Source organism: Protopterus annectens, chromosome 2.part1 (genome assembly GCF_019279795.1).
Source record: "Protopterus annectens isolate FY-2018-M chromosome 2.part1, PAN1.0, whole genome shotgun sequence".
NCBI classification, from domain to species: Eukaryota; Metazoa; Chordata; order Ceratodontiformes; family Protopteridae; genus Protopterus; species Protopterus annectens.
This window is the reverse complement of record NC_056729.1, coordinates 178,956,865-179,101,043: the sequence shown is the minus strand read 5'-3', so window position 1 is coordinate 179,101,043 and position 144,179 is coordinate 178,956,865.

Genomic DNA, 144,179 nt, shown 5'->3' with positions numbered 1-144,179 from the left:
AACACTTCCTTAATAAATCTTGATACTCACTCACGACTGCCTGTAGATCTGAAGAAATGATAGGTATTATACCCTAGAATTAAGGGAGTGCACTCATTGCTCTTTTCTGTAACTATACATAAATGATTGTGTAACGTTGCAGGAAAGGGCCAAGTTTGGACATTTTTGTAAAGATTCCTGGTACTTAGTGGACCATTGATTAAAACCACATTATTGTGCTCCAAATTACAATTTACTAGGCTGGAATGTCTATCAGATAGATTCTGCCTAAAAAAGGTACTACAGGGACAGCAAAACTTACCAAGAATGTGAAAGCTTTGTTAAGAGAGGTACAGACCATCTGTGGAAAAGCTGGAAAGTTTGTTAACCATTTCATCGCAAGCTGACACATACTGGATCCCCCCAGAAAGACACCAACTATATAGCCAATTATTAAAGTCAATTATTTTGTCTTTCAATCTTGGCATCATTTTGGGTGATGGCAAAATACCACTCATGACCAGTGTTATTTCCTGCCTTAGACACATTCATAGCAAGCTCAGTCATATCATTTTGCATGTCCCTATGGGGACACTATCTATGGTAATTCACTCTGTTTGTACCACTATCAGGTCATAGTTGTATTTGTCGAGATGGAGGGATCTAAGAGCCCTTGTCACATGCCATATCCTAGCTCCCAAAAGAAAGCTATCACTCTATTATTATACAGTGGGTGGTGTCCATATTCCTTACAATGTAGTCATCCATTACAAAAACTTTTACCATGGTTGGATGCAATCTCTGTGAGCCATAAAGGCTTGGAGTCTGCACCCTTGTGACCCTTAGAGGTCTGCACCATAGGTGTAGGTGTGAAGGGTGAAGATAAGTGTGCTGCTGTGTGAACTAATGTGTGAGGTTTCTTAGTCTATAGCTTGGGAAACTTAGGCAGTGTTCCCTTACAATCTCAGCATAAGTTAGTTTAGAGGAAATGTTCTGTGCTCCATGTGTATATGTGTTATGCTTACAGAATATGTTCAGAGGTGAAAAGGTAGTCTCCAGGTTATGTAAACACTTACACCTCTCACATACTGAATCATTGTGAGGTAGCAATAAAGCATTTTCAGTAACCGTGATGCAGTTACTACACTGCCTTAAAATACCTAATAATATCAAGTAGGCTACAGGAGGGAAAACAGGTGGCTGTGATGCCATACTGGCCAGGGCAATCGAAGAGATATAGGGCAGGTTAATAACTTACTTTTGTTATAAGACAGACAAGGATAACTGACTGGGGTAGAAAAGGGTGATAAACTAGGATATGGCTAAATGATAAAAGAATGAGCCATGACTACTCTGTTGGTCACAAGTGCAAAAAAGAAATGTACAGTTGACAGACTGTATAGGATCAATAATTTACAGTGACAAACTTAAGTAAATATCATTACCCAGTAGGTTAATGTGGTCTTTGCCTAGCCAGTAAAAACAATGAACAATTGGTAGGCTAACTCAACAGATCTGGATGAAGCAACTGTAATAAATATTTTAACTTAATACCACAGCATTCAGCAAAGAAAGAGTGAACAACAGACAATACCAACAAGGCACAAAGGTGTAGTGATTTTTAAACTCAGTAACACAGCAGTATATCAAAAGTACTAATTACATCAATGTGTTCACAAGAAATATAGTTAGTATGGAAATGTTAAAAAAGAGACGTGATTTCCCTCTATGAAATATGGCAGTATAAAAATCAATCACACTAGTACAGCAAGTTTCCCTTACCTGTTGTAGACTAGGCTCTTTTGTTTGATAATAAAATGGATAAAGACTGGCTGGAGCGGTTGATCTTGCAAAACAGCAAAACAAACTGAACAAATCTCTTAATACTTAAAGTCTGTATGCCTATGGCCCTGCAGAATCCAGCCAATCAAAATGCAGAAAAAAAAAACACTCGCAGAAACTGGCCAATCAAAACCAAGCACTCCAATCTCTCACTGGGACCAAAGCTCAGGTAACTGTCAAGTGGAAGCCTCTACTTTCACCAATGGCTCAAACACTGCAGACCCTGTCATAGGAAGTCAATGAAATCCTTGTAGTGCAATGAATCATTAGAAACCCGGATGGAAAATTAATTTGTAGTCTTCTTCTCCTTCTCTGATGTCTTCTTGTCTTTGGAGCACTAAAGATCTCCAAAAATAATAGAGTTTGCCATGCAGAACTCTACAATTATTCGAGAGTATCCAAAACACACTGGCTGCTAAATATACCACAGGACGCCAGGTACTGCTACACATGCTGGGTAGTATGAAACTTGATTATGTCACAAGCAAATAATGATAGTACTATGGGAGTGACATAGGACAGTCAAGTGCATGTCAAAGGAATGCATAATATATATATATATATATGGAGCACAAGAAATTCAAAAACTTATAATTTGATCAACTCAGTGTTACTCCATTGTACATGGCAAACCATTAGGAGTTCCATGGCCAACTGAAGTGGAAATGGTGACTGCCTGTAGAATTGACGAGGTCCAAGCACATAAATGGATAGAGAGGGAGACCATGTTATGCCTTTTGTTAATACCAGGTTACTTGTAGAGCCTTTCCAATAATTGACATTTGGGAAGAGGTTACCCACCACCACCATCATCAGTCAAGGATCTACCAAATGTGTGCCCAAATACGGTACTGGTACATTGGCTTGAACCATAGGAGAAGGCCAGGACTGAAGGAAAAATTTTTGAAGCAAGTTCGCTGGGCTATTCTGTAAGACTGAAATAAATTACAAGATACCCACATTCATACCTACAATATAATGCATGTGGGGAAAAAATACATATATATATATATATATATATATATATATATATATATATATATATATCTGTCTCTCTCTCTCTCTCTCTATATATATATATATATATATATATCTATATATATTTATATGTATATACACACACACACACACACACACACACACACACACACATGTATATATATATATGTGTGTGTGTGTGTGTGTGTGTGTGTGTGTGTGTGTGTGTGTGTGTGTGTGTGTGTGTGTGTGTGTGTGTGTGTGTTTGTGTGTGTGTGTGTGTGTGTGTGTGTGTGTGTGTGTGTGTGTGTGTGTGTGTGTGTGTGTGTATAAATTTCCTATTTCCTATGTCTCCCACAGGAAACCAACAAGCTCACAGACAGGACCCAAGGATAGGGGAGTCTACCTCTGCAAAATGTCCAGTCACTAACAAAGCCCCTCAGGGCTCGGCACTGAGGCTGTTTCTTTTTGGCATCTTCTTTTCCTCTGAAGTTAAAGCTAACATCAATGGCCTCTGGCTGACAAAGTTCACAGATGATTGTAAAGTAGACATAGTCAGTCATAGAATCCTAAAAAGCCACAAATACTCTCCATGAAGGCATGACACAATCTAACTGGTGCTACAGGCACGGCCTAAAATTTAATGCCAGAAAATGTATAATAGTAAACTCCAGCAAGATGGCAACACCATAAAACTACTACATTGATAAAACACCACTCTGGTTAGATCCTGTGGTCATAGACTTGTGAATTCATGTGGACAGTGACTCGGCTTTTGACCATCATGTATCTGCTGTAGTAAGGAACTAATTCTAACTTGCACAACTTTTAAGCAAGGGTAGCATCTAGACCCAAATATGTCATTGTTCCATTGCACCTAGACCAATCACTGAGTACAATGCATCTTTGGTATGTACCTCACCAGGCATATGCAACAGCTGGGGAAGCCACAAAGATTCCTTCACAAAAAAACAATGCATGGTGTAGAAAACATACCCTACTTGGACTGCCTCAAAACCCTACCCTATACTCAGTCATTTACAGACTGTTAAGAAGTGGTCTGAACCTTGCCTGCAAATCATCTTTTGATCTAGTTCTGATGGACCCACTGCACATAAGCAAACAAATGACATCAGAACTATCTGATACAGGGATCTAATCCTCATCTGTAATATAAATAAGGTATCTGTCTCAGAGTATTCCCTTTCTCTGAAACAGGCTAACCATCCACGTGAAGCAAGACTTTTCTCTGCAGTTGTTGAAGTATAACATGGACTAGTGGATAAGTAATTGCATATTCTTCCCTGGTCTGGCACCTATATATCTGTTAGAAAGAGAAAGCACGCAAATTATTTACCACTGATGCCCAAGGTATAAGCCTAGTTACATATACTCCCTATAAAAACCTATGGTATGAAAAGCTGCCAAATACAATTGGGAAGCATGCCTAGCCTTAAAAAGGCCTTTTAGGGTTATTAACATATCTCGAGGTTCAGAGGGAAGAATATTTCTGGAGCTAAAGAATGAAAGGAGGTACCTGAAAATCTTTCCTAAATATTTATTTTCTATACCTTTACATAAAAATTCCAAAATTTAAAATGCCGTCTCTGTAGTCTCTATTTCCTCTCATTCCACCTCTTAAGTTTTCTAGCATCTCTGGATTTAAAGGTACTTCTCTCATGTCATCCCGCAGGATAGTTCTCCTGGATGTCTTCTGGAGATAACACTCATTATTGCCTGTCTTCCTCAAGACAAAGATAAATGTTCCAAGGAGCAATTTCTGATGTTTTCCAGCAAGACATAAGCATTTGGCAGGGTGTATCTCAGAATTTTAGGTTACATGTCCTCTACTATTCTCATGATTCCATTGGTAGGGCATCACATGACAAGTCATTGGTTTGTCATACCAGTTTTAAACCAGCACCAGCACCCTCACTCATTTAAAATTCTAGTGCTTTAGTTTATGAAAAGGGATTTGTTCTGGTGAGTGCGTCAGTTATCTCTCATCTAAGGTCTTTTTTTCTCCTTTCCTGTCCCTATTAAATCTGTAACCACAGATGTGTCAGACATTGCTTGGAGGTCTGTGTCCAAGGGAGTGAAGGTACAGGGTTTCTGGAGTAAGCAACACAAATTAAAACACAACCATGACAAATAAATAATAGTGATAATAAATGGGCTTAAATCTATGAACCGCCTTTGGACTTAAGGCATTCTGCAATAAATCACAGACAACACCACAGTGATGTAGTACATAAACAAATGAGAGGGGGGATGAAGTCCTATCCTCTTGCAGAGTAATATGATAGCCTGAGATCTAGTGAATCAGTTCAGGTTCTCCCATCGCCCCCAGGCTACCTACTATTCATCACAAACAAACATTGCTGTAGACAAGCTGAGCAAGACCACAACAGACCCTCACCAATGGAAGTTGATCCCAGGGATCTTCTAGGAATTGATCCATCTGTGGGAAACTCAGCAAATAAATGTTTTTGCCTCCAGCCACAACAAACAGGTTAAGAAATTCTGCTACAAGGCAAATAACTTACTATTCCCATGGGTGGAGATGTTTCTGTATAAAGATACTGACATACTACTCAAAGACCCACTTTGGTCCTGCAACAGTGGTTCTCCATTCTTTGAAAATGACCTAGGACAATTAGTACAAGCTTCCTTACAAAATGGATTGCTCACTCTGAACAGGGGCTGTTTGTTACACCCCAGCATTCAACTTCTTAAACTAGTCTAAATGATAGTATACCTTTTAAGCACTCTTTTCTGAAGATGTGCTACGAAGTTTAAAGGAGGCAAGGAAACCTGCTAGTGGAAATTCCTGTGACTTTTCAGGATTTGTGTGAGTTTTTATCCTCTGTCCTCTCTTGCTTTTCTATCAAGATTCATTTCTCAGCCAGATGTGCTTGTCTGCCCTAAGAATTCCCCTTTCTGCCCTACCTCAAGTGAATCCATTTTTGAAAGAGGTTTTACATATTCACCCAGAAACAGGGCAGGTGGCACCTTCCTGGGATCTTAATTTTTTTCTAGAAAAACATATACCGTTTCCTCTTGAATCTGCTCAATACAGCTGATTTGAAGTTATTATCCTGGAAATCAGTGTTACTCAGTGCACGGACTTCTGCAAGCAGGGTACCTTAGTTATAAGCTCTTTTGATGAGTCATGCCTATCTCATTTTTCACAAAGATAGGGATACTTTGAGTGCAAATGCTTCCTTTATAGATAAGGTTGTTTCAGAGTTTCCACTAAGCCATGATATTCATCTCTCTGTTTTCTTTCCATTGCCTAAAAATTAGGGAGAAAAAATGTTCATACTCTTGATGTCTACAGGCAAGTCATATACTACACTGATAGAGAAAAAAACCTTCAGGATTGCTGGTCAGCTGTTTGTCTCTTATGAATGTACGGAAAAGGGACAAGCAGTGTCAACAATTTCTAAATTGTCCTGTGCTATTACATTTTCTTATGCTCAACATAACAAGACACTTCCAGGCAAAGTCAGTGCCTATTCACACAGCAGCCTGGCTGCTTCTGTATCATTTTGGATAGGGGTGGTCTCTAGATATACACTAGAGGCAGCAACTCAATGATCTGTATGTATCTTTACTGAGCACTACAAACTTGACTCCATCTCTCAGTCCAAAGAAGGCTTTGTTAATACAGTTCTCTAGAAGCTTCTAGCATGTGACCCATCTTCTTCTTCCATTGCTTTCCAAACTCTGGTATTTATTACATATAGATTATGCTACCACAGCATTGATCCAGTAAGAAACATAGTACAACTGTGTAAGTAGACTTACCATAACAGTAGATGTATGAATATAGCATTGCTGCAGTAGCTATAGCACCCCCCCATCCACCTATTTTTGTTATATTTATGCCAGGATATGGGATTTTTATTAATATGGATCATATCTGGCAGGGCTCTAGCCTCTTCCATCTTCTTCCTCTGAGGCACATAAGGTCTGAAGTTTTGCTGCCCCAGTTATTAATTGCATCCTGCTTCTGTCATGCAGGGCAGTGAGTGGGGTGCATGGAAGCTGGTCAGCTTGTCCGTTCCTTGGCTATACATCCCATATAGCTAAGGTAATGTCACAGTGATCTGTTTAGGTATCTATAGTTAAGTTTATTCATGCAACTGTCACCTGCTTATAAACAGCTTGTGGCTTACTTAGAGGAAAGACAATTAGTAACTTCTAATGAAATTAGTATAGTATTGGCTGTTTCACCTACATATCTTTTACCTCTCAATCTATCTCTATCTTCCTGTCTTTGTGCCTGTCTGCCTATATATGCATCCATTTATATCTATATATGTATATATTTATAGCTATACATCTATATCTATTTATCTATATGTATATGGATCTACTTTCAATCAAAGAAAGTATGCTTCATTGAATCTAACTTACCCGATCACCATCCACTGAAACTGCATTTCAATGGAACAACAGACTGCCAAATGCCTTTCCCAGGGAAAAGAACCACTGGACCACCATGGTGAACTGTGCTCTCTCCCCATGTAGTGCGATCTAGGAGTTGGTATATTTAAGTAGAGAGGTGGGGTGTGTGGGGGGTGAAGCCCTCCACTTTGATGGGCCTTATGTGTTTCCATTGTGTGTCGTTTGCATGGTGGTCCAGTGATTCCTTTCACTGGGAAAGGAATTTGGCAGTTTGTTGTTTCAATGAAATGCAGTTTTGCTGGATAGTTAGATTTGATGGATCATATTTATGTTGATTGAAAGCAGATCCAAATATATATATATATATATATATATATATATATATATATATATATATATATATATTTGTTTGTGTCTTTCGGCTTTTCCTGGTTAGGAGTCGCCACAGCGGAACTCCGGTCCACTAATGATTGGCAGTTGATTTTTACGTACCAGCTTGCCAGGCCTGATGCACAACCTTCGACGAAGGTACACCCATTCATGCATGTCTCCACGCAGAAGACGCTCTAGCTGAGAATCGAACCAGTTAGCGTCTTGCTGTGAGGCGACAACGCTACCGCAGCATCACCACCGCGGGTTTCTATATAGCTATAGCTATATATATATATATATATATATATATATATATATATATATATATAAATATATATATATATCTTTGTGTGTGTGTGTGTGTGTGTGTGTGTGTGTGTCTGTTTATTATCCTTTGTGCCTGTCTGCCTATTTGTGTACCAGTCTGCCTATCTAATCCATCTATCTATCTATCTATCTATCTATCTATCTATCTATCTATCTATCTATCTATCTATCTATCTATCTATCTATCTATCTATCTATCATCCTGTCTGCCTTTTTGCTTGTCTGTGTACAAGTCTGTCTTTCTAATCTGCCTATCTGTCTGTCTATCTATCTATCTATCTATCTATCTATCTATCTATCTATCTATCTATCTATCTATCTACTTATTGTGTATAATGACTGAGAAGTCCCACTGCACTCCAGCCCAGATGGAGGTATGGACTGAAAGCAGCAGAACAGAAATGTGAGCAACAAGCAGAGTTACATTACTTGGTAAGTTATATTGTGCAACATAAGGAAAATAAGTTGCATTCTGTGACAACAGTAAATGCATACATTTGAGAATACACCTATGCACAGCATAGTCAATAAAAGCACATAGTACTGTCTCATCTGCAGTCTGGTACAATTTAAAATCATCTGGAATTTATAACATTTCAAAAAATATAACACCACCATTTTTAGCTGCTCAGGCTGAAAGAGTTATGTTACCATACCAAAGGTGATTCAACTCCCTTGAGTAAAAACTGCTGCTCGTTATGTGCTTACTTATTGCTGTTTGTTCACTGTGTAAGGATCTACTAACCTTTTTTCAGAGATGACTTGAGTTCCAAGAGCAGATAATAAATTAATATCTTAATAACCAAGAATATCGTATGCACATACCTCTCAACCTCTTAATGCAAGAAATCTGGACAAAGCCTAAAATAATGAGAGGACAAAGGCCCAAAAATAGGGAACGTTTTTAACAGGATTTGTGTTAGCATGCATTTTCTGAAAGACACAATGTCTGAAACTCAAATATACATCATTATTTGGACATTATTTAGTGACTTAAATTCTTAGTGATTTGTCAGATGTTGTCAAAAAACACAGATTTTATGAGGAACAGGCCAAATATTTGAGGCAAAAACCTGGACATTCTGCAAAACTCTGTACTGTTGGAAGGTATGCATGTACAGATAGAGTAGATGGTAAAAATCAGTGCATAATGATATAGTTGATGCTGATAGGTTAAGATTAAGAAAACTTAGTCAGAGTGCACTGACAGAGAAGTAAAACAAGAATACAAGCCAAGATATGCCTAAAATGCAGGGCAATCTTTCATACAAATACTTTAAACACACACGTGTTTATACATATACATGCACTAACCAGACATTAAAGTTGTGCCAGAGACTTTGCTAAAACCAGAACAGAAAGATAATGAAATCTTACCTCCTGACTATGACATACTGAGAGAAGACACACAACATAAAAAATATGACGGAGTTGCAATAATTTATATAAGTACCTTCCTGCTGCAGTGGCATGTTCTCAAACTCCCAATGTTTAACAATGCAGAAATCCTAATAACCACGCTCAAACTAAACAATATCAAAGCTCTATGAATGACATGTATATACATATATATATATATATATATATATATATATATATATATATATATATAAAACCACCAGACAACATCGGTACTACAGATGATTTCCTATACTGGATAACCTCAAACATCATACAAAGAAAATAAAACTATGAGATTTTAACATTGTTTGGCACTCTAACTCCTTTAAATCCATTACCTTGTATGACCTCACCCAACCAATCACCTGACCCATCTACTTTAACAAAAATGCTAACAACTTTTCAATCTGTGACTGTATTTTTACCTGCTAAACAAACTGGTCTTAGCAGACCAACTGACCACTTCCAGCTTCATCATAAGACAAAAAAACAAATATCAAAAAACAGCAGCTCCAAAAACAAACCCATAGTCTAACAACCTTTAACACAGATGCCCTAATCTTTAACTTAAAGAATTACAACTGGTCCCTACTCAAATCTCTCCCCCTCAGTGATACAGTTTCTGAGTTCAACCACAACTTTCTTTTCATACTAAATGAACTGGCCCCAGTAAGAGCAAAACACATAAAACCTATCACAGCCCCTTGGCTATTCAAAATAACCTAAAAATATATGGTAAAATTTGATAAGTTTTGGATAATCTGGTGAAAAATACAAATCCATACCAAATTACCAAAACTATAAATACTGTAGAAACCAAGCTAAGTGCCATACCATAGTTGACAAAATGCTTATTTTACCAGTAACCAACTCAAAACTACAAAACCCCATAAACAGTTCTGAAGACATATCGGTAACCCCATAGCTTCATAGGTTCACAGGTATTTACTAGGCTAACAATGACAAGGGCCTTTTAAGTTTCTTAAAAGTATACTATTATCTATAATGCAAGGTTGTAAGCTACTTAACTAATGCTGTGATAGCAGTTGCAGATAGATCATGAAAGTAAAGCACTTTAAGTGTATCTAAAAAGCTTTGAATAGTGTTTTTGATGTCAGTCAGTAAATGGTTCCAGGTAGCAGGTCACAATATAGAGAAAGGACTTTTCCCAACAGAACTTTCAAATACAGGGCATAGCAGAGAGAAATTAGTATTCTGTACACTTATGAGTTGTCTTATAAAAGGTTGTTTCGGAATTAGAGAAGGGCAGTGACCATGTTTTAGAAGCCCCCCTCCATTGCAAATTAAAGTACTTAAAAGAAAAGTGGCCCTATGAGGCACTGAAAGACATTTAGAATTTTTTACCAAATTGCAATGGTGCATCTTTGGTTCAGATATTTATATATGCATTGTCTAATGACTTTATGTATTTATTTTTATAAATGCTTCTTGCGTTAATGAAATTTCAAGGGGTTAACCTGCAAAATTAAAGGTGAAGTTGAACATCAAATCAAGGTTCTGAGTATTTTTGATTTTCTGTACTATTCGTTAATAAACTTGTGATGCCCCACCACTGTCCCAGTAATCAAGGAGCCTAAATCTTCTTCACTAACACCAGTGGGGGACATACATTGGGAGGATGATAGGTACAGACACAGTATTACCAGATGCAGCTCTCTAAATCAAGTGCAATTTCCCTTAAGAGCACAGAGAGACCACAGTCAGTCTGGGGCTGGTTTCTCCCTCTTTCACCAGATCCCCAATAAGACTCCCCACTGGCACAGCTATAAAGTTGAGATCTTTGCTGAGTGGCCAAGCCAAGACCACGAGCACCCTCTCTGTCCAACCAGTGCTTTGTGTCCCTGCCCAAGTAGCTGACACACACACACACACACACACACACACACACACACACACACCTGGGAAAGGCTGGCACTGGTTTACTAGCTATGCTCTCTTCTGCCTAGATTATAAGGTAGTTATTGCTGCCACCGGCTACCTCTTCTTCAGCTACTTTAAGGCCTTTAACAAAGAGTGTCCAATCTTCCTGTGTAAAGCTGCTGTCAATATAAATGGTAGTTTGACCAAGAGCAAGGCTGTTAGGAGTGGCCTATACAGTGTCACCAAATAAATATGCAAGTACTCTCAGAACTTGAATATGTCTCTACACAGATCAGCTACAATGAAAGGTTTGAATATATTTAATAATAAATAATAAAAGAACAAGAAAATACTCAGTATATATTTATAGTGATATCAGAGTTCAAAATCACAGGAAGTATTTAAAATAACATTGCAGGACAGTCTCAAATAAAGAAAGAAAATATCTAAGATAAGGGTTTCTATATTCCTGACTATATCTAAGAGAATTACTATACACTAATACACTTACTTAATTAGAGCAGCAAGACAGATGTGGTGAATGGATCTTCTCTAGTTGTTGTTATCAGGACAAAGACAGACTATAGAGTGCAGTCACTCTCAGAGAGTTCTTAACTTAATACCTCAAATATTACTGCTGGGATAGCTTGCAGAATGGCATCATTTCTTGTCATCTGACTCTATCCCAGGTAAAACCCCCACTGCTGAAAGCTAGCAGTATTTAGCATACCTATGAAAATACATACACAAGGGCTTTCCTCAGATCTTGGACTTGCTGGAAGTCATAACACAATAGAACACTTCCAAGACAATACAGAAACCTTCTCAGCACAGACATTGTGTCTGTTGTTACACTGCAACTGAAAGATAACATCTTTTTATGGCGCAGACATAAAGTAATTTAATTTATGCTATTTTTCTGAAGTTTTGCAAGTTAACCCTCTTTATTCCAGTTTCCCCTGTTAAAATATACACAGTTAAGCAGTTACAATAGTGTATGTTAATTTCTGTTCTATTCCAGTAGGATACATTTCAAACAGCACTTTGTAAAATACCTTGTTAGCACACGTCTGTACAAACCATCTTATATGACATACAGTTCTAATACATTTCTAACACAAACATCTTATACAAATCAATTTGATATTCACAAATAACATATAATTATTTACAAAATTCCAGGTAGCTGTGCTGGCAGCATCTCCCTTTGTCACACTACTGTTATTTTTTAATTTGAATGTTTATGTCAGGGTTACTTCTGGGTAGGGTTTCATATAGGATGAGGCTAAAAAGTTAATCATATTGGGATTTATAAGGAAGATAATGGAGCAGAACAATAATGAATGAAACAACAGAGCACAAATTTAAAATGAAATATAAAGTTAACATCTTTTGTAGAGTGCAATAATGTTTTTGCAGGGCTCTTCCATCACCAGTTTTGCTGGGTGGATGACTGCTAGAATCTTTACTATATGAAATAACAACATGTCTATGTGAGTCTAACTCACATTCTAAATGTAACAGCCACCTTACTTCCAGTTTGTCAGGCAGGATTAGATTGTTGATTAAAGGTATGCCTTAAATAAGCATATATGGTCAAGTGCTCATCTAGCCTGAGACTAAATGTCCTTCAAAATCTGTGATAATCCTAACTCCAGCTATAATGCTAACCTTTTGGCTTTTAGAGCAATGATTATGCAAAGTATGATAAGTGTAACTCATTTAATACTTAACCTTAATTTACTTTGCATTAATAAACTCAGTTCAGCCCTCAGGCTCAATAAAAATCCTATCCCAATTATTAGACTAGCTTCAGTCCTAGCCCATGACGGTAAAGTTACTTTGGAGTTGTCCTTAGAATTGTGACTATGTTTATAGATCAGAGGTTTTATAGACATTACTGCATTTTACAGTTAAAGTTGATTCCAGTGTTACTCAAAGAAGCCACAAGATGGAGTGAGAATCAAACCAAAACCACATTATCAATCAGTAGTCAATTGTTTGTTCCATGTGTCAAGAACAACAGATCAGTGAAAGCCAATCTGTTGAAGAAGTGCCTAACCCAGACGTCTTACTACAATACGACCAGAAAACCGCTCAGTCCATTATGAGAAATGGTATGGCTGCAAACGTCCAAATGTTAAGATCAGATTGGTGTCATGAAGAATATTGGTCCAGACCCGAGATTGTACATTGCGGAATTAAAAGGAGCAACCTTTAGGTGCAATCAGAAGTATTTGAGATTGTGTCCAACCCTATACCACAACACATAGCCAGTGAGAAAGACTCTTTATCTCAGAGTGAGTTGTCCGGTGTTCCAATTCCAGAGGAAGTACCAGAAGACATTCCCATTCCTATGATGAATGCAGAAGTTCCTGATATGAGTTCTGCACTGCAGACTGTCTCTGTTCCTGCATTTGGTCCCAACTGTTATGTTACAAGATATGGTCGCATCTCTAAACCCTGTAGCAGATATGAGGCAACTTAGACATGAACATTGTGTTTTGTTTCTAATGTATATAGTAATGCATGTCTAACTCTGATATTGTTTTGTATAAAGGGCAATCTTTATAAGAGGGAGGATGTAGCTCAATATATGTGTGTATATACCTTTAAGAAGCTATCCAAGGGCTTGCACAAGTGTATAAATACTGAGCATGTGCAAGCTTGACTGCCATTTTGTAGTTAGCTGTTGAGATGTAAGCATGTATGTATGTAAGATCTGACTGTTAACTAGTTAATTCATACTTTATGATGCTGCTATCCATCCGGATGTGCTTCTATGTATTAAAGCATCTAAACAACCCCCACCCCATCTGCTTGTCATTAATGTTAGAGAAGGACGAGTGACACTTTTCCTCTCAAGTCAGTAAGCTTATTCCTATCAAAATTTACTAGTGCTTCTGGGTGAACTTTGGTGAAACTTTTTGGGGAGATTTACCTTAAGTATTCACTAAGCCAAACCTGGATCTTCTCATTTTCCAAGCCTTATATTCTTTTCATCCTTTTGAGTTTTGTACAGGAATGTGTCTCACTTGCTTCTTCACTTTATTCTAATTCTTATCCCTGCACAAAATCCACTCAATGTACATTAAAGTTATGCTGCACTTGTTCTCAATGATTAAGCAAAAGTAGTATCCTACTTTTTCATATATAATGACTTTAGTCAAAGTAACCTGCCTATTTTTTTTATTTTTTAATTTATTTTTTTTGCTGTAGCTGGATTACTCTAGCTGCTTGTATTATTTCTCAAATGCCCATATTTATTTGCTTAGTGTTTATTGCATTTATACGCATTAAATCTGACCAATCCTTAAACATTATATAACAACCTTGAAATATATGATTCAAAAGCTTTTTTAGACTATGCTTTTAATCATATCACAATAAAATGTAGCAGTAGAACACAAAAGAAAAGAACTAAAGATGCTGACAATGGTACAACATTTTAGTATAGATAACCACTTAGAATAATACAATAAACACTCACCAGTCTTACTAAGATATGGAAATAGACCTTTAACTATAATATGACTAGGAAAAGAAAAAGAAAAAAGAAAAAAATAAATGACTAGCAAAAGTCTAATACAGCCTTTACTCCAGTATGTCATTACCTCATGCATTTTCACAACAAGCAAGTTGTTGCTGTTCACTCTCTTTCACCTAAGTAAGTTGTTGCTATTCACTTTCTTTGCATTGGGCACTCAGGGCTATTTGAAAGATGTTTTCAAATGACAGCTGATTTTTCCCACAGTGTATTTTCAGTTGGTTTGACCTGGTAGTTATAGTTAATGAATAACACTTTGTCAAGAAGGTAGTCCCAAGGAAATCAAAAGGAGAGACATGTACAAAATACTTAGAAATTTACTGACCGGTGTAATTACAGATTTTACTACTGCAGATGCTTGTAGAAAAAAACAAAATCTCTACTCTCTTGGACCCAGCAGATGTCCTGGAACACCCAAGCATGATTATCAGACTAGGCCCTTCATAGAAGTATGACACAGCAGTGAAACAGTTTTCTTAGTATCATAAATAAGGGATTGAAAAATGCACAATATACATGGGGGCAGCTTGCATCTAGTGACAACATTGTAGACATTAGGTCTCATTGACTATACGATGTTTAATGAATTTGGCTTGGTCCTCTGACACTGCAATGCATTTTTTAAGTAAAAAAGGGGATAGATCTCATTGAGCAAGAGTCCCTTCAAGTCTACCCGGAGTCTCTTTGTTTATTTGCCTTCCTTGTAATTTTGAAAGGACTTTGTCCATTTCCGATGAACAGTAGGCCTGGGACTCGAGAACTTCATTTTAATTAGGAAGAGTATGCATCCTTTTCTTCCTGCCCTGTACATTCCTCAAAGTATGTAACCGGGAGTTTTGGTGATTTATCTAGGCTTTGCCTTTTCTAACAAACTTAGACCACCTCAGCGTGAGCAGTTAGCTACCACCATTTCAGCAGTACATATACTGACACACCATTTCAACAGTATATGTACTGATCATACCATTTCAACAGTACATGTACTGTCCCTACCATTACAACAGTATATATACCAGCTGTACATAGTCCCAAGATTATGGCTGAAGGATAATATTGTTTATCAACTCTCCTCTTGGAATGCAAGAAGGGATTTTCAATCAAAAAAGGTAGAGTCAGTTATTATCATTTTGTCTCTCTGTCTCCCTTTCCAATGGGAAATTATTATGCTTATTACAGATCCAATCCCCAACTCTACCAAAAAAAAAGGAAAAAAAAATGTCCATTCCCACTAGCCAAGTGACCAGATGTATTTTGCACTCCCTCCTGCCAAGTCACCCAGCCATTCAGGTCCTGTTTCTGCACTGTGCACCTAACCCTTTTTACATGCATTCAGTCCTGAATGTTATAAAACTCTGTTTTCTGCAGTTTAAAAGTAAAAAAAAAAAAAAAAACTTTTTTTAACCAAAACCTGAGCTTCATAGCACTCTGTGCTGACAGGGTATAAACCGTAGCAAATATTTTCTTTATCCTATAACCTGCCTACACAGAGAACTACAATACTCAAATTTTGGTTAAAAAACCTCCTTCTTATAAACTGTACCAAACTGTTTGCTACAAATGTAGTAAACAGCTGCTACAGTTTATACCCTGCCTGCACTGAGCAGTACAGCACTCAGGTTTTAGTTAATAAAAGAGAGATTCATTTATCATTTAAACTTTAACAAACTGTTTGCTACAATGTAGCAAACAGTTGCTACAGTTTAGACCACACACGGAGCACTACAATGCTCAGGTTTTGACTGCAAATGCAATACTGGCTTTTAAAAGCCGGTATTACATTACAGATTGAGATTGGCTGATGCCACCCCCCCCCCCCACTTTGTGTCTAGTGTAATTGCCTTTCTTGCCCCACTCTGTATAGGCTACTGGATATTTTGGGGATACATCAGGTGTAAGACCACTGTGTACATGGAAACAAGAGGAAAAGGGATGACACAGACAGTTTTCCATTACTTTGATGTAGTCTGCTGTTGTTGTTTTACTCAGTCAACACAAACTCCATCATGGCAGGGAACACTAGTGAGTGATCATGATGAGGAGCATCTCCCCAATGGAGGAAGCATAAATCCCCCCATCCCATCAGCAGACAATACACTAAGCTTTATAATATCTTTCAGTACCATCAGAACCAAGGGATACCATGTATCTAAAATTGATGTTTCAATTATGCAGTCATGTATACATAAAAGACACTTAAAGATCTTTACCCCAGCATCTGTTCATCCAAATACACAGGGACTCATACTGGCAAAAAGAGGAGTGGGGCAGAAGGAACCCTTGTTTTGTGTTCATGCAGTATTATGGGGGTCAACCACTACAGATTTTATTAGGAGGCATACAAATTGACTGGTATACAGCATTTCTGCTCACTTCTGAAAGTTCAGACTTAAGCCATAGGATGCAAGGACCTTAGGAATGTAGTGCCATCTGGTGGAATCAAGTGTTCTGGTGAAGGCTAACTGAAGACAACCACTAGAGGTTTGTAATGTGGAACATGTTGCCCAATGATCTAAGATTTTCAAAAGTAAATCCTGAGGCCCAGGTTCCACCATAAATCTAAACTCTGGGCAGTTAACTAACCTACAGGATGTGAGGTTAAGATCCTTACCAGAATTTTGATCTGTGAGATACTTTAAAATACTGGGCTACAGTTTTCTGGGCAGAAGTAATCTGTGTCCACCTTCAGAAAGAAAGCAGTGTTAACTTCTATCAGTTCATGTGGGGAAATGACCCTTACTATGAGCATTCTTAGTACAATGTCCTTAACTGGGAGCCAAGCTGTCTAGAAAATAATTTGTAAAATGTAACTAGTTAAAGGTATGCACCATGATCTTTCATACATGGACTTACTTTGATTTCTTTCTACAACTGCATATTTCTAAGGAATGTGGGTAAATTGTGAAGTCAGGTACTGGGAGTTCTCATAAATAATTAATCTATTCTGAAAGGAGTCAATATTGCGAACAAAAGATGGGACATTTCTTTAGTATGGAAGATGTAATGCCAAGTTTATCTACCTAGGATACCTGGCTTGTAGATTTGCATTTCCACAAACTTCTTTCTTTACCAATGTATCAGCAACTTGGTTAGATGAGATTTTAGACCCAGACTTTGTATTTCAGTCTATTTGCTTGCACTGACTCTGCTCCAGAGTTCAGATGGTTTGTCTCTTCTTTCAGTGTTTTAACTTTTAAATTCCAGCTCAAAGGAGCTCATTTCAAGCAACGTGATGTGTTTATTAGTGCTGTCCTTCCTTCAACCAGTGTTTGTGAAGTAATCTGTTCAGGCTTCATCTCATTTGCTGCACTAGGCCGGAACCTCTTAACACTGCTTTCAATGATCCCACTAAGCCCTTCTGCGAGGGAACCACTGAATGGATCTAACATGAATGCATCTGTCTGTTAAATAAACTTCTGAAGTATGTCCCTTGTCCTATATAAGGGTTATCCCTTAGGAAAATATGTTGTACACTTGAATGTGAGGAACAAGGACAACAGGAGCAATATCTGAGAGATTTGAATATCTAATCTCAGTCTGATGAATCTTTAGAAATAATGGATGAGTGGAAATAAAGCCCAATTTACTCTAGGTTGCAGCCCACAAGCTGAAGGGGGGGGGGGGGCTCTTTTGAATTTTGTGCTTGTTGTTCTACATATCAACCAAATAAGGAGTCAGCAAGGCTAGTTATCCTGCATACACTCAACTGATGAGTTTATTCTGCCATGCTACCCTATCTGGTTATGCATCTAATAGTAAGATAAAACTTCATCAGGCAAAATAGAAAGTAGGCATTCTTTTAGCAATACTTCCATAGTGGAGCTCATGATCAATTTGTGCCCCATTGAGTGATTCAAAGGTTACATTTAACTCTGTATGATTATTGTCTTTTTTCACATGTTTATAACCCAAAAAGGGTTTTCTTAATCAAAAGTGACACAACTCTAGAGGAGAAGAGGATGCAGAAGTGTAATTTATTTCCTATCTATTTTGAGTATATCCCAGTATATCCCTGCTGCCTGTTAATTATTGGCTCTCTCCACATTCAGTTGGCCCATTTGTTCCCATCACTGAGGCAAGGGACAAATAAGGGTGGCCATCTTTTAGACAGCAATCAAGAGTGACTCAAGGGTTTCTTCTCTTCTGCTTAAGTTTCCCTAGCACTACTCCACATACCTAGTTTTACACAGCAGAAGGGTTTGCAATGAGTGGTCATTGGAGGCTATTACCTCACCTACTCAAGGAAATGAGCCTTCCAAGTAGTCCTGACCCATGCCTGTGGCATATGTGGTGAGCTCTTCAGTCTCCACCATGGAGGTATCAGTGTCCATAATGTGCTCCAGTGCATGGAGACCCCACTTCCTTCCCTGGAGAGGCAAGCAGGTCATACCCCTTCACCTCCCCCTTCATGCCTGTCTTCACCAGTGCTGAGGATGCTAGCCAAACCCTGGACACCTGAGTTGCATTTTGGAACCCATCCCTGGTGCCATGCTCATTTAAATGAAAATATCCAGGCTTCCCCAGATTCAAAATATTTATCAAGTTAGACTCTTCAATCACTTGTGCTACGTGTTCTTTGAGTAATAACACTTAGCAACACAGCACCATCTATGACTACTCCTTTTGACCACCAAAATGACCCTCATTTGTGGTTACTATTGTGGGTCAGTGACACCACCTTGCATCTAATGATTATCTACACTAACTACCTTGATTATAGCAATCTCAGATACTCATAAGCCAGTACTTATTATACAGCAGGAATTTCTTCTTGTAACATTTGTTAATGTCTGTTATGTACTTCACAGATAAAGATTCTAGTTGTCTACTGATGTACTCTGTTCTTCATCTGTAAATATGTTGTAAGTAATTGCTATGTAAATTGTTAATCGCAATGTAATCCAATGTAACTACTGTCTGTTTATTTTAACTGTTGAGCTTTTCTCCCCGGGCCTCAGCTGAAAATGGACCTACGTCCAGTTGGACACTCCCGGTCAACAAATATAAATAAATATAAATAAAAATAATAAAAATAAAAAAGAATCTACCTGCAGTCAGTGAAAGTTTGAAGAAGATGTGACTCATGGGTTATATATTATTTTTTTACTTGACTGTATTTGGAGATAAACTTGAAAGCTCACCTCAAGACATTTGATGATCTTAGAAAAGCACAAAAATTATGAGAGGAAAGGACATAGCGAACAACTTTTCAATAAAGCTTTTAAAAGCATTAAGCAGAGACCTCTACTAGTCTATTTAATTGCCAGATGTAAATAACTTACCAGTAATGTTCAAACTGACTCTTAAAGCAACAATCTGGAACTGCAATATTTCATCTTATAGAATAAGATAATATTATGAATTAATGAGGGTTGTTGTTGTGTCTTTCGGCTTTTCCCGGTTAGGGGTTGCCACAGCGGAACTCCAGTCTGCTAATGATTGGCAGTTGATTTTTACATGCTGAGTTGCCAGCCCTAATGCACAACCTTCAACGAAGGTATGCCCATTCATGCATGTCTCCACGCAGAAGATGCTCTAGCTGAGAGTCGAACCCCGGTCAGTGTCTTACTGTGAGGCGACAACACTACCGCAGCACCACCACAGCAGAGTCTATGAATTAATGAGGGTAATTTTATTTATAATACTTTTCTGCACTAGTATCACCTCTTATTTAAAATACTTTACTGAACTACTATCTCGTCAGCATTGTGCTTTTTGTTCTGCATGAAAAATATAATATAATATAAGCATTCACAAAGCCTGATGGTACTGGTTCAAGATATGATCATGTACTTAGTCATGCATGAATATGCTTCACCCAGAACAGCCTAAGCCCTAGTAACTAGCAAGGATGACTATCACACAGAGTGTCATTGAACAGTGTAAAAGTTCTACCCGAGTGATTTTGCTTGTGGAAAGAGAATACTAGAAAGATCAACTAACAAGGAAAGTAAGAGGAGGAAAAGGAAGACATCTTAAAGGTAATGTCAAAATACAATGTGAAGAAAGCATAAGGATTTTAGGATTCATCCATTTGAAAACTGCCTACTAATTAATGGTGGCATTTGTGACTAAGAAAAATACTGCCAGCCCAGGTATCTGGAATTTTGTAAATAGTTATATGTCATTTGTGAATACCAGTATGAAGCAATTGCTTGTGTTACCACTACATTAGGTGTCTATATTACATAATCAAACTTTTAAATGTTCAAACGTCATATGGTCGACACCATATGACCGAACTTTTAAAAGTTTGAAAATGTAATAAAAAAAAATAAACCAAAGAAAAAACCTGCCTGAACGGTTTAAGCAGGAGGGCACCCCCAACGTGGGCGGCTGCTCCCCCCACACCACCTGCTGCATAAATATACCAACTCCGAGATCGCACTACAGTGCAGAAAAGGGAAATCTTCCCATTCTGCACTGTATGGAAATCTCCATTGAAACGTTCAAACTTTTAAAAGTTCGATCATATGGTGTCGACCATATGATGTTCCAACTTTTAAGAGTTTGGCAACGTGATATAGACCTTATATTAGAACTGTATGTTATATGCATATCAAACTGCTGGACAAGAAGATATATTTTTAAGGTACTGAGCAGAAATGTAGATGCACTAACAAGAGATTAACCTGCAAAACTTAAGAATAGTTGAGGTTAAGTTACTTTATAGCTGGGCCATAAACAAAAGTTATCTCTCAGTTTTAGTGCAGTAGCAGACACAATGTTTAAAGCTAGAAGTTTTTTGTATTGCCATGGAGTGAGATGTGGAAGTATTTTATTAGTTTATGACTTCCAACAGCTGCACAGCTCTGAGCAGAAGCCTTTGTCTAGGTATTTGCACAAGGAGATGCCAAAGGTGACAATGGGGGTTTAGCCTGGAAACTGAAGTCAGGTGACAAAAAGTTATGCCATGCTGCAAGCATCCCAGCAGTAATAATTGATATTAATTTAAGAACTCTCTGAGAGAGAGAGAGGGCATTTTGTGTTTTGTCTTTGCCCTAACAACAACATCCACTCATCATCTCTACCTGCTTGTTGTTCTGTAAGTAAATTTATAGGGCATAGTAACTCTTTTAGATTCAGATAGGAATATAGTAAAGTATAACTTAGATGTTTTCTTTATTTATTTGAGACTGCCCTGCATTGTTGTTTTAAATATTCCCTGTAATTTTGTACTCTGATATAACTGATTACTTGCTGAGTATTGGCTTGTTCTTTTATTATTTATTATTAAATATATTTAAACCTTTCAATTGTAACTGGGCAGTTTAGAGATATTTAAGCTCATAGAATACATACATATCTATTTAGTGACCTTGTACAGGCCACTCAATAGCATGGTGCTTGGCCAAACTACCATTTGAATTAATAGTAACATTACACAGTACGACTGGACACCCTTTGTTAAGGGCCTTAAAGTAGCTGATAAAGAGTGGCTGGTGGCAGTTGGAACTACCTTATAGTCTGGACAGAAAGGGGGCATAGCTAATAAACCTGTGCTAGTCTTTCCCAGGAGTATGTGTGTGTGTGTGTGTGTGTGTGTGTGTGTGTGTGTGTGTGTGTGTGTGTGTGTGTGTGTGTGTGTGTGTGCGTGTGTGTTTGTATATATATCAAATCTCAAAGAGTGTGTGTGTTAGCTACTTGGCTAGGGACATGAAGAACTGGTTGGACAGAGAGGATACTGGAGATCTTGGTTTGGCCACTCAGCTGAGATCTCAACCATATAGCTGTGCCAGTGGGGAGTCTTATTGGGGATCTGAAGAAAGAGAGAGAAGCTAGCCCCAGACTGACTGCGATCTCTGTGTGCTCTTAAGGAAAGTTGCATTTTACTGTGTGTGCACTTGTCATCCTCCCAGTGTGTGCATTCCCCACTGTTGCCAGTGGTGAGGATTGAGGCTCCTTCATTACTGGGGCATCACAGCAATAATTATTAATGAGATACGCATCCATTGATGAAATCAAATGTTTTGTATACTGTGTTAGTCCCACTGGGCATGTGGCATGTTTTCAGGGGAAAATCAAGCTGGTGTTCACACAATGGCTACAGGACATTTGACCAGTGCAACTCCTCCAACTCTTCTTAGTAAGTTTTATGGTCATTCTATATACCACAAACTCAGACAAATGGGACCCCAATTTAAAACTTTGTTTGAAGGACGGGTCCTTAAGAGTGCAATGGATTCTTCTGATTTTCCAGTGTCAAAGGTGAGTGTGTCACCTTTTGAACTTCTAACACTAATAGTTACTACTTGTCCTGCTTGAATGAGGAGATTCCCAGTGTGTGTCATTACTCTTCCTTGGAGACCAGTGATACTACTCAATGAGTCTTTACTCACAGAATTCTGCTTTAATAACTTCTGAGGTTAATCCCAACATTATAAGATAGATAGCAATATGGGTATTAAGTAGGAAAATATTGTTAGAGTTTGTAATCAGTACTCCCCTGATAAGAGTACAAACCAAGGAGCTCTACAGGGTTCATTACAGTAGCTACTTCTTTTTAACATATTTGTGGCCACACTGCCAATTAAGGGCAATGTTTGGAAACTAAGTTTAAAGATGACATAAAGATGAAACAACAATGCAAATATATATTTATATATGTAATGCAATAATAGTGGAGTTCATACCAAAAAGCATGTAGTGGCTTACTTCTGTCCATTTAATAAGAGATATTCTTATTCTATAAGGAATCCATCAATGTTTACCAAATAATCTCAATATTATAAATTTTCAACATTATTCTGCATATGTAATATTACAGAATTCTAAGGTTCAGCCTCCATGAAAGAATGCTTATTTTTTACAAGTCTTTTATATGGCTGTGCATAGAATATGGAAGGTCAGTTTGTATTTATTATTTGAAAATTGCTCCAGAAATCAAAAAGAGTTCAAAAGTCATCTACTCGATAACCTGGTCTCCTTTAGGCTGCAGTTATATTTGATTAACTATAGTCTGATCAAGGGTGATATCATATTGACATATAAATGTGTACATAATGGAGACTTAATATATATTCATTAGAGGTCATATTTAATAACCATAGTATGGCCACAAGGAATAACAATTTACTGGTGCAGGTAAAGAACTTTGAAACAGGTCTAAATTGTATTTATTGATTTATACCAGGGTTTGGAATCAACTCTTACCAACTCTAAGAGTGGCAAAGGCTATAAATGGCAGTTAGCATAGAGGCTGAATGTGGTGCAATCATTAATGGAGTGCAGAGTACTTGTGTGGGATAGGTTAGTGAAAAGTATAGAATTTCTTTGCTATATCTTAGAGGTCTCATAAGGATCATAGAAAGGAATTAATGGTAACTAATTTTTCAGAGACCCTGGAAACACCTTTTTGCTAGGACATGTTATATTCTTTTTATGATGGTTGTGATGAGGACTGTTACAGCATTCCTGTAGGTAAGCAAGACTATGTCTGGACATTTTTTTTTTCAATGTGTTTCAGCAAATATTTTTTTAATGTTTTCCAGTAAGTATTTTGTTTTTTATAAGATGTTTAATGAATGGACTGATCCAGGGGAAATGGTTATTCTATAATTATTTGCCTTGGAATATAATTATATAGTTCAGGGAGAAGGGAAAGTGAAATTACAATAGCTGGCAGACTGACAGAAGAGTAAAGATCAAGTGATCAGTGCAGGTTTCCAGATGAAACTTTTAAGTGTAGCTTGTAATGCATCTAGAATAAAGTTATACATGTTACAACACTGCAAGGTATGTGTTGTTTTCTCTGTTGATTTTTTTTTTTTTGGCAAACAAATGGTAGGTTATAGTTACTCAATTAATCAGTGCTCCTGTGGTAATGAAACTGTGGTGGGTTTATTAAAATTCAAGCTAGAGTGTTTTGTATTCCTGTGTTTTTTCTGATATGACTGCTAAGCTGTTTTAGCTGAGTTGATCTGAGTAGCTGTAGTTATGGCTATGAATAAGATTCCCAGGCTAGGTGGCAATTTATATAGTCTGCTAAGTGTATCAGTTAAGGGGATGTTCTATATGACACCCTTAGAAGCAGTAGGAATCTTGAGTGGTAGCCTCTGATAATTTGTTTGGAAAGGTTAATTGTAAGAAATGTTAGCACTGCGTCAGTGGGGTGCTCAGTGGTAACTACCGTGGCAGGATACCACATGCAGCACATTGTAACTGTATTACTCATACAGTTGTTGCCACTGCTGCCACAATGAGATTATGCATAGATGACTTCAAAGAAAAATAATGTAGTCATATTAGTCATGGTTGAAAAACTACACAAAACTGCACTCAGTTATTGTATTGTCCACTTATTCATCATGTTGTTTATCTTTGGATATTAACTTACAAGGATTCTACTGTAATCAGGCTTTGGCTAAGTGCAACTAACACAGTTAGGTACATAGACAGAAATTCCAGTTATATAAAATCTATGTAGAGAAGTTTTGCGTCTCCCTTAGTAAACTGCTGCCCTAAATGTGTAAACACTGATAAAGCACGTGCACTTAATGTGTCTAGTATGAGTCATCCAATAACAAGTCCTCAAACATGACCTGCCAAAATCAACTAAGTGAAAAAAAAATATTGTAAACACTTTCTTCAGTGGGACAAGCCCCTCTCTGCACTCCATGTGGAGGGTAATCTGGGGAATGCTCTATATTGTCTGCCTAGTCCAGAGGAATGTAAAAAATGGAGAGATCTGTATATCTTCATGGCCTATCCTGCCAGATATAATTGTTCACTTCATGTATATATTCACGTTCTTCGTTGGGCCTTTTCTTCAAAGAACCTTCCATCTTAGCATTATACAAATACATGCATCCATTCAAGCTTACAAGAGGACCCAACTCCTAGACACCTCTTAAAATAAGACACAAAATAGATGCAATCATAATAATTTTCCCATTTCTGTTACAGTTTTCCTTTGAAATAACAGGTAACATATCTTGTACCATAAACTGTAACACTGTAAATTATTCACTACCTTTCTACTTGACAGGCAGAAGGAAACAACATGTGTATATTCTCCATGATTGTATGGTTTGCAGTCGGTACAGACTATTAAGCAATTAGACAGATAACAAGAATGAACATACTTAATAGAAAGAAATAGTTTCATCCAAAAACAATTTAGTGGCTTGATTTCATAGTGCATGAAAGCAGCACTAAGATTTGCATAAACTTTAAAATTAAGCAGACATAAAACAATAAAATATAGAGCAAACAGCTATAAACATGTTGAAATTAAATCTGATAACACATCAAACTGAACTGTGTTTCCCCATGAAGCAAAACCAATGTCATAAAAATATTTTAAGCAGTGACATGTTAATTTTTAATTCTTTCTGAAATGGAGAAGAAGCTTTTAGTGCTAGCTATTTAAATAAAACAATGCATTTTGATTAATTCATAATCATTTTTATGTCAAACATTGCCATCCATGAATTACAATTAATTAATGCTTTTGCATGTTGCTTATGTAATACAGTTTACTTCTGTCCCATACATCAACCAGTAGCATATATTCTGCTTAGATGCGATGTAAAATAACTAGGTTTCATTTATTATCTAATCTCTACAGATTTCTAAAAGCTGCAGGGAAGACAGAGACTTTATTGCATCAGACAAACAATCATGCTAGGACAGAAAGGAATATTTTAGCTAGATTGGGTTACGGAGTGTAAAATTGAGTGCTGAGAAAATCCTAAAGATTTTTTAGAACTGGGAAGCCTTCAGGGAAAAATTTTTCATAAAAGTATTCCTATTAAGGTATTTGGAGGTGATGAAAATATTACTGAGGCAGAGTCTGCTTTGGAATATTGGATGTAAAAATGTCATTTAAAGTACCAAAGGACCTACCACTGATAAAAGATTGAAGCCATTAGAATGAAGGGAGATATTTCAGAGAAATACATACGGATGACTGGGAAAACATCAGGAGGCTACATCAACATATTACTTAAAACTAAGTGACAAAATTGTTTGCCACACTCTTGAGCTGCCCACATCATTTAGCAAAATGCATATTGATTGCACTATTACTGCTGCATCCTGCTAAGTGTCATGTTTGTACTATTCAGCTAATAGAATCTTAAATGATTTGTAAGATGCTAGTAAAGCTTTGAATTTAACTGTGCCTTCACAGTTATCTAAAGGGAATGTTAAAGTGCAAGGCATCAACTTTTTATTTCTATATAGTTTGCTTTTAACAACAGTAAGCATCTAACAAGTCCACAGTATCATAGCTGCCTACCAATATTCAGAAATTTCCACCCCATGTTTTATTATTTTCTTCTTAATTGGGTACATGAGATAATCATTTACAAGTAATGCAGAGATGCATACCAGCCAAATACATCAGGAAGGGTCCACTGCAGATATCTTTTTCATATGCTGGACATATATACCTTACTGCAACACTATTTTGTGCAGTTATTTACATGCAAAATCATATTTTCTGCTCTTACTAACAGATTTAAATGAATATGACATAATGATCTGTTATAGTCCCTACATAGTGCATTAGCATATGGTTGTTGTTATTTTTAAAAGATTTAATCGCATACAATGAAATTAAAGATAGCAGGAGGGGGATTTGTGTAGGTTTCTATTAAGTTAGATTGTACAGTAGACAGGGACAGGGATTCAAAAAAGCTTTGTATGATGCAGAAGCCTTATGTCAGAAAGTTTCCACATAGAGAAAAAAACATACATTGCTCTACTGCTAAGGTTTTCTTCTCATTGAGGCCTTAGTGCAGAGGTGAACCGTATGCTAATGTGGCAGTCTGGAGGAGTGTCTGGCTAATGTTATTTGCATGTACTCTCCTGAAAAGTTATTTGTGGGTCCCAAATTACTTCACTGAGCAATTCAAAAACTTGTTCAGCGAAGAACATTTTTCTCTAGAAATAAAAAGTGAGCACTGTCAAAAGATGTTGGCTACCTATTCTCTCCTATGGGAGTATTCATGGTGCATATAAGTACTCAGGAGACATGGATGTGGTTGTGCGTGTCAGTTTGGGTATGTGTGTGGACATGCGTGTATGTGTATGTCCATGTTTATAGGGTAATAAATGAGTTTGAATGACCGTGTAGGTACATTTCTTAATCTGTCTCTCAGTGTGCCTGGGTATTTGCTGAATAGTAGACAGGAAGGGGATACTACATCTGGAATCTGGCTGTGTGTGTGTGTTTGTGTGTGTGTATCTATGTTTGTGCGCATATGTGTATGGGGAGCTGTAGGTGTGTACGTAAATACGTAAATGTCTGAATGTGTTTGTGCCAGTGTATGCATGTGTAGGAGTTGCGTTTGATAACACAATGCATGGACCACCGGGAGAAAACTGCCATGGTCAGGTCTGACAGAGTATTGTTCAATTCAGAGACATGATAATGAACAATTAATGAAGTCTTTCTCATTGCAGCTATACCATGTATCGGAGTCAGAATTGCTATGTTGGGCAATTAGCATGGACACAGAAACAAATACAGAATCTCAGGCAGGTACTTTCAAAATAAATTATCAAACTGTCAATGTCTATGAAAAGAGTAATTAAACACATTTGATCCTATCTACACAAAGCCAGCCTTAATAATATGTACTTGATAGGTGAATACTAGGCTTGCAGTCTGCAGACTATTACAAGCTTAGCTAATAACCAGAGGTCAGAATCAAAGCCTCTTCCATATAACACTCCTTAAAGGCATTCTAGGCAAATGCTTTTACTTTTGTTCTTCATCATTTTCTGTTATATTATACTGGCCGATGAGATGCCGGCAAGCATCAGACTTCGCATCTTGGTTTGATTCCCTAAATCTCTACTTCCACATTTTGTGACTCTGAACCTTCATGAAAACAGACATTTGTATCTAGTGGACATTAACCATTTTACAAATTAAGGAATAAAATAATGTTAGTGTAGTGAATAGTATCATAGTATCACATGCAGGTTGGATCTATGCATCAGTCCCTTTTATCTAATAACAGAGTTTCCTTGCATGAAAGATTTAAATAGCCAAAATCTATTGCATGGCTATATTACAGTCTGTCTAGTATTTACCTGTGTTTTTGCTTTTTCATTTTGTATGCCCACTGTTATCACTATTTCACCATAGTCTCCTGTGAACAGGCTTCATCCCTCATGAATGAAGAACAGCCAAGCATCATGTCTCTGCAGAAACATGGGCCATGTATGGACCCTGGTAACTACAGACCCCAAGTCTCAATAATCTCATATTCAAAGCCAAGGCAATGATCAGTAATAATACAGGAAACCTCCACACATTGGACCAAAACCAGTTTGGTTTTGTCAAGAGAAGTTCATGCCCACTTAACCTGGCAGTCATTTTTGAGAAGGTCCACAAAGGAATGGACAAGGGCAAAATAGTTCACACTGCTTACAACAAGTTGGATAAGACATATGCCACCATGTCCCACTTGGGTATTGTTGACAAACTCAAGAGGTTAGGTATACACTCCTATGTCACTCAGTGGATAGCCAGCTGGATCACAGACAGGACCCAAGAAGTTAGAAAATGGGGACTCCATCTCTACAAAGAGGCCATTTACCAGTGGAGTCCCTCAGGGATTGGTCCTGAGACTGCTCCTTTTTTGGCATTTACTTCTCTGAAGTCAAGGCCAACATCAAGGGTGTCTGGTTAACCATACTTGCAGACAATTGCAAATTAGGAGCAGTCATAGAATCCCCCACTGCACAAATGTTCTCAAAGAAAGGCTGACACAGACAAATAACTGATAACAGAGCCATGGACTAAAACTAAATGCCAATAAATCCATAATAGTATGCTTCTGGAAGTCAGCCATCACTGGTAACTACCATATTGTCAACAAACCCCTAAGAGATGATCCAGCGCTCAGCAACTTGTTATATGTGTGTTTCCATGAGTGTGACAGTAATCTAGCCTTTGACCTTCACATGACCATGGCAGTGAATAAATCATTTTATATTGCACAACGTATATACAGATGCATGGAATGTAGACCCAGGGAGGTCATTGTTCTACTGTATTCAACACTCATCAGACCTATAATTGAATGCAATATTCCCTTTGGTGTGTACCTAACTAGGCACATCCAACAAATGGAATGTCCACAGAGATTCCTTACTAGAAGAATACAAAGCATAAATAAAGGGTCCTATGCAGACCAAATCAAAGGCCTTTCCTTGTATTTTGTTTCATACAACCTGTTGAAGGGAGATATATGGGCTGCATGCAAGGTATTTTCAGATCCCATTCTGCTTAACCACCTGCATATTTGCAAAACAAACAGCAACAAATTTATCCATTCTAAAGACTTAAACTTTGCATGTGATATAAATAAGACCCACTGGAGAGACAGGTATGTATCCCAGAGACTACCCCTTCTCTGGATAAGGTTCCGCATCCATGTGAACCAGAGTTCTTTCCTAATCCAATTCTAGTGTAACATGGACAACTGGATGGGGAACCAGAAATTCACCCCTAGTTTGGCACCTATGTCTCTAGTAGACAAAATGAGGATGTAAACATTTTATCTCCCAAGTCCCTGTTTACACTAACAAGGCTGCCAGAACCTGTCAGAGATTTGGGATGCATGTCTAGGCTTAAAAAGGCCCCAGTGGTTCCTAGCCTAGTACAGACCTATGAGCCTATGAAAAATTATAAAATATGATCCAGTATTGCTTTTGTCCTTAATGGAGCCAGAAAAGTAACCATGCTTAATGTTCAATCTTAGTATGTCAAAGACATCAAGAAGAAACAAATGCTCAGAAAACAGCACATTATTTGTGCTGAATACCTGTTATTATTCGCAGTAAATATTGTTTTCTACAGTATAACATGTGTGCTAACAATGAACTTAACTGCAGTTTGTTGAACTTCAAGACACATCTTCTATCAAAAATGTAAATTCTTTTTATAAGACTAGCTGCTCTTACCACTATTGGAACTGTCTGGGTATCCTTCTTCTACATTGCCCTAATTTCTGCTTGAAATTGCTGGGATTTTATGACTTTGTGTCTCTCTGTATGTAAGACACTGTAGTCACTGGTTGTAGCAATTTCAATGATCGATGCTACTTTTGTTTTCTTTTTGTGGACTACTATGTCTGATTTTCCCACATCTATTTTCTGAACTTCTGGTAATGGGTGATCCCATATAAACCTCATCATTTTCTGTAATCCTTTGTGGCTCATGTTTCCAGTGTTTTTCAGCTACTTCAATATTATGTTTGCACAATCCCCAAAGCAACAGCCTTGCCACATTATTATGCCTTTCAGTATACAATCCTTCTTCCATACGTATATCACAACTAGATGCATGACTGTTTCCAATTCTGTTTTACAAAACCTACATTTGTCTGTTTCTCCTACATGTTCAATGGAATTTGTAAACCAACATATGTGTATTCTACCATCTTGAGCCACCAGTATTAACCTTTCATCTTTTGGTTTAAACTCATCTCTCCTTAACCATTCCTGCATTCGATCCTGATCAACATGAGGTTGTTCCAAGAGTTTTCTATACTTCCAACTATATTTATACATTTTCCACATTTCTTGACTTGTCATCTGATCCTTCACATTATATTTTTTCTTTTGTTTTTGGCACCTTCAGTTGCTACCTGATTTTTATCTACTTCTGGTTTGAGTTCCACTTCTGCTTAATGCTAATATGCTTCAGCTAAACTAAGCAGGGAAGACAACTTAGACTTATTCTCCTCATGTTTCAAAACTTTCACTATGTTTGGGTCTTGTGAAGTCAGCAGATATGCATACAGTCCCACAACTGCAGATCTATACATATAATCAGTTTTGAGGAGGGACATACCTCCTTCAGAATGGTGAATATATAGTCTTGGTATACATTAATTTTTATAGTTCATTTGCTGAGCAGGAAGCATTCTTGTTTTCCTGTCCAACCTATTCAACACCTTTGATGCCAGTCAATCACTCCAAAATTGTAGGTTAGGACAGGAAGAGCAAATTGGTTTATAGCTTGGACTTTATTCCTAGATGTCAACCCTGTTTTAAGTATTAGTTTTAGTCTTCTAAAATAGTCCTTACTAAGTTTTATTCACATTTGTTCATGCTTTATTGTTGATCCTTCATCAATTCCCAAATATGTATACACTCCCACACTCCCTCTTGCTCAAGTTCTTTTACATCACATTCCTGTCCTATCTATCTATATATCCCTTGCGGTGTCTATCAAGAGATAATAACCAATTGCTTAACTTTCTAAGAACCACAACTGACACAGACATTCTGGTTGTTGATCACTCCCAGATTAAGAGGACAGCAGTTCTTCCCACTGTATATCTCCAGTATGAATATAAACTGATAGTTTTAACAAGAATGCAGTCAATGGATAGTGATACACCTTAGCATTTTGTGCTGTTCAGGTCTATATTAGATCACCGAATGCTTAAAAAAGCGAACGGTGATTAATCGACCCTATGTAAGTGAAAGCTTACAATCTCGAACTGTCAGAACAGCTATTTTTTTCTAAGGGAAAAAAAATCACTGTTCCAAAACACATACACACAACACAAGCACACCAAACAAACAGCAATCCACACACATGCACCTAAAATCTGAATCCTAACCCTACACTAAACTATACACACACCACTAACTATCCACTTACCTTAACCCAAACCCTAACCCTAAAGTCCATCACTATCGCACACTCACCTAACCCGCTCCCTAACCCTAACTCACCTAACCCACCCTAACACTCACATCCACTTACCTGAACCCAACCCGTAACTTTCCACCACAGCACTGAAAATACCAGAGCAACAGAAGCGGACAACCGAATTCTTTCCCTAGGAAAAAATTTGGGTTTCTGTTGGTTCGATATTTTAAGCTTTCGCTTACATAAGGTCGATCAATCACCGTTCGCTTTTTTAAGCGTTCGGTGATCTGATATAGACCCTGTTGTTCTTATACCGATTTCAGTGTGACATTTGCCACACCTGCCCTTTTACCTATGTGTTTTTGTTTCTTATCATTTATCCTATTTTGCAGGTAGTTGGTGTCTTTTTCTGGGTAGTTACACAATTAATGAAAAAGACATATTGTGTTTTCCAGGAGATGTGAAGATCACAGTGTTAATTATTTTAATCTGTTAAGTGTGCTTGAGGCTCAGCATGTCCCTGCACTAGAGAAGCAGACTTTATTGAAAACAGCACACACACTAAGTTATTAAATCATTCCCTGTGATTCATTAACAATTGTATACCTATATGATTTAAACATGGTAGTATGATGAGCGCATTGAATATGCATGCTGCTCATTAAGCTTACACATTTATAAGCCCATTTTTGTGGCCAGCAGAAGTTTTGGCAATCATGAAATGATGCAGGGAAGCTTCAGCATGCAACGTAAACCAAACAGTTTTCCTGTAAGCAAACCTATATGCAAGCATGTGTGGATGACTTACATAAAGTAAGGGCAAGTTGATTACAAGAATTAAGATGCAGGGGGTGTTAAATGGGGGGAATGCACAGAGAATTCTTTGGAATTGCTGAAAACATAGCTAAGAGAGGAGAGTAAAAGGAGAAAATGTACTCAGGTAATTCAGTCAAATGTGCTTATTTCACAAAGAAACATTTAAACATAAATACTTTCATAGTGATGTTATAATAATTAATACTGTTCACAATTATTGGCCCATGCACATAACTAAACATGGACTTGCTAGCAAAGGATGTGAGATGGACAGAAAGCAACACTGTAACGAAGGGGAGTAACCATGATATGAATGTTGATAACACGCTGAGTTGAGATAACGATAACAGCAAGAACAGTGGATGTTATGAGCTATTTACATAGACTGCAATCATTGAATAATACATGTATATACAGGGAATGTATGCATGATAACCGACTGCATTGTTGTATTCCCCACTTCAACATATATAAACAAGAACAAAATGAGCTCCACAGGTGTCATGTCATGCCCATCAAAAAGGGACATGTTTTGTCGTTTCCTGTAATTGGGCAACCATAGGAAGTAGGTGTATTAGTTTGAAACATATATTAAACAAACATATTGTATATTCGTGTACATCCAAAACAGTAATATAATAACACTCAAAATGCACAAGTGACAAATAACAACATAGATCTGATAACACTTCAGTAGTTCAAGGTCTCTGTTTGTGAATGGAGAGCATCTGCTATGTCATTATACTGGGCATGTTCACTATAAATTACAGCAAACACTGCAATAGCAGCATGAAAACAATACAAACCCTCAAGAAAGTGTCTTAGCACAGGTCAAATCAAACTTTATGATGATCTTGTGTCATGCTATATAGTACAAATGTTATGCAAGTCCTCTTGTACTACAAAGCTGTACAGTGTAAAGAAAGCAATTACAGTAATACTTAAATGTTTGGCTGAAGATGTGCAATGCAGAGCATTATTATTTAGAAATTAAGTACTGCCTGTGAACAATCAATGACATACTCAACATTTGCATCTTGCCAGACTCAGACACATGCCAGAACTGATATCAGAAAGCTGTATATCAACCTTTTATGCCATGGAAATAGGCATACAGTGTATAACAGGGCAAACACATTAGAAGGTTTTACAGCATTGTCCTATTATAATGGGTATTGATCCCCAACCTTGAAGGGTGATGCCTAAAAACATGGCCTTCTGACTGTGCCATAAATACTTTCTTTGCCTAAGCCACTGCTCTATCTCTGACACAGCTATCTGACCAACAGATGTTACCGAACTTAAACCTCTGCCTATCAAGCATCTGCGACATGACATAGCAATGGATCTTGTCACAAATAACTGAAATTAATGTGTGAAGTAACAAAGGAAATTTGATGATAATTTGTACAATATTATTTTACTAGAATGATGACAAGTAGGTAACTATGTTAATGTTCACACAGCTATGAGCAGTGCAGTAACAATGTTTCGTGGTCAAATAAGCTGTTTCTGTTGTTTTGTACACACACTGTTCCAGAACTGAACCACACTCTGTGTAGATATGCTATGCAATTCATTTGTGAATGCATGTGTTGCAGGAGCATTAATACCATGACATTCACAGAAGAGATAGGGTCTGATGAAGCAGTATTTTATCAAACTGTGAAAGCACTCATGTATTAAATGTTTTCTGGTCTTTCTACTGGATCTTGTGTTTTTTCTACATTTGCAGCCATTTCTTGGTCTGCCACGTTTTTGTGCTAATTTACAAAATTAGTTTTTTGCCTTTCTACAAATGTAACACTGATGATAATAACTTCATGCAGTGTTGTTTTTGAAATGTCATTACGTTCATATAATGTTGCCCTTTGCTGGAATTAAACAGCAAACTATGTATGTCCACTAACTAACGACATCTATATGAATCACATATGCCAAAGTGGAAGTCTTAACACAGCTCTGCAATTTCACTTATGTAAAGTAATAATGCTATATGACTGTGTTGCAAACAAATTTTATGAGACAAAAAAGATGAGGAGGTTCCCCCACTGTAACTGATACATTATAACAGTTGTAGATGTCATTCATGCTCAGCATGATAAGGGCACAGAATGCTTACAGTCACTCAATGTGTGGTTTCAACACCTGAACATGTGACGATAGATGTTACAGGATATTGTGAAGAACAAATGTGCCACAGTGCAAGTGTTAATAAAATTTTGAAATGTTTACTTGAAGCCATGATATTACATTATTGCTGCAGGGATACGTGAGCCTGTAATTTGTGTAAAGTACTGTTGCTATTTGTCTATTTTTCACACAACATTGCCTTCTGCTAGGTATACCCAAATACATGTGATGAATAATGCAGTCATCGCTGTGACGGGTGAATGGCAATTATGCACAATGTGTTGATAATCACAGATTTGAGCACATCACTTACTAAGGCAACAGCATACTGAAGATTGTATCATTTAATCATGCAACAGGAAAAGCCTTGATAGTTCTCCTAGGAAAGCCAAATTTCATCCAACAGCATCATCATTTTCCAATAAAGCATTTTTATGTGAAAAATGAGTAGATATTCTTGTAATAGGAATCCTCAGGTGTACATGTACACAGCAGATAGCTGGGTGGCAACATTATTACCTACATGCACATTCACAGTCATACAGGCATAAGGAGTAATGGCTGGATTTGAACTGACTGCCTAAGATCACAAGTTACAAAACATTGCCTGAAGATCAAAAGGTACAGAAGATTGCCTGAAGATCAAAAGGTACAGAACATTGCCTGGACTACGCTCACCACATAAGATTTTGGCTTACAGCTGGGACAATGCACATTTTAAAGGATCACAACACCACTGTTTAATGCAATTATGTTCTTCTAAAAAGAAAAGAAGGTGGTTGAAGAGCACAGTAACAATACACAACTACATATCTTATATGCATTAGAAGCTTTCTCTACATAGCACAACAGACACACAAAGTCATAGTAGTTAATCATTGCTGGATTCAAACCTACGAATTTAGTTACACAATCCAGAGAGCACTGTAGCAACCACCAGTGCTATAGGCTAAATCATACTACAACTGTGATGTAGTTCATTTTGAAAGCATGATGCAACCAGTCTGTCTCCAAAATTAGGCATTGTCTGAAGGTAACACAGATTTGTTAGGTAGCCTCCTGCCAGTGAAACTATGTCTCCTAAATGGATCTTTACATAAGGGGTGTTGTCACAGAGCCAACTGTACATGACAGTACACACAGTCACACTAATTGACCGATGCTGAAGTAAACCCCTACCTATCTTGTTACACAATCTATCAAACATAGTTTTAGCCGCAAGTGAGGGTGGCCTAATGGTTAAGATGTTTGCCTTGCAAGCACAAGGTGCAGGGTTTGAGTCTCACAAGGGATAATTGGCTAGGCTTAAAATGGCTCGCAAGAGCAGTTAGCTTAGTACTAATCTATGAATTTCTATGAATTTCTATGAAAAGTGCCATAAGGAAAAGTCTATCTTTTATAGTGAGAGACTGCACTTATGAAAGGATGATCTCATCAGTGTGTTGCAGAGAAAATGTTTGTGGTAAAAGTGATGGGGGAGTCCTCTCTCAGGTGAAATTTTCCCCGAGTGAAATTTTATATAGTGCATCTATTTAGAAAGTTGTATATAGTTGACATTGAAGCCACATTCACAAGTGCACTACTGTGAGATCTGAACTTCTTAACCTATCTCATTGCACAATCTAGAGAAGACAGTATTAGCTGTATCACAGGGAAAGTCTGACTTGCAAATGGAGGGGGTGCTCTTATGAAAGGATGACATCATCAGTGTGTTTCAGAGAAGATGCTTGGGGTTGAAGGAGTCTTCTCCCAGGTGAAATGTTTCCCTTTAGTGGAAGTTGATATAGCACATCTGTTCAGGAAGTATATGTGCCTGACAATGAAGTCACACACACAGGGCCACCACTCAAAGATTTGAACCTCCTACTTATCTAGGTTTCAGAAACTAGAAAACACATTATTAGCTGCTAGTGCCACAGGAGAAGTCTGACTTGTAAGGGGAGAGAGTGTATTTCTGAAAGGATGACCTCATCAGTGTGTTGCAGAGAAGATGCCTGTAGTAAAAAGTGTATGGGATGATATCTTCAGTGTAAAATGATATACCACACCAATTCAGGTATATACATGTACCTGACACTGAAGCCACTCAAAACTCACCACTGTGAGATCTGTAGCTTCTATCTATCAAGTTACACAATCTAAAAAACACAGTATTAGCTGCAGGTGCCACAGGAGAAATCTGACTTTTAAAGGGAGAAAGAGCGTACTTTTGACAGGATGACCTCATCAGTGCGTTGCAGAGAGGATGTTTATGTTAAAAGTGGGATAAAGTGTAGATGGAGTTGTGTACAAAGTTAAATTATTCTCCTGTGTGGAAGTGGGCATAATACATCTGTTCAAAAAATGACACACAGGAGTATCTGATAAGGCTAGTTTTAAGCAATATTAAAATGTTGTATTTATTCACATAAAGTGATATAGTTATATATGCAATAGTTTATGTATTTACAATTATTTATGTGAATGTTTGAAACAACGTAATGCATATATTGAGTGAATTTTACATTGAAATACTTATTTCGTGTGTATGTAATTTATTTATGTATTTCAAGATATCTGCTAAGAATGGAGTTATATCAAATGTTTAAAATATGGGTTGATATTAAATATAAATATATTAGGACTTTATCAGACATTTGCCACGGGAATTTTAATTTAATATGTTGCAATGATTTTGTAATTGATTCCAGAAGTTAATTGATGTTTATGTATTTAATAATTAACAAAATCATGACATATAAAGATGGCTGCTTGATGTAAAAATGTATTCCTTGAAGGCATAAGCCGAGGTACCAGGTACATCAGTAAAGTTTTATATCTTATCCTGGTGTGGTGTGTGTGATTTGCATAATACATCTGTTGTTGAGGTTTTACTTAGCTGTCACTAAAATCACACACACAAACAAGTTCACCACTGCCAGATTCACCACCTATATAATTAGATAAAACATCTACAGTGCACAATATGACTTGCAAGTCGCAAAGGAGAAGACTGAATCTTAAGGGGATAGAGTGCACTTTTGACAGGATGACCTTAGCAGTGTGTTCTAGAGGGGATGTTTGTGTTAAAAGTGGGATAAAGTGCATAGGGAATTGTGTCCAATGTTAAATTTTTCTTTTGAGTGGAAGTGAACACATCTGTTGTTGAGGTTTTACTTACCAAACACTAAAACCAAACACTCACAAAAGTTCATCATTGTCAGATCTGAAGCACCTAGTTACAACATCTACAGTTTACAGTATGAATTGCAAGCACAACAGGAGAAGTCTGATTATTATGCGGAGAGATGACCTCATCAGTGTGTTTGTATTAAAACTGGTTAATGTGCAGATAGATCCACATCCAAAGTTAAATTCTTCTCATGTGTGTAAGTAGGCACAATACTTCATTTACTAAGACTATACTTAGCTGACACTAGAAACAGACCCCCCCCCACACACACACACACACACACACATAAGCTATTGTCAAGTTTGAACAACCTATTGTAACTAGGTACACAATCTAAAAACACAATCTAGAAAACACATTAAGACTCACATGAGTCACATGAGATGTCTGACTTTAAAACTGTGAATATTCATGTTAGATATTATGAATTTAAGGTTGAAATGAATTCTGTTGTAAATATGCTGAAAGAAAAAAGCTTGCTTAAATGCAGAAACAGAGTTTAGTAATATGTGATCAGCAACCATACTAAATGACTGTGGCTTAAAAAAATAAGGAACTTGCTTATAAGTGTATTACACACACATCAAGAAAGCTGAACTTCTTACAGACATGACAAGAATGTAATCTGCTTTCACTGGACAACAGGACATGCTTTTCTAAGAAAGTTTAAAAATGTGCTTTTCTAATCCACAAGGCATTTCCTTGAAGACAGTTTACTTATCAGCATTTGCACAAGAACAGATGTGTTAGCATTTGCGTCATCAAGGCAGTATCTTTCCAAAACCAAGAGGGTGTGTGTTTAACTAAAATATGTATAAAAAGTCTGTAATAAATCTAGTTATGTTAGAGGTATGGTAGAGACACAAGTCCTGAGGTAAATGTTATATCTCTCACATCATCTGTACTATATGAGAAGTAAAGTTGGAACAGTACTTTTAAGCTGCAACGTTTGTCCAGTTTGGTTTATTATAAAAAGTTATTGGTTACTGCTCTCTAAAGTTGATGCTGCAAAGTATATTCTCTCATCAGTGTATATTCTGCAAGTTTCTGTATGCGACAGACTGTGAATGCAAATATAACTAGACTTTGAATTTTAGCAGAATCCAGCCAGCAAGACTGAGTGTCTTAAGAAGACTTCAAATCCCACAGTAAGAGCAAGAAGCAGCAGTAGTAAGCAGAGAGCTAAATAATTTTTCAATGGCAAGCCAGCTGAGTGACTAGCACCATATAAGTTTTCAATGGCAAGCTAGCCTGCATTTGAACCTAAAATCTGCATTTGAACCTAATACCTGCATTTGAACCTATAATCTGCATTCAAACACAGGGGGAGTGATGGTAAGCCCTGCAGAGGGTTACTTCAGTTAAATTGCAGTAACTAACATTTGTACGTATGTGTCAATTCTGAACAGAAGTATTCCAGTTTATGCAGCTTGCAGTAGTAAAGTTTTTTAGACGTCTACATCCAGAGTGCAACAGAAGTTCCAGTCGCAGTGCCATAATTTCACTAAAGAAAAGGGGGATATCCACTAGCCCAACAGTCCACTGCCTGTTGTGCTTTCCCAGCTTCTCAAGTGACTCTGCAAAATTTCTAGCCATCAGCAACAATAGCTTGATCACCTGTTTTCTTGCTAACTGGTAAGACATTTTTCTGTGTCACATATTTAGTGTAGATGATGTTAAACAGTTTGTATATTCTTACATAGTTTGTATATTCTTAGACAGTTTGTATATTATTAGACAGTATGGATAGTAAATTGCAATGTTGGTATACACAGCATATTAGTAAATGTAAAACCTTAGTAGGGCAGGTTGATAGTAAGGCATTATGCAAATGTATTACAATATTTAACTGGTATCTCAAAGAAAACCATGTGAAATATGACAAATGTTTATTGTGTGCTTCAACAAAAATTGCATTTTGTGTATTATGCCATAAAAAGTATTGCATCATATTGCTAAAGAAATAGACTGTGAAGACAGATCTGTTCATGATAAAGAATGAACTAAGGGTAAAGTGTTTCCATTATATTCAGATGTTAAACAGTTATGTCCTGTCACCACATGTGAGTCAAATCAGTTACTGGTAGAACCCCTAGTACATTTTGTTACTAAGGAATGTAGTAAACTTCTAAAAGACAGACACAATGAGTTCAGGAAGTGTAGACAAGTTATACATACATCTTTTCAAAAGTGCATAGGAGTTTCAAATTCAGCAGAACAGCTTACTAAAAAATGTCAGAAAGACCATGCAATATTACAGGAGACTCTTAAACAACAGTTACAAGATGAAGAAAATAGATTAGCTGAACTGACAGAGACTGACTTCCTTCATACATTGGGAAAGAGTAGGAAACTACAGCTGATCTGTACAAAAGAGATATATTTTATATGTTTGTGTTTTGAAAATGGTTAAGCTTACATGGTAGGATGGTGAAATACAAATCATTCTCAAATGTTTAAAACTTCCATTCAATTAAAGCAATATATTTATCAGTACTACAGTAAAGTAGAGCATATGACTGCCATTCTTAGCATAGTCAAAAGGTAAACAAAACTGTTCTAGTGTATAAAATTAAATAAAAATAGATAATAAGAGTAAAAAGTTAAAGTCACAACACTGACATGCTTGTATAAAGATTTAAAGTCACAAGACTGACATGCATGTATTTTCTTTTTATACAACACACAAGAATAACAGGCAGACAACAGCAAATATAAATAATGTAAATATATAAATGTGTTTGTTAAGCTAATATCTATTTATTTTTTTACATTTTTTTTATATAATTATATAGTAACACCAAACAGTTAAAGTTCTGAATTTTAAAAAGAAATAAAATCACGGATGGTATTAGTCAAACAGTCTTTGTAAAATGAATGTCAGAACAGTTAAATAAATAAAAAAATGCTGAAATCAAAAGTTAAAAAATATATATGATTAAAGGAAAAATGCTAAAAAAGGTTAATTGAAATGTGAGCTCAGACCTTCCTAAACTGGATGAATAGTTACAGGAAATGTTGAAAAGATAAGATAAGAAACAAGACTGCTAGACAAGTGGCTTGAGTTTTTCTAAAAACTTATTATTTAAAACATAATTGTTAAAATGTTCACATGCAACACTATTTGATAATTATAATAAAACATCACAATTGTGCATATATGTCACTGATAAAAAATAAAAAAAAAAAAACCTTAGTTACATCAAGTATAGCCAGCAGATGGGTTATAGTATACATACAGTTCAAATAAAGTATACAGGAGGGTACAAATAACTACTACTAGTAGAAATAGACAGCAAAGGCAACAGAAAAGATGATCATATCAGACAAAGGTCTACAGATTAATAACCTAATAAAACAAATGTATAACCAAAGTGTTGGGCTGACATATATTATAAAGCAGATAAACAATACTGCAGTACTACAGGGGGAGGGGTACTTTCTCAGTTTTACACTGACTGTATAAGCAGTATTGCACAAGAGTCAGAAATAAAGCTACATAAAAAATAAACAACAAGGGTCTAAAATAAAGCTACAGAAAAAAATAAACAACAAGGGTCTGAAATAAAGTTACAGAAAAAAATAAACAAGGGTCTGAAATAAAGCTACAGAAAAAATAAACAACAAGGGTCAGAAATGAAGCTACAGGAAAAAAATAATATTTCATTCCTTCTTGACAATACTCTTTTAGGGGGGAAGGAAAAAACAGGTATTAGTGCATTAGAAATATTGGTAAACAGATTAAACTGATAGGAGAAAATATTTTATAGCTGTCATTCTAGTTATTAAACACAGATTAAACCTGACAGGATAAGATATTTTACAAGTTAATAGCTATCATAATGGTTATTATTGTATTGTTTAGTATTAAATTGTATTTACAACCTGTTACACTGTAAAGCTATACAAAAGATGGTTTAAAAAAAAAACAAGAGATGGCTTAAAATTGATAACAGCTATACAAGAGAGAGTAAAGATATGTAAAAAAATTGAACAAGATTGGTCACTATTTCAATATGTTTTTGGCAATATTAATGCTATTAAATTTGTAAGATTAGACTAAATTTACTTTATAGTCTTTGTATGTACAAATGTAGAAAATTTCAGTACAAATGATAGTCTTTGTATGTACAAATGTAAAAAAATTCAGTACAAATGATAGTCTTTGTATATACCAACGCAGAAGAATTCAGTACAAATTAAATTAATGTCTAGCAATGAATATGTGTGAAAAAAACATATTTAAAGAAAAAATGGGTCCAAGGTACCTACTAGATTGAAATGCATGAATAGCAAACAGTCTGTGTAAATACATACTGTACAGAATACATTGTAATACGTTTAAAAGTAATTTGTCAAGTTGTAATATCACTGGTTTTACTCCAGTAAAATAATTGCTTTCAAATATTTATTATCTAAGCCCAGTTCAGTACTTTACCAAGATGTTAATGGGCAGTTCAAAGACATGACCACAATGTTATAAATGCTTGCAGTAGCACATGGTTCTTGTCTCTTATAGTTAATTCAACAAGTTGCAAAGAGTTAATGAAACAGTTCTAAGTCATAAATTAAATTCTGTAATTGCAAAAGAATAAATTAATCAAGTTAAACTAAAGCAGACACAGCACATAACTAATAAAATATTTTCACAGAATGGTCTACAAAAGAAAAAGTTGTTAAATACATTCAGTTTCACTGTATTAACTATGTAAAATTGCATTTTGATCAAAAGAAGACTAAAAGTTTGTTTCTTGTATTTTCTATATAATGTGATAAAAAATACATATCAGTATAAAATGTTTTGAGTATGTTTAAAAACAGAGGGAGTTGTTAGATATTATGAATTTAAGGCTGAAATGAATTCTGTTGTAAATATGCTGAAAGAAAAAGCTTGCTTAAATGCAGAAACAGAGTTTAGTAGTATGTGATCAGCAACCATACCAAATGACTGTGCTTAAAAAAATAAAGAACTTGCTTATAAGTGTATTACACACACATCAAGAAAGCTGAACTTCTTACAGACATGACAAGAATGTAATCTGCTTTCACTGGACAACAGGACATGCTTTTCTAAGAAAGTTTAAAAATGTGCTTTTCTAATCCACAAGGTGTTTCCTTGAAGACAGTTTACTTATCAGCATTTGCACAAGAAAAGATGTGTTAGCATTTGCATCATCAAGGCAGTATCTTTCCAAAACCAAGAGGGTGTGTGTTTAACTAAAATATATATAAAAAGTCTGTATTAAATCTAGTTATGTTAGAGGTATGGTAGGGACACAAGTCCTGAGGTAAATGTTATATCTCTCACATCATCTGTACTATATGAGAAGTAAAGTTGGAACAGTACTTTTAAGCTGCAACGTTTGTCCAGTTTGGTTTATTATAAAAAGTTATTGGTTACTGCTCTCTAAAGTTGATGCTGCAAAGTATATTCTCTCATCAGTGTATATTCTGCAAGTTTCTGTATGCGACAGACTGTGAATGCAAATATAACTAGACTTTGAATTTTAGCAGAATCCAGCCAGCAAGACTGAGTGTCTTAAGAAGACTTCAAATCCCACAGTAAGAGCAAGAAGCAGCAGTAGTAAGCAGAGAGCTAAATAATTTTTCAATTCACATTTCTAAGTATTAAAACTTCACTATTTGGAATATAAGCTACTGCGCATCACATGTTTTGGGACAAATGCATATGTCTGGACAGGCCAATGCAACAGCACTGTGCTTGTCTCATGTAATTACATACTTCTCTGCCACATCTACATACTGTCGTTCATGCACATTACATTACTGTGCGTGACATGTACCCGTTTTTGCAGTATTGGGTGTCAATGATAATCACAATTGTAAAACAATGAATTGTGAAGCAAGCATTCAAGACAGTTCATACAGGGATGATTGCATGTAAATAGTTAACATTTATTGTATCTCTGTCAGTTGTATTTGGTTTATGCTAGCACAATGTGCATTGACAATACAAACAGGCACGTCATATTAAATATGACAGGGTACTTCTGAATAACTGTGATGTATTATGTGTGAAAAGATTACAAATCATTGTAGCAAAGTTGCAAGTGTAACTGTTGGAATGCAGAAATACATTAAAAACTCAATTAATTGTGCCAACATTAGTCTGAAATCCAGATACCTTGTTTTCAAAATTCATTTAACACCTACAGAGGTTGTACAACCCATTCATATAATCTGTAATGTACATTTCTTTATAACTGTCTCCATGAGCTCACCAGTCACAAGTTCATTTGTGCAGCTGATGGCAAAGTATTAGTACATGTGAAATCATATTCTGATGTCCTGAACTAAGAATGGGAATGAACAGTAATATATGGTGCTATGTGCTAACCTTTTTGCAATTAAGCAGAATACACATACAACCATGTCTGAATCTGATGGAATACAGAACAGATATGTGTTATGGTCATGTTTGAGGTGTCATGATTTACACATTTGTCATAATAATTGTACTTCATCTATCCCTATATGTATGATACAGAATATTTATGAAATACATAAGGAAACAAGCATGTTATTCCGGGTTGAACATGGCTTATAGGAAACAGCTTTGAATCAAGGTTTATTTGATGACAGACGTCCTGGGAAGAACTGAACATTTGGTGACAGGTATACACATGCAGACATACTAAGAGATTAGTTTATAGTTTATTTCTGATCATATTTATATTATGATGCTCTTTGGATTGTCATCATAATTTTTCAGGCAAGGTTTGTGCAAGACAGTGTTCATGAAAGGGAACAAGCCATGAACACAGAGTGTTAATCAAATGTGTAGTCAACACTTACACACAAAGGACTCATACAACACATTTAATAACACTTCGGCATACATCTGTATTTGAACCTTGACAGTATTCCAAAGCAAATCTACAGGCCTGAGTAATTAAGTAAACATACCACATAGGAACTCACACTTCACAAAGTTCAAAGCTGGCAACATATTGAAGCAAAGGAGAATGTATGTTTTAGTCTTTATTGGACTCATGCCAATTTTAAAATCTCATAAAAAGCATTTTGCAGACATGAGATTGATGTCAACATAACACAAAGGACATGTTAATTCACAATCTTAATTTTATTGGTCCGAAGGAACAGTTACAAAACAATGAGACAAGGGAGAATTTAGGCATCAGGCTTCATCACACGAATTACACTTTTAACATTACATAAGCAGTATATCAGTCAGCAGCATAACAAATAATCCAATGCAGAACAGACGTGTTTAGTTAAGGTTTCATGTCTCATGATTTGCACATTTGTCTTGAAGCCAGGAATTTTTGGGCAGTATACTTCCTAATAATATTTGCAAATGGAACATCCCATGTGGTATACATTCAACTCTTCAGCTTGCTCAAGAGAAGACTAACCTGTACATAGCACAATGAAGCTATTCACAATAGTGTGAAGGGCACCAGAGTAATGCATCCAACGGCAAAAACTCAGAAGATTTTACCATAAGCTGTGTACTTCAATTTCCCCTAAGTTACAAGTCCTGCTTAGTATCAGGCATTGCACAAATGCTGAAGAGATAGGCAGATGACACAGAAGAGGGAAGAAACATAGAGGAAGGGTAAAAACAAGTGCATTATGACAGAAGCAGGATAATGGTGGTGCAAAAAAGAAGTTATGTACTCACCATAATGGTCCATGTTTGTTGTCCATCATCTCGCCTTCATTCTTGCTGGTTGGGTTCGGAACCAAGTATCAGTTCTGACTCAGCCTAATACTAAAGCTCAAAAGCGGCTCGAGGCTATACCCTGTCTCACAATGCATAGGGAATAATACCCCAGATCTTGTTTGCAGATTACCAATATATATATATATATATATATATATATATATATATATATATATATATATATATACATACATAAATATCTCTGAATATAGATAAACAGCTGCCAAAAGGTAGAGGTAATAATCCTTAACCTATGAGTAATGAGGCCAGAAGGGAAGCAGAAACTATGTTTTCACCAATAAGCCTTTCTCCTCTCGAAGGATGGGACACAGGAATGTAGGCAAGATGATGGACAACAAACATGGAACATTATGGTGAGTACATAACTTCTTTGTGTTATGTTGTCCTACCTCACCTAAATTCTTGCTGGTTGGGACAGCGTCCCCAGCACCTTCTTTCTTGGGTGGCTCAAGGGAATAAACTCTTCAGAAAAGTGGAACCAAAGAAAGCCCTGTTCCAGGAGGTGACATCTACTTTGTAATGATTGATAAAGGTATGAGGATTCAGCCATGTGGCTGTAGCACAGATATAGTCCATAGGTAGTCTGGCTTGAAAAGCAGTGGAAGTTGACACAGCTCTTGCTGAGTGGCACTTAATCTTTACTGCCAGTTGTTTATGATGAGAAGTGTATGCATAGGATATAGTATCAGTAAGCCATTTTGATAATGTAACTTTTGAAACTGGTGACCCTTTTTTGTTCTCTGAGAAGGAAACAAAAAGCTGATCAGATTTTCTATAGTCCTTGGTCCTATGCAAGTAGAAGCATAACTGGTTGTGGACATCCAATTGATGTAGTTTATATTCTGCCTTGTTGTCATAATTTGGAAAAAAGATGGGCAGGTCAATGGACTGGTTCAAACTGGATTGAGAGCATACTTTAGGTAGGAGTGAAGGATCTGTTCTGAGCAAGACTCTGTCTTTATGAAATGCTACATATGGAGGGCAAATGGGTAGAGCTCGAAGCTCTGAAACCATCCTAGCTGAGATAATGGCAGTCAAAAAGATTGTTTTCCTGGTTAGAAATTTTAACTCACAAGAAGAGGCTGGTTCATAAGGAGGGAGAATCAGAGAATTGAGTACTAAATTTAGGTCTCATGGAGGTGGTGGTTTCCTTATTGCTGGCCTGAGTAGGAAGGTACGTCTAAGGAAGGCTTTGCACAGTCTGTGAGACATTATCTTAGAACCCATGTCTCCAACGTGATAATTCAATATGGCTGCTAATTGTACAGATATGGTGGCTGCTGCAGCACCTTGATTGAAGATCTGTGCTAAAAAATCCAGAATTTTAGTTACAGGGGCTGTAAAGGGATCTAAATGGTTCTCGTAAGCCCAACAAGAAAATCTTTTCCATTTGTTAGCATACAGTTTTCTGGTTGTCATCTTATGAGATGATACCAAGATGTGACGCACAGCAGGGGATATGTCTGGAAACATGGCTAAGACTGGAAGTAGAGCAGCCAAACTGTCAACTTGAGGGTTTGGAGTGAAGGATAGCGTTTTCCTGACTGATGAGTCAGAAGATCTGGAACTGGGAACAGAATCCATGGCTCCACCTAGAGATAAGGCCATAGGAAGGGGAACCAGATTTGATGAGGCCAGTAAGGAGCGATGAGAATCACCCTGCAACTCAACAGTTTGGCTTTCTGTAGAACTTTGGGGATTAGGGGGAATAGAGGAAAGGCATAAAGAAGTCCTGGGGACCAATCGTGTACAAGTGCATCCTTGGTGACTCCCCCAGAGAAAGGATTAGGGCAAGATAGCTGCTGCATTTCGTGTTTATGGATGTGGCAAAGAGGTCACTTCAAGGAAGGCCCCATTTGCAAAAAATTTGATTCACAATTTCTTGTTTCAGAGACCACTCGTGAGGCGTCAGAATTGCTCTGCTTAATTTGTCCGCTATCACATCGGATTTCCCTGGAATGTACATTGCCATCAGAAAACATTGAGAAGATATTGCCCATTGCCATAATCTCTGAGCCTCTTGACAAAGGGGGTAAGATCTGGTTCCATCCTGTTTGTTGATGTACCACAACACAGACATATTCTCCATCTGTATAGCAATCGTACCTGTTGGAAGAGAGTTGTGGAATGCCTGCAATGCCAGAAGCACCACTCTCATCTCTAGGACATTGATGTGCAAGTGGTATTCATGTTCCTGCCAAGTCTCTTGGACAGTCTGTCCCAGATAATGCCTGCCCCACCCTATCTGTGAGGTGTCCATGGTCACTGTGGCTACAGGTTTGGGCAAAACAAATGGTCTGCCTAGTGTTACCTGAGTGGACTGAAGCCACTATCTTAGGTCCTTCTTGCAGGAGTATGTAATGAGGATCTTGTGAGAAATGGACAACTCCTGCATTGACTACTGAGCAAAGAGAAGCCACTGGAGCACTCTCATATGTAGGTGCATGAATGGAACCAATGTTATCATTGCTGCCATTGAACCCAGAACTCTGAGAACAAATTTTGTCTGTGCTTTGCTTTTCTGGAGCAATACTGATACTTGATGGCACAGCATTTTTACTCTTTCATGAGGCAGTTTTGCTATCATGTCTTGTGTGTTTAAATCTGCTCCTATGAAAGTAATATGCTGTGTGGGCAACAAGGCAGATTTTTCAAAATTTATAATAATGCCTAGATTTGAGAATAACTTAATGGTTGTGTCCCTTGCCTTGATCAGTAGATGCTCGGTGGAGGTGGTCAGGAGCCAGTTGTCCAAGTATGGAAACCCCTGGAATCCTAGATGCTTCAGGTGAGGCGTGACTACTGCCATGCATTTGGTGAACACTCTGGGGGCTTTAGTGAGACCAAAGGGCATAGCTCGGAATTGGTAATGAATGGCTCCCAGCTAGAAGTGTACATATCGTTTGGATTGCCTGTCCATCTTTATGTGGTAGTACACATCCTGAAGATCTTTTGAGCACATCCAATTGTCTTGCCCCAGAAATGGGAGTATAGACTGCAGTGTCACCATCCGGAACTTTGATTTCTTTACTGACTTGTTTAGTATGCTGAGATCCAATACTGGCCTCCAGTCCCCTGTCTTTTTTGGAACTAAAAAGAATGTTGAGTAAGTTCTGGATTCAATTTTGTCTGCGGGGACTTCCTGGATGACCCCTTTTTCTAGCAACCTTTGTATCTCTAGGGTTACTTGATCCCTTTGACTGGGTGAAATGTCTGGAACTGATTTTAATTGCAGGAGTGGGGTGGCAAAAGGTATGTTGTATCCCCTGGATATTATTGACTGTACCCATCTGTCTTGAGAGATGTTTAGCCAGGCTCTTGGGTACAGTCAAATTCTTCCCCTGACTGCCATCAGAGGTGGACAGACAGGCCTCCTTTCAGGAGCACCTAAAAGACCGACCAGAGAAAGTATCTCTATCAGTCTGATTCAGTGGACCCCCTCTGCCACAAGACCGGCATCTTCCATTATTGTTTACTCCTCTGCCCCTGGGGGAAAATTCACCACATGCATCCAGCAAATCTCTTTGGGACTTTTGGAACCATGTCTTCCTGCCTTTCTGGCCTTTGGTGTAAGGTCAGGAAGGGACAGAAAAATGTACTCCCATGGCAGACAGAATTTTGTCTTCTCACTCACACCTGGTGAGAGTCTCTTTAACTTTTGGACCGAACAAAGAAGAGCCATCAAAAGGGGTGTTTATGAAGGAAGACTTAAAGGGTTCCTCATACTCACAAAGGCTCATCCAGGAATGCCTCCTCAGACTTATTCCTGTGCCTGCTGCCCTGCTCGCTCCATCAGCCGTGTAAGAGATGAGCTGTATGGAGGAGTTAACTACAGAACTTAAGGTAGCAAGCTGAGAGGTCACCTTTTCTGACACCCCCACAGCTGTATAACCTTGTAGGGTATCTCCTAGCTCCTTCAAGAGATCCCTTTGGAGTCTGGTAAAGTGGGTTAAATAGTTCAGCGACTGGAGAGTAAAAGCCACTGATGAGAACATACACTTCCCGTATCTGTCCATCGTTCAAAATTCCTTATTCAGTGGATGGACAGATGAAGAAGTCTCAGCTAACTCCTTTTTGATGGCTGCTGCCACCACCATAGCATCCACTGGGACACCTTTAGATAGGAACTCCTTGTCTCCAGGGGCAGTGATGAATTTATTGGACCTCCTCGGAACAGGTTCCACTGATTCTGGAGAGCCCCACGCCTTTTGACTAACTGCAGTGAGGAGCTGTTCAAAAGGCAGAGACACCCAAGAGGTGGAGGGTCGAGATCCAAATGTCTCCAGGTATATGGACTCATCCTCAGAAGGAGTAAGGGTCTTCCAGCCACCTCTCTGTTTCAGGATCTCTAGGATGTCTGAAAAGGAGACAGCTTCAGAGGGTGACCTTGGGGATCCTTCTGAATCATCTAAGTCCATATCAGATGTGACAGATGTGACAGACTCCTCCAGGGAGTCTAGATGTTTCCTCTTACAAGTTTTCTTCTGAGGGACCTCTGCAGTGGGATTCTCTGGAGCAGTTTCAGAAGAAATAGACTCACCCAATGGGACATGCTGGGGCATTGGTTCTATACACCTGGGGAGAGGGATGGTGAGGAAGGAGACACTGGCATTCCTGGGGTAAGATTGCTTGGTTCCAAGGGTGGAGCCATCAGGGGGGTCAGCATACTCCTCATCACCTCGAAGGCACCATGACCCAGGCCTGAGGTAGGCCTAGGCTCAGAAGAACCGGGAGACTTCCCCCACGCCAAGGAGGTGGGCTCCAAGGCCGATGTAGGCACCAAGCTCACCTGCGCCAAAGCCCCGAGGTGCAGACTCTGGTCCGTCAAAATTCCAACTCAACTCTCCTCCACAGACCCGATGGGGGCACATTGGCTCCCAGACCCCTCAACAGACAATGTCACAGAAGAGGTTGGAGCAGAGGTCAGGGCTGAAAACCCAGGGGAGAGTCTTGGATGCAACGGTTCCACCACAGAAACACCCGAGCACTCCAGCTCCAAAACTACTTGGGTCAGAGGAGGAATAACAGAAGGGGCCAACGTAGCAGATGATTCCAAATCCTTCTGGGCTGGGCTCGAGAAGATCTTGGCTAGTGCCGGACTCTGAAGCAACCTCCTCACCACCCACTCCATGTCATCATACGAAAGGATCCTGGATGATCGAGAGGACGGTGCCAAAGATTTAGAGCTACCAACCACAGAGTGCAGAATGGGTGACTGTAGCACCGAGGATACTGGCTCCAGGCCTGGAGACCAGCTCCATGCATGAATCCCTGTACAGTCGGCACCGACAGATCCAAAGTCGAATCCTTGGAAGGTTTCTTCGCCTACTGAGAAGTTGGAGCAGAGGAAGAAGCCCTCTTAGAAGACTTATCAGACTTTGGTGACTGGGATGATTTTGAAGAGGTCTGGTTCCCTTCAAGAGCCTCTGCAAAAGGAAAAAGTCCCTTCAACATAAGTTTGTTATGATGATCCTGTAAAACCCTGAAACTGAATCCGTGACAAATAGAGCATGAGTCATGAAGGTCCTTTGCTCCTAGACAATAAACACAATTGGTATGAGCATCTGTTAAGGACATTTTTGAGTACAAAAATCGCATTTCTTGAAACCAGACTGAGTCACTTCTCTGCCTTCCTTGGACATAGTAACACAAGGCAACACACAACAATATGGTCAGGTAGGAATAACAGAGATGCCAACAACAACAAAAATAACTATGAAGAACACTTCTACACTCTAAGAAAGATTATATATATTTTTTTAACACTAAGGGGGTAGAGGGAGGGGCTAGAGGAGAGTCTCTAAGTTAAATGACAGTCCCCTCTAGCCAGAGGAGAAGTCTTTAACTGAAACAACGAAACCCCAGGGGAAAATAGTCCTCTAATTTAATGGACTGCATACAAACAAAAAAACAACCCTCTAACTTAAATGGGTATGTCAGCTAGAGAAAGGACAGGATAGGGATGTAGGCCTGTGAAAAAAGACGGCCAAACAGACACAAGCACAAACAACAGCAAAAACTCTAGCGGTTTACGGTAGTGAAACCCTAGAACACAAACTAACTAACTAACAATATAATTAGGAAAGAACAATTTTAAGAGAATGTTTTTAGGCACAGAAGAAGCCACTAAGCCTGAGCCCAATGCGAAGCATCCGATCTGTTTAGCAGCAAATGAGATCTGGGTATTATTCCCTATGCATTGCGAGATAGGGTATAGCCTTGAGCCAGTAGAAGCTTTCGAGTTTTAGTATTAGGCCAAGTCGGAACCGATACTCGGTTCCGAACCCAACCAGCAAGAATGAAGGCGAGATAGGACAACATAAAATCAATATGTACACAACAGCTACACATGAAATAGTCTAATAAAAACAGTCAATAACAGTTTGACATATTTCTGGATCAGAACCCTTGAAAGTATACGGAAATCGGTCTATAGATATGACCATTATCTCAGCACTTCACAAATGAACTCTTTTTTCACACAATTTAAATCACACAATTGAAGGGACAGTGACAACTTACTGAAGCAGAAGGGTTGGAGGGAGAGAGAGAGAGAGAGAGACAGAGAGAGAGAGATGTAGAGAGAAATACCTTTTGTTTATGGTACATTTTGGACCATCTTTATGGTCTGTTATTCTTAGATGTTCCCTATTATAAATCCACCATGCTCTGTACAATAAAGTGTTTGCTATAGTGAGCAAGAAGGGGAGGGGAGGAGAAACCGAACTAAGACATAAGCAGGATAAGGGTGATTTATTAAGTCTCCATGTTGTAGATGGGATGTTTTAGCGAATACTTTGTTTCTGCACTATTCAAATGCTATGTTCATGAAATGATGTAACTGGGGATAAGTTCAGATGTTTGCAGATACACAGATTATAGGAATATAAAATTACATCAAATTTAGCAGCCTAAGATCTGTTACGGTAAATGTTTCAAAGGAGTGCCTTTACTCTGCCTTTACTCTGTATTCCTATAGAGCAGCAGATTTAAGAATATTTGTGTAAACTGAACTGATCTAGGGCACCTGAAATTAAAATCTTCAGCTTTTGCCATAGGATGTTAAACACTATTTAACATCAATCAGCACTGGTGTGGATGCCATCCTCGGTGGAAATGTTGGGGACAAAAAGTGAAGGCTTTTGTTGTGTCATTTCTGGCCATGTGTGTTGTGGGTGATTCTATGTTTTGACTAGATTACATTAATTAAAAAGGGGTTGATAAGACAATGGTGAAAAAGGGGCAAGCAATGGATATGACACAGGGGAAAGAATACCAGAATTTGAAGAATGGTGGTGGAAGCCTACCAGAGGTATCCACTTCTTGACAACATAAATGTAGAATTGCACAAAGAATTCCGTGACTCTGGAGAGTCACTATACCAGGGATGGATAACAACAACATAATGTTGTGTGTACTCATATGGTGCCTTACTTGTTCATATATTTCATGCACAATGGAGGGATATCTACACAGATAACTGTTTTGTTAACAATCACGTTTGGGTTATTTATACATTTTTTTCTTTTTACTTTCTTTGCATACATTGCTATGGTGTCCAAGACATCTGCACTCAATAAATCACCACCACAATGACTATGGGAATGTAGTGATCATTCAGCCATTGTCATCTCTGGTCACTTCTCTTAGTGAGAGAGACAGTTGTCAAGTTTTCCCAGGATCTGTCTGGGAGCAGATAGTCAGCGATGTCAAAATGGTCAGAGATCATGGATATACATATTCAAAAATAAGGCATAGGTCCAGTGATATGATCATACAGGCTAGATGTAGGGTAGCTGCAGTTGCCCAGGAACATATGGCTATGTGGTGGTAGTCCTGCTACTGAGCTTCCAATGATTGAAACAAAGGAGTTCCTGTCCACTATCAGAAAATCAGAAATCCAGACAGCTCAGCACAAGGTTCACACAGAATCCTTGATATTGGGGATGACATGAAAGACAACCCAAATGTATCCACTGCAAAACTATAAGGTTGGCAATATGTTTCTGTCTTTCGGCTTTTCCCGGTTAGGGGTTTGCAATATAATTAAATAATTTTCATTGTATATATATATATATATATATATATATATATATATATATGTATATATATTTATATATATTTATATATATATATATATATATATATTATATAAATTTATATGTATATATCTATTTATATATTTATATATCTATATATTTATCTCTCTCTCTCTCTATATGTGTGTGTATATATTTGTCCACTTCAGTAGATCGAACGTTTACAAGTTCGAACCACAGATGGCCGAGACCATATGTTGGAGTGAATGGAGATTGCCGTACAGTGCAGAAAGGGAAGACTTCCCATTTCCGCAATGTAGTATGATCTTGGAGTTGATATATTTAAGTAAGGGGGCATTTAGTTTTGTGTTTTGTTGTTTTATTTGTTGTTACTTCAGTGTTCGAACTTTTATGAGTTTGAACATATGGTCTCAGCCATATGAGGTTCTAACTTGTAAAAGTTCGATCTACTGAAGTAGATCCATATATATATATATATATATATATATATATATATATATATATATATATATAGGTTTACTATCAAAATCACAAAAATTACTTATGTGAACGGTGATTTCCGTGGCAAATAACATAGACTCATACATATTAATTAGGTTGTATGGTCAACGCAGCAAAGTCGACAATTTCTGTCTATCTTACTGTGTAAATTTCCCATTGAGAACCATGCTGTGAGTCCCTGCCCTGTGTACGTCCTTCTAAATGGACGTACACATGAACATCGACCTTCTGACTGTCGCTCCTATCATGTTCAAGGAAGAGGCTGTCATGCATGTTAGTGTCGACCTTTTGACTGTAAACCATATATATATATATATATATATATATATATATATATATATATATATATATATATATATATATGGATCTATGCCAGATGATAGAGTTTTGGAAACTCAGAATTCATATGGACGGTGCCATATGATCGAGCTTCTGAAAAAAAATACAAAAATCTACTTTTTTATGTTGAAAGAGGGGAGGGGGGGCAAGCTCCCTTGCACCCCCACAACCCATGCAAATTATATATACCAACTCTGAATTGCACTACAGGGGAAGAAAAGGATAAATTTCCTGATCCTTTCTGTACTTTGATATCCATTCAAATGTTTTGAGTTTTCAAAAACTCGATCATATGGTCTCAACCATATAAATTTCAAGTTTCTGAAAACTCGATCAACTGATAGAGATCCATACAAATAATGTTTTTTGTTTTTGTACTTAATTTATTGGTAGTGGGTACTTTAAAGTTAGAGTGTTGTATGATTGTTTAACTTTTATATATTTTCCTGTGAGGTCATTTCTTGTATGCACTGAAGACACCAAGGGGCGAAACCAGTCTGTTTATTCCTGTTGTGGCCAATGGATACCCTTGTATTTGGCTGCTGCTAGTCGCTGGTGGATTATTTTTTCATTGTGGAGGATGATTACAACATTTGGTCAATAAACGTTTGGAAAGTTTTGGAGTGCTGGTCCTTTTTCGTGTTTACAGTGTCTGTTGTGTCCATGTACTCCAGCTGTAGTTTGTGCACCTGATTTGGTGAACTAATGTATTTTCTTCATTAGTGCTGACCATGTTCTTGGAGTGGATTCATCATTTTGCAATTTATTCAGGATCAAGACTAGCCTAATATGGCTGAGGGTAATCATTTGCAATCATTTGTACAAAATTTGACAGACAACAGGTATGATGTGTAGATGTTTGCTACAGGACATGTTAATATTAGAAGGGGTCAAGATGACAAGATATTGGATATGGAAAATGAGTTTAAAAGAATGACTGAATTGTCTAAAAAAGTTAGAATGAATGTTTGGCACACTAAATTACTTTGTGCTTATATCCAGGCTGACATAGCTCCCAGGGGACTGAGAGTATATGTTGAACTGGGTGTTGGTGTGCAAGATAAGATGTTCATTAAAAAGTGTATAGATGTACAACGTATTGCTTCCAAATTGTTTTTGGAATACTTAATTGAATATTATGACAGCCAGTTGGTTGGTTTAACTGAGGTCTTACAGCAGTCATATGATGCCTTTAAACATTTCACTCAGAGGGAGGAGTTTGACAACAGGAATCATGTTTTTCTGAGTGAAACGAGACTTGTGAGAGTTATTTGCATGCTCGCAAACTTAAGAAATATAGTTGAGATCTGTATGAGTACCAGAATAATGTTGCCTATACCTGAAAACAGAAAACCAGGCAGTAAGATTCAATGAGACATATAAACAGAGCAGGAATAAATGGAAGCGGGTGGGCTCCATTTTAAAAAAGACTGTGGATAATAGTGAATCTGGTTCCAGTGCCTCAGAATTTTCATTTAATTATACAGACACTGAAAATGAAGTATCAGATTGTTTTTCACTTAATAAACGTTCGAGAATCCCTTTAGAAGAGGGGGCAGGAAACATTGGAGAAGGAAAAATGGAGGTGCTTTTCATAGAGTTGTTGGACAAATAAATAATGCGGGTGATATTTATGCTGTTGGTGAAACATGCAAATACAATTTGATAGTTAATTTAACATCTGCTACTTTTTATAAAGACGTGGTGGAAGTACTTAATAAAAGTTTGGGATTTGTACCTTCATTTTTTGTCTCTCATCATGTGATTGTATCTCATCTTAAAAAATTGTGTTGTTTGAATTTAAAGTTTTTTTACAGTTCCAGACAGGGTAATGAGGGTGAAGGCATCTTGCCATTTAAAATTAAAAAATCCACTTTTCAACCCCCTTATTATCCAGTAGTACCGAAGTTTGAACAGCGTGTCTTTCATGAATTACATGTCAGCCAAAGGGATGCATTTAGAAAATTTAACAATAATTTAAACACACAACGTGCTGCTTTACTAAATTTAAGAAATAATTATAAACTTGTGATTACTAAAGCTGATAAAGGGGGTGCAATAGTGGTGTGGGATTCTGATGATTATGATTAGTAAGAAGGCAACTTAATGATAGAATGGTATACAGGAGATTATCACTCACCCCTGTTTCTTCTTTCAAACTATTTATTGATTGTTTTTTGATGAAGGCTAAGAATGAGAGTTTAACAACTGATGATTTGTTTGAACAATTGAAAGCAGATGATCCTCAATTCTCTTACTTTTATTTGTTGCCAAAAATACATAAATCTAGGGACAACACCCCCCCCCCCCAGTAGACCAATTGTGTCAGGGAGGGGGTCTGTAACCGAGTCTTTGTCTATGTATTTGGAAGCACAGTTGGAGTCATTATTATCATTAATTAGAGCACATATCTGTGACACAAATGAGTTTTTTTCTGTCTTAGATAACATACAGGTACCTTTTAGCTCTTATCTGAGTATATTTGATGTTCAATCGCTCTACACTAATATACCACATGAGGGAGGTATTATGGCTGTCAAATTTTGACTAGTAGAATCCAAGAAATATTCAGACAAGTAAATCTCTTTTCCTTTGGAAATTTTAAAGCTAGTGTTAGAGCATAATGCCTTTTCTTATGAAGAGGAATGGTATTTGCAGATTGAGGGTACAGCAATGGGTTCTACGTTTGTACCCATTTATGCTGATTTATTTATGGGTTACTGGAAAATAGATTTATTTATGAAGCAAGTAACCCATTTTTGAAATTTTTAAATATGTGGTGACGTTACCTAGACAATAGTTGTTGTATTTGGTGTGGGCCTATTGAAATGTGGCATGGCTTTACTAAATATCTGAATGACAATAGTTTTGGTATTGTTTTTCTGGGAAAATACAGATGTTTAACATTGATTTTCTTCATGTTAATATCTCTATGATTGATGGCACATTAGCTATGAGCCTATATTCCAAACCATTTACTAAGAATTCCATTTTGTTAGCGATAATACAGCCAGATTTATCATCACATATGGTACTAACACATTTAAAGTTAAAGAGGTTATTAACAAAATTGGGATATTTTGAAATCCAATCCTTTTTTTGATCAAGTGTTGGGAGATCAATGTATTTTTTGGTTATAGAAAAGGTAGAAACATTGGTGAGTTTTTATCTGGATTTAAGAAGAATAAATTCAGGGGGGCGGAATATGGAATTAATGGAAACATTTATGCCAAAGGTAGTACTTATTGTGGGAACTGTACCTATTTTAAGGTAGTCTCCAGAACTAAATCATTCACCTCAGTCAATACCCATAACGTATTAGATATTAGGTCATTAATCACCTGTAATACCGAAGGGGTGATTTTTATGACAGTTTGTCAATGTGGTGCTTTCTATGTTGGACAGACTTCCCGTCCATTCAAGCATAGAATAGCACTACATATTAATGACATTAATTGTAATCAGATTAGGAGTGCCCTGTTTAAGCATAAGTCAGAACATGCAGGGGCACATTTTATTTTTGTTGGTATTGGTAGTATTAGAGCTGATTCTCCTTTATCCATTCACACAAAGTATCAGATTTTGGATAATAAAGAAAAAATGTAGATCATAATTCTGGGTTGTTTATAGAAAACTGGTTTTAATAACAGTTTTTAGATGTTTACAGTGACATAGGTTAGTTATTTCATATATTATATGGTTGTCTTTTCATCTTGACAATGTTTTGCATCTAGATAATGTTTTTTTGTTTTTGTACTTCATTTATTGGTAGTGGGTACTTTAAATTTATTGTATTGTATGATTGTTTGACCTTTATATATTTTCCTGTGAGATCATTTCCTGTATGCACTGAAAACGCCAAGGGGTGAAACTGGTCTGTTTATTCCTGTTGCTGCCAATGGATACCCTTGTATTTAGCTGCTGCTAGTCGCTGGTGGATTATTTTTTTCATTGTGGAGGATGATTACGCTGTTTGTTCAATAAATGCTTGGAACATTTTGGAGTGCTGGTCCTTTTTCATGTTTGCAGTGTCTGTTGGGTCCATGCACTCCATCTGTGGTTGTGCACCCGATTTGGTGAACTTATGTGTATATATATATATATATATATATATATATATATATATATATACATATATATATATATATATATATATATATATATATATATATATATATATGTGTGTGTGTGTGTGTGTGTGTGTGTATTTATATATATATATATATATATATATATATATATATATATATATATGATATAGATATAGATACATAGAGAGATAGACCATGAGTCAGCGAGAAGGGTGGGATAGAAGATAGAAGTTCAGAAAAAATAAAGTAAACTGGTACCACGACACTCGATATAAAAACATAACATTGTTATTGAATTTGCTAGTTTAAGACTTTCACCAATACTGACAGTATTGGTGAAAACCTTAAACTAGCAAGTTCAATAACAAATTTTGTGTTTTTTTTTTTTTTTTTTTTTTTTTATATTAAGTGTCAAAGTGCCAGTTTACTTTATTTTTATTTCATTATACTTTTTCTGCTACACATGTCTTGCTAATGGCCCTGACAAGTGGCTGCTTAAGCAGTGAATTTTTGTTTCACTTGCACACTCTCACTTCCTTGGTGTCAGGCTTGCCTGTCTATACCCCCCAAACCCGTGCAAGTGATGATGACTGTGCCCTGCCCTTTGTACATTTTTTTGTGACCTTGGTTTGCGTATATATCTAATTCACAGAGGGATAGCTAATGTTTGCTTACTTAGAGGTGTCCTTTAATGAAAATGTATTTCAGAAGAAATGTTTTTATTCATCATTTATAATCAGTTGTGAATTATTGCTTTTGTAATTGTTGACTCTCATTGTATTTCTGTTAGTTTTCTAAGTAATGCAGTCAAAGTAGATACTTAAGTATTGCTTATTGGTATAGTTGTGCAAACAATTCCACTGTTGACCTGCTCACTGGATTAAATACAGTGGTCAACAGCAATGTTTGATATACAATACTGGGCAAAATCCATAGCTATATATTGCAAATATCAGTCATAATCTATTACTGACATTACTGTACACGTTTGACATGTTCAGCCTTAGGAACATATAACAATTTGCATATGGCAGTAATCAGTTACATAGCTCTTTTTCCATACAGGCTGCAGACATACCTTTTTAATACTGCAGCTACAAGATGTGTCCTTAAGGTTGTCTCTGTGGGATCCTAACAGAACACAGTCATTGCATGGTTAAGTAAAGGTTGTGTAGTTTTGCAGGCATCCTTTTTAATATTTGTAAGTGCTTAGGCTCTTAGGTTTTCACTTAAGTAGTCAGTGTGTGCTATACTTTTCCTCTTAGCCACAGCCATGACATATTTTGGCAGCTACATTTGCTGGCAGCATCTGCAGTTGGTGACTCTCCCTCAGACTCCTCATCTGTATCTGCTGGAGCTACTGGCCTTGTCTGTGATCTAGGGAACTGTGGTCCTGCCCATAGTTGCCCTTGTTGAAGCTGTTTCTTGAGAACTATATTGTGCAGCATGGCAAAGAGTGTGGGTATTTCAGCAGCGGTTGCTGGGTTATACTGCAAGTCACCTCCTTGTCTGCCGAGACACAACAATCTTGATTTAGGAAAGCCAAATACACTTTCTATGATATTCCTGTTCTGAGTGTGGGCATCATTGTATCCTTGTGCACTAGGGTTGTGTTGGTCACTCATGGGTGTCAGAAGCCAAGGTACAAGTGCATACCCTGCATCCACCACTACATGCTCTTGTGGAAAGTCACCCCTAGCACACCTTCTGCACAGCTCACAGGTGTGCTATATGTGTTTGCCATGAAAACTGCCTAGGTTACCTGCACAGATATTGCAGATGATCCCTTGAGCATTGCAAAAAAACTAACAGTTTACAGAGTAACAGCCTTTCCTGTGTTAATATGCCTCTTTTCCTGTTCACCAGATGGGGCTTTTATTTCTATGTTTGTGCAATCCATGTCCTGTAAAACTTCATTGCTATGTGGCATGGTTCTTAATCTCTGTCCTCTGGAGTGCATGGGAAACAGATATGCACCCTTGCATGTTGTAGCATTGCATTTAAGAAATGATGTTGAGGCCTGGGGCACCCCTAATATATCCCCTGTGTGTCTCTGAAAAGAACCTGAAACTAGTATATGTAAATCTACATTAATCTTTTGTTTCCAGTGGGATAGGTTCTCCATGAAGTTTTCTGTGGCTTCAGGTGAGAGTCTGTATATTTCCTTTGCTGTTTCCCTGCCCTCCAGGTACCACTCTACATTGTTCGTGTCATTCAGTCCATGGAAACTCTAACAGGGTCTAAAGACGTTTCTTCTTCTTAGCTGAGGTCTGGAAACTGCAGCAGCAGCACCTTGAGTTAAAGCCTGTTGCACATACAGGATAATGATGACAGCAGCAACAACTATTTTCCCCTAAATATAATTGTGGTTATAATCCATAGACTTTTGGATTTCAGAGCAAATGGTTACACTAGGTATTCATGATTGCTCTATAGGTTCCTGAAAACTCCACCATTTTGGATTGGTTAACTGGAATGCAATTCTGCTACTTATGCTTTAATTAGCATATTCTGACATTTACCCTTGTTTGAGGCTCTACACTAATTCTAGAGCCATTTAATAAAGACAGTATATTGAGCTATTGTGTATGTGCCACAAAGAGTACACAATAGCTGCACTTAGTGTAGGGGTACATTACTCAGGTCCATTACATTTTTCTGACAAAGGCCAAGGCTGTTTATATATTGATAGCTTTTCTTAATATAAATATTATCTAGCACTAGTAAACATTAGCCACCTCAGCAAAACTTTCTTACTTAAAAGTCATATTCTACAGTTAATGCTCTGTCAACTTGATCTGTTTGGGGTGCATCTGTCAACTTTTGAATATATTTTTTATCTGTTTACATTGTACTGTACATGTTAATATACATAAGATAAACAAACTGTCAACAAAGATTTCACAAACTGCAAATCTAATTTGTCTGGTATAAGAAAATATAATCAGAAACAAGAATTTGTTATTATTTAAAAAATGAAATTCCATTTCCATGAGCCAATATTCCAAGAATTATTCCAGCCATTATTAAGAACATGTATAATTTTTTTGTGTGTAGATAGATATACATATAGGCAAATATAATTGTATATATATATATATATATATATATATATATATATATATATATATGTGTGTGTGTGTGTGTGTGTGTGTGTGTGTGCGTGCGTGTGTGTGTGTATGTGTGTGTGTGTGTGTGTGTGTGTGTGTACTTAGCTATAGATATGCATATATATTTATGTCTATAGATAAAATATAGATAAGATATAGATATAGATATAACTATAAAGAGATATAGATGTGCAACATTAAAACAGAGTATTACAAGTAGTAAATATGAGAAAAATACAGGTTAAGGTGAATAAGTATAGTGCCTACAATAATAAATTAATTGAGGCTGGGATTGTCAGAGATGTGCTATACTTAGCTCAAAGTTGGTGCAGCTTAAAAGTAAGATATGGTGATACAGACAACAATTATATAACCAAAGCAAGACAGGCAGCATTTCTATGCAGGTTGCTATACTCCAGAGCAAGTAAGTAAGCAGTGCACCAAACATAAAAGTGTAATATCACATTTAATAAAGTGTGTACTCTGAAACCAAAAAAACGAATCCATAGAGTGGCTTCATGCTTTCCACAACATTGTAAGAATTTACAATTATAACACACAGACCACTGAATCACAGTATACATTTGATACATACAGAGGCTATGTTGTGTGTGTTAGCATATCTCCCAACATGAGATATATGTCCAGTAGTCAGGTATTTGGGAATGCATCCAATAAATGGCTTGTCTTTTAACCATCACTGTCTGCACTAGTTAGGAAATCATTCCGTTTTGTACAACTTTTAAATAAGGGTATGACATCCGGTCCCAAAAATGCATTTGTTCCATTGTACTCTGACCTCATAAGACTAATCATTAAGTACAATGCCTCCTTTGGCATGTACCAGCCAAGGCATAAGCAAAAACTGAAGCATCCACAGAGATTCCTCAAAAAAAAAAAAAAACAATATACGGCTTAGAAAACAAATCCCATTTAAACCAGCTCAAAACCTTGTCCATATACTAGGTTTCCAACAAGCTGTTTAGAGGCAACCTATGCCAGGCCTGCAAAGCTTCCTCTGATCCAGCCTTGTTGGAACTGTTACATTTCTGCAAAACAAATAGCATCAGAAATAGCTCATCCCGGAACTTAAACCTCACCTACAACATAGATAGGACATGCTGGACAGAAGCCAGTGCTTCCCTGCAACAGGCTTTCCATCCATGTGATGCAAACTTCTTCCCTGCACTTATTCAAGAAAAACATGGATCAGTATATGGGGAGTTGTACATTTATCCAGGGTCTGTCACCTATGGCTTTATTAGAGAGAGGAAGCTTATAAAAACTTGACAATTCATTCATAAGTTTATATACTCTCACAAAACCTAATGGACCAATAACCTTCTAATATTTCTGGGAAGTATGGCTTAACCTAAAAAGGCCCTTCAGCATCATTATTCTAGTATATTCCTAAGATCCTGTAATACATTATTTGCTACTACAGTGCTAAGATGTATAAATGAATAGGAAGGGGACATACAGGAAAGTTTGAATATGGGAAAGGTAGGAGGGTATCAAACAGAAGGACATCTCAGCCCTTAATGACCATTCACAACCACTGGATTAAGGGCAATATATAGGAATGTGTAGGATGGGGATAGGCAGGGCAAGTTTCTTTTGCACATAGGCCCCCCTTTTTTCTTTACATACTGAGGTAAAAGAACGGCTTGAGAAGAAAGGAAGAGCAGGAGGGGGGGGGGGGGCTGGTCAGTGTGTAGAGGCAGACAGACAGACAGACAGATTAAACTGCACAGACAACCAGGACTGGATGATGGCAAACTAGGATGGGGACATATTGAATGGACAGAGACTTGCAGAGAGTATAAAAATGGTGATGGTGATTACAGGGTTTGCAGCATGACACAAGAAGAAAGGATTACACCAAACTGGCGATATGGTACAGTATGTGTAGCGGAGTCAGTTGGCACCTTGACCCAGAGGAAAATTAGTGGGATTGGTCACTAGATGAAGAATAATGGTGCCCAGTGGAATAGCCCACACCCCCCACTGGTATTCTAGTGACTGTGTATAATCATCAAGGAGAATCAACTATCCATGCCAAGACAGATACCAGCCCCTTGCTGTCTCCACTGCAGCCTCTACCACCTAGTCCAGCAGTGACTGGACTTACTGTGCTAATGTTGCCAGGCTATCTGACAACAAGGGACAAAGACCCCCACTGCTGAAGCACTCCCAGCCACATCACCCTTCCTATCCTCATCTACAACCTCAGAAGGGATTGTCTACGGTGAATCTGCTAGTTGATACATCTATCATCCTGACATGCAAGGAAAATGTAATGGGAAGTTAGTCATGCATGAATCAGTCTTGCCAAGGGGCTGGTATATTTAAAAGCGGTCAGCATTAGTCAGTAGGACTGACTCTGGCTGGCTGCTAGCCTCTTCTGCTTTTGGTAGATTACATTGTCTGTGCTTCACTGCGCTCATGTTGAAAGAGAAAGAGAAAATCATTGAGCTGTAATATAAATATACATACATATATATGTGTGTGTGTGTGTGTGTGTGTGTGTGTATATATATATATATATATATATATATATATATATATATATATATATATATATATATATCTGGGTCCCCTTCACGTGGTCGACAGTTCATATGATCGACACTCATTTGGTCGACAGTTCATCTGGTCGACAAGCAGATTTGCCCCCTTCCCCAATGTTGTGCAACCCTGGAGTTGATATATATAGTTAGGGGGGGTGTGGAGGGCACATCCCCCCACATTGGGGGGTGAAGCCCCCCACCTAAAATGCTTTTCGATCAAATGAACTGTCGACCATATGAACTGTCGACCATGTCAGGTAGACCCATATATATATATATATATATATATATATATATATATATATATATATATATCCATGAGACCAGTTGACATAATGGTTAAGGTCTTTATCTCCCATGCACACGGTCCAAGGATCAATCCTAACCTCTGGCTAATGTCAGCATGGAGTATGCATGTTCTGCCTCTGTCTCTGTGGGGTTCCTTCCTTGAGTGTTTCAACCTCAAACTCACTCAAGCAGAGAAACTCTAGATGGTGCCTATGGGGGGAAGAGTTGTGTAGACCAACTGCTTTGCGCATCAGCTATGGTGTGCAGTATCCTCAATAGAGCTGAATACAGGTAACAGACTGCATGCCTTGTCAGGGTTTCCACTCAGAAGTGTAAACATTGTCTCTAGGTGATTTGGCTGTGTTGACTAATGTTATCAAAAAATGAGTGTGAACATTTGGCACTAAGTGAGTTGAGGACCCAGTCAACTCTGTCCTACACCAGGGTCCCATGCTAATGGGAGGAGTGCATGTGCATCTATTGTCAGTGTGTATCTGTCATAAAGCCCAGCAACATTACTATAGCCTGGCATCCATTTGCCCAGCTTAGGTTACATGGGATACCTCTGTTGAGGGAAAGATGGATGTAAAGTCAGTTCAAGCATGAACTAAGAATGGCTGCACAGGATCCACGTTGGAAGAGGACACCATGAAGGCAAAAAGGAGGATGGATATCCTACATATTCTGGAGACAAGATGGTAGGGCAGTGCAGCAAAGCCACTTGGCTTGGGATTCACAGAGTCTACTACTCAGAAGTAGGATAGACTAGGTGTGGGAATTGTGGTGAGGTTGAGGCTTCAGATGACAGTGAAAGTACCTTCAGAATCAGTGAAAGACAAATGGCAATCAGATACCAGTGTAAGGAAAGGGCACTATTCCTAATCTCAGCCTATTGCCCTACAGCAGAGTTGTGACAGGGTGTTGCAGGACCTACAAGAAGACAATGTTGTTGATAATGGGGGACCTGAGATCACATAGTAGGAAAGAGGACATTCTAGATTTTGGTATAGAAAATGGCTTGGTGGTGGCCAATATATGGTTCAGAAAGAGAGCCAGTCAAAGATCACATGCAAGAGTGGCCAACTCAAGATTTCATCCTAGTAATGAAAGGGCACTGGGGTAGAATTGTCAATTTCAAAGTTATCCCCAGTGAAACAGTCAGCACACAGCATTCACCATTGCTTTCCATGATCATCTACAAGCAGTGGTTTGAGAAGGCTTTAAAGTAAAGATGACCTGGAAGTTGACTTGAGAAAAAACACAATGGTTGAATGAATTACTTAGTGCTCTAGCTCATCAGGAAGGGCAGGAAACAGGTGGAGTTGAAGAATTGCAGTGTCTCAAAACAGCATGTGGGAGGATTATAGAAATGGAAATAAGGTACATAAGCTAAGGTGGTAGTGGAATGCAGGCGCCCAGAAAGCCAGGAAGTCATCAAAAGAAAGAAGAAGTACAGGAAAAGTAAGAAGGAATATTTTTTGGCTAACAAAGAGGCTAAAAGAGGAGTTTCTGTAAGATAGAACAAAGGCACCCTATCAACTTTTAGAAAGTGACTGGGTAGATGGCACAGTGAAACTCTGTCAAGCTTCAAGGTAAAGACATAAATATAATATAGATAGTCAGACACCCTTCATAAGGGGTGCCAGCAACAAACTGTTTTCCAGTCCACATGACCTCAAAGGCATATAGAAGGAGTACTTCCAGCAGCTTCTGAATGAAGAAAGCTCCATAGAAGCTGTGCTGTCCCAGACACAGCCTGCGATGAAAGAAGAAAAGGAGCCCACCCTAGAATAAGTAAAACAGCATTTAGGAAAATTAAGCATACGAATGCAGTAGGCTCAAATGAAGTCACAACAAATAGAATCAAGATGTTGTGTGAGAAAGAGAAGGCATGGCTCATAACAATATGAAGAGAAATGTGCATTCCAGATGACTGGAGAGTAAGCATATTGATCTCAGTGTATAAGAACAAAGGGGACATGCACAACTCTGGGCAGTACAGAAGTATCAAATTCCTGTCACAGTGCATGAAATTCTGAAAAAGGCGATTGATAAATGAATATGCAGAGTACTAAACAGTAAGATTGGAGATGAGTTGTTTAAATTCAGATCAGGATGCAGCACAAACCACCTGAGGTTTCCAGTGAGACAGATAGTTTATAAGAAGATAATAATGATGAAAGAGTCCAACTGGGCATTCCAAGACTTGGAGAAACATGACAAGGACACAAGAAAGCTGATTTAGCTAGTCCTGTCAGGGTATGAATCCCAGAATCATTGGCAAAATTACTGCAGGCTTTGTACAAGGACCCAATGACTCGAGTAAGAACAGTGTTCTTAGGATCATAGAATCATAGGAGATTGCTGGTCTAACAGCCCTAGGCCTTTTTAAGCCGAGCCATTCATGCCCCAATGTTCCCAATTATCAAACTCCATGGCTAGAATGGCCTTGGTATATGCTTGTATTCTGGGCAAATATAAACTTCCCCTGTCCTTAAGGGACAAGCCAAGGGTGAATTTGCTGCTCCCCATCCATTGGTCCAAATTTCAATTGAATAGCATTAGGGAAGGGCTTTGTTTCGCCTGAATGGAGAGTCTGTTCCAGACAAGGGATAAGCTCTGAGACACATACTTGTCGCTCCGATATATTTTGTTTATGTCACAGACAAGGTTTAGATCCTTAGAGTGGGTAATTCTAGAGCTGTTTGTTTTGTGAATGTGAAGTAGATTAAACAAAGCTGGATTGGAGAATGCCTTGTAGGTTAAGCAAAGATCACCCCCTCAGTAGTCTGTAGTAGACTGAATACAGGAACAGGGCTTTGAAGCAGTCCTCATAGGACATATTATTTGCACACTGTATTCTTTTAGAGAGGAACCTCTGTGGCCACTCCAGCTGTTGCAAATGCCTGGTCATGTACATGTCAAAAGGTACAGTGTACTTGATTATTGGTCTAATGAGGACTGAGTATAGTGGGACTATGATCTCCTTTAATCTGGATATCATGTCCTTACTTATAAGTTGTGCCAAACAGAAGGATTTTTCACTAACAACGGACCCATGGCAATCAAAGTCCCTTATCACTGGGTCTAATCTCAGGGCAGTTTTATCAATGTTGTAATGTGCATGGGTGGTCATCTTCCCAAAGGGAACAATTATGCATTTTTTACATTGAGTTTTAGGCTATGGTTCTGGCACCAGTTATTTGTTTGTGTCAGACCCTCCTGGAGGATATCTACATCCCTGGGGATTCAATGAATGTATCCAACCTTTAGTCAGCATATTTGGTCAGAAAAAGGCCCTCTACATTTGCCTTGACTTCAGAGAAGTATATTTTAAACAGCAGAGGTCCTAGTACCGAGTCATGTGGGACACCACTAGCAACATATCACTTAGTGGACATGGAGTCCCTCACCCTGAAATTATGTGTCCTGCCTGTGAGCCATTTTCTTACCCATCTGGTGACATATAGATTTATGCTTAAATTTGTGAGTTTGTATATAATACCCAGGTTAGGTATAGTGTCAAATGCCTTTGCCAGTTCAAGGTAGGGAGTATTTGTCATTTTGCCCATGTCCATGGCTGTAGTGACCATCCCAAAGAAGTCCACCAAATTTAGTAGGTATGACCTGCCCTTGATGAAATCAAACTGGGTCTGATGTTTGAAGATTTTCTATATCTTTAATTACCAGGTCCATGATAACTCATTCCATGGCTTTGCTTATAAAACTAGAGAAACTTATGACTCTGTTGCTCCCTTGAATTATAGATGGCCCGCCTTTGTGTAGAGAGATGACTGGGGATGAAGCCTGCCTGGAGGTTGTGGTTGAATAGAGATTCTAGTAGTCCTGACTTCTCATATTACAAGCTATTTAAGAGGCATTCTAGGATATTATCAGGACCTATTGATGCAGTGTTTTTACCTCAGGAGAGTGCATTAAAGAACTGCTCTTCAGTGATATTTGGTGTGTTTCCTGGGGGAAATCTAGGGGAGATAAGAGATGAAATTGGAGCTAAATGTCTCACAGATGGATTCTCAATGGAGTGGAGCTGCAATAGCGTTCAGCTCTAAGTCCATTGCTGTTCATACTGGTAATGGGACAACATTAGCAAACAGGTTGGTGATGAAATGTCAACAAAATTGCTGTATGCAGATGATGTGGCTTTACAGGCAGACTGACAAGAACTCCAACAAAGGAAAGGTGACTGGAATGCAAAACTGAAGGTATGTGGGATGAAACTGACTATAGATAAGACGGATAAGTAGCAGTTTATAGACTTAACTGTATGCAATACAGCCAGAAACTATAATGCACTGTATACAACACAATATAATGATGTAACTGATAATGAAATTTAATATATGGAAAACATTACATCACAGTGGTAATAGATAATGTTAATGTCACTGATTGCTAGCAAGGTGACTATCAGCTGAAATAAATAGAGGAAAATAAGAATAAGAAGCAGTGTTTGTAGCTTTTAACAGCTCACAGACAACTGCCATTAGGCACCGTGGGTTCAGAACTGAATGCATCAGTGAACTATTAATAGAATTTCATAGCATTTTAATTAAGACAGCTTAATTTGGCACAACATTCAAAGTCAAGATTATGTATGTTTTTTATCAGACAGCATTATGGTGGAAGATACCTGGGGAGACTGTATTTACTGAGGTGAGATTTGGATGACCATAACAGTTGGAAGCAGGAAAATAGTAAAATCAGCAGTAAATGTATGTATTTATTTATTTTACATTTGTTAACCGGTAAAGTCCGACTGGACACAGGTCTTTTTTCAGCGGAGGCCTGGGGAGAAAAGCTCCCCACACAAGGTGCAAAAACAGATAAAATAAGATTCCAAGAACTAATAAGAGAAAAATGCAGTGATAATAATGACATAAATATCAATACAGTGAAGCTAGATATCAAGCAACTAATTGTTACAAAATACGGTAAAAATAGCAGGACTCAAGACTTTCTTGGTGAAAACAGGAAGTATGACAGTAAATGTAGTTGTTGGGTGTTCCAGTTTACAGTTTATACAAGATATTCAGTTTAAGAGATGAATGACTTGTGGTCAGAGTTGACCTCATGTTGTAAATATTAGGTGTAAGCACTACACATAGACTTATCTGTAAGGGATATAGTACAGGTCCAGTTGTTATAACCTAATAAGTGTACAAATGAGAAAACATTATATGCTGGAAATTATAGTCTTGTTGTTTTATTGAGAGCTCAGAGTCTCTGAAAGAACTGAGGTTAGTACTTTGGTAGATTAGTTGATGAAGTTAGTTAGAAGGCTCTAGGAGTTGTGGGTGAATTCAGCCAGGGCTGGTGCAGGTGCATAGCCATGCATCTACCAGGTGAGTTTTTAGCATTTGCTTAACCTTAGTTAAGGAATACTGGGATACTATACTGTGGGGCAGACTGTTACATTTTTTCAATATGAAGTAAGAAAAGAGGGAATCACTAGCTGTGTTGTTGGGTTTTGTTACCTGTAATAGTGTTCTATGACTAGAGTGCAGTCTTCTAAGGACTAATTAGGTTCATAGGTTCATACTAGGCTATCTGCCCTAGGGCATTTATAAGCCTAGCCAGAGTGTGTTTGGTTTTCGCCACCCATTTTAAATTTATTTTGCTATGCCCTTTTTCGAGGTTAGTATACTGTGCCTTTGTCTAACAGTGACACAGAAGTGATACCCAGGTAAACCTACGATCTCCCATCCACTCATCAAGATTCCTCTTGAAGAGAGTCAATGAGGGACTCTGCCTAATCTGGACTGGGATTTTATTCCAGAGTGAAGGGAGCCTCTGGGTTATGAATCTGTCCCTCCAGCATGTCCTATTTATTTAATTGCTGACGTTCATGTCTCTCGAGCGCGTAGCTCGATGGGATTTGGATTTTCTGAGGTGCAGCTTGTCCATTAATTCCGGGTTGGACATGGCTTTATACGTCAGGCACAGATCGCCTCTGAGCAGGTGGTATGCCACTGAGTAGAGCTGGAGTTTCTTTAACCGGGCAGCATATGGCATCTGTTTGAGCCCTTTGATCCTCTTGGTGAGGTACTTTTGGGGTTTTTTCAGTTGCTGCAGGTGTCTGGTAAGGTACATCCCAAAAGAGGCATTGTACTCAATTATGGGCCTGATGAAGGATGAGTAAAGAGGCACGATGACCTCTCCTGATCTAGATGTGAATCCCTTCATGATTAGGTGGGCTATATAAAATGTTTTTCTAACCACTTTGGCTACGTGGTTGTCAAATGAGAGATTGCTATCAACTTGGGTCCCCAGGTCCCTAATTACTTCTTCTGTACTTAAAGGATTACCACCTATGTGGTAATTTGTGGGTACTTTGTTTTTGCCAATGGGGATGACTATACACTTTTTGGCATTTAGCTTGAGGCCATGGCTCTGGCACCAGTTGTCTGTTTCTATGAGGCCCTTTTGTAGGATGCTTGTGTCGGCTGGAGAGTCGATTATGGCGCCCAGTTTGCAGCCATCTGCGAACTTGGTCAGCCACAGTCCTTCCGTGTTGGCCTGTACCTCCAAGAAATATAAACAGAACAAGAGAGGTACCAGGACTGAGCCTTGTGGGACGCCACTTGTAACTGGTTTGGAGTCTGACATGGTTCCAGCAATTCTAACCATGTGGGTTCTGTCCTTGAGCCAGTTTGCAACCCATTCTAGTGACATAGGGGTTTATATTTAAGCTGGTGAGCTTATCTATAATGCCCGAGTGGGGTGCTGTATTGAAGGCTTTTGCGAGGTCCAGGTAGGCTGTGTGGACCACCTTCCCCTCGTCAATGGCCTTGGTGACTGTTTCAAAGAAATCAACCAGGTTTAAGAGGCAGGATCTGCCCTTAACAAAGCCAAACTGGGTAGGATCCAGTGTCTGTAGGTCCCCAATATCTTTATTTATGAGATCCATGATGATCCTTTCCATAGCTTTGCAGACCAACTAGTCAGGCTTATGGGGGGCGATAGTTTCCAGGATCCGTTGAGGCACCACCTTTGTGGAGAGGGACCACTGTTGCTGTACGCCACTCTTTGGGTACATATCCTGTAGTAAGGCTGAGATTGAACAGTAGTTTTATGTTTGGGTTAAGCTCTTCTTGGAGTTCATGTAGGATGCAGCCCGGGACACCGTCTGGTCCCATTGATGCTGTGTTTTTTGCTTTGGAGAGGGCAGCTCTTACCTGAGCATCTGAGATGTCAGGGGGGCAGCACTCTGCTGGGATGGATATTTGCCCTTTTGGTGGGGCTGGGGGGGGGGGGTTTTGTGCTGAACCTGTCAGCTAGGATGTTGGCAATGTCTGTGGGTTCGGTATACTTTTTGTTACTTTGGACTAATTCTGAGCATATCTGGGAATTCCCACCCAGGTTCCTAACATAACTAAAGAAAGCCTTGTGATTATCCTTTGTGTCCTGTGCAATTTTTCTCTCGAAGCTGGCCTTAGACGATTTTATGAGTGCCCATAGTTTTTTGCTAATACTGATCAGAGATGCCTTCCCTTTTTGGGATTTTGCTCTATCATGTAGTAGCTTCCTCCTTCTATTGTATAGTTTGTTTATGGCTGGGGTCCACCAGACAGGACGTCTGCCTTTGGAGGATTGGGTCTTGGTTTTATCTGGGATTGCATGATCCATGCATTCCTGAAGGTGTTCATAGAATGCGTTTATAAAGGATTCTGCGGTCTGAGCCATATTTTCCACAGGCCCGGGGGCTTTGAAGCATTCCACCTCGGTTTTGAGGAGTGTGAAATTTGCTTTAGAGAAGTTTTTCACTGTGGTTTTCAGGGCAGGGGGTGGAGTCGGGATGTGAATATCCAGTGAGATTAGTTTATGATCTGATCTTACCAGTGAGGGTTACACTTCTGGTCTGGAGCATCGAGTCCCCATGTTGGTGATGATCAGGTCCAGTATGTTTTCCCCTCTTGTGGTAGTGGTAACAAGTTGTTCCATAGCATTTGAGTTTATAAATTCTAGGAACCTTTGGGCTAGGGTGTTGGAGCTAGAGTAATGCTCCCAGTCTATGTTTGGGTAATTGAAGTCGCCCAATATAATAGTGTTTGGAGAGACCTTCATATTTTCCAGTGTTCTCAGGAAGGCCGAGTGGGGTTCCTGGGTTTGGGCGGGTTGTCTGTAGCAGACTATAAACTGGAAGGCAGTTTTAGCCACTGTTAGTTGCACATGGATAGTCTCTGATGCTTTGTGCTGTGCCACCAACCTGGAGGTGTGGGTATCTTTGACGAATATTGATACTCCCCCTCCTTTTGTGGTTCGGTCCAAGTTTTGGGGCTGAAAAGCATGGTATGAGGTATAACCTGGTAGTGCTGGGGTGCTCTCGGGAGCCTTGAACCAGGTTTCTGTTACTGCACAGATATCAATGTTCTCCATGCTAAGGAGAGTTTCGAGTGCGTGCATCTTGAGGTTTAGACTTCTGGCGTTGAGTAGCATTACTCTTAGTTTCTTATCCCTTGTGATACCTATGGAGGTGGGTTTTTCTTTTGAGCCTTGCCTAAAAAAGGCACTATGGGGGTAGCAAGAGCCTTCGCCAATATCCAAAAGCCCAGGGGTGACATGTGCAAGCCATCCCTAGCGAAGCATCGTGGCTTGTCGAGCATGTCATCCCAGGCTGACAGGCATTGGATCCCCTTTGAATGACACCAATACTTAAGCCAGTTGTTGAACTTGATCATCTTGTCTTCATATTGTGGCATCATTCTTTCTGAGGGTAAGATGCTACTCAAGGTCGGTGTCATACCGGCCTGGGCTACATGCTCAGACAGCTCCTCTATGTCTCTTTTCATGTAGTCCAGGGAGGTACCTCTCAGGTCATTCACACCAGCATGGACAATGACTGAGTCATATTTGTACTTGCCTTGGAGTGACCTGAGTGCTTGTGTTATGTGGCAGATCCTAGCACCTGACAGGCAGCTCACCATGACCTTCTCCTTGTTTGGCCTGGTGAGCAGGACGTCAGTGTGCCTGATGACAGAGTCACCTATTACAAGTGTATCAGGTGTGTTGTTTAGCCTTAAGGGCTGTGACTGTTCGGCACACTGGCTTTGTGAGCTATGTGTTGCACGTGTTTTGTTTTGGGGTAGCGGTTGCTTGGGTGTCTGCTTTGGAGGTCTCTGCTGCTTAGGCAGATTTTTATTTAGAGCCTCCGAGTATGTTTTTGTGTGTTTATGTGTTTGGTTTGCTGTCGTGGTAGGTCTATGTGAGACTGGAATTGTAGTGCGTGTGGTTTCCTTCTCCTCCTGACTGGTTTCGCCAGTACTGAGTTAAGAGAGCTTTGCCTCCAGTATGGCTATATGGTTGCATCTCTCACATGTGTTGGAATTTGTTGGGAGGAGGAGAAGGTTGTCTGTGTATATGAGGCAGTTGTAACATTGCCTTAAGATTCCCAGATTCACCAGCTGGACCAGAGAGGAGATTGGTTGTGAGAGTATTACATTTTGAAGGGTGGAGGTTTTGTGAGGGAGGTGAAGGATTTTATGGGTGAAAGTACATTGATTATAGAGAAGTTTGGGTAGCTCAAGCCAATTAAGCTGTTTCATGCTAAACAATGATATGATCTGAAAGGAGAGTCTGTGGCAAACTTGGCTATTTTATTGTAGCAGGACTCAATGTTTGCTTGGAGTAACAGAAATGATTGACATTAGCTGTGGGGTGTAGATGAGAGGCGATACAGAAAATTGAGTGATTTCTCCAAAAGGAGTTATAGTTATTAGAGGACTTTTTAGATTCTGAAAGTACACTTGTGTAAAAATCTTACTACAACAGTATCCTAAACAGAAAGTATCTCTTTCCCAGAGCAGCCTTATGCTTATCCAGTATACAAAAGTTTAATGATCTTGTATGTATCGTACCCCACACAGAACATAAGACATTGGGCTGACGCAACTACCCATAACTGAATTGCCCCAGAAAAGAACAGTTTACATAAAAAAAAGGAGTCTATACACATGCAGAAGGGAAAAAATGCAGAAGAAAATGGGGAAACCCTCAGCCAAAAGAGAATCTAAAACAAAAGCCAAAACAAACAAGAGGGGGTTGGAGGGAGGAAGTGAATTCTGTAACAGGGAAGAGAAGGAAATATTCTGTTATGGTAAGATTTTACACAACTGTATGGTAAGAATTTACATAACTGTACTATGCCCTTTTATATCACTGTTGCAGTACCCTAAACAGAAGGGAAAGTAAACAAAGCTCAAGAAACAGAATGTGAGGTGGAAGGCTGAGAAGAGCCCTGAACAAACTCACATTAAATGGATTCAGCAAAACCTGCACTGGTCCTAGAAACCATATCCAATGTATAATGTTTAGTAAAGGTATGCACTGAAGACCAGGTAGCAGCTTCAAGGATGGAATTGGTGTCCAACTCTTTGAATAAGGCACCAGAAGAGGAAACATCCCTATAGGAATGAGCACTAACAGAAGTAGACAGAGACTTGCCATGAAAAGTTTAACAAAAGGAAATGGCCTTAGCTATCCAGGATGATATGGTTTGCTTAAAAACAGCCAAACCCAATGTTCTGGGAGGAAAGGAAACAAAAAGCTGATCAGACTTATGTATGGCCTTAGTTTTATCCAAATAGTACCTGAGATGTCTGCTCAAATTCAAAGTATGCAGGACCCTCTCATTAGCAGGCTGAGGGGAAGGGAAAAAAGAAAGGAGTTGTAAAATCTGATTCAAGGACAAATTATTTACTGCCTTGGGCATAAAAGAAGGATTAGTATGAAGGGACACCCTGCCCTGTGAAAAACCATAAAAGAAAGAAAGAATGGCCATAAGGACCTGGATCTCAGAAAACATCCGAGCAGAAGTAACAGCCAGCAACAAAAGTCTTCCAGGTACAATATTGCAAAGAATCAGAATCTGGAGGATCAAACGGAGCCCAAATAAATGTTTTCAAAACAAAATTTAGGTCCCAAGGAGGAAGAATAAGTTTCCTTGAATTTCTAATATGCAAAATGCCTTTAAGAAATGATTTGACTTCAAAATGAAAAGCCAAAGGAGGATTCAAGGGCAGGCAAGCATAAATGGCTGACAAATGAGGCTTTACAGAAGAATAGGCTGAGTCAGACTGGAGCATCTCACACAAATAAGAGAGGACCAGAGGGGGCCCCCTACTAAAAAATGGTCCTGATTACAAGCATGACACCATCTTTACCATTTGGACATATAAGACTTTCTGGATGAGGGTTCCTTGCCTCCTGTAAAACCCTGAGAATGTTCTCAGAAAACAGGTCCCTGATGTATAACCCTGAGCACATCCTCAGAAAAAAAGGTGCCTGAAAGGGATCAAAACATTGTCACCCATAGCATCAGTTGAGCAGTGGGCAACTGAGGATGGATGAGAGACATTGCCCTGTGTAAAAAGATCCAAATGATAAGGTTACCTGTGGTGATTGCCTGTGGCCCGATGCATTAAGAGGCTGTACCAGTGCTGTCTTGCCCTTCAAACACTGGACCCCACCAAGTTTGGGTTCATGAAGGGCCAATCTTGTCTCCTGAGCCTGATTGACTTCTTTGAATCAGTCTCCAGAGCCGTGGATGAGGGTAAGGCAGTCCACACAGCCTATCTGGACCTCGCCAAGGCCTTTGCCACTGTCCACTGTCTGGAATCATAGATAAACTTACTAAGCTGGGCATTAATCCCTACATCACTCGATGGGTTACTGACAGAACCCACACTGTAAAAGTAGCTGTTTCCAAATCCAGCTCCAGACAAGTGATGAGTGGAGTACCTCAGGGTTCAGTCCTTGGACCGCTCTTGTTTAGCATCTACTTCTCTGAAGTACAGGCCAACACTAAAGGACTCTGGCTAACAAAGTTCACAGATGACTGCAAACTGGAAGCCATTACTGAATCCCCAAATGATGTGGATACTCTACAAAAGGGCCTTACAGAAACAAATGCTTGGTGCCAGAGCCATGGGCTCAAGCTCCATGCCAAAAAATGTATAGTTATCCCCTTTAGGAAAAAACATGTACCCATGAATTACCACATAGGTGGCAGTACTCTAAACACCGATAGTGTGATAAGAGACTTAGGGACACAGGTGGACAGTGATCTCACCTTCAACAACCTCATCATTACAAGTCAGGAAATCCTTCTATGTGGCACATGTCATCACAAAGGGCTTTTCATCCTGAAAAAAGGAGGTCATTCTTCCACTGTACTCATCCCTGATTAGACCCATTATAGAATACAATGCCCCATTTGGTATGTACCTCTCAAGACATCTGCAACAACTGGAAAGGCCGCAGAAATACCTCACTAAAAGAATCACAGACCTAAAGCAGATGACTTATGCTGACCGCCATAAAAACCTCCAGCTATACTCTGTCGCATATTGTCTACTCAGAGGCGATCTTTGCTTGACATACAAGGCCATGTCAAACCCAGAGCTGTTTGACATGCTACACTCAACGAAATCCCAATCTCTCATAGCCACACGCTCCAGGGATCTAAACCTTGTCATCACAATAAACAAAACATGCTGGAGGGATAGGTTCCTGACCCAGAGACTCCCCAGACTCTGGAATAGACTGCCCATACATGTCAAGCAGAGTGCCTCTTTGGCCCTCTTCAAATGGAACCTTGATAATTGGATGGGAGAAAGGAAATTCACCCTGGGGATCACATCAGTCACTCTGCTAGACAGGGGTCCAGGGAAGTAAGTAGTGTGGGAAGAAATAGCCAGGGAATTGTTATAGCTAGGCTTGTATAGGCCCTAGGGCCAATAGTCTAGTACCAATCTATGAACCTATGAACCTATAAAAGGGAGTCACTAGCAAGATTTTTGAGGCGTTCAGCTGAATCTTCTGAAGGAATCTTGGAAGTAGAGGAAGAGGATGGAAAGCATAAAGAAACATCCCCTTTCATAGAAAAGAAAGAGTGTCCGTCGTCCACACTAGATGACATGTCACTCTAGAGCAGAAGAGAAGAAGCTGCCTGTTCAGGGGGCAGGCACAGAGATCACAGCATCCACACACCTAACACATTCCGTAGACACTGCATGTGAAAGTACAGGACATATGTCACATATCAGGCTCATGTACTGCTAAGATATGCAGTGATGTGGTCCCATGGCAGATGAAGGATGGGTGTGTCACGGAGCTCATGGATAGATGGCATGGTGAGATGATGGCCCTCATCGGCCATGGTGTGTCTGTGCTTCAATGTGTGATGGGGATGTGGTGACGGCTGCGTGGACGTGGGCCAGCAACACCAACAACTGGCAGTCAACGTGGATGTGCTAGGACACCAAGGGGCTCCCGTAGTGGCAGTAACAGCCCTGGCAGTGAAGAGGGGTGCTGTCCACACCACACCACAGCAGGCCACGTGCACTTGGTCCTGGCCAGTCCCAGGAGGTGCCTGGTACCAGCGAACATTTGTCATCAGCAGGTGAGAGTAGCACATCGAGGCCTGTACCTGGACATTCCCATGGAACCCCTGGCAGGCACAGTCCATGTGTTCATGGCCAGAGGCAGCGAACTGCACACCCTGCCAGGTATGGTCTGCAGTTGTCCATAAACAACTGTGTAGGACAGCCACATGGCAGAACTGTGTGCATGCATACCCACACACTATACAAACACACCTAGGGCAACCCCATACCTGCACACACCACAGCACCATGGCCAGCTCAATGCAGTACACCCCTGACCCACACACATGGTGTCAAATGTATGGCCCACCCACGGCCTCTGGAAAACCAACATCACAATATGTGCATGTGATGATACATGTGCCACATCACTGTCATCCATACCATCAATGCAAGGACATGCTAATATGGTTCTGATGCACATGGTGACTATACTACAGTGTACCACTGTACTGCAGTGTAACATGTTGTAAGGAGTAAAGTGTAATGCATATATGGCAGGTAGTGTAGCCATCCAGCAATGATGCATTATAGCTGTTAGTAACACTAGTTGGTTGTGGTCTCCATAATGTTATCCATTTGTGTTGTAGGTGTACATGTGTCAGCACGAGGATGGTCTGCAGTCATATTCCACATCAGGGTATGGCACTGTAGTGACACCATGGCTGTGACATATCTGGGGTACAGTTGAACACATGTCACAGGTTAGTAAAACGGTTATTGTGTGTGCCACATGGACAGGTGACCTGCTGAGGCATGTATACCCTGCAACCTGATGTAAACCCATCCACATACATGCACTCTGTTACCTGGCAACACTGGGACTAGACCCCTACCTAGCTATGTAGTGATACTGAATGTGTGGCTGACATTACACACACCACACAGCATTTAGGGTGAGGTGTGTCCCAGGTTACATGTTACATGCAGAACATCCCCAGACATGTACAGTATTCTAATGGGGGATGTAATGGGTGTATATGGACAATACATAGTGTGACCTACCTTCATATACACATTAACAGACACATAACAGGCAGACACACATCTGAGATACCAGGGCCTACCACTGCTAACTAACTTGACCATGTGTCCCATGTGTTGCAGGTAGGCTGCAAACATCACTTGCATAACTAGCCTGGATTGTGGTATCAATTACCTGTATGGTTGATGGTGACAGTGGTAACCATTATGTGGTACATGGGACATATACTGGGTGTAACTTGGTGTAATGACAGTGTACACAGCACCCACATCCCCCAGTGGATATTGTACTCCCTGATACCCAGGATGACACTCTGCCATACTCACCATCACACATTGGCTGCAACTGCAATACAACCCTTAGTATACCTCAACAGTGGTACTACAGGGATATGCATCTAATGCACATGCCACATGCGTAGTAGGGTGTTGCATTGTCATGCCTCACCTATGGGCAGCAACAACACTATCTGTATTACTGTGTGGTAATGGGTATCTAAATAGGAGTATGTGGCCTCGGAATGCTGTACCCTATAGATATACAGTCATGCACAACTACACACATGCCAGAACACAATGGGTATCCCATGCCTATCAACCCATTTGTAAAACACTGCAGTGCTGGTACTGCAAGGCTCGTGTAGACGGTATGGGGAGGAGCTTAACAGGGTACATGTATTGTCCCATACAGCAGCAGCCACAACTGACTATGGCAATGGGTGTTGCATTGGTTGTGAAGGCCCTCATGGAATTCCCAAGTACAGGTGTGCTAACACACAGACACTGCTAAACTCAGTCATGCACACATACACATGTGTCAGTATAGGGGTGCATCACTGCAGCTGGTCACAGCCGTGTACCTTGCTATTATCCAATGAGAGATGGGTTGTGTAGGGGTTGTGTGTACAGTAGTATTCTGCCACCTAACAGGTGGCAGCAGGCAGTCTATCGACAGACACTACTGTGTTGACCCACAGGGTGAGAATGACATGCATCAACCAATCCTCAAGGTGACTCCTGTACATGGCCACTGAGGTGATCAAGATGACATGTATGCAACATGCATTACAACACATGGTTAGTGTCTGTGATGAAGACCTCTATCCAAGCATGTTCTGTTGACTGTGGTAGTGTAGTGGTGGTACCCATGGCATGTAGTACGTGCAGGGTGACATCTCCTATATGTGCCAGTTCTTACACAGCTGGGCAGACATGTCAGTGTCAATCAAGGTTACGTTGTCTGTACATGTCCCAGCTGGATACCTGCCATCTGCACATCTGTACAGGGACTGACAGTCATCAGCTTGGCAAGTAGCTATGCAGTAGGATGAGTGTGTTGACAGATAGACATTTGACAACAATATGTATGCCATAATTACATGTCAGAAACCCTCACTAACATGTGCTGTACAGACAGTAGTCTACAGTTACATTCCACATGTTGGATCATTACCCAGTAAGGGGTATATACTGTGACACAGCTCACACACCAGGGATACAACAGGGAGGCCTCAGTGTACAGCTATGCCTGCAGGTATGCCTGTTGTCAGTACTACATTTAGCACTCTGCTCTTGCCTGGGTAAGCACTGTCAACAGTAGTACTGCCATGATACACTACATGCCAGTGTGGCAGCATGTACCTTGGTCTAATACCTCTGTATGTGATACATTCACATGGATAACAGTGCTGTATAGGCCACATATATGTCTGTGTCCCACTCATGACACTCACACCCCTTGCTATTGTAATGACAGCACGTAGATACATGCATTGTACATGGCATTACATACACTTATTACAGATGTGAGTACCCTGCTATTTTATCAGACTGGGTGATGTGTCCTGGTTACCAGGGCTAAGCCATGCTTAGCACATATCAACATTGCTGCACTATAACAGCTGAGCTGATTTGTGCACTGGTAAGCAAGGCCTATACTGTGTAAGTGCCTGTACATTTACCCATAGCTTAGCACCGCGTAGCTTCATGCAAACCCACTCAAACATGCTTAAAGCTGTTCAGAACTGCCTTAACCACTCTGCATCCAATAGCCCTTGTTCTGCCCAGCAACAAAATGAACAGCCCTTGCAGGACTTGAACCCAAGACCTTACACACTAAAGTCACAACACTTAATCACTATGCCATGACCATTGTGAAGACAGGTATTGTTTTACCAATATAGCTGCCAATATACATACTGTGTAGAATTGAACAATTGCCTTTACTTCCTAAATTGTATAGTCCTTGTTATTAATATGACTGTTGCATCACATATGTTGTTTTATCATAATGTACACATAGCAGATAAATATGGTGTGATACATCTGGGAGGGTATACACAACCGTGAGGTTTACACATGACAGGAATATGGTTATATACATATAATAGGTCTATATATGTCTACATGTGCTTACACATGTATATTCATACATATGTCTGTATACACATCTGTATAGTGCAACATATATATGGCCATGTGCACATCTCTTCATATGTACACACACACACATATATATATATATATATATATATATATATACACACACACACACACACACACACACACACACACACACACACACACACACCCACATATATGTATATATAGATATACGTATATGTACATATAGATATATGTATATATAGCTATATATGCCTAGTTATGTTGGTATATATGTAGATATCTATAACTATATGTGCATACATATCTATTCTGATATAACTACTACTGTCAATATATATATATATATATATATATATATATATATATATATATATATATATATATGTAGATATCCATACGTATATGTGCATATGCATCGCTATCTGTATATGTGTAGACATATATTGCTCTGTATATGTATATATCTGAGTGTTTATATGTATATCTATGTACATATACATATCCATCTATGTATGACAATATGTATATGTGTATATATCTTTATAGATATCTGGATAATTATATATACATATAGTTTCACCATATGTCCTGAACATGGAGTGGAGCCCTACCTCAGCCCCTATAGTCCCAATTTCATAGTGCAAGGGGATGTCAGATATGTATAGCAGGTATCTTTGCAGACTACTGCTACTATAATAGGGATTGTCTTCATAGACGTGGTGTGTGTGGAAGGTCACATCTGCTTTTAACAGGTGCGCCATTGGCTACTGACAGACATCTTAAGGACATCATAGTAGAGTACCACTGCTAGCACGTAATACTCCTGTGGACAACAGCAGAGATACTGGCCAATATATGTGGACAGTCCAGAGGTATACACAGAATCCCTTAATGCAAGACATGTGGACCAAGCCTGAGAATATGGATGTTAACAGCCATGTAAATGGGTATAACACGTAACTACTGGTATACATTTGCCCCCATAGATTATGCATTCACACACCCCGTCTGTCCTGACACATAATAACCACTGGTACAGTGGTGCCATGGCCACATACTACCCACTAGATATTGACATACATCTGTACAGCATCCCACTGCTCAATCTGACATACATGCCTGTTATGGTGGCTTGGCAGCAGTACATCTGTCAAGTAACTGGACATGACATCTCACTGGGTAAATACACTAAGCTGCTAGGCATGTAAGAAAGCACTGTGCAGGCTACAGCCAGACTGGCTCAATACCAACCTACATTTCCTATGGTGGAATGCACATGTACCTGCATATATAGAAGACTCTACAGGCATGTCACAGCACAGAGTAACATACACCTGTGTGAAAGTGCATAACCACAACCATTGTGAACACAGCCACAGCCACATATGGTAAGCTAGTGTAATATTACAGTATATGGACTATCTGTTCAACACCATGTGCCACCCACACACTAACCCTATATACTGGGCCACTACACAGTGTGGTCCGATGCCTGTCTGTGGTATGGGGCATGTATGTGTATGGCCCTACAAACATGTAAGCCAATAGGGTAACATACAGTGAGCAGCATGTAACATCAGATACAACCAAACCAAGAACAATGACATCTACCACAGTCTGTAGACAGGCCAAGGTACATATTAACAATACACACACTGTTGGCAATTACCATAAGTACACAGACCTCAGTACTGTACACATAACCACAGAATGTCCAGGTTATGTCATCAAATATGACCCCTACTATACATAACATGTGTAGCTGTCTGATATCTCACTGGCTTGTTATCGGATATGATGTCACTAATTATGGTGTACAGCACATATGCACCTCTTACTGCATGACATATGTACAAAGGTTGACAGAGTTGTAGCTGGAGGCACATACACAGGGCCAGTATTGACATGATGCTGAGATAACCTCATATATTTACTGTTGTAACAGAGTTTGTTGCAACATATGTCCTATGAGGGATATGAAGTCAGTAACTCTCATGACTGCAATCCTCACACTACCTTCTGCAGTTCACAGATAGGTGCTCTGTGGGTAACACATGAAACAAAAGGCACCACATACTGCTCAGTCTGCAGATGACCCTACAGACTGGGGTTTCCTCATAAACATAGCACTAACATGGCAGGTATTATAAGATGTAGGACAGCAATATCCACACACACCCTGTTAAACCATCATTACTCCAAATGCAGTATAGCAACACTTACAGTTTGTAGTCAGGTCAGGCACACCCCCCTCCTGTGTGTTGCCCTGTTTCCATAGTGTATGTTGTTAGAGGTAAATCCCCACTCCATCTTTGATGCTGTTTGCCAAACAACAGATCGAGGTCCTGCTCACAGTTAATGAAATGGCCCAACATCAACATGATGTTCCTAGATATTGGAGTGTGTTTCCATGCAATTGGCTATGAGAATGTTACCACAGCTGTCCCACATGCAATCAGCTAGAGGAGAGCTGCAATTCATGGAGAGGCCATCAGCTGATCATGAGCATCACTTAAAATACACATGCTGCTGCCTAAGCAAAGCAGGTGTAAGTCTCCACGTCCACCACAGTGGGAGTGACAGAGGCAGACAGAGGCAAAGAAAAGTCAGGGAGCGGTGGGAAAGTAAAACTTAAGCATGTTTGTTCCACACACCTTCCAGTACAGGGTATCAAACCCCTGATGACTATGTAGTTTTACCACATGTCTATGCAGTTACTGGATGCACCACATAGGTTACATGTTGAGGAGCCCTCAAAGCATATATGTGATGGTAAGTGACATCTACAACAGGGATATGGTAGCTATACAGTAGGTGTAGTACACATGTTTGTCCGCATGAACAAGTGTCAGCGTCAACACAGCCACACTCTCACAGGGATGCACACACATTGACACACATGGCAGGGCCAGAAATACAACTCATCACTAGTGAGATTGCCACAACAAAGTACTGTGTAGGTATCACATGCACCACAGGGGTCATACAGAGGTTATATGGGCAAAGGGTATGTGGAGATGTCTGACATCAGACAGCATGCTTCAGTATGCCAATGGGGGTTGTAGTGAGTGTGAATGTGGTCATATGCATCATACAACACACACACACAAGACACAGGGAGCCAGTACTGACATGCATGGGTGCATTGCTTCACGGGTGTGTAGTGGTTGACTTTGCCAGATGGCTATACAAGGCTAGGTGATGGGTATAGCTTGGCATCAGGCCACATAACAATGGTCTGCATTGTGGCTCAGGGATGTAGTGTCTGGATTTGCCCACACAGGTGGATATTGTATTCACCATCCAGTCACCTGGTTGATTATTGCTTGTGGCCAATGCTGTGCATTGCTTGCCATGTATGTGTTCCTTAGTTCATGACATGGATGGTGTCTGGTATGTGCTCACCTCCCACATGCATGTGCAGTGAAATATGGAACTGTACCTGGGGTGTCTGGCAAATGTTGTGTACACCGATTGTTATCATCAGATGTGCCAGTCCTGGCCTCATGTGCCGGGAACTGTTAACGGACAGCAGGTTGACCCTGCACCTACATTGATAGCATGATACCAGTATTTTCTGGTGTCAGTGGCATCTGTCCATATGGGGGATGTTTTTCAGGCATGGTATGTCCTTTGTGGGTCACATTTAATGGCACCACAGGTGTTGCAGGTGTCCAGTGGGGAAATTGAGGAAGGTGCACTGTCGGCATGTGCGTGCCAATTGGACTGATGGACAGGGTGCCATATCCTCTGTAGCCCACTGCAATCATACCATGGTTACTATCAGTGGACAATATGCAGGATACTACCAACATAGCGTCTTTTGCCTAAGCAAGTGTTTGTGTGTGTGTGTGTGTGTGTGTGTGTGTGTGTGTGTGTGTGTGTGTGTGTGTGTGTATGAGACATGGGTTGACAATGTTCTTTGGGTAATACAAGGGTTGCTAACTTTGTTGACCTAGCCTTGATGTCAAATGTAGGGGTATGGATTTGCACCCCAGCTTCTCGGTTATTTCACATCTGTTACCCCGTATGGTGGACATTGTGATATATACTAGGGCCACCATATAATAAATTTGCAAAACCTGCCTCACATTGAGTCCAGTTGTTACACACTCACTCCCACCTCCACACAGGATACAAATAAACACAGACACACACCTGTCATGTCTGGGATTAGAACTCCTGCCTAACTGGGTTATTACACTACAGCACTACACAGTTATAGGACGCTCCATGGAGATCACTGGAGTACTCCTTCTCCAAAGGTGTATTTCACAGTGAATTACATCAGCAGGATTGCCAAAGTAAGGCATTTGAATTGTAGTGAGTGTGACTAACCTAAAATGCATTGCTCCCTACACAGACATAGAAACACACATAAAATATCCACAACTGCCATGTGTGGGAATAGAACCCCTACTAGTGTTCTACATCACATTACAGCATGATGCAGTTATAGGACACACCACAGGGAGTACTGAAGTATGCCTTCCCCAAAGGTGCATTTCACAGTGAATGACATAAGCAGGACTGCCAGCGTAGGCCATTTGAATTGTGATGAGTGTGACTAGCCTAAAATGTACTGCTCCCTACACAGACACAGAAACATACACAAAACATCCACAACTGCCATGTGTGGGAATAGAACCCCTATCAGAGTTGTATATCACACCATAGCATGAAGCTGTTATAGAATGCACCATGGCAATTACAGGAGTGAGTATTCCTTCCCCAAAGGTGTATTTCACAGTGAATGACATCAGCAGGATTGTCAAATTAGGTCATTTGAATTGTAGTGAGTGTGATTAGCCTAAAATGCATTGCTCCCTACACAGACATAGAAACACACACAAAACATCCAAAACTGCCATGTGTGGGAATCAAACCCCTACCAGAGTTTTATATCACACTACAGCATGAAACTGTTAGAGGACACACCATGGGGATTACTGGAGTACTCATTCCCCAAAGGTATATTTCACAGTGAATGACATCAGCAGGATTGACAAAGTAGGGCATATGAATTGTAGTGAGTGTGACTAGCCAAAAATGCATTGCTCCATACACAGACATAGAAACACACACAAAAACATCCACAACTGCCATGTGTGGGATTAGAACCCTTACCAGAGTTCTATATCACACTACAGCAGGAAGCTGTTATAGGACACGCCACAGGTATTACTGGAGTACTCTTTCCCCAAAAGTGTATTTCACAGTGAATGACATCAGCAAGATTGCCAAAGTAGGGCATATGAATTGTAGCGAGTGTGACTAGCGTAAAATGCATTGCTCCCCTACACAGGGATAGAAACACACACAAAAACATCAACAACTGCCATGTGTGGAAATAGAACCCCTACCAGAGTTCTATATCACACTACAGAATATGAAGCTTTTATAAGATATGCCATAGTGATTACTGGAGTACTCCTTCCCCAAAGGTGTATTTCACAGTGAATGACATCAGCAGGATTGCTAAAGTAGGGCATATGAATTGTAGTGAGTGTGACTAGCCTATAATGCATTGCTCCCTACACAGACATAGAAACACACACAAAACATCCACAACTGCCATGAACTGGAATTGAACCCCTGCCAGAGTTCTATATCACACTACAGCATGAAGCTGTTATAGAACACGCCATGGGGATTACTGGAGTACTCCTTCCCCAAAGGTGTATTTCACAGTGAATAAAATCAGCAGGAATGCCAAAGTAGGGCATTTGAATTGTAGTCAGTGTGACTAGCATAAAATGCATTGTTCCCTACATAGACAGGCACACACACACACACACACACACACACACACACACACACACACACACAGTTGCCATGACTGGGATTAGAACTCCTACCTGACTAGTTTATCACACTACAGCAGTACACATTTACAGGATGCACCATGGAGATTACTGGTCTACAGCTTTCTGGAAGGTGTATTTCACAGTGAATGACATCAGCAGCCTTGCCAAAGTAGGGCATTTGAATTATAGTGAATGTGACTAGCCTAAAAAGCATTGCTCTCTACACAGACACACACACACACACACACACACACACACACACACACACACACACACACACACACACACACTTGTCATGTCTGGGATTAGATCTCCTACCTAACTAGTTTATCACAATACAGCTGTACACAGTTATGGGACGTGCCACAGAGATTACGGGCTACACTTTTCTCAAAGGTGTATTTCATAGTGAATGACATCAGCAGCCTTGCCAAAGTAGGGCATTTGAATTGTAGTGTGTGTGACTAGCCTAAAAAGCATTGATCTCTACACAGACAGAAATACACACACACAGTTGCATGTCTGGGATTAGAACTCCTACCAAACTAGTTAATTACACTATAGCAGTATACAGTTATGGGATGCACCACAGAGATTACTGGGCTGCACTTTTCCCAAAGGTGTATTTCACAGTGAATGACATCAGCAGCCTTGCTGAAGCAGGGCATTTGAATTGTAGTGCATGTGACTAGCCTAAAAAGCATTGCTCTCTACACAGACAGAGATACACACACACACACACACACACACACACACACACACACACACACACACACACACACACACAAACACACAGTTGTCATGTCTGGGATTAGAACTCCTACCTAACTAGTTTATCACAATACAGCAGTGCACAGTTATAGGACGCATCATGGAGATGACTGTGCTGTATCTTTCCCAAGGGTGCAATTCAAAGTGGATGACCTCAGCAGGCTTGTCATAGTAGGGCTATGGAGAGGGCAGTGTGTGTGCATTGGCCATAACCCATTCATCTTGAAGTTGACACACCAGATGTGGGCACACACAGGGTTATATTCCACAGGTATGTGTATACAGCTGCTAGATGACTACTTCCTTTTACAGACATGCTGCACAGCTAGCACTTGCACCACATGGTCTTTAATGCTGATGGATACCAGTGGCTAATGACTACAGTGAGTGACATTACACCTCATGTGGTTGTAGCCATCTGGCTGAGTGCTGGGTGGGACAGGCCTCATAATGGATGGCTCCTTGTCACAGTCACTCTCTTCCACATATCTATGTACATCTACTTTTGGCTTATTATAGTGTGTTGTCCTTGGATATGTGTCTGTATTCCTATCCATTGTGTGTGCAATGCATGACTGATGCATACTAAGGAGTGTATGCACTAACATCTACAAATGCCAGATATGTATGGTCCACTGTTGTTTGCAGACATGGGCTTCATTTGTTCAAGTGTGTGAGCATGCCCAGTATGACTTTTCATTATGTTGTTGTCTGACATTGTCTTCATTTCTCTAAGTGTGTGAGCATGCCCAGTGTGGTCTTCTGTATTGAATGTGTGGATCAATTCCAGGTAGTTTGTACTCCAGTGCAGACCTTTGTGTTGTACACCTACAGGTAGCAAACTGTTTCTGCAGGGTTTCCCTTGATTATTTGGCAATATGGGGAGAAACTGTGCAGGGGATGGTGTGTACTGTAGGTGATAGTGTCTGTGCTGCTTCAGCTGCATGGAATTGCTGTTAGCAGAGATATTCAGACATGTGCACTGTTATACACTGTGATAATTTCTTTCCTCCTGTACTGTCAGGTGGACATTCTTGCTCACAGTGATGTCTTGGGGGACAAGGATGACTGCAGCTGTGTACAGTATTGTGGCAGACACCTACGTATTCATGGCAAGCTATACCATTCTGGAGGGGGAGCTGCAAACACTTGCTGCTGTGTGTGTATCTGGTTCAGCATCTTGGTACAGATCTGGCAGAGGATCCCATACTTGCACACCCATCAACATGAAAGTATGACCTTATCTTGCTGTGGCAATGCCTCACATCTATACAGATTCGCACAGGTTAGCAAGAGGCAGGGGCCATGGGTCAGGATATTGCCCCTATTGTGGTGTACGGGCAGGTGTGTAGCCACCCATTTATGTGTTTGCAGCCAGGGATAGTGTGTGCACACAGCTTGGTGTCAGACCTTGCACATTCCATGCTGCCCATGCTCCCACCCCCCTCTGTTATTCTAACCTCTTCCATACATAATGCATACATTCTCTGATATGTTCCCCTAGGGGTATCACCCCATCACAGGTATGTGTTAGTGTTGGTCCACAGTTCATGCAGTTGGACATGGTGGACATGTTACTATGGTTTGTCCACATGGCCTTGCATATGGCTTATGTGGAGTGTGTTATGTTGTTATTTGGGTGTCCATGACATAACATGCATTGGAAGTACGTGTGAGACAAGGGCCTTTGGCCGAGGCCTGTGGGCCTTTAGGTGTTGCTGCAGGCCAGATATGGTTAGACATTGTATTCTGTCAGTCCTACAGTCTCAGAACACCATACAGTATTTTCCCCTGGGGTGACAGTGTAGGTGTGATAGGTGTTCATGCCAATACCTTCCATCAGTATTGATCAGGTGGTGTGGATGCTGGCAGGGTGATATCTACAGCTTGAGACACACCTACATGAGACACCTACACTGCCTGCTGCATTCTTCTGCTATTGCCATATACAAGTGGGGTCATATTGTACCCACTCCCCACAGCAGGGATATGACCAGAGAGGTACCTGTAGGTGGTGTTTGCGTGAGCTGGGTGCTTGTGTGCTATGGAGCTATGGACACTACTTGCATCTGACACACAGATATGTATGTGGCATTCCAGTTATGGTGGCATGTGCAGGTACATCAGCTGTTTCCCAGTACATCAGTCCTACCTCCTTTGTGATCTGCAAGTGTTTGGGCAGACATCACCGGTATCCCCTACTATAGGACCAGTTAATGGGATGCATACCTGCATGTACAATTCCAAGGGTGTCTCCATTTCACAGTGACACAATATATACTGTATGTCTGGGGTACTTGCCCCTATGTACTTCTTGTATATCTAGCCCAACAGCCATGCCATGTCAGTCTTTCAGATGGTGACACATATTACCACCATACATTTACAATGGCTTACTGCTAGCATGTGTTATACTGGTGGGAATTGTCTTTGGCACTGCAGTTGTGAGGGCTTGTCCCTGTCATCAGCAGTAGTGGGCAATGGCAATCAGGTCTTATCTCAACATGCATACATGCTGACCAATCTCACACAATATGAAACACACACCAACCTAACACACACAGACCTGCATATTGTGCAAATGCTACAACCTATCATGCTACCTTGGCCACCTCTGGGCATCTGTGCTCCACTGGTATTATACCTACTCATACATGTTACTACATTTCTACACAGGATTGGGGGGCACACCTGACTGTTGCTACATTTCTACATAGGAGTGTGGGGGGGCACCTGATTGTTTCTACATTTCTACACAGGATTGGTGGGTCACATCTGACTGTTACTACATTTCTACACAGCATTGGGGGGGAACACTTGACTGTTACAACATTTCTGCACAGAATGGAGGGCACACCTAGCACTTGTACACATTTGCTATGACTGTACTGGTATGTCAGGTACTCCATTTCATTCTGTATTCTAACCTATCATGCTGACTAGAGGCATATCAGTACTCTACAGCTCTTAGCTTTGGTTGACCTACATATTAGTGTCTGACTTCCTACCCTTCAGAACTAACATCCCACTACCTGACCTGCTGTAGTCTGTCTGTGTAGGCCTGGGCAGGAGTTTACTCATAGACATCATTCTGAGGCCATAGCACAGCCTCTGTTTGTGTTTGTCTACACCTGTCCTGCTAGCTGAGACTGTTGTTGGGTATGTGAACCTCCCTGACTGGCATGTGTGAGTCATATGGATACACATGTCACCCAGCACATTTCCTGCTGTGGGTTTTGTCACCCTATGTAGTACTGGCTACTATGGTGACTCCAGTATTTGTTACAGATGTCATGGTGCCACTATGGGTGTCTACTATCTGCTGGCATAGCATTCAGCTACCTGATTCCCTTGCGTGCTCACATCCATACCATAAATACAGGTAACAACACATTCTACTCCATTTGGCAATTGGTAGGTTGATTGACTTACCTTGTGAGTGTGCCATTTATGAGGATAGTGCTGCAGGGCTGCCTATTTCAGATGCATATAGTACACTCATTATACATGGTTGAGCACAGGTAGTGTCATGTTTGGCATCCATTTTACTGTATGTGTGAGTCAGAGAGCGGTGTCATTTCCTGGGTCCCTACTGCGTCAGTGTATGCACTATGCATTGCCTCTTTGCCAAGGCCAGGGCATACTGGGCATGCCTCCATCTGCCTACTGGAGTAGGCTCAGGTTGTTCCTCCTCTGAGTCACTCTGTGCCTGTGCAGGCCTTGGCATTGGTGGGGGAGTTGTGTGGCCCTGCCCCATGCTGTTCCTGCTGCAGCTATTTCTGCAGGATCATATTGTGTAGCATGGTACATACCATAACAATTTGAGTACATGTAGCAATTGAATACTGCAAGGCTCCACCGGATGTATCCAGGCACCGTAACCATGACTTGAGAATCCCAAACACACGTTCTATCATAAGTCTGGTCTGTGCGTGTGCCTCATTATGGCATTCTTGTTGAAGTGTGTGTGCATTTCGGAAGGGTGTCATCAGCCACGGCTCCAGTGCGTAACCAGCATCCCCCACTAGGTTACTGTAAGGGATATCCCCAGTGGCAAATCTCTGGTACAGCTGCATCAGATGCCAGATGTGGGAATTTTGATAGCTTCCAGGGCAGCCAGTACACACATTCATTATAATGCCCTGGGCATTGCACATGACCTGGCAGTTGATGGAGGGGAAGCCCTTGTGGTTGATGTAGACCCTACCCTGATCATCAGGTGGTGCTTTGATGCATATGTGCATGCAGTCTATAGCACCTGCTACCTCAGGGTATTCTGCTACTTGGTGGAAGGGACGCATATTGCTGGCCAACACCTCACGGGTGTTGAGGAAGTATACGTGCTCACCAGCATATGCTGACATGGCATCCAGGAACTGGTGGAATGCTCTGGATGCTGATGCCTGTGAGATCCCCATGATATCAAACAATAAAGAAGAGCCAGCAACTGTGAACTTTGTATATGAATTTAATAACCAAGAAAAACAAGAAATGACATAACAGACCGGTTTCGGCTAAGGGGCTTGCCCAGCCTTCATCAGTGTAAAAGATTCTAAATATCTTGTAATCCTTATATATCATTATTAACAATTAATAAAGTCATGCAATTGGTAAGCTCATAAATATTCATTCAAATCTGGGTGGAAAAAAACACCTAATTTAACTGTCCACTTTTTTCTTTTGCATTCAGTTTTGAGCGCCAACCAGTTTTGTTGTTTCTGTCAGCTATTATTCTATCAATAATAATGAAATTAAATGTTGCAGTGGTGTGTTTTATAGTATGTTTGAACAGAGCACTACTCATTCTTTTGTGTTTGATATCACTAAGGTGCTCAGAAATGCCTAGCCTAAGGGGTCTAGAAGTTTGTCCAATGTAGAATGCATGACAACTGCAGGTGGCAAGATATATCAGCCAATCTGTACTGCAGTTAGCAAAAAACTTAATGTCAAATACCATCCCACAATTACTGCTAGAAAATTGTTTAGACTTGAGCACCTTATTACAATGGATACAATGGCCACAAGGCATACAACCACATAACTTGTCACCAGAGATAGTAGATTGTATAGTCGGTCTGTTATGTCATTTCTTGTTTTTCTTGGTTATTAAATTCATATACACAGTTCACAGTTGCTGGCTCTTCTCTATTGTTTGGTTCAAGTTTTACTGAGCCATGCATCAACCTCCGTGCAGGGAACTTTTTTTGAATCCCCATGATATCCCCAGTTGAGCTTTAGGAGGTACCTGTGGCTAGTATTCCTAGGCCTACACATACCTTGGTATCCACTTGTGATGAATTCCCCTCTGTCTGTTCGGTGTGTCAGGTGTGGTCGGCACAGCTCAGCAATTTGCTGTAGGAGGTCCCTGTCCACCCTATAGTGCTCCACTATCTCCAGCTCATGTAGCCCCTGGTAGGTTACCCTGGGTCTGTACACTCTTCTCCGTCTCCTCACTGTGGGTTGGTCAACTGCATTCACGTCCTCATCACCCTCAGCCTCTTCCACATGTTGTATGACGCCTGCTGTTGCCCCTATCATTTTGTTGTTTTGTTTGTTGAAAGTTCCCCGCTTGTATACACTGGTGCTGTAGAGTATAGGAAAAAACAGAAAGGAAGGTGTTTGCTTAGTTTATAGTAGTGTTCTGGGCTGGGCTGGTCTGCTGCCTGTGTAATTGGCTGATTTTGATATATTTCCCCTGCCAGCTATGCTAGTTCTCCTAGATTACCTTCCTACTGCTGTTTTCCCTTCCCATTGCCTTCCTGTTTAAGCCCGGGGGCGAGCCGCTCAAACACAGTGCTCATGTGCACAGAGCTGCTATTTCCTGGTTTACTTTTTTTCTTTAAAACCCGGTGCACAGAGTACACACTTGCTTAGGCAATGTAGAGTGCTAGGCAGCCTCAGACACACACCCTTGCCTAGCTGTGCTAAGCTAGGAGCTAACCTGAGCCACAGGGCTCCAATCCACTTACAGTATGCCTGGCACATGCCCCTATGATGTCAGCTAACTCCTAGGCTTGCACCAAGCTATTCCTGCTCTTACACTTTTCGGAGCTAACTAATATGCAGGGGAAATCTGGGATTCACTATCATTAGCCTCACTTGCATAGGATTGCCTGCTAATGCATAGTTACATGTCCCACACTGAGCCTCTCCCCTTAGCAATCACTATTCACTGACCATGTTGTCTTCTGCCTGCCATTGACTATACTGGCAGAACAGTGACTTTAGTTAGAATGCTTATTTTAGGTTTATTTTCTTATCTCCCCCCCCCCCCCAATCCCATTTACGCGCCACTGCCCTACGCTTAAACAGCTGAGATCGGCTAAAAGAAAATAAAAGTTGATTTTTTTATCAACTGTTTTCCATGCCAATGGCCTTATACTTGGCCATTGGCATGCTTTCTAAATGATATATGCCCTTTATTTGGAGCTGTCATGGCTCCATTTTGTAATATGCAGAAATGTACTCCGTTACTAGTGGAGTACATTTCTGCAGATTACACTAGTCCTGCACGGCCAGCTTCCAGATCGTAAATTCACCTCATTTGCATGGATTTCTCCTGTAAATGGGGTAATTTGCATACAGGGGCTGAGTCCGTGCAGGACTAGTGCAGGAGCGCTCGTGCACGCCCCTATAGGTTATTCCTGGATTGCACGGTAGACATATTGCCTACTGGAGCTCCTGCATTAATCCTGCATGCCGTGCAAGGCTTGCAGAATCTGGTGGATTATATTATAAATATTTTGTGCTGATTAAAACTGAAGCATATATTAGGTTGATAAGTGGCACTGGTAGGGTAAATAGTGTTGTTCTGAATAAAATGTGTTTTGCTATTGCTGTCTGTTATATATGGCATCTTTTATGGTAATGTGTAACATAATAGTGTGTTTTTTATATATTATGTGTTTTTAGTAAGTTCAATTGTTTAATTGGATTGTGCTAATTATTTAATTGTTGAAAAGGGTGGGGTCATTCTTTATAAGGACTGAGTTTTAGTTTGTGAATTGTTCTGAAAAAGTCCCGATACAGGGAAGAAAGCACTTAACCATTGTGGAGAATTCTGTTTGAATAAACTGACACTGGTTTCTACCTGCTGTGGAATTGGTTTGTTTGGTTTGAGTCTTGTTCCTGTGGTATTTTTTGGTACACTGTTAAAGATATCAGTAGAAAAGTATAGCCTAGCTATTCTTTTCCTTTATTTTTATTTATTTTTTTTTTCAAACAAGGGAGGTAGGAAACAGATGAACACAGTATTAGTAGAGATGTAGGAGAACAAGAAGATAGTAAAGTGAGGTTTAGTTAAGTAAAGAGAAGGTGGTTAAGTGAAGCATAGTATATAATATTTGCAAGGGTTGTAGTGGTCTTATATGAGGAGTAGAGTGAATAGACAGAGAGATAGCAGTATATAAAATATAGGAGCTGGAGAGTATTGTGCAGGATACTGTCGGTAAAAAAGCATGTGGAAGAAATTTGGTAGGGTCATGACTGTGACAGGACCTAGAGTCAAGTAGAACATTTTTAGATCTTTTTTGAAGTGTAGGAGGTAGGGGGTGGTTCTTATGCATGAGGGGAGTTTCTTCCAGGCATGGGCTACAATATGTTTGTAGAATAGTTTTCCTATGTTTTGGTGAGGTTTATGGATAACAAAGAGTTGTTGATTTGATGTACAGAGAGAATGGTTGGGAATGTAATAAGTGACGAGGGAGGATAGAGAGGGGCAGGATGGGGGGTTGTATAGAATGGAGCGTAGGATTCAAAATTGAGTCAGTTGGAGTTGTTGGAGAAATTCCAGCCATTGGAGTGTGTTGACAGCAAGGCAGTGGTGTGAGTTATATAGTAGGTTAGTAGCAAATTGAGCAATTTTGTGATATGTTTGTTCTAATTTAGATAAAAGTGTAGACTGGATATCAGTAAACACTGAAGGTGCATAGAGAAGGGAGGAGAGGAGGAGTGCTTGAGCCAGAGAGAGTTTAGTGTCAGAGGTAAACAAATGTCCTAGTTCTGTATAATAGTTCGAGTTTTTAGTGTTTTTTTTAATGCTTTGTTGGCTGTGCAGGTTGAATTTCAGTTTGTCTTCAATAATTGTACCTAATTGTTTAGTGTGAGTCTCTGCTTTAATGGTGATCATGTCAAAGGATATGACGACAAAGGTAGATATTTGATGAGCTACAGGTTGAAGCAGGAATAGTAAAAGTTTAGGGGTTTTTGGATTTAAGATGAGCTGATTTTTCAATGGAAAGGAAAAAAAAATGGGTATTTGTGTGGAGATCAGAGATGTTGTTTGGGATGTTAAGGAGTGTTAAATCATCTGCATATTGAATAAAGGAGGATTGTCTGCAGGCATTGTGGAGGTCATTGGTGAAGATATTGAAAAGTAGAGGTCTGAGAATTGAGCCTTGGGGGACATCAGTTTTGATGTGTAGGAAGGAGGAACAGGAAGTGAACCATCTAATTGCTACCTAATGGAGAGCTAACTTATGAACCAGTCAAGAGTGGGTCCAGAGAGGTTGAGATTGGATGGTTTAGACAGAATTAAAGGGTGAGAAACAGTATCAAAAAGGCCTTGGAGAGGTTGAGAAAAATGCAGGATACTAGTCAATTGTTGTCTCTGACCGTGGCCACTGTGTGGGTAAAAGATAACAGTGCACTGTTAGCACTATGGTATGGCCTGAAGCCATGTTTCTGGATGTTAGTAGGTTTTTCTGGAGAAGAAAATTCATGAGCTGAGTATGGATGCATTTTTTAAGTATCTGTGATAACAGGGAAAGTATAGCTATGGGCCTATAGTTCGATGGATCGGTAGAATTTCCACTTTTGTATAGTGGGACAGAGTAAAATATTTCCAAATGTCTGGGACTGTGGCCTCTTGAATGGATCTGTTGATTAGTAGAGTAATAGGATAGGCTATGGATTCAGCGGCAAGTTTGAGGAAGGTGGGAGAAGGTTGTTGGCAGAGGGTGAGCAAGGTTTAAGTTTGAGGAGTGATTTGATATAGGCAGTGGAGACTGGATTGAAGGAGAAAAGGTTTTTGCTGTGTGGGTTAGAAAAGCTGAGATGGGGTCAGGGTTGCTATTGGTATGTGTTAATTTTTGAATAGTATCTATGAAGTAGTTGTTAAGAAAGGTGGCAGTTTCTAGTGGGGTATTACTTGGGAAGGGGAGGGTGTGGAGGGGTTACCAGGATGAAGAATCTTGTTTACAGTATACCAGAATTGTTGTGTATTAGATTTTCTGTTGAACTGGAATGATGTGTAGAAAGTTTTTTTATCATTGTTGATTAGTTTTTTGGAGAGATTCCTGAGGTGTCTAAAGTTTTGGAGCAGGGATGGTGTTTTGGTTTTGATCCAAGCTTTCCAGGCACTATCTCATTTATGCATAACAGATCGGGTTCTTTAGATAACCAAGGGGCATAGTTAGCTTTAATCCTGATTCTCCTAGGTGGAGCAGGGGAGTTGAGAATGTTAAGAAATATCTGATTAAACTTTAGCACGGCTTCATTGAGAGGGAGCTGCCGGAGGACAGACCATTTGATGTGTAATAGTAAGGAGTTAAATATTTCAGGGTTAAAACTGGACAGTTTACAAATGTCTCTGTATGTGTGCAATTTAGGTGCTTGGAGAGTGTATCTTTTTTTTTTTTTTTTTTGATTTCTTCAAGACTTTTGGGTTTCTAATACCATGACGGGAATGGACCCCATTCCTAAGTCAGAGTACAATTAAAGTTCATGAAATTCGTATTATTTCACTCTTTGATGTTAGCCAAAAGTGCTCTTTGCAGTACCCGCAATGTGCCCAGCAATAACTCCTTCTGCAATTCATACAGTGTTACATGAAATGGTAATATATTTAAATATGATTGTAAATTCTTTTTTATAAGACCACTTGCTTCTACTACTATTGGAACTGTCTGGGTATCTTTATTCCACATGGCTCTCATTTCTGCCTGCAGTTCAAGGTATTTTATGACTTTGTGTCTCTCTGTACACAAGACACTATAGTCACTAGGTGTGGCAATTTCAATGATCAATGCTACTTTTGACTTCTTTTCTTGGATCAATATGTCCGGTTTTCTAGCATCTATCTTTTGGACTGTTGGTATTGGGTGATCCCATGTGATGTAAACGTTATCACTTTCTATGATTCTCTGTGGCTCATGTTTCCAATGTTTTTCAGCCACTTCGATACCATAATGTCTGCACAATCTCCAGTGTAACAATTTCGCCACATTATTATGCCTTTCAGTATACAGTCCCTCTGCCATTAGAGCATTGCAACGAGCAATAAGGTGTGTAACTTTTTCCAACTCGGTTCCACAAAACCTACATATGTCTGCTTCTCCCACATGTTCAATGGACTTAGTAAACCAGTGTGTACGCAACCCACTATCTTGGGCTGCCAATATTAACCTTACATTTCTTGATGTAAATTCACCTCTCCTTAACCATTCCTGCATTCATTCTTCATCAACATGAGGCTCTTCCAGAAGTTTTTTATACTTGCAACTATATTTATGTTTTTTCCACATTTCTTGCCTTCTCATCTGATCCTTCACCTTATATTCTTTTTTTTTTCTTTTTTAGCGCATTCAATTGCTGCCTGGTTTTTATTCACTTCTGGTTTGGTTTCCATTCCTGCTTGACATCGATATGCTTCTGCTAAATTAAGCAGAGATGTCATCTTAGATTTATTCTCCCCATGTTTCAAAACTTTCACCATATTTGGATCTTGTGAGGTCAATAGATATGTGTGGAGTCCCATGACTGCAGATCTATACATGTAATCAATTTCAAGGAGGCCCATCCCTCCTTCAGAATGGGGGATATATAATCTTGATATACATTGATTTTTATAAATCATTTCGTGAGCATGAAGCATCCTTCTTGTTTTTATATCCAATCTATCCAGCACTTTTTGGGGCCAGTCAATCACTCCAAAACTATAAGTTAGGACAGGAAGAACAAATTGATTTATAGCTTGGATCTTGTTCCTAGGTGTCAATGCTGTTTTCAGGATTAATTTAAGTCTTCTAAAGTACTCCTTACTAAGCCTTATTCACATTTGTTCATATTTTATTGCTGATCCTTCATCAATTCCCAAGTATTTATACACCCCCTCTTGCTCAAGTTCTTTTATATCACATTCTTGTCCCAAACTGATGTTTTCCTGGTGCTGTATTTTTCCTTTTTTAAAGGTTGCTTTTGCACATTTATCAAGACCAAATGATGTTCCGATATCATCTGAAAAAGTTTTGACAACCTGCAGCTGTGCTTTCAGTTCCTCATCTGATGAGCTATACCATTTTAAATCATCAACAAAGAAAAGATGAGAAGTCATTAGACTTTGTTGCTTTCTAGAAACCAAATTGTAGCCATGGCCTAGGCTGTTAAGTAAGCAGCTTAATGGGTTAATGGCAAGACAGAATAACAAGGGTGACAGAGAGTCACCCTGGAATATCCCCCTTTGAATTGTTATCCCTGGGATAATAATCTGTCCTTTATTATGGCTTAATTGCAAAGTGGTCTGCTACTGTTTCATGGTTACTGTAATGTAATCAGTGTAGGGTGTATCTTATACATTTTTAAGCACTCTTTTATCCATGAATGTGGGATACTATCAAATGCTTTTTTGTAGTCAATCCATGCCATACTTACGTTCTTCCCCTTCTTACAATTCTACACTATAACTTTGTTTAACAACAAATGGTCCTTTGTTCCATATGACTTTCTTTTATTGCCCTTTTATTCTACTGCCATAATTGAGTTTTCTTCTAAATGACTATAAACTCTGCCAGCATCAATTCCTGTGTATAGTTTGTATGTTGTCGGAAGACAGGTTATTGGTCTATAATTTTTAAGGTAGCTTGCAGGTTCACCCTTAAGTAAGAGCATTGTTTTTCCTGTTGTTCACCAGTGTGGTATGTGTTTGGGGTGCATATATAAATAGTTCTTACTCATGGCTAAATCATCGTGCAAAGAAATTAATACTTTAAGCCAAAAGTTAGGTACTGCATCTAGGCCTGGGATTTTCTAGTTAGAGGCTTTTCTCAACTTTATTTCAATCTCTCTATTGTTATTTCATCCCATTTCATATCCTGTACCTTTAAGCTTCTTATTCTCTCTTTTACTTCTTCTATCCATTTAGCATCTTTGTTATGTGCCACAGGATCTTCATAGATACGTCTCCAAAATGTATCTACTTCCTCTTTTTTTGGCGGTCTATCTGTTCCTTTTACCTAATTTCCCAGTTCTCTATAAAACTTTTTTGGGTCATCAATAATTTGTTTATTTTGTGTTTTTCCCTTATATTTATCTTTGTATCTTCTAAGTCTTTCCGCCTGTTTTGTAATTTTTAGTTTATCTCCAATAGTGCATAATAGACCCTGGTCTGTTCTAATACCACGCATTGCTTTTATCACATCTATCTTTCTTAATATTTTCATTGATCTGTTCCCTCTTCTTTAATCTTCTAACAATGATACTTCTTGCCTTAGCTGTTTTATAGTTTTCTCTATTCGATATTTCCATGATGGTATTCACAGTTGCCCCCTCTTTTCCCTTGCTACCATATGTTCCTGTGGTAGAACTTTATCAGTTATTAATTTAGCTGCACAGTAATATATTCTGTTTACTTCTGTTATATTGCATGGGTCTCTATGGACCATGGTAATTACTGTGTTTATTTGCTTTATCAAGCTTCTGACTTTTGGGGTTTTATTAACCTTCTGCAGTCTATTTCTCTCATTGATCTTGATATATCTATCTTTGTCTATTAAATCAAGCAACTCTTCTCTTAACTCCTTTTCTTCCATACTGAGGGCAAATCCCTTGTTTTCCATTTCCTGTGGGCATTCCATAGAGAGTTCTATAGCATCTTCCTGTGACACATTCTTTTCAACTTCATCCTGTGTCTTCTGTTGTTCTGTCATATGAGAACTCACTGGCCTATCACTCCTCAACATTGACTGAATCATCGTTTCCACATTTTCCTATTTCTTTCCTTGCTGTCTAGTTTCAAATGAATGTTTATACTGGTTTCTTGTGGAAGGCTCCAAAATATCTTGATATGGCACCTGACCAGTTACTTCCTATTCCACTGGTTTCCCCTTAATCTGGATATCCATTGCTCTATCCTGTTGTGGTGCTTTCTGCATTTGATTTTCTACACTGAATCCTTCTCTTTCCAGCTGTTCCATTACCTGAATTTTTATTTCTTTGACTTCTCCATTACTAATCTCTTTTTCTACTTTTCCTCTTAGTCTTCTTATTTTTTGTATTGTAAAGTTTTCCATATCCAGATTCCTTTGCCTATATTTTTCTTCAAATATCTTTGGTGCTGCTCTTTTTGTATTAATTAATTTTGCATTCTTCTTTGCATAAATAATACACCATATTAATTTAATTTTCCTTTCCCCTGCCCATATTTCTTCTTCACATGTCTCCTGGTCTTCTTGCTTTTCCTTATTCTGGGGACTCACTCCATCATGCTGTGATGTAGTCTGTTTTAGACCTTCTACATTAAATCCTTCACTTTGCAGGCACTCCATAACTTCAGCTTCTATTTCTTCAACCTTTACTTTACTAATCGTCTTTTCAACATTATGTTTTTGTGTTATTAATCTTTTTATTGTGAAATTTTTCATATCTGGATGCCTTTGCCTGCATTTCTCTTTGAATACTTTTGAGACTGCCTTCTCTATGTTATTTAACTTAGCTTTCTCCTTTGCATAAGTATTGCATCATATCAAATTTCTCTTTCTTTCCCATGTCCATATCTCTTTTTTAGCTTTTTCAAATAACTCTAAGTTTTGTTGTTTATATTTTTCCACTTACTCATAGGCTTCTTTTTTCAAGGAGATCAAAGTTTCTTGATCTATATATTGTTTTTCAAAAATCGGTTGTATTAATGAACGCAAATTTTTATCTGAAGCTTCTGACAGTTTTTCCTGCAAAAGTATTTTTCTTTCCTCTAATTTCTCTCTTAATCATTTTGTATATCTTGTACCGGAAATTCTGGGCTTCTTGCATAATAATAATAACAATACATAATTTCTTTCTTATCCTCAATAGTCCACTGTATCATCTTTATGGCTCTTTTTTGGCCAATCAATTTTTTGTCCTTTTTGTGGACTGCTGCTTCCTTCTACAACAGGAGTGCCACCCTCCTCCTGAGCCTGGCCTGGCCCCATTGTAGGAATATTTTTGCATGTTGAGAATTCTACACTGTCATTTTTTCCAGTCCTGGCACCGTGCACCTACCAGGATTGGATTGGGCATTTTTTTATCCTGGGTCTTGTGCCCCCAGTTATCTTTTTTCATTTTTGATTTACTTCTGTCCATGATATATGCTATATAAATACAGTCTATATATCAGTATCGCCTTGGTGAGATTTTGTGAAAAACAGGGTCCACCACGCGAAGGTACTCACCAAGACTTGAGGATGAATTTAATTTCAGCACTACTACGCTCCTTTGCTTGCTGACTATTCATCGCTCCATCAGTATCTTTCTTTCAATGTGAGTAGGAAGATGGTCACTCAGTATGAGGTAAGGTATGGGAGCTATGGTAGAGAGTGTGAATGTTAGTGAGAATCCAGTCAAGGAATGGGTATGTAGGTGAAGTTTTATGAATGGGTGTAGTTTGTACTCACCAAGACTTGAGGATGAATTTAATTTCAGCACTACTACGCTCCTTTGCTTGCTGACTATTCATCTCTCCATCAGTATCTTTCTTTCAATGTGAGTAGGAAGATGGTCACTCAGTATGAGGTAAGGTATGGGAGCTATGGTAGAGAGTGTGAATGTTAGTGAGAATCCAGTCAAGGAATGGGTATGTAGGTGAAGTTTTATGAATGGGTGTAGGTGATGCAACTAGTTGGTGGAAACCATGTAAGTTAATGATGAGTTGTGGGGAGTCAGTTATAAGTTTGTACTAGTTAATACTTACATCTCCAAGGATAACAGTTTCATAGGCTATACTGAGGGAGAACCAAGATAGAATATTAGTGCACACGAACACATATCTTGAGATGTTGAACTTAGAATGGGAATTAGCAGTAGTCTCTGGTGTTCTTTGCTGACTTTCATGCAAAGAAGCAGTCTACACATCCAACTATGTCTGAATCTGATGAAATACAGAGTGGATGTGTGTTACTATTATATTTCAGGTGTCAGGATTTACACATTTGTCATGATAGTTGCAGTTCTTCAATCTTTATATGTATGCTACAGGTGTATTATAATACACATGAGGGGCTAAGCATGGTGTTATTAGTGAAAACATGGCTTATGGAAACATTTTGGAATCAATTACTTTTATTTGGTGACACAGAAGATGTGGGCAACTGGTGGTGACAGGAATAAACATATAGACATAATAAACTATTATTATATGATTCATTTTTGCATATGTATTACTGATGGCTTTATCATACTAATTATTCATGCAAGATCTGTACAAGACAGGCTTCACAATAGGAAGCAAACACATAGATACAGCAGCACAATAATGGTGTATTAAGAAATGGTGTAGCCAACAATTACACCCATAAGGAGTCACACAAAACATTCATAAACATTGGGCATACATCTGGATATGATCCTTGACAGAATTCCAAAACAATCTACAGAAGTGAGTATTATTTAAACATTGCTCATAGGAAATCCAAGTTCTACCACAAGAACACAGGGTAGTGAGGGAAAGGAAGGGGAGAAATCAAATACCATCACTGAAGTATCGAATAGAGTAAACTATAAAGCAATTAAGATAAGAAGTGTCACTCTTCGAAGAATACAGAAGAGGGAACAGATCAACAAAAATACTAAGAAAGATAGACATGATAAAAGCAATGTGCAGTATTAGTACAGATCAGGATCTATCAAGCACTGTCACAAATAACAAACTATAAATCTCAGCATAAGTAGAAAAACTTAGAAGATACACAGATAAATATAAAGGAAAAGTATGAAATAAGCAATTTATTGATGAGCCAAAAAAGTTTTATAGAGAATTGGGAAACAAAGTAAAATGAATTGAAAGACCTTCAAAAAAGTATAAATAGATACATTTTGAAGAAGTATCTATGAAGATCCTGTGGAACATAACAAAGATGCTAAATGGATAGAAGAAGTAAAATAAAGAATAAGAAGTTTAAAGATACAGGATATGAAATGGGATGAAGTAACAGCCAGAGAGATTGAAACAAAGTTAAGAAAAGCCTCTAATTGGAAAGCCCCAGGCCCAGATGCAGTACCTAATTTTTGGTTAAAAGTATTAACATCTTTGCACAAAGATTTAGCCATGAGTAAGAACTATTTATATGCACACCCCAAACAGACACTAACCTGGCTAACAACAGGAAAACAATTGTCCTACTTAAGAGTGAACTTGCAAGCTACCCTAAAAATTATAGACCGATAACTTGTCTTCTGACAATGTATAAACTATACTTGGGAATTGATGCTGACAGAGTTTATAGTCATTTAGAAAAAAAACTCAATTATGGCAGCAGAACAAAAGGGCAACAAAAGAAAGTCATATGGAACAAAGGATCGTTTGTTGTTAAATAAAGTCATAGTGGAGAACTGTAAAAAGGGGAAGAATCTAAGTATGGCATGGATTGTCTACAAAAAAGCATTTGACAGTATCCCACATTCATGGATAAAAGAGTGTTTAAAATGTATTATATACACCCTACACTCACTGACTACATTATAATGACCATGAAACAGTGGCAGACCACTTTGCAATTAAGCCATGATAAAGGACAAGTTATTATCCCAGGGATAAAAATTCAAAGGGCGATATTCCAGGGTGATTCTCTGTCACCGCTGCTATTCTGCCTTGCCCTTAACCCATTAAGCTGTATACTTAACAGCTTAGACCATGGCTATAATTTGGCTCCTAGAAAACAACAAAGTGCAAAGGCTTCTCATCTTGTCTTTGTCAATGATTTAAAACTGTATAGCTCATCAGATAAGGAATTGAAAGCACAACTGCAAGTTATCAAAACAAATGTGCAAAAGCAACCTTTAAAGCAGGAAAACTGCAGCACAAGGAAAACATATGTTTGGGATAAGAATGTGATATTAAAGAACTTGAGCAAGAGGGAGTGTATAAATATTTGGGAATTGATGAAGGATCAAAATAAAACATGAAAACTATGAATAAAACTTAGTAAGGAATACTTTAGAAGACTTAAATTAATCCTGGAAACAGCGTTGACATATAGGAACAAAATCCAAGCTATAAACCAATTTGTTCTTCCTGTCCTAACTTACAGTTTTGGAGTGATTGACTGGCCCCAAAATGTGTTGGATAGATTAGATAGGAAAACAAGAAGGATGCTCCGTGCTCAACAAATGATTTATATAAATCAGTGCATACCAAGATTATATATTCCCCATTCTGAAGGAGGGATGGGCCTCTTTGAAATTGATTGCATGTATAAATCTGCAATCGTGGGACTCCACACATATCTGCTGAACTCACAAGACTCAACTGTAGTGAAAGTTTTGAAACATGAAGAGAATAAATCTAAGACGACTTCTCTGCTTAATTTAGCAGAAGTATGTCAGCATCAAGCAGAAATGGAAATCAAACCAAAAGTAGATAAAAATCAGGCAGCAACTGAATGCGCCAAAAAACAAAATAAAGAATATAAGGGAAAGGATCAGATGAGAAGGCAAGAAATGTGGAAAATGCATAAATATAATGCAAGTATAGAAAACTCCTGGAAGAACCTCATGTTGATCCAGAATGAATGCAGGAATGGTTAAGTAGAGGCGAATTCAAACCAAGAGATAAAAGGTTAATATTGGCGGCACAGGATAGTGGGCTATGTACACGTTGGTTTACAAAGTTTATTGAACATGTGGGAGAAACAGACAAATGTAGGTTTTGCAAAACAGAATTGGAAACAGTTGCACACCTCATTGCTGGTTACAACATACTAATGGCAGAAGGACTGTATACTGAAAGGCATAATAATGTGGCAAGACTGTTGCACTAGAGATTGTGCAAACATTATGGTATTGAAGTGGCTGAAAAACACTAGAAACATGATCCAGAAAGCATCATAGAAAATTATGAAGTTTACATCACGTGGGATCATATATTACCAACAGTTCAAAAGATAGATGCTAGAAAACCTGATATAGTGGTCCATTAAAAGAAGACAAAAGTATTACTGATCATTGAAATTGCCACACCCAGTGACTACAGTGTCTTATGTACAGAGATACAGGAAGTCATAAAATACCAGGATTTGTAGGCAGAAATGAGAACAATGTGGAAGAAAGATACCCAGACAGTTCCAATATTAGTAGGAGCAACGGGTCTTATAAAAAAGAATCTACAATTGTATTTAAATATGTTTCCAATCTCCATAACTCTCCGTAACTCCATACAAATTGCAGAAGGAGTCATTACTGGGCACATTGTGGGTGCTGCAAAGAGCACTTTTGGCTGACATCAAAGACTGAAACAATGCTAATTTCATGAACTTTAATTGCACTCTGACTTAGAAATGGGTTTAATTCCTGTCATGGTATTAGAAACCCAAAAGACTTGGCGAAATTAAAAAAGACAGAAATCCAAATTCACAAAGTTCTCATCTGAACACAAACTGCAGAAAAGGATAATGTGTTACTCTTCCTTACAGTCATGACAGCTGTAAGCTGTACATTCAACACTTCAACTTGTTCAAAAAAAGATTAACCTGAGTATACATAGCTAAGCACAGCAGCACAAAAGGACCAGAGTAATGCAGCTGTGTACTTACATTTGCATAAGTTGCAATTGTTGCTCAGCCCCAGACATTCCACACATGCAGAGGACTGATGACAAAGGGCAGAGACAATACATAGACAAGGGAGAGGAAGGCAGGGACCAAGCAGCATCTGATAGAAGCAGGATAATGGTGACTCATAACAGTATGTAGGCATTGGCTACACATAAAACAGTGTACTACTAACACCAGTCAGTAACACTTAGCTAATGCCTGGATATGAACCCTTGAAGGTATGCAAAAATCTAAGCATTATCTCATCATGCTACAAAGAAAATCTTACTTCACACACTTTAAATCACACAGCTGAGGTACAGTGAAAACTTGCGGAAGCCAAAAGCGGTGAACAGAGAGAGAGAGAATAGCAAGAGTATTGTTTGTAAAACATGTAGGACCATCTGTACGGTGTGTTACTCTTACTTATTCCCTCAATATTGCTTTGTCATCCTCGGTAAAATACAATGCTTACTATAGGAAACAAGAAAGGGTAGGACAGTATAACCAGCATTTAGAAATAAGCAGGATAAGGGCACCTAACTATGTCTCCCTGTTGGGACTGGAATGTTTTTTTTTTACAAAGTATTTCTTCCTGCACTTTTGAAATGATATGTTACTAAAATGTTGGAGACAAAGATATATACAGACATTTGCAGTGAACCATATGATAGGAATATAAAATATCATGAAATAAGAATTTGACCTACAGCTGTAATTGAACCCATGACACCATGCAAAATTATCAGTTTACAGACAGGGTAATTATTCCAATACAGCACATAGGCACTTCTATCTCATTAACTGTTTCACAGTGGTGCCTTTAGCCTACATTTACTGTCTACAGCTGTGCAGCAGATTTAGGTCCATTTCATTCAAAGTAACCAGACTCTGACTGAAATTAAAATTTTCAGCTTTTGCCACAGGAATTTAAATGGCATGTACCGTCACTCAGCATTGGTGTGCTATGCCAAACTCCACGCAAATGCTGAGGACAAAATCTGAAGGCCGTTTGATGAGCCATTTCTATCCATGTGTGTTGTGTGTAATGCTATTACCGGACCAGATTAAATGTGTGAAAAAGGGGTTGGTAGGATAGTTGTGAAAATGGGAGAGGCAAGCAGATATTTGGAAACGGAGAAAGAAAACAGGAATTTGCAGGAGGATGGTAGGAGAGCATCATAGCTTTCCATGCCTTCACAACATAATTGTAGTCTGGTACACACAATTTTATGACTTTGGAAAAACACCATTCCAGGGATGGGTGACAACATCAGAATAATTTTATATAGCCAATTGGACCAAATCAAATGTGTGCCAAAATGACACATGGGTGCATGGACAAAGTGGAGAGCTTTTTTGTGGGACAGGTGTCCATTGTTTTTCTTTTTGAAGAGACAGGAATGTTTGAAAGGTGTTTAGGAATGAAAGGGTTGGGTACGTAGGGTAGGTTAGGCAACAGGCGCAATCATACAAGACATAGAAGGCAGACAGGGATGGTGATGGACACAAAAGGTTGAGGGCACCATGAGAGGGCAAAGGTAGGGGCTCTCAGAGGTATATCCAAACACAGCTTGAGAACAGTAAGACTCTAGTTCTCACCCTCAGATCTGTCATCACTGTCTCCTGTGTCATTTTCCTGTGTCAGTGCCAAGCATGGCATCATTTCTGCAATACAATGCAGGACCTTTTCAACCCTGCCAATTCAGGCACGAAGGCCCCTCTCTATAATGCCCTCCATCAGCCATGTCAGCTCCTGTCAGTTGACAAAAATTGCCACCTCCACTACTACTACTACTACTACTACTACTACTACTACTACTGCTCCACAAGGGTATCACTGCACCAGCAGCCAAAGCAGATCTACCTGATGCAGGAGGAGCAGGGCAGCAACTGTGGATTTAACACTGACAGGTTGTGGCCCAGATATACTCGGTGTCTGAGCTACCTGTGGTGGTTCCGCCTGGGCCACCTGCGGAGGGATGGTGAGCTGAATCCCAGTGGTCAGTCTACCTCCCTGTGCTGATCGTCATTTTGTTTTCAGAAACAATGTATTAAAAATAAATATAGTAATTAAAGAAGAGTTACAGGGTGGGAGAGACAAAAAAGAAATAACTAGATCAGTGGACTGTCACATTACTTAATTATTTCAATACATAAAACAAGATTAGAAATATAGAAGCACACCTTGGCCACATCCAGATATGATGAGAAGACATGAATGTGTCATAAACTCAGTCAATAATAATAGCATGCTATGAATAATAGAATTGTGTATTTCACTGTGCCATGTCAGATATATGCTTTCTAAGATAATAACTGCATGTACAAATACTGAATTGTTAATGCCATGCAGTATTAAAGTTAAAATATCATATAAATAGGAGCCTGTAAAAAATTTAAATATCTTCTTCTGGGTATTGAACCCACCCACAATTCATCTGTTATACTCATGGTGTAATAACCAAGGACTATTGGAGCAGGTGTGCAGGCTTGAAATAAAAGTTGTGGTTTGCCTGCTCAAGACAATATAGAGTGATGGACTGAGAATACTTCTGTGCCGTTGCAATCAGAACAGATGCACATTTACCCCTTACCACCTGATGTGAGTTAGTCTTTCCTGATGTGCCTCATGGTCTTCTTCAATCTCTGCTGCAGCTGTACAGCAGAAAAAGAATATATATATATATATATATATATATATATATATATATATATATATATATATATATATGAAAGCATAATGAATAACTGCTAGGATGTCTGGCTAATTAATGCCATGTCATAGACAGGTAATGGGTCAGTATACTTACACAACTGAGGGATGTTTGCAGTCTTAAATTCATACTCCCATGTGCCTCTTCATGTCAATGCAGTGGTAACAGCATTGCTCCCCAGTGCATGGGATGCCAGTTGCACTGGAGACAGCTTTGACCAAGCTATTCCAGGCCTCATCCTTATACTAATCCCTAATGTATTCCCCTGCAGTCACCTCTGGCTGTAGCACTTCATGAAGAGTGGCACAAAGATCGTGGACTCCTCAACACCCTACTCTTGTGCTCTAAATGGAAATCCATCTCTACTGTCACCAACCATGTCTGCAACAGTCAAGCCAGAAATATGGGTATGAAGTGACACCCATTTCAGATCTCACATGTAACAGCTTGTGCGTAATGATGCATGACCTTGCCATCTGCATTTGTGCAATTTGATGAACAGCAATAGCTTGCCAGACACATTGATAATGAGCACATCAATAAGCACAGAAGGTATTAAAAATGACAGTGAGGTTTGGCCATGTGTGATTCTCAAACTATTGAAAAAATGTTACATTATCAAACCCTGATATGCCTCATAGTGTTGGTTATAATCACAGTTATTTGGGGAAAAAATGAATAACTTGTGACATATTGGCATGTTGGGCGTTATACACTAGTAAGGCTGAGTAGTACCACCTGAGAATCAAACCCAAGAGAAAAACTAAAGATAAAATGTTAAACTGTGTTGATTAACTGTCACTGCCACAGAAAAACTTACTTGCTAATGTGGTAATTAGAGGTATAGTAATTTAACACTGAATGTACACATACTTAAGAGATGCTTGTACGTCTATGACATTACTTAGTCATGGGACTGCATGTCTGTGTAAATGTTAGTGTTTAGGAATACAACTCAAATGCATTCAGTTGTGTGACTTGATTGAGACATGATAGGTTAGGTTACATACATACTTTGTAACACATATATGAGAACTCAATAATTAGAACAAATATTGTTTACATCAGACCTATGTATGTGCATTGTACATTAAATAAGGTCATTGTCATATTGCGCTTTTATAGGAAGCAGTAATGACGCATTGCTGCTAATAAACACAGTTATGATACAATGTGCATTTACTGCAAAATTTTGTAATCAAAATGTTTGTGACAAATGGCATTCTGTCCCTCTCTGTAAAGGGATATGTCAACTGGACTTGAATCCTGCATTAGTTGCCGTCTCTCCTTATGATCACTGCACTTACACCTTCTTGTGTTACAGGGAAAGTTACTAACAGCTTGAATTTATTTACTAAGTACTATCCAGAGTGCTGACAGCTTAGTAATGCCAAAAGTCTGGTTTGTGCTACAGAATGCAGCCAGATTTAAAATTTTCACTTTTTACCTTAGGCAGTGAACTGTTTTTGTGTACAACCAAGTGGAGCACAAATGCAAAAGGCATTAGATAAAAATGACAGAGAAAAAACTGAATGGAAAATGAATTCAGTAATGGTTTTACCTATTAATAAACTGAGGAGGAAGTGCAGTCAAGTGACACATTCATCCTTTTCACATCTTGCAACATCAGAAATGGAATTTGTGGAACACATTATCAAGCTTGTAGCTAATGCCAAATAATGTAAAAGTGGACAGAGAACACCTTACAGGCTGTTAGCATTTCTGAGAATAGTTGAGGTTTACACAGGAACACAGTGCTCTAATAAAATGTATGCACATATTTATTCAGATCACCACCATCTGTAGAGGTATCAGTTAACTGAATTCATACCCTGCATCACCTGTCTTATTTCTGTCTAGTCATTTCAGTTCTACTTTCTCCCACAGCAATAATTACCCAACAGGTGGAATTTATTAAATAAGTACTATCCAGCTTGCTGACATCCACACAACTGTGCTAGATTTGTTTCTGCTACATAAGGTGGTCCAAATAAAAATGTTTCCTTTTTTCCTTAGGAAGTGAATTGTTTTTGTGTACTGTAAAGTGGAGAGCAAATGCAAAAGGCATTATATATATATAACAAAATTGACAGGGACATTTGACAGGGAAGATAGCTGAAAGGAAAACTTAATTCAAATATAGGGTATACTTAGCAGTAACCAGAGCAATAAGTCCATTACAGAGACAATGTCATCCTTCTCAGATCTCCTTGACACTTCACTTTTCTTTCTGGTACAAATTATCAGAACTGTAGTTAATGCCAAATAATTTAAAAGTAGATACACAGTAGTTCACATGTTATCAATACTGTGAATAGTTAACTTTTAAACAAAAACACAACATCATAGAATGTGTGTAAGTATGTATCCAGATGCCCCTCTGTAAAGTTATCAGTTAACTGGATTGAATCATATATCAGTTATCCTTTTTCAGTAAGCTTACTGCAGTTTCACATTGTGCCACAGAGAAAGTTACCTGACAGTTACATTTTCTTCACTGAATACTATACATATTGCTGATGTCCATGCACCAGCCCATTCTTGTCTGCACTACAGAAGGTGACCTAAATAAAATGTTTCACTTTTTTCCTTAGGCAGTGAATTGTACCTCAATACTAGATACAACTGCCAGTACAGAATGCACAATGGCATGGAAATGATGAAGAGAAAAATAAAAGAAATGAAACATTATGAAACAAGTAGTTAAAATGTATGGTTTGGATATTTCCTCAACATGAACATTTGTGCAATAAACATCATTATGTTCACACATCCAATGTCACCTCTGGATCAGAACCCCAGGACACTGTTGCATTCACAAGGCACAGTTCAGCTTATTGTCTTTGTGCCCCACCCCCCAACACTCACATACAAATTATACTCTGAAGATAGAAATGAGCTCACCTATACTCAATAAGTGACATAGTATCAATTGATAGGTACAGAAGAAACAATTCCTGGCATTTGTCTTGTGTAATTTGCAACTACATCTGTGTATGGTTGTGATGCTGGCTTTCTCACACAACATAAAATAAAACATCTGGACACTGTGCCTTTTTGCTTCTCTTTATGTTGAGAACATGATTCCCATATCTATCCTTCTCTAACAAGACTGCTATGTGATTTGCCTTGCATATGTTTCAGTGAGTAATCTACCTCCATAGAATAGCAGATACAATTACATTCAGAGGCAGAAATTGTTGTCAGAAATAATTCACATAAATATTAGGAATGTTACTCTCCTAAGACAGTCAATGGTACTAACAACGTTTCTTGTAAGTCTCTTTTCCCTGACAAACCCTGACTGATACTGCAGTCAGACTAAGCATTCACACTAGCAAGCAGTTAGCACATATCACTTCTCAGTGCTCTTCCCTAGGGATGTAGGGCATGTGCATGTAATCATGCAGGTCTTTATACCATGTTTACATTCTTGGCACTTAATGCAGATTTCAGAATGCATGAATGCTAATGAGTTAACACCTTATTTGCATATTCACAGCGCTGAGAGTGGCTGGATCTGCACTATATAAAGGTAATTTACTTTTTAATATATTTACTAACCAGATCTATACCTCTTGTCCTCCGTCATCTTTAGTGCAATACGCAGATGACTCTACTGTCATCACCATAGCCAACTCTACCGCTAAGCTCTTCTCAGCTACTCAGGCATCTTTTAATTTAGTCAAAACATAGCTCTCCAACAATCAGCTCATCCTTAACCCTAAAAAATAAAGCTGTTACTCTTCGTACCTAAAAAATTCAACAACATTAAAGCCTCCTTCTCCATACAGTCCCTTAATAACACTCCCATTCAGGTAGAATAGAGCACTAAGCTTTTAGGTCACCATTGACAATCAACTTAAATTTGACTGGCATATTAATAACTGTATCAAAAAGACTCATTCTAAACTAGGACTCCTTTACCGTAACAAGAAATTCCTCACCTCTGAAGCCAAGGTTACTCTCTCTCTTACCTACCTTCTAACCATTCTAATGTACAACTCTCAAATTCTCACAAATCTTAACTCAACATTCCTGACCAAACTCAAATCTGCCTACAACAAGGTAGCCAAATTTGCTGCCCAACAAGCCTACAAATCCCATCACTGTCTTTCTCTAAAACACCTAAACTGGCTTGAATTATCCCACCAGCTTCTTCCCTCTCAGCTCAGGATCATTCATTTTATCCTATATCAGCCTTCCTACTACCCGACACTATCCCCTCTCATCTCACATTATTCTCCCTCCAGACCTTTCCGAAGCTCTAACCAAGACTTACTACAAATCTACAAACCCAAGTCTAAATTTGGACGCAACATGTACAGCTATCACCCCACTATTGCCTGGAATAGGTTCCCACTAGAAATCAGGACACTTGCACATCCTAAACAATTTAAGACAGCCACCAAAGAGCAATTTAAAAGTCACTGGTCCTGCCACTACACTCTCCCTCTTATAGGTTCATAGGTAGGTACTAGGCTATTGGCCCAAGGGCCTAAGTAAGCCTAGCCAACAAGGTTCCCTGGCTTAGGCCACCCAAGAAAGTTATTTTCCTGTGCCACTGTCAAGCAGAGCCACAGAAGTGATCCCCGGGGTGTATTTCCTATTTCCCATCTACTCATCAAGATTTTTCTTGAAGAGTGCTAATGAAGAGCTTTGCTTGACATAGATGGGTAGCTTGTTCCAGAGTATGGGAAGTCTCTGTGACAGGAATTTATCCCTCCAGCATGTCCTGTTTATTGTGGTGACAAGGTTTCGGTCCCTAGAGCATGTAACTTGGAGTGATTGGGATTTCTTTAGGTGTAGCATGTCCAACAGCTCTGGGTTTGACATAGCTTTATATGTTAGACAGAGATAACCTTGGAGTAGGCGATATGCTATGGAGTAAAGCTGGAGTTTGTTTGAGACAGTCTATGTAGGGCATCTGTTTGAGGCCAGTAATCCTCTTTGTGAGGAACTTTTGTGGCCTTTCCAGCTGCTGCAGATGTCTTGTGAGGTACATTCCAAAAGGGGCATTGTACTCTATAATGGGTCTAATGAGTGTCGAGTAGAGGGAAACAATGACCTCTTTTTTCCTGGATGAGAACCCTTTTGTGATGAGGTGTGCCACATAGAAGGACTTCCTGACTACTGTGGTGATGTGATTATCATAGCAGAGACTACTGTCCACCTGGGTCCCAAGGTCCCTTATCAGACATCCGGTGTTAAGTAGACTGCTGCCTATGTGGTAGTTCATGGGTACAGAGTTTTTACCAAAGGGGATGACAATGCACTTTTTGGTATTGAGCTCGAGGCCATGGCTCTCACACCAGGCATCTGTCTCAGTGATGTCCTTCTGTAGGATGTCCACATCATTTGGGGTCTCAGCTATGGCTCCTAGTTTGCAGTCATCTGCAAACTTCATTAGCCAGAGGCCTTCTGTGTTAGCCTGCACTTCAGAGAAGTAGATACCAAACAGGAGAGGCCCCAGGACTGAACCCTGTGGCACTCCAATTGTCACTGATTTGAAGTCAGATTTGGAGTCTTCAACTTTTACAGTGCGGGTTTTGTCAGTGAGCCAGTTGGCAACCCATCTTGTGACGTAGGGATTTATACCTAGTTTAGTGAGTTTAGCTATAATTTCAGAATGGGGGATAGTGTCAAAAGCCTTGGCTAGGTGAAGATAGGCTATCTGAACCACCTTACCTTCAGCTACGGCTTTGGTGACTGACTCAAAGAAGTCGATCAGGTTCAGGAGGCATGATCTGCCTTTTGCAAACCCAAACTGGGTGGGTTCCAGAGTTTGGAGGTTACCAATGTCTTTGTTTATGAGTTCCATGATGATACGTTCCATGGCCTTGCAGACTAGGCTCATCAGGCTAATAGAGTGATAGTTCCTGGGATCAGTGGTGGCTCCCCCTTTGGGGAGCGGGATAACTGTTGTTGTGCACCACTGTTGACGTGAGGCTATGATTTAACATGGTGCTTAGATGGGGAGCCAGTTTGTTCTGAAGTTCATGTAAAACGCAGCCTGGGATGCTGTCCGGTCCAATGGATGCTGCATTTTTGGCTTTAGAGAGTGCAGCTTTTACCTGTGTAGTTGTGATTACAGGGACTCTGCATTCTTCCTCTATAGATATGGGCCCTTTAGGGGGTGAGAGATGGTAAGTTAGCAATGAAACTATCTTCCAGGATGTTGGCAATATCAGTTGGTTCTGTAATTTTCGTGCCGTCGTGCTGTAACTCAGAGCAGATCTTAAACATTCCCTACTTCCCATACCTTAATCTACTTTTCTGTCCTTAACTCATTCTTCTTAATAGCTCTCTCTAATCTTCGTTGACTACTAAAACGTATTAAGCTAATCACCTTAGTGAAACATTCTATAGTAACTGTCTTGCCTTCATGCAACTACATTATGATAAAACTGGGTTTTTGTAATCATTTACACCAAAAACTATATTCATCTTAAAGACATTTCCTTTTTATACATCTTGAAAGAGCTTTGCTATACTCCTGATTACTGTCACTGTATAACATTGTATTGCTACTTAATGCCTTGTAATTATCCTGTAACATTGCTGTTTAATGCTAATTTATAACGAAAATTGTATAATATGTTGGAGCTTTTCTCCCTGGGCCTCTGCTGAAAAAGGGCTCTTCAGCTCAGTCGGAAAAAGCCCAGTCAACAAATGTAAAATAAATAAATTAAATAAATAAATAAATAAATAATTGTGTAAATAAGGAACTTCTATCATAGTAGGGGATACTGTTTGAATCCAGAAAAACCGACACTGCTACTTACTGTTTTGTTTGAAAACATTTTTCTACTTTCACAGCTGACTTGCTACAAAGGTAGGTTGCTGTTACAAACAAATTTATGTATTTGAACCTTAGTTACGGCTTCCGCTTCACAATATAAATATTGCTTTACTGTCTACATTATTCTCAATAGCTGTTGTCATGGACATGTATACCGAAGTTATTTTTTGACCGTGCAGTATTTCTTCTGCACGATGATGACAGTTTAATGGAAATTTCAGTCTTGTCACCCCTGGGCTTTTGGATATTGGCAAAGGCTCTTGCCACCCCCATAGTGCCTTTTTTAGGCAAGGCTCCAAAGACAAACCCACCTCCATATGTATCACAAGGGATAAGAAACTAAGAGTAATGCTACTCCATGCCAGAAGTCTAAACGTCAAGATGCATGCACTCAAAACTCTCCTTAGCATGGAGAACATCGATATCTGTGCAGTAACAGAAACCTGGTTCAAGGCTCCCGAGAGCACCCCACCACTACCAGGTTATACTTCATACCATGCTTTTCGGCTCCAAAACTTGGACCAAACCACAAAAGGAGGTGGAGTATCAATATTCGTCAAAGATACCCACACCTCCAGGTTGGTGACACAGCACGAAGCATCAGAGACTATACATGTGCAACTAACAGTGGGTAAAACTGCCTTCCAGTTTATAGCCTGCTACAGACCACCCTCCCAAACCCAGGAACCCCACTCGGCCTTCCTGAGAACACTGGAAAATATGAAGGTCTCTCCAAACACCTATATATTGGGCGATTTCAACTACCCAAACATAGACTGGGAGCATTACTCTAGCTCCAACACCCTAGCCCAAAGGTTCCTAGAATTTATAAACTCAAATGCTATGGAACAACTTGTTACCACTCCCACAAGAGGGGAAAACATACTGGACCTGATCATCACCAACATAGGGGCTCTATGCTCCAGACCAGAAGTGTATCCCTCACTGGTAAGATCAGACCATAAACTAATCTCACTGGATATTCACATCCTGACCCCACCCCATGCCCAGAAAACCACAGTGAAAAACTTCTCTAAAGCAAATTTCACACTCCTCAAATCCAAGGTGGAATCCTTCAAAGCCCCCGGGCCTGTGGAAAATATGACCCAGACCGCAGAATCCTTTATAAACGCATTCTATGAACACCTTCAGGAATGCATGGATCATGCAATCCCAAATAAAACCAAGACCCAATCCTCCAAAGGCAGGCGTCCTGTCTGGTGGACCCCAGCCATAAACAAACTATACAATAAAAGAAGGAAGCTACTACATGATAGAGCAAAATCCCAAAAAGGGAAGGCATCTCTGATCAGTATTAGCATAAAACTACGGGCACCTCATAAAATCGTCTAAGGCCAGCTTCGAGAGAAAAATTGCACATGACACTAAGGATAATCACAAGGCATTCTTTAGTTATGTTAGGAACCTGGGTGGGAATTCCCAGATATGCTCAGAATTAGTCCAAAATGACAAAAGATACACCAAACCCACAGACATTGCCAACATCCTAGCTGACAAGTTCAGAGCAAACTTCTCCCCGCCCCAACAAAAGGGCAAATATTTATCCCAGCAGAGTGCTGCCCCCTGACATCTCAGATGCTCAGTTAAGAGCCGCCCTCTCCAAAACAAAAAACACAGCATCAATGGGACCAGACGATGTCCCGGGCTGCGTCCTACATGAACTCCAAGAAGAGCTAAACCCAAACATAAAACTACTGTTCAGTCTCAGCCTTACTACAGGATATGTACCCAAAGAGTAGCATACAGCAACAGTGGTCCCTCTCCACAAAGGTGGTGCCTCAACGTATCCTGGAAACTATCGCCCCATAAGCCTGACTAGCTTGGTCTGCAAAGCTATGGAAAGGATCATCATTTACCTCATAAATAAAGATATTGGGGACCTACAGACACTGGATCCTACCCAGTTCGGCTTTGTTAAGGGCAGATCCTGCCTCTTAAACCTGGTCGATTTCTTTGAGACAGTCACCAAGGCCATTGACGAGGGGAAGGTGGTCCACACAGCCTACCTGGACCTCGCAAAAGCCTTCGATACAATACCCCACTCGGGCATTATAGATAAGCTCACCAGCTTAAATATAAACCCCTATGTCACTAGATGTTTTGCAAACTGGCTCAAGGACAGAACCCACATGGTTAGAATTGCTGGAGCCATGTCAGACTCCAAACCAGTTACAAGTGGCATCCCACAAGGCTCAGTCCAGGGACCTCTCTTGTTTGGTATATATTTCTTGGAGGTACAGGCCAACATAGAAGGACTGTAGCTGACCAAGTTTGCAGATGGCTGCAAACTAGGCGCCATAATAGACTCTCCAGTCGACACAAGCATCCTACAAAAGGGCCTCATAGAAACAGACAACTGGTGCCAGAGCCATGGCCTCAAGCTAAACGCCAAAAAGTGTATAGTCATCCCGTTTGGCAAAAACAAAGTGCCCGCAAATTACCACATAGGTGGTAATCCATTAAGTACGGAAGAAGTAATTAGGGACCTGGGGACCCAAGTTGATAGCAATCTCTCATTTGAAAACCACGTGGCCAAAGTGGTTAGAAAAACATTTTATATAGCCCACCTAATCATGAAGGAATTCACATCTAGATCAGGGGAGGTCATCGTGCCTCTTTATTCATCCCTCATCAGGCCCATAATTGAGTACAATGCCCTTTTTGGGATGTACCTTACCACACACCTGCAACAACTGGAAAGACCCCAAAAGTACCTCATCAAGAGGATCAAAGTGCTCAAACAGATGCCATATGATGCCCGGTTAAAGAAACTCCAGCTCTACTCAGTGGCATACCGCCTGCTCAGAGGCGATCTGTGCCTGATGTATAAAGCCATGTCCAACCCAAAATTAATCGACATGCTGCACCTCAGAAAATCCAAATCCCATCGAGCTACGCGCTCGAGAGACTTGAACCTCAGCACTGAAATAAATAGGACATGCTGGAGGGACAGATTCATAACCCAGAGGCTCCCTTCACTCTGGAATAAAATCCCAGTCCAGGTTAGGCAGAGTCCCTCACTGACTCTCTTCAAGAGGAATCTTGATGAGTGGATGGGAGATCGTAGGTTTACCCCGGGTATCACTTCTGTGTCACTGTTAGACAGAGGCACAGTATACTAAACTCGAAAAAGGGCATAGCAAAATTCATTTAAAATGGGTGGCGAAAGCCAAACACACTCTGGCTAGGCTTATAAATGCCCTAGGGTAGATAGCCTAGTATGAACCTATGAACCTATGAAAGCTGAACATTTAGCAGTGACATTTTTTAAGGCTCTTATGTCTACTTGGCTGACCTCCAAGGAAGTACATATCCGACCAAAAACTGTTCCCTGACAGGTATATATATATATATATATATATATATTTTTTTTTTTTAATGTTGCACTGTACTACAGAGTGACATGCTGCTATTATTTTTTTACCAAGTTCATTCTTTGTCTTGCAGTTGGGGGTAGAGGAGAAGAAGAACAAAACTGCATAAAGTTTTGTGTACTTATAGGTTCATAGATTCTTACAATGTTACTAGGCTATTGACTCGAGGGTCTTTACAAGCATAGCTGTTAAATTCCAATATAATACTAGATGAGAGATATCATCTATGCCCAGGTTTTTTTCCTTGCAAAGACTACCCATGTCCAGGATTGAAGTCAGGTCATTCCCTGGCAGAACTATACAGTTTCCTATCCAGTCATCCAGGTTGTGCTTAAACAGGGTCATAAAGGTGCTCTGCTTGATATGGATTGGAAGTCTGTTCCAGAGGAGTAGCAACATCTGAGAGATGTATCTGTTTCTCCAGCAGGTCCTTTTTATGTCACAGGCTAGACTGAGGTCCTTGGAATAGGTGACTCTGGTCCCATTTGACTTATGGATGTGCAGCATTTCTATTAGATTTGGGTCAGAGATAGCCATGTAACCCAGACATAAGTCACCTCTAAGTAGTCTATATGCTACTCAGTACAGTGACAGTGACTTCAGTCTGTCCATGTAAGATCATGCCGGAGACCCTGAATTTTCTTAGTAAAAAATGTCTGAGGTCTCTCAAGTTTCAGCAGGTGTCTGGTTCAGTACATACCAAAGGGAGCATTATATGCAATAATAGGCCTGATGAGGGACAAGTACAGGGGAGTTATAACCTCTTTTGCTCTTGAGGAAATTACTTTGCTAATCAGGTGACTAAAATAGAATGCCTTCCTCACCACAGAAAACACATGGTGGTCAAAGATGAGGTCACAGTCAAATTGTGTTTCCAGGTCTCTCACTACTGAATTGGTATTTAGGGTATTTTTGTTTATTTTACACTCAGCAAAGACATTGTTTTACTGAAGGGAATGATGATGCATTTTTACCATTTAGTTTAAGACCATGGCTTTGACACCAATCATTGGTCTGTGTAAGCCCCCTTTGAAGTACACTGGAATTGCTAGGGGATTCAATGATAGCACCTAATTTGCAGTAATCTGCAGACTTGGTTTGCCACAGCCCCTCTGTTTTCACCTGGACATCTGAGAAGTATATGCCAAGCAAGTTGGGGCCCAGCACTGAACTTGTGGGACCCCCATTAGTGACAGGTCTGCTGGTAGAGGTAAAGTCTCCCACTTTGACTGAGTACTGTTGATCTGTGAGCCAGTTTGCAACCCACCTGACAACATAGGGGTTGATATTCAACTTGGTTAGTTTGTCAATGATGCCCAAATGTGGGATAGTGTCGAAGGCCTTGGCCAAGTCAGGACAGGCTGTGTGCAAGGCTTTGCCTTTGTCTATGGCTCTGGTCACATTCTCGAAGACGTCCACCAGGTTTAGCAGGCATGACCTGGTCTTGACAAAACTGAACTGGGATGGATCTAGGATTTGGAGATCACCTATATCCTTGTTTATGAGGTCCATGATGATTTGTTCCATTGCCTTACAGATGAGGCTGTTTAAACCTATGGGTCTATACTAACCCGAGTCTGTTGCCAAGCCTGCCTTGTGGAGGGGGATAACAGTCTCTGTTTTCAATTCAGTGGGGACCAAACCAGTATTCAGGCTGCGGTTGGATAGAGTGCATAATGGAGTAGCTAGCTGTTGTTTTAGAACATTAAGGACACAACCCAGAATACCATCTGATCCCATGGAGGTTATGTTCTTAGCCTTGGAGAGAGCATTGATGACTGGCTCTTTGGAGATGCAGGGAGGAGAAGATGATGAAGACATGGTTTGTGGTATGCTTGTGGGGACAGGGTGGTGAAATTTTCACCAAACCTGTCTGCTGGCAGACTTGCAATTTCCACAGGGTCAGTGTGTGAGATGCCATCCACAATTAGTCCAGCACACATCTGAGTTCTACCTTTTAGGTTGCAGATGTAGCTGAAGAAAGCCTTATGGTTATCCTTAACTATGGTTGCTACATTTTTCTCATAGTTTCTCTTTGAAGATTTTACAAGTTGTCTTATTTGCTTGTTTAGGCTGAGGAAGGTGCTCTTCCAGTTCTAGGATTTCACTTTTGTATTTTTAGACAGCCACTTCTTTCACTTATTGTTTAATTTATTAATGCTAGATGTCCACCAGGATGGTTTGTTTTTTCTTGAGGATCTTGCTTTAATCCTATCAGGTACAGCTGTGTCTATACATTTGTGTAGATGTTTATACAGGGCATCAGTGTATACCTTAGTATAGCCATCAATGCTATCTGTGAAAACTGGATCTTCAAAATCGATTATGCATTCCATTAGGAGGGTATAGTTAACTTTGATGAAGTTTAATAGCCTGACTTCTCCTTCCGAATCCTTCCTTTTTCACCTACTTTGTGTATGATGCTTTCATTCATATATATATTTTATTTGTGTTTAGCCATCTTTTATTTGCACTGGTAGAGTTCTTCTTTCCTACTATGTTTCCTCTCATACACAGCTATGGCCCCCAAGACATCTGCACCCCATAAGCTGCCGTGCACAGGCACTGAGCATGATGTGATCATTCAGGCATAAAGTCACCATGGGTCACTCCTATTAGAGAAAGACAGACGAGACAAGCCCTCCCATGACTGTATCTGGGAGCAAGTGGTGAATGACATTAATACAGAGGAAGACCATAGATGTGCATATTCCAAGATAAGATATAGGGCCAGTCATATGGTTACAGGAGCCAGATGTCAGGCATCTAGAATTGCCAATGAATGTAAGGCTAAGTGGGCTGTCCTACAGAACCACCACTGACTAAAACAGAAGAGCTCCTTTCCCACTGCCAGAAATCTATGCAGCTCAGCACAAGGTTCACATAGAAAGCTTGACATTGGGGCTGACTTGGAAGACAACCCGTGTGTGTCTACTGCAATACTGCCAGGTATGCTGTTTAAATAAATAATTGTCATTGCATACATATATCTACGCTATATATATATATATATATATATATATATATATATATATATATATATATATATATATATATATATATATATATATATATATATATATATATATATATATATAGAGAGAGAGAGAGAGAGAGACATGGGGGATAGAAGAGACACAGATTGGGAGGGAGAAGGCGAGGGGAATGGAGGGTACGTCCAGTGAACAGTAACTATTTCTATGAGATGTGACGTAATCTGCTGCTGTAAAGACAATTGTCTTTTGTTTCTTCTCTCATTTGTTTGCTGATGCTTATCATCCCTGTTTCATCTCTTTTTTTAAATGTAGGAACATCTGGGATTGCCATAGCACGACCACCTGTACATGGTAAGCACACTTTCTGTTTTCTTATTAATATCCGAAAGGTAGATGTATGTGTAAACGAACATTATTTGATATCATTGCATTAGCATCTTTTAACTTGTAATACATGTTTCCGATAGCATAGATTTGATCGTTCCTTAATTTATTTATTTATTTCTTTGTTGTTGCTTAATTGTTATCATAGGTGATCCTGTCAGTGGCACTGTGGAGATCCTATCGCCTGATGTTAAGAGAATTGGTAGCCTCCAATGGTGATGGTAGTGATGAAGAGGCATAGTCTGGGGATGCAGAGGATCAGTCTGACATTCAGGTGGTTCCTACAACATCTCCTGCATCTATTTCAGTCACAGTATGGCTATGCATACTCATGACATAGTGACCAAAGATATAGAACAAGGTGTGGGTGACACAATTGATCACGGTAGTGTGGTTACTCCATTCGCAGAACTGGTTGATTCTCACCATAGCCATCATGAGAGTGAGATGCCACACACGTTGGTTGTTAGAGGTGCTTGGAGGAGGACAGTTGTCCACCCCACTCCTGATGTTGGTGTGTCAATGGGTGTCACATGTCGTATGTGTAGGACCATCAAAAAGGCACAGACATGTTTCTAATGTGCCTTAGAAGAGATAGTGGGAGTACTAAACATTTTGCATTTTGACATGCAGAACTGCCTGAACCATGTGGGTGACTCATTGAACAAAATGAATGGCACATTGGAATGAGCACTGTCTGTAGTGGAACATCTGCCAGGGAGGGCCTCCATCCATGTGCTGCAGAGTTGCTACATCACCCATTGTTAGCCAACATGATCAGCTCCCATAGTGCCAATACTTCCACTGATCCATCAATAATTGAGATGTCCATATCCAAATGTGGACATAGTCGTAATGAGACTTCATCCAGTAGACATTAGTCATGGTCCGGCAGCATCATAAATTCTATACAAGGCCAGGGAACTTGCAGTGTAACTCCTGGCAGAGGTAGTTGTTGTTGAGGGTGACAACCCAGAACTGACTAATCTTCCACACATGGCTCACTGCTATCTGAGATGCTGGTGTGTAGTGCTAGCATAGTGCTTGATTGTGTTCATGCAGACACACACACATTCAACAACTACTTGCCCATACCCCCTCACATGCAAACAATACTTATCTAAGCAGTACTGTCAATTGTTAAACATGTTTTTCTACCATCCCTACAAATTGGATACTTAAGGAAACATTTTTTGTTTCACTTGCACACACTAACTTCTTTGGTTTGAGGCTTGCCCTACTGTTTCCCCCACCCCCACATCCTGTGCAAGTGATGATGGCTGTGCTCTGGTCTTTGCATATTTCTTTGTGACTTCAGGTTGCATATATGTCTGATACACTGAGTGGACAGCTAATGCTTTCTTACTTAGAACCTTCCTTTAATGTAAATGTATTGCAGAATAAATGCTTTTAATCATTATTCATAAACAGTTGTGCATGATTGCTTCTGGAAATGTTGACCCTCACTGTATGCGTTACTGTTGTTACTCATACAGTAAAAGTAGATGTTTAAGTCTTGCTTACATTTATACTTGTGCAAAAGATACAACCCCTGACATGATAACTGGTTTATATACAATGACCATCTGAAAGGATTATTGAACATTAGTGGGAAAAATCCTTAGCTGTGTATTGCAAACATCAGACATAAGGTATTACTGACATTACTGTACACATAGGACATGTATCACCTTAGGAACATAGAATTTGTATAACATATTAACCATTTATATAACATGTTCCAAACTTACCTTGGTAATAATGCAGATGTGAGAAGTCTCCTTACGAGGGTTGCCTGTGTCTGCTGATAATCCACCAAAAGAATTCTGACTGCCTTCTGTTTGTATATAATTTAATGAAGTAAAGCTTTTGAGTAAATCACACTGTATAAATGCATTTAAAACGCCATAATGTATAAAATCATTTAAAACCATATGGCAGCCAATTACATACGTCAAAAGTCAAGATATGTTCACAGCACTTTAAACAATTTTAAAGGTGCAGAGTCCAGATATATGAAAGCAATTTAAAATACATACTGTCTCAATTTCAAACTGTTTTCAGGCTATTCATAACAGTCAACCCAGGTGGTGAATCAGTTCTAAAATAATTTATCCATTTATATTCCACTAATTCTATGAGAGTTATTAAATCACCACCATGGTTATCCATATGCATTTTTTGGATAACGCTAAACTTAGATATATGTTCCTTTCCCATTAATTCATTGTGTTTATATAATGCTTTCATTTCAACACATGTATACATCTTAAACAAGTGTGAACCAATCACTTCCTTGATCTTGCAGTTAGTCTTCCCTATATAAAAGCAAGTACATTTTATACAATTTTCATGGTAGATCACATTCTCTGTAGAGCATGGTGCGATCTTCTTAAAAAAATTAACTTGTTTTTACTGTCAGTATGTATAAAATCATTATCTGTATTTATATAACTACAATATGAGCAATTATAACAAGGTATTTAGATTAGCATTCATAAAGTCTGTATAGGATAGTTGTTGTTTAAGATTCTTCTCTCTCTTATAAACAAATTTGTTTTAGTACCAACTATTTTTATAATATCTGGATTTGATTTTAGTATAGACCAATTCTTTCTATAATATTGTTAATCTGAGATGTTTGTCTATTATACTTAATGATATACCCCAATGTTCTTTTTTTATTATTGCTACTACTTATATCAATATTTATTTCACATGAAAAAGGTCTACCTATGTTATTATATTCAGATAATACATAATCCATGTTACATTTTATCAGCTTATTCTCGTAACTCCTATTTTGAACGTCTTTAATCATATTATTTCCTTCTATGAGAATTGTGCATCATGAGTATTATGCCTACTTGTTCTTAACTATACTACTATACACATGTCTTGGATGCATGCTCTGTGAATGCAAGTATCTACTTGCTTTAGCATCTTTCTTATATCTGTTGGTATTAAGCTTCCCATCATATAAAAGTATGTTAACATCTAAAAAACTGATGTTAGCTTCAGAATATTTAATCTCGATAAACTTTGATGATATAATGAAAATCCATAGATTCATTCCAGATCTGATCTGCTTTGCCTTACTAGAAGCGGAAGGTGCAGCACAAAGGTGGGTGTTGACAAGGTGCATATGGATTCATGACTTCCTGTTATTTCTGTGATTTTTCCCATTTCCTATACCCATCACTGTTGCACACAGCAATCCTTATAGGGTCATTCTTCAATGAATTAATGCTGATTAATTTCATCTCTCTTGAGAGTAGTTTCTGTAATGAGCCTTGTGACAAAAAAACAAGTTTGAAAAAGTTCAGTTTATAACAATGGCACATTGCTTTTTTAGCTGTTAGTTCATTTTTCCTACAAATTGCAGCAACAAGAAGTGAACTACAAGAGCTGCACATTTAAAACTAGTTCTAATAAAATAATTCCTACAAAGTAGAAAGTATAGACTACATGGGTAAAAAATGTACTACGTGCAAAATGCAAGAGAAAGAAAGAAAAAAGACAAGTTAGGCAGGTGGTATTTGATAATGGAAAATTAAATAAAAATAGTATTTCTGGTGATTTTAAAGCCTAACCATTCTGACAGTGACTGTAAAATGTATGCAGTGACAATGCAGCTACATTAAGATGTATACTGTGTATGACAAAGAGACATCATATCTCAGATTATATAATGATATTGCAGATGCAAGGGATGCAGCTTTTTATATAAAGCAGATTTTAGACAAAATGTATACAATGATGCTTTTTAAGTAGCTAGTGGCTTATGTGACACAACATTAAGAACACGATCAAAAAAATAATTTTCCATATGTTGGCTAAGAAATAAAAACTCACATTATTCAGAACTGCAGATCAAAAAAGATAAGAAAATAGATTACCTGAGCCTGAAAAAGTGAACATACCTGTAGCTGGCTGTGAACTTTTAATTTTCTAATTAATTTTTGGTCCAAAAATGCATGGACTTGGAAAGCATGTTCCGGGAAGGTCATCTTAATATCCTTGTAAACTCAAGGAAACAGACCCATGCAGGTGGCTGTATAGTGATGTCAGATCTAACAGCTCTAATAGTCACTTTTGCAGCATCATAGAGTACACACATCTTAAGGTTTAACTTATTTATGGCAGCTAAAGAAGGGAAATTCCACATCTCCTTGAAGTGTTCATCTTGTTAGTCCCTCACTATTATATTGCCTGTCACTGGAGATGCTATACTCAAATCCAGCATATACGTAATATAGATATGTACCCACAAAAAGAAGGTGATAGATATTCAACATACTTCTGTAGTCTGTCTACCCCTTGTGATTTCTCATCTTAAGGATGAAAGAATGAATATCAGGGCTTTTGGAAATGTAGTCTCTTAGGACAACTAAAGGAGGTAGTATTGATGCTAAGTAAACCTGCAGGCCTTCTGCGGCCTATGGTATCAGGACAGTGGGATGGCCCCTTGTTGCTGTAGCACTTCTAAATATTCTGCAAACTTGGGGTCATCTGGAAGAAGCAGTGAAGTTGTTGTCCTTCCAACTATCAATATCTTCCATGGGAGACCCTCAAGAGGAATCTAGTTGTGTAGACTCAAACTGGACCTTCATAAAAATATACACAGGAGGAAAATCACAACAAGAGAAAGTGCAACTTATTACTGGAAGATGTCCTGAGGTAAGGTTCCACAGAGCCTGATGACTTCTGAACCACTTCTGAGTGACAGGTTAGAAGTCTGCTCTCTCAGAAGCATGTTGCTAGAACACTGAAGGTGCTAAAATTGAGAATCAAGATTACAGTCTTTAAAGGGGCCATTTAAAAGATGGTTTGACATCAATGTTCATGTTGAAAATCACATTACTGGCACCAAGAGGTGTAAGGACAAGAAGCACAGAGATTAGTGGATTGGCCCAACAGTAACTGTGAAAGGCATTCCAAACATCGTCACTAAGGACTTGACACTTAACTTCAGCACCTTGAGCATGATGAATGCCAAAGGCATGGACATTGCCAAGTTCAATCAGTGCACCAGCACTGTGTCATTTGATGCTAAAATAAAATCCATAAATTCCATTGTAGTCAGAACTAATATAGACCCTGACCTCAGGATCAATCTTTTCAGCAAGAAAGCCATTATTTTCAGGATTGATGCCAGCCGAAAAATTGTGATGCTGATAAAGACAGATTTATGTTAAAGGGAAAAATGACTAGGACTCCCTGGTTCCAACTGAAGGAAAAGCAGAAGGAGCACCAAAGTACCTTAGTGATGAGACAAAAAACTAGTAGATAATATTGTCTGGTTGAGCCTAAAGAGCTATAGGTTTCGCAGCAATGTTTTACAGATGAATATTTTTAATCAAATTGAGTTTTAACTGCTTCATTTAATGTTTTCAATCAGTTTTCATGAATTTATGTCAATCAGGCACTGTATGTCTGTCTTATGAAGGAATTTTTGGTAAGCATATGCAGAAAGCAGTCTATCTTGAATCATGAAGGAGGAACTAGATACAAGCAAGAAGAAAGAAGTCGTACTGTTAAAAAGTTAAGAAATGTTAATATATCTCTTTGTAAATCATAAAAAGAACAAGATTTGATTAAACAAACATATTTTTAACTGACAAACCAACATTTTCAAACCAGTCATTTCCTGGCTGCCACCTAACATTCCTGTTGCAGTGTAAACCTGGAGATACTTGGAAACAAGGTGATTTAGGGATATGGAAAATGAAGAGGATGCTTAGCAATATGAGGGAACTTTTACTTATTAAAGTTTCATAGCTGTCTTTAGTTCTGCTATTATAGAAGCTGGGCCTCATTTTATCATATATGTTGTTTAGCAAGGTGAAAGACGACAGGAGGACAGTACATAAAACAACAGGAACAACAGTAATCAATCTGATTTTCAAAAATGAATCCAAAACAACATTCTATTTACTAACCAGTGAAACGATAACCTGTATAATGCTTTGAACAAAAACATTTTGAACAAAAGAATGAGTTGAAAATATATGCATATTGTGAAAAGGAAGCTGTAGAATACAGTTTCCAGAAAGAAATGTTTGCAGGGAAACATGCTGCATGCTGCCATCCCATGTTTTTATATTATTTTGCTTTTCTTTACTTATCATTGTTTGACAAGGTTTTACTAGGCTAGTTGCCTGTTTTCAAGGGACACTTGAGTTTGTATTTGTACTACTAGAGGATACTTGGCCAGGTCATCAGGGACCTCCCCCTACTCTTGGTACTAAGGTGAAGCATTTGTGGGTGACACAACTGACTTCCTGTTCCTGTTCCAGGCATGGAGATGCTTGGAGAAACAGGGAGAAAAAAATGTCTGAAACTGGAATTAAAGTTCTGATAATGTAGGTGAAATGGTAGAATCGCTACCAGAAGTTTTTTTCTGATGATGTCGTTTCAGGAAAAACACTGACACTGGAGAAAAAAGGAGATTGTGGAGGAAAAGGAGACTGCAGCTGAAATAGAGATGGATTCAGAGGAAAATTTTCAGAGGAGATTGTTTGAAGGAGAGACGATTATCTTTGAGAAATGCATAATTACAACCCTCCAATTGGGAGAGGCTGTGGGATGATTATTTCTAAGAAACAGTAAAGTAAAGTGAGCCAGAAAGTGGAGCAGCAATTTCATGGAGTGATGTCATGGAAAAAATAGAAGAATAAAAAGGACAAGAGACTATGCCAGAAAAAGTTTCAGAGACAAAATGCATGCACAAACTGTTGGAGAAGGAACAAAGAAGAAAGAAGGAATAAAAGAAACAAAAAAAGAAGTATACAGTATGTTTGTGAAGTAAAAATAAGAAAGTTGTGACAGGTATGAGGTTTGGGACTCTGTTGTAGCACCTCTGGATGTCAAAACAAAAGATGTAAGAGCATTTATTTTAATTAATAAAGACACATTTTTGACTTGATATTTGAGTCTGGCAGGCCATGGAAAACGTTTTCGGTACATATGAACAAAAGAAAAATATTTATCCATGGTCAGAATATCTGGCGCAAGGTTTTTACAGGCAAAAAAAAAAACAATAATGATCCAGTTTAAAACTGGAGTTGAAGCAAAAGAACCAAAAGAACATTTATTAACTATATGTAAAGAAGTACTGGACACTACAAAAAGATATGATGAAAGAGGACTATGGACTAAGGGATGGGAATGTGGAGTAATACAGAAAATGGAAAATGATAATGTTGTGCATGTACCTAGTATTATTAATGTTCATGGTAATAGAGGGGTTGTAAAATACAGAGGTCAAGCAAAGACGTGTTATTTTTGTGGAAAAAATTATGATTTAATTAATGAATGTGATAAAAAAGATGTTATTTAGGTGGCAAAACAGGACATAATGCAAAAATGTGAATTAAAGGGCAAAAAATGTGGCAATACTGGTTATTCATGGCTGGAATGTGAAACAAATGTGCAAGAAAAGGGAAAGGAAAATGAAGTTATAAAGGAGAAAGAGATAGAATAATGTGTTATACAAGAAAATGTGCAAAAATATGTGACGGATAAAGAGGTTATATATGAAATTAAAGAAAGTAGCAAGGAAAAAAAACAGTGTAGACAAGTGTGGAAAAAGTTCACTAGCACACAGAGATAAAAAGAATTTGATAGAGAAAATAGTTAAATAAATGAAAAGAAAAGTCAAACATATAATGCTTAGAGAAAATAAGAAAGGAAAGAGGTAAACATTTTATTATACTAACTGTTCTTAAAAGCTGAAAGTATTATCTTTAAATGTGAACAATATGAAAAATCAGAAAACTTTAGAAGATATCAGATTTTTAACAGGGGAAGAAAGAACACAAACTGAAAAACTTTGGAATGGTGTGGTAGTTGGGAAGATGAGGAAAGAAACATGCTCAGGCATACGTATATTATGTCAAGGAGGCATTAAAATATTAGATGTAAACATAGTGAAACTAGGACAAATTTCATATTAGACTTGAGATGGAAAAAAATATGCGTATAGAATTATAGATTTATATGCATATGTAACAAAAAAGAGAGAAAAATGATGTTTAAAATATTCTTGAATATGTTTGTGTAAATATGGACATTATAGTGGTGGGTGATTTTAGTTGCAATTTAAGAAAATATAAAAGCAATTGAGGTGTTAATATGGTTAAAGAAATTATGAGAAGTGGAAAGTTAAGTGTATTGGAGAATAAGCACTGGACCTACAAAAGGAATGAAACTAGGACATAAATTGATTAAATTGATTATTTTTTTTAATATATGATAGTTTAAAAGTAAAAAAAAGGAATTAAGTGTGCTGGATTTTCAGATCATGTGGCTATATGGGTTAAAGTACAAGAAAAAGAAGAATACTTTATATGAGTATAGGAAAAGGGATAAAGAAAATTAATGAAAATGAATTAGATTTCAAAGAAAAAGCAAGAACATATAAAATTATGGAAAAATTATATGAATATAAGATAGTTTTATGAGAACTGGACTGTTTGATGGCATAATTTTAAAGAAAAATATAAAAAAGTGTTTTTTAGAATATATATATAAGGAAGAAAATAAGAAAAGAAAAGAGAGATATAAGATATATCAAGAAACATTAAGAAACTTATAAGAGAAGAAAAATTCCTTTTATGAAAAAGAAAGAGAAATATATAAAATGAATCAAATTAAAATGAACAGCTTGTTATTTAAAAGAATATTGTTTACAAGGAAAGAAAGAAGAGGTAACACCATATTTGAGTAAAATAACAAAAGACAGAAAAATGATAAGAGAATTAAAAAAATAAAGAAGGCAAGCAAATAAGACAGCAAGAAGGCATATACAAAATAATTACAGAATATTTATTGGAATTATTTGTTAAAAGAGAAGAAAACAGAACAAATTTAAAAGTTATTCTTGCACAGAGCTTCGTGAATCCAGGGGATTATCATCATTATTTAGTGAAAAACTAAATAATGATGATAATCCCCTGGATTCACGAAGCTCTGTGCAAGAATAATACTATTCTTGCATGGAGCAGTTTGTGTCCGTTTAGAACAGCAGTGCACCTTGCATATGCATGAAAGCACACTGCTGTTTAATCTACATGGACATGAACTGTGAACAAGTGCAGGGGGCATGTCCGAGTACTGCACAGACACTAAACATGCCCCCTGCACACAGAAAGTGCTGTTCGGCACTTTCTACTCTGAGCTGGCATAATATTAGAGCTTTGCTGTAATATTATGCCAGTAGTTCAGTGTCTGCAGACACTGAAATGAAAACATAATCATTTCAGTATCCACAGACACTGAAATAAAAATTGCAATAAGAAAGCAATGCAGGCGGTGTGTTACAGGTTCTGTGACACACCCCCTGCATTGCTAAAGTGCCGTACAACACTTTTGTAACCTGCTAAAGCAAGAAATGTGTGCAAATGCACACATTATGGGGGATAAATCCCCCAAAAGTGAAAAAGCACAAACATAGCCCCACAAATATAGAAAGGTGATAAAGAACAGGTCAAGCATTACCATGAATTATATAAGGGTAGAAGTTTGAAAGCAAATGTATACCAATACCCCCTTACAGCAGTGCATGTTAACAAGGGCACAAATGATGGGGGGAATAAGTACTACAGTAGGGACATGCCTGAAAAAATGCCCTCACACACTTAGAAAGTTGATAAATAACAGGATATGTATTAGCAGGAGTCCCTGTAGGACAGAAGCCTGAAAGCCAAATCAATGCCAGTATTTCACGATTGCAGTCCCAAGTAGTTGTCAGAACACCACAATACACACCCATGTAACCTAATAATTTAATAATAATATATAACATTTTTTTCCACTAGCCTAAGGAATGATTAAGTGTAGCTAAGTGGGTGTGCGTGGTAAGGCCATCTGCTTAGCATAGCTTAAAAATCCTACAGGAGCTAAATACAAATAGACAGGTGACTTTTCCAAGTTGAGGTGGTGTAGTGGTAAGAGTTGTGGATTTATTGGCAGGTGTTCGTGGTTCAAATCCCAAAACAGGTAATTTATTTTCAAACGTGAAAGTAGTGTCGCAATTAATTTAGTAAATTTAAATTATGTAACAACTTTTTCTTGTCAACCAGGGTAGTGTAACAGTTCCAAAAGTGAGATGTCAGTGTAGAAAAGATGTGGAATCCCCATATAAACACAACTGCCACATACAGTATAGTCACACAAGAATATAATTTAATGAAAGCACATAGGGGATGTCATGGAAGGTAAACGTAAAATTATAATCTGTATATAAATATTATTTTATAATATAAAATTATAAGTATAATATGCTTAAATGTGCCTTAATCACTCTGTATCCATCAGATCTTGTTCTGCCCAGCAACAAAATAGTCAGAGCTGCCAAGTCTCGGACCTGAGATGCTGTCCTCTACAATCACAGAAAAAACACACTAGACCATCTGAGCTGTGAGAATATGCAATGCTTTAACAAACATATCATGCATTCTGTCCATTTAACATTAATGAAAAAAAAAAACACAGTCCCAAGTGTTAAAACCATGATGCTGAACACTATAGTGAGAGGAATGCAACACTACACCATCTGAGCTGCATGAATTATTGTTGCTTTTTCAAACATATCATGCAATAGAGGCATACAACAGTAGGGAAAAAGTTTTGTTGAACCATTCATGTGCTGTATATAGACATATACACACACATTTTATATATATATATATATATATATATATATATATATATATATATATATGTGTGTGTGTGTGTGTGTGTGTGTGTGTGTGTGTGTGTGTGTGTGTGTGTCTGTGTGTGTGTGTGTGTGTGTGTGTGTGTGTGTGCGTGTGTCTGTCTGTGTGTGTGTGTGTGTCTGTGTGTGTGTGTCTGTGTGTGTCTGATGAAATATATATATGAAAAAGTAGAGTCATAATATAGATAAATACATATATATATATATGTGTGTGTGTGTGTGTGTGTGTGTGTGTGTGTGTGTGTGTCTGATGAAATATAATTATGAAAAAGTAGAGTCATAATATAGATATAAATATAAAAATATAAAGGAAGGAAAAGATGTATATAACATGCAGTGCAGTTATACCTCAGAACCATCCCTCTTAACCTGTTAGTGCAAGAAACCTGTATAATGGCTGTAAAAGGGAGGGAATGGGCCTCATATAGGGACATATTTCAAATAATGCTGTTACAAATGAAGACATTTGCTACAGCAACAGGGTGCATTTCATCAGACAATTACTGAAGGATATGAGGATGGAAACTGAAATGTTATGTCACTATTTACTGACACAAATCCTTGGGTCATCACTGCAATTTACGAGACAAATACAAATAAATTATGGAACTGAAGAAAAGTATAGTCCAAACATCCAGAAAATCTGTGAAAATCCTGGCAGTGGAGAGGTATGCTCAGAACCCCTTAGTGCAATAAATCCGGACCAAGCCGGACAAAATGGTGGGACAAAGGCCTGAGAATAGGGACATATCCAAAATACATCAGTAGATAAGCTGAGATAGTTGATGTAGTAACACTGGATGTCCTAACATGTATTGACTGAAATATCACAATTCCAAAACTCAATTGCTTCTAATTAGTTAGTGACCTCGGTCCACATATCATCCCACTGATGTGTCAGGAATATACAACAGTTATGGGGACCAGACCAAAGATATGAGCCAGACAACTGGACATCCTATGAATATGTGGACATAACACAACATTAGGTAAACTACACTGAGATACTGAGCAATGTCCAAACTACAGTCAGACTCACATAACACTACCCAAGTCCAGCTCTGGGGCTGTACACATACATTAGTAAATATAGCAGGCATTACAGGGATGTAACACTAGTGGAAAACAGACACTGGTGTGAAAGTGTATACCCACAAACAATTGCACCACAGTCACAGCGACATACCAGTAAGCAAACTAAACACTACAGTATAATGACTGTGTAAGCAACAAAATCACGTTTGCCACTCACACATTACCCCTACATATACTGCCCTAAGTCACAGTGTCAGGGGAATCTTGAGGTTTTATGAGACATGTCCTGGTCTACATGTACAAACATATACAGGTGATAGGGAACCAGAAACCAGAGCAACATACACTGCCAGATAGGAAGGGCTTATGACACTCACATGTACTCCCTCCCTACACAGCCCAAATAACATGTACACAATACACTGCTACATAATTCTGGCAGTCTTTTAACAATGGGAAGACATACATAGACCTCTCAAATGTACAGTTCCCCACAGAATGTATAGGCACAGGATTCATATCTATGGCTGCTTCCTTGTTACATGTCTGAGGATCTATGACATCACTGGGATGGTAGCAGGAATGAATGCAATAAATAATGATACTACATACCTCTGAACCTCTTAGTGCATGACATATGGACAAAGCCTGATATAATTGGGAGACAGAGGCCCAAACACAGGGGTATATTGGACATTTTGCTGTTATAAATGTAGACAGTTGCTGGTGTTACCGGCTTTGTTGTAACATATTATCTGATGAATATGAAGACAGTAACACCAGTGGATGTTAGCATTTACTGACTGCATTCCCCAGAGTATCCCACTGATTAGCCAAAGACAATAACTGTCTGGAGACCAGACCAAACATATGTGCCATGCATCTGGACAGTGTCTAGGCCTCTGGACAGTGTAGAGGTATGACCGCAGTGATGTAACAGAATGGAAATCCACTGACAGCTGCCAAACATGTCACCCAGCACCTTATGAAGAGCAATAAAACCAACATGACACTCCCACACATTACCGCTGGGCAATTACCTATGTATATTAAAATATAGCATGCACTACAGGGATGGAACTGTAGTGAAAAGCAAAGAGTGGTGCAAAAATGCCCACCCAAAAACATTAGCACCACAGTCACAGCAACATACCAGTACCTAACATGAACTCTAGAGTAGAATGACTGTCTGAAAAAAACATGTTCTGATTGCCAGTCACACTACTCTGACATATACTGGCCTAATTCACAGTGTACTGTGAATCCTGAGGTGTTACAGGACATTTCACAGTCAGCCCCTACAAGCATACAGACCTGATAGACTACCAGCAGCTGTAGCAGCATGCAGGGTCAGATAGAGAAAGGATGCATGGCACTCACATCTGCTACTCTCTCTACCCAGCCCAACAAGCATCTTCACACAACACTGCTACACAATCTTGGCAGTCTGTTCACAATGGACAAACATACATAACTGTCATATGTACAGATGTCCACAGAATTACCAGGGTGTGGAACCATAATCCTGGCCACTGCTGCATACCATGGCCAGGAGTATGCCAGGTCATTGACATGATAATTGGAGTGCAGTTGGTAATTAATGATATACCATACCTCTGCACCTCATAGTGCAGAACATTTGGACAATGCATGATGTACTTGTGGGACAGGGAGCTGGAAAGAGGGACATATCACACATAATGGTGTTACAAACTAAACAGTAGTTGGTGTTACATGTGTTGTTGTGACATAACATCCCTGAAGGACATGATGTCTGGAACACCAATGGATGTCTACAGTTACTGACTACAATTCTCACATTATCCTACCAACCCGACAAAAACAGATGTTGTTTGAGGAACAGACCAAGCATAACAGGCAAACATCTGGCCAGTCTGTGGACAATATGCCAGTTGAGATATGTCAGAGGTATATCACTGTCAGATGTCAAGTCACCCAGTAAATGCATGTCCAGAGTAACCCTGTCAATCTAGCAACCCTCCATGTGTATAACAGCACTAATGACATACAATCTGTACACAATTCAGGAGCTTTGTCCACCATGTTATTGGGCTTTCTCCACATGTACTGTCCTATGGTGTATTTCCACCTACTGTAATTGAAGCTGTAACCCCCACACCTTCGTAATGTCCCTCACACAGGCAAGGAAAATGGGCAAGGACCACATGAAGGGCATTCCATATGTTGGAACTAGCAGCAGTGTCCACACCCACACCATAATACTATGTGGGCACCTACATAGCTTTATGGCCTCAGCAATACCTGACAGGACAACATCAACCCCCTCAAGGTAGGCTGAATGCCTGTGGTGGAAAGCAGCAATACAAAACTACCATCATAGGTGGAAATAGTCACAGGATGGGCCAAGAAGGAACATGTGCCTCATTGGAAGCCATGTCACCTTGTTTTGCACAAGCAAATAAAGTCACAGGTGATGTACCCTAAGGCTGTCTTTGAGTGCAGATTGGAAACATCCACCAAGGCCAATCACTAGGCCTTCCAGACGTGTGTCTGCAATTCCAGAGGCAACACACATATCTGCTCTGTAGTAGTGGTCAATAACACCACATACACATATGCCATGGATATAGGCAACCGGCTGCAGACAGGTGAAGTGTAAACATCACCCTCCCATCTCCCGATAAGTATGCATGTGCATGTAAAGCAACTGCCCCCTCCTCCCCTCATGATCAGGAATCAGGTCTGTAATGCCCTCTCAAAGGCAACACATAGAGGTCTCTATAGGCATGATACTATTCCAGGCTGCATCCAACATAAACACAGGCATGAGCTCTCAGACACATTCTGCAGTGTAGTCAACCACTGCCTGAGCACCAGTGTCATGCCATCTGCACAGAGGACAGACAGAAAGTTAATAGAAAACAGGTTATGCATTAGCATTAATGTTCAGAAGGATACAAGTCTGAAAATTAGATGTATGCCATTATGTCATCACAACAGTCCTCAATGACATGGCCATAAACCTCAATACTCTCCATTTAATATAGTAATATAATATTAATATCCAATAGGCAAGAAATAAAAATATACAGCTCAAATCCACAAACCGAGATGGTGTAGTGGTCAGAGTCCCAGCTTTGCATGGGTTTACTTCACATTGTTGTAAGCTGACAATATCGAGTCTGATATTGTCGGCACAACAATATCGAAAGTGAAGAACATCGTGCAAGTAAACGGAAATCTCTGTAAGGGGAGATTCCCATTTACCTCAATGTAGCGCAGTCTCGGAGTTGGTATATTTAAGTAAGGGGATTTGGGGGGTAGGGGGGCTTGCCCTGCTGCCTACACCATTTAGTTTTTATTTAATTTGTTTTTTTATGTTATTCGATGTTTTACTTAATCGATCAATAAAGTTCGACCTTTATTAATTTGATTAAGTAAACTTTCCATAACATGATATAGATGCCTTTGTCATGCAGGTGTACATGGTTCAAGTAATACAAGAGGCAATCCAGATTTACATGGGATTAAAATATGTGGTAAGTTATTTTTGTCACCCAGGGTAATGTAGCTGGTGTAAAATGGATGTGTGAGTGCATATAACATGTGAAAACACCCATGTATACATGTGTCCCATGCAGTATAGTTACACCCCTTGTTACTGTAATGAAAGCACAAACAGCCATGTCATGTAATGGAAATCATATACACTTACTAAATATAGTCGTTAGCATGGTATATTATGAGAATGAACTGTGAGCAATGGTTAGAAATGCTCAGCTATGCTTAGCAGGTTTAACAATACATTTCTGTTGTTCTCACCCCTCTCTCTCAGGTTTGAGTGTCCAAATTCACCTCCAAATGTTGTACAAATGCACAGCTGTTGCTGTATAAGAAATGGACAGCTATGGATCATCTGTACACCCATTCTACACATCTGTAGCTATCTTTCATAATCTTTTAAATAATTAGTGTGGGTGTAAGCATGAGTAAGCAGGAGTAAGAGCAACAAAATTACCAGCACTGCCAAGTTTTGAACCCAGGGCCCTGAACACCATAGTCAGAGCAATGTACCACTACAATTGAGGTACAGGGATTGCTTATGCTTTTTCCAACATATGCTCATTCAACAGTAGGGAAAAGATTCTGCAGAATCAGTCAGGTTTTGTATTTATACAAATACACATGTATGTATGGAGCTACAAATATATGGACAGATATATACATAATATAAATATATATATATATATATATATATATATATATATATATATATATATATAAAGAGAACCTATACAGATATAGAAAACCATATATATATATATATATATATATATATATATATATATATATATATATATATATATATATATACACTCATAACATGTAGTAGAGTCATGCCTCAGAACCATACCTACCAACCCCTTACTGCAAGAAATCTGACCCAAGGCTGTCCAGATGTGGGGGACAATGGAATAAAACTAGGGACATATTTCAAATATCGCTCTTATAAATGTAGATTGTTGCTGGAGTGACAGGGTTTGTTTTACCATATATGTTCTGAAGTATGTGAGTTCTGAAACTGAAATGTATGTCATAATTTATTGTCAGAAAACCTCGGATCCTCACAGTGATTTACCAAGGATATGAAAATAATGCATTTGTGGAAAAGACCAGAAATATGAGCAATAAACCTGGACATACTGCAACAGTCCAGAAAGTCCTGAGATAGGCTCAGAACCCCTTAGTGCAATGAACCTGAGCCAGGCCTGACAAAGTGGGGGAGAAAGTCATGGAAATAGAGACATATCTGAAATACTGGAGTAGATAAGCTGACACAGTTGCTGTAGTAGCACCCCCCTCATGTTTGTCCTAACATATATTGACTGAAATAGCACAAGTCCAACACTCAATTACTTCCCACTAGTTAGTGACTGAAATCCTCACATCAGTCCATTGTTGTGTCAGAAATGCACAACACTTATGGGGGCCAGGCAACACTACATCCTACAAATATCTAGACATAACATTGCATTAGGGAAACTACACTCAGCTGCTAAGCATGTCACCAAGCACTGTCCAAACTACAGTCAGACTGACACAATACTAGCCCAAATCTGCTAGGAGGAATTACACATGTATTGACAAATATATCAGGCACTACTGGGATGTCACAGCACTAAAAAACAGACACCAGTGTGAAAGTACATACCCACAACCAATTTAACCATGGTCATAGTGACATGCCAGTAAGCCAAAGGAACAGTACAGCATAAGGACCGTGTGAACAAAAACATCTCAACCTGTTTTCCACTCACACACTACCCCCACATATACTGGCCCAATTCACAGTGTAGTATGATGCTTGACTATGGTATGGGACATGTCTCAGTCCCTCCTACAAACATATACAGCTGATAGACCACCAGAAACAGGAGCAGCATGCACAGGCAGATAAAAAAGAGCCATAATACACTCATCTACACCCCTTCCTATACAGGCTAAATAACATTGACATAATACACTGCTACACAATCCTGACAGTCTGTGAACAATTTCCAGAAATACACAGATCTCTCAACTGTACAGAGTACCACAGAATGCCCAGGCTTTCCCCTCATATATAAGGCCTCTTCCACATAACATGTCTGGAAGTCTGATACATCTCTGGGATAATGTCAGGAATGTAGGCATTAAATAATCATATACCATACCTATCAACCTCTTACTGCATGACATCTGGACACAGCCTGACATAATTGTGGGACAGACGCCCAAAAACAGGAGCATATTTTAAACATTGTTGTTATAAACTGAGAATGTTGCTATTGTAACAGGGTTAGTTGCAACATATTTTTTCTGATGGATATGAGGTCAGAAACACAAATGGATGTTAGCAGTTACTGACTGCAATCCCCAGAGTATGCTACTGATTTTCCAAAGACAAAAAATGTCTGAGGAACACTCCAAATTCTGACCATTCTGCAGATAGCTGTACAGGTGAAAGTTATGTCAAACACATAACACTGTCAGAGTCAAAATCCCACAGGGACTGCATGTCCACACAAACTCTGTTAGACTAGAATTAAGCCAAATGTATAACAGCAGTACTCACATTCTGTCCCTATATCTGGAACATTCTCCTCCATTCTGTTGGCCTGTCTCCACAGTTTTGGTTGTAAGATGTGTTTCCAAATACCCTCTGCGATGCAGTTGTTCACACACCTCCATGAAGTCCTCCTCACTGGCAAGGAAATGAGCCAACACTCACATGATGTACTCAATGATAGGAGTGTGTTGCCATGCCATTGGCTATATGAATAACAACACAGCTGTCCTGCATGCAATTATCAAGTGAGGGACACCAATTGGTGCACAGGCCATCAGCTGCTCATGAGCATTACTTACAAAAGGCAAGCTGCTGCCTATGCAAAACAGATGTACACCCTACATCCTTGAGAGAGAGAGAGAGAGAAACAGCAAAAATAAAAATAAAAACCAAGCAGGACATAACCACCTACACTTGAATAAAACAAACAGGTATGTCAAGCAAGTTAGCATGTAATGGACTGCAATAGGGGGTATGTAAGAATGGGAAATAAGAACTGTAATATATATGTCTCAACAAGATTTTCTGTACTGATATATTGCTGATCAGAACCTATGGCCATAGCATCTGGGTCTGTCTGCAGTGACATAGATCATAGGTCAGGCCCTTGAGTCACCCCAGGAAAGGATGGCTCACATATGACTACTACTGCAGTGTGTGTTGAACAATACTGACTGTGACAATGCTAGGCCAGCTACTGGGATGTTGTACATATCCATATCTTACTTGTAAATACAACTATGATATACTTGGTTGCCTCAGAAATGTGAGAGACCTATATATGGTATTTGCATAGTAAAGCACTGTTGCACATGTGTGTGTTGAACTGCATGTGATATACTGAGCTCATACCATTAAACTGTCCAGTGTTATGCACACTGACCATATGTGTGCCTCATATTTGTAGTCCTCTACTCATACAGTTGTGTTATGTCTGGCAAATCATTGGCAAATCTGTAAAGACTGACATGACAACAACTGCTTATTTTTTTTTTTCTGACTGTTCCCATTAGGGTTCGCCACAGAGGATCATCTGATGCCATTTCTGCTTGTCCTCTACATCCCAGGCTGTCACACCAACCACCTGCATGTCCTGTCTCACCACATCCAGGAACCTTATCTGAGGCCTTCCTCTTTTCTTCTTACCTGGCAGCGTCATCCTTACCATCCTTTTCCCAATATACTCAGCATCCCTCTGCAGCACATGTCCAAACTGATGTAATCTCTTACCTCTCTGGCTTTGTCTCAAAACCGTCAGACATGGGCTGACCCAGTCATATACACATTGTTAATCGTGTCCACCCTCTTCACAACTAGTGCAAATCCTAACATCTGTAAGTCTGCCATGTCCAACTCTGATTCCTGCCTTTTTGTCAGTGACACTGTCTCCAACCCATATAACATAGCTGGTCTCACTACCCTGTTGCCTACCTTCCTTTTCACTTTTACTGGTACTCATCTGTCACAAATCAGTACTGACATTCTTCGCCACCCTCTCCATCTTGCCTGTACTCTCTTCTTCGCCTGTTATCTAGAGTCATCATTACTCTGAAATGTTGATCCCAATCATCTATACTCATCCACCTTTGCCAGCTCTACTCCCTGCATCCTCAACATTCCACTACCATCCCTCTCATTCCCACACAGATATCCTGTCTTAGCCCTACTGACCTTCATTCCTCTACTCTCTAGAGCATATCTGCACTTCTACAGGGTCTCCTACATCTGTACCCTACTCTCTGTACAGATCACAATATCACCTGCAAATATTATAGTCAATGGGGACTCCTGTATGATCTTGTCTGTCTACCTGTCCATCGCCATTTCAAAAAAAAGGGCTCACAGCTGATCTCTGATGTCACCCCACCTCCACCTTAAATGCATCCGTCACTCCCACCGCAGACCTTGCCACTGTCACACCACCCTTGTACATATCCTGTACCAGTCTTACATATATCTCTGCTACTCAAGACTTTTTCATACAATACCACAAGTCCCCTCTAGGCACCCTGTCATATGCTTTCACTACATCCAGAAAGACACAAATCAACTCCTGGTCTTCTCTGTACTACTCCATCAATACTCTTGGAGCAAACATTACATCTGTAGTGCTCTTACCTGGCATGACAACATACTGCTGACCAATACTCATCACCACCCTGCTTAACCTAACTTCCACTATTCTTTCCCATGACTTAATGCTGTGACTGATTAATGTTACCCCTCTGTAGTTCTTACAGCTCTACACATCAACCTTATTCTTCAAATGGTACACAAACATTTTCTCTCCACTCCACATGCAACCTCTTACTTTCCAAGATATCATTAAACAACCTGGTGAAAAACACCACTGCCATTTCTCCTAAACACCTCCATGCTACCACAGGTATGTCATGTGGACCAACAGGCTTTCCAGTATTCATCCTCTTCATACCTATCCTTAGTTCTTCCTTGGTAAGCCGTTGCACTTCCTGATTCACCATACCCACATCATCCAACCATCTCTCTCTCATTTACTTCATTCATCAGCCTCTCAAAGTACTCTGTCCATCTGCTCAACACACTCTCCTTGCTTGTGAGTATGTTTCCCTCATTATCCTTTATCACCCTTATCTGCAGAACATCTTATCTAGCTCAGTCCTTCTGTCTAACCAACCAGTACAAGTCCTTTCATCCCTCTTAGTGTCCAACCTCTCATACAAGTTGTCATATACCTCATC